Here is a 144,179-nt window from a genome sequence, read left to right as displayed (position 1 = left end):
ATCCTACGTGAATCAATTCTATTGCAATTTACAAGATGATGCAAAAGCAATCCCGAATAAAAAAAAAAAAAAAGATTAAAAAATAATATTTAATAAAATAAAGAATATGGAGTTGGTATTAAAAAATTAGTAGCTAAAATATAGAATTGTGCTTTGACTAGGTAGAATACATCTTACTGCTGAAGATGCTCTTGAAAGTTCATTGTAGCAGTAATAGGAAAATCTTCTATTTTACAGTGTCTATTGGAGGAAGAAAAGTTAACAAAATAGCTAAATTTAACTAAAAAGCTAGTTTAAAAATACTACTGGAGATGCTCTAAATTTTAATATTTTTTAAAATGTGTGTGTGTGTGTTTTATTTTTTTGCTTTGGTTGTAATATAATATAAAATTAAAAGTAGTTTTTAGTATTTTATATATTGAGATATTTTGTTATTGTTTTTAAATTTTTGTTAAAAAAAAAAAAAAAATGGCTTGATACATGGACAGTTGAAGATTAGATTAGTGTTGGAGACAGATGCCCTGATTTGTCAATAAAGGGAAATTCAAAAAGAAAAGAAAAAATTGCACTAGAATTATAGAATGAGAGAAGTGAAAAAGAATAAAAAATGAAGTAAATAAATATGACACTAATTTGTATGTTTATTAGGATCGATCGGATCGGATGTTTGATAGATCAAAAATGAAGTAAATAAATTATAACACTAATAGGATATCCGTGCGATCAATCGAACTAATTCATTAGGATCGATCGGATGTTTGATCGATCATTTAATCATACCGCGATCAATCGAACTAATTCATTAGGATCGACCGGATGTTTGATCGATCATTTAATCATATCGCGATCAATCGAACTAATTCATTAGGATCGACCGGATGTTTGATCGATCATTTAATCATATCGCGATCAATCGAACTAATTCATTAGGATCGACCGGATGTTTGATCGATCATTTAATCATATCGCGATCAATCGAACTAATTCATTAGGATCGACCGGATGTTTGATCGATCATTTAATCATATCGCGATCAATCGAACTAATTCATTAGGATCGACCGGATGTTTGATCGATCATTTAATCATATCGCGATCAATCGAACTAATTGATTAGGATCGACCGGATGTTTGATCGATCATTTAATCATATCGCGATCAATCAAACTAATTCATTATGATCGATCGGATGTTTGATCGAACGATTGATCCTATCGCGATCAATCGAACTAATATGTAATAGTATCGATCGGAATTGATTTTAGCAGATGTTTGATTGAACCTTCAATCATGTCAAGTTTTATTGATTGTATCCCGATCAATTTAAGTAATGCACTAATATAATAGAAAATGCTTAGAGTTCAATTCAATGTTCGATCGAACATTTAATTTGTTTGAATTTTGTTCGATTATTTGATGTTCTCACGATCGATCTTACGAATGCACTAGGTTGGACCAATTGGATGTCTAATCAAACATTCAATTTCAATTGTTTCAAGTTTGATCTCACATTTGATCATATCATAATCGAAGTTGTTGTACATTATGCAATAAAAATTAAAAAAAATAATAATTGCATAAAATATATATATGTGTGTGTGTGTGGTGATTCTGTGATTGCGATCGATCGCACATTGGGTGCGATCGATCGCAATCACAGAATCAACACGCGGATCCTTGGCCGAGTGCGATCGATCGCACTATGTGTGCGATCGATCGCACTCGGACAGCACACCACGTGACCTATTTTAGGTCACTTTCCCCCACCCCCACAAAAATTTTCTTCTTCCCCCCTGCGCCGTACACCTCTCCAAGGCTTGGTCCACGCACCTCCGGCACAACTGACTCGTCCACCATTGCCAATCACTTCTACCACACAACCACCACACGGTTGTCTTCTCCGGCAACCATACCAGGTACTTTTCACCACCTCTAGTACTTTACACCCCATTCCCCATTCCCATCAACACCCCAACCACGAGCACCTTCACGAGATTTTTTTTTTCTCATATTTCTGCAATTGTGGGTGTTCATCCACCCACATTGCTTTGTTGTGGTTGGGTTTGGATGTTTTTGCAGGGGGTTTTGAGCGAAGTTGTGTTGTTTTGCAATTTTGCCTATCTCTAGTGCACGCCAGGTGTTCGACAAAAGTCCCCAATCAAGCTCATCATGCCAAGAACTCGAGCTTCGTCCTCCCGAGGGTCTGATACCCGAGCCATTTCTCCCCCGCCCACTTTTGAGGAACGGGAGCTGCTATTTGAGATCACTTTCGCCATTCGCGAAGACTTTGAAAATCTTGAGGGGACTCAATGGGCGGTCGCCGAGTTCAAGCGACGGGGGCTAAAGAAGCTTTTCAAGCCGGTCAGCCCCACTGCTTACAGAAAATTGGTGATCGAGTTTTATGTCCACCTATCTCATGACTGCAGGAAGATAGCTGCCCTCTCTTCGAAAGTGCAAGGCAAAGCTATTGACATAACACGGGCCGACATTGCTGCTGCCCTTCAATGCAATGATGAGCAACCTCCAGAAGCCGCACAACTTGCTGACCAACCGGACAGCTTCTACGTGGCGGAAATTATTGACGACATGTGCGAAGGGATGTATGCCGATGCCCACCATAATGCCGCCAGCCGATCAAAGCTACCTCAACGGCTTTGGTTTGTGGACTCCGTATTACACCGTAATGCGTTTCCCTTGGGGCACAAAAGTCAGAGGCGGGATCAATTTCTTCAAGCACTCTACGCCTTCCATAAAGGTGCTTGGTACTCCATTCCCGACATAATTTGGAGGCAAATTTACAAATTTTGGAATGGGGTGCACGTTGGAGGAGCGGGGTCCACACATTCATGGGGGTTGCCTTTCCCATACTTAATCTCCTACATCCTCCGGAAGAAAGGCGTCAAGGGTACCGCAGCTGATGAACCAGTCACTACTACTCCCATATTTGGCATTCGCCAATGGAACAAGAGCCTCTCCCACATGCCCCAGGTAGCTCCAGCACCAGCAGCTGCTGCGGAAGAGTATGAGGCCGAGCCAATGGCCGAAGATGAACCAATAGTTGATTCAGAGGCAGCTGAGGAGGAGGCCCCGAGAATTTTTCGTGAAGCACGAAACCGCTCAGTTAGTGAAGAAATAGCGGGCCTTCGGAGAGAGTTGGCTGGCCAAAGAAAGGAGGCTCGGAAAAATAACGAATCAATGGACAAACGCCTAGGCGCCTTAGAAGAATTGATGCAGTCCATTGTCAACCGGTTGCCACCACCATCTGCAGGAGCATCATCTTCTAGACAACAGTAAGCAGGGACTATCGTCTGGCTGAAGACATTAAACTTAGCGCTCATGGGAGGCACCCCATAGTTTACCCTTTTAATTTTGTTTAGTATGTTTTAAGTTAATCTTTTTATTTGTCTTTAGTTTTGTTTCTTTTGACTTGCTTTTGTGTTTTCTTATGGGAATGACCCCGTATTTGCACATGTGGTTGGTTTTTGAATTGCAAGGTATCAATATATTTTCACTTAAAACTGAGATGAATTATTTTACGGTTTAGATTTTATTTTGTTATATTTAACAGTGTAAAATCTTTCCATAAGGTATCAATATATTCATCATATAATATATATACACTATTAGATCTGTAAAATTTAATATGAATTATGAAATGAGAATTAACTCTTCAAATTAGTCCATATGTAACAACTAACCAAATGGCAAATATATACAATTTAAAATCTTTCTTTAGGAGGATGGAATCGACGGTGCATATTGTGTCACTTTATTTAAAAAATTTAAATAATGCAGTGATATATATATACACAATTTTAGTAGATGTTATTGGGCAGCAATAAAAAATATATATATATTTGAGCTTTTCTGCATGGGTGCGACCGATTGCAATAACAGAAAGTTGGAATCAAACTTTCTGTTTCTGCGATCGATCGCACCTTGTGTGCGACCGATCGCAATAACAGAAAGTTTGATACCAACATTCTGTTACTGCGATCGATCGCACACAATGTGCGATCGATCGCAGTAACAGAATGTTGAAATCCAACTTTCTGTTATTGCGATCGGTCGCACCATGGTTACGATCGATCGCAGTAATCGAATATTGGATTTCAACATTCTGTTACTGCGATCGATCGCACCTTGTGTGCGATCGATCGCAATAACAGATGGATAATTTTTTTTTTGATTTACTACCGACTCTTTAGCGTCGACAAAAAGTCGACCCTAATACATAAGAATTAGGGTCGACTTTAAAAGTCGACCCTAATGAGGTATCTTCAGCGTCCACTTATAGTGGACGCTATTAGTCATCTATTTTAATTTTTAATTTTTTTTTTATTTACTACCGACTTTTTAGGGTCGACAAAAGTCAACCCTAATACATAAGCATTAGGGTCGACTCTTAAAGTCGACCCTAATGACGTATCTTCAGCGTCCACTTATAGTGGACGCTATTAGTCATCTATCTTAATTTTTTAATTTTTTTTTATTTTACTACGGACTCTTTAGGGTCGACAAAAGTCGACCCTAATACATAAGCATTAGGGTCGACTCTTAAAGTCGACCCTAATGAGGCATCTTCAGCGTCCACTTGGAGTGGACGCTATTAGTGATCTATTTTAATTTTATTTTTTATTTTTTATTTACTACCGACTCTTTAGGGTCGACTTTTGTCGACCCTAATACGTAAGCATTAGGGTCGACTTTTAAAGTCGACCCTAATGAGATATCGTCAGCGTCCACTTAGAGTGGACGCTATTAGTGATCTATTTTAATTTTTTATTATTTTTTTTATTTTACTACGGACTCTTTAGGGTCGACAAAAGTCGACCCTAATACATAAGCATTAGGGTCGACTTTTAAAGTCGACCCTAATGAGGTATCTTCAGCGTCCACTTGGAGTGGACGCTATTAGTGATCTATTTTTATTTTATTTTTTATTTTTTATTTACTACCGACTCTTTAGGGTCGACTTTTGTCGACCCTAATACGTAAGCATTAGGGTCGACTTTTAAAGTCGACCCTAATGAGATATCGTCAGCGTCCACTTAGAGTGGACGCTATTAGTGATCTATTTTAATTTTTTATTATTTTTTTTATTTTACTACGAACTCTTTAGGGTCGACAAAAGTCGACCCTAATACATAAGCATTAGGGTCGACTTTTAAAGTTGACCCTAATGAGGTATCTTCAGCGTCCACTTGGAGTGGACGCTATTAGTGATCTATTTTAATTTTATTTTTTATTTTTTATTTACTACCGACTCTTTAGGGTCGACTTTTGTCGACCCTAATACATAAGCATTAGGGTCGACTATTAAAGTCGACCCTAATGAGGTATCTTCAGCGTCCACTTAGAGTGGACGCTATTAGTTATCTATTTTAATTTTTTTTTTTTTTTTTTGATTTACTACTTACTCTTTAGGGTCGACTTTTGTCGACCCTAATAACTAACTATTAGGGTCGACGATGAAAGTCGACCCTATTGATCTTTTATATGATTTTTTTTTTTTCCCAGCTTATAGCGTCCACTTATTTGTTAATTATTATGGTCGACTATTATGAACCCTAAAAGTTTTTTTTTCGCCGCTTAAATTTTTCCCGCCCCTCGGATAATTCCCGCGCGTGTATTAGGGTCGACTTATTAGCGTCCACTATAAAGTGGACGCTAATAGTCCAATTTTCGACCCATTATTAGCGTCCGCTATTAGGTGGACGCTAATACTGAACTATTAGGGGCGACTTTCAAAGTCGCCCCTAATAGTTGAGTATTAGGGGCGACTTTTTAGTCGGCCCTAATAAGTCGCCCCTAATGAACAACTTTCTTGTAGTGTACTTGCCAGCATGAAAAAATGATTATATGTGCAATTTCAACCAAAAAACCAAAAAAAAAAAAAAAGAAAAAACAAAATAGGCTTCTTAATTAATTACTAGAAAATTTCTGAATAAAAACGTAAATGATAATTTTTTTTTTTTTTTTTTTTTTTGAGATAATAAATGATAATTATGATATCTGTAAGAATCCACAGATCCCTTTGAATCCAAGCATTCTTGATTTCAGATACAAGGAATTTTGATTCATTTTCTTTATTATGTATGAGAATATGTAACGTACGCCTTGTACAAATATATATTAGACTCCCCCTCAAACACTCTCAAGGCTTTGTTATGCAGAAGTCATTACTTGAACTTTTCAAATACATTTTATTTTTTCAATTGGGACACCGATTACTACTTAAATTAATACACCATGATTTATATATATGTTATGTTGTTCTCTTTTTTTATTCTACTATTTTATTATTATTATTATTATTATTATTTTGATGACTTAAGTTAATTTTCATAAACAAAACCGTCTCATTTGACATCTTCAGCAATCTAGATTAATTTTGAGTCGTGGTTCGGTTGTTAGTTGACGAAAGAACCTTTAGAAAAAATGGCAAATTATCGATTATTTGTTACGTTAAGCACAAGAAGAAGTAATCAACGAAGAAGAAAGAAAAGTAATGCATCGATCATGAGAAGAATAAACCAACGTACGGAGGTTAAAAGTCTACATGCATGCAGTAGTTGTTGATGAACTTAATTGTCATATATATTAAATCCATAACCACTCAAGACCTGGTGTAGCAGAACCAATATTGACCCTTTCCATATATAGCGATCGATTATCTATAAACAGACATGTTTCCCATGCAATATTTCTCACCCATCACCATTAAAAAGTAGGTTTCTAGTGGTCGATCCTTCAGCACTTGCATTGACTCAAGAAAGCCACCATTGACCAAGAGTAATATACCAAACCCACCTAATTAAAAAAAAAAAAATAAATAAATACATAAAAAAAAGAGGCCAAACAATTTCTGAATACAAAACGTAAAGGATATCTACAAGAAAAGAAATGTTATGCATGGTTGATTTGTAAGATGTGATTGGCTAAATATGAGAAAAATATTGATCTCTATCATTTCTTATTTTTAAGAGAAATGCGAAGGGTCAGTAAGTTCTTTATATTTGACCCATATTTTCTTACAAATTTAATAGATCAATTATTAGATTTGTGGAGTCCACTGCTGACTTATGTGAAGTCCACATAAGTCCATAAATCCAATGATTGATTTGTAAGATGAAATAGGCTAAATATGAAGAAAAAAAATTGACCTATAACATTTATCTATTTTTAAATGTGCATTATCTTACGTGGCAGTGAATCACCATTAAATACTACATATATTTTTATTTATAATTTTATTCAATGATAATTTTTACTACAACATAAAAGAACGAACATTTCAAAATTTGTGTAGTATTTTTTCGTTTAAATCCAAGCAATCTTGATTTCAAATTCCTAAAGAGATAGGCAAGGAAAATGGGCGTATTTTGTTTGGATAAGAATGAATACTTTTCATTAATTTCCACTACCTACTACTATTCCAAGTCTTTATATATGCTACTTCCATTCGTCAATGCTTGTCATCAAAACTACGCTCTCTCTAATGCATAACTCATACGTCATTCTATTATTTTCAAACGATAATAAGCCCGACGTGTATGGATTGAATAAGGTTACAAGTCACTTTTATATTCATCTTATATCACTTTGAAAATGATGTGGTTTATAAAATTATCGTTGAGTTTGTGATTTATCATTATTGAATTTTGATCAAATGGTGATTTTAAAAGACACCGTATTCATAGAGTGACACAAAAGTGACTTATAGAATTACTCGTGTGAATTCACTACGCCCAGACGAGTAATACTAGAAGTCACCTTTGTATCCCTATTATGTCACTAAAAAAATAATGTGACTTTCAAAATCACCATTGGCCTTATGATTGATTTTTTTTTTTTTTTTTTAACATGTCCGCACAAGAGGGGAGAGGGGGATTCGAACAAGTGACCTACGCTTCATTAGGCGTGGTCCCAGCCGATTGAGCTACCTCTTGGGGACAGCCTTATGATTGATTATTATTGAATTTTGATCAAATTGTAACTAAGCCACCTCATTTTTAGAATGACATCAAAGTAACTTATAGAATTACACCATCTGGACTCCTACGCATCATCCACGGTTTTAGAGTGGATTTTAATTCGGTGCTTCAATTTGGTTTTTAATTGACCAAATTAATCACCTCTTACAAATATGTTACGGCATTGAAGGAATCAATTAAGAACAAAGAAGAAGCAACCAAAACGTGGTTAAAAAGTCTGCATTAGTTGTTGAAGAAACTTGGTACAATTTTTATATTCAATCCATAACCACTCAAGACTTGGTGTAGCAGGCCCAATCTTGACCCTTTCCGTATATATCGATTATCTATAAATACACATGTTTCCCATTCAATATTTCTAAGTACCTATCCCCAAAGCAATATCATAGAAGAGAAGTAAAGCACAGAGTGTACTTGGATATGATGAAAGGAGTCCATTTCCTTGCAATTGTTGCTCTCTTGTCACTTGCATCCTCCTTTGTCTCTGCCTTCGATCCCAGCCCTCTTCAGGACATTTGTGTTGCAATTGATGACCCCAAGTCTGCAGGTATATATATATATATATGTTCATTACTTTCTGCTTAGAAGCATTACTATATATCTTTCTTGGTTTCTTAGTCTTTTATGCTATCTTGCAATCTATTGCTTCCTGCAGTGTTTGTGAATGGGAAATTCTGCAAGGATTTGAAGGATTCCAATGCCAATGATTTCTTTTTCGAAGGGCTCCAAAATCCTGGAAATACAGATAATAAAGTTGGGTCGAATGTCACTACCGTAAATGTGGACCAAATAAAAGGCCTCAACACTCTAGGCATATCCTTAGTTCGTATTGACTATGCACCATATGGCCAAAACCCCCCCCACATTCACCCTCGTGGCACTGAGATTCTAGTAGTCGTTGAAGGTTCTCTCTTAGTTGGTTTTGTCACATCCAACATGGAGAACCGCCTTTTCACCAAAGTTCTAAACAAGGGAGATGTCTTTGTGTTCCCAATTGGTCTTATTCACTTCCAGTTTAACGTGGGACACTCCAATGCTCTAGCTTTTGCTGCTTTGAGTAGTCAGAATGCAGGTGTCATCACGATTGCGGACGCTGTTTTTGGATCTGATCCTCCCATCAATTCTGATGTTCTCGCCAAGGCCTTCCAACTTGACAAGAATATTGTTGAAGAGCTTCAGAAAAAGTTCGAATACAAAAATTAGAAGAACTTGTGAAACGGTTATCAACCCTTCATAACAATATTAAAATAAAAGGTTCTTATGTAACGCTCTCTAAGTGTAGTTGGAGTATAAAATAATGTTGACGTTATTCAGTTATTCAGTTATTGAGCATCTCTCTCTCTCTCTCTCTCTCTCTATATATATATATATATCGCAAATAAACACATGATATATATGGAGCTTATTTCTAATTTTTTAAATATTAACCAATCCGCCATCTTTGAGCTCATGCCCATTGGTTAAAATTTTTGTTATCAATATTTCATTCTCTCTTCTCAAAATAAAAATATTAGCAAATAATCAAACATAAAACATTTTTCGGAACACTAAAATATTTTCATTTTTATGTCACTTCAAAACGTTTTTTTAAACTCAAAAACAAAAGAATTCTCCCAAAATACATTAACAAATAAATCACATCAAGAAAATGATATTATACACCAATACGAACCCGCGGTTCCACATTATGTTTAAATGCAGAAAATAATTGTCGCCATTCTTTTTCAATAAACTGTCAAATGAGAATCCAATCTTTGGTACTATATATCTTTGAACCATAGAAAAAAATATACAAATTGAGACCTAGTTTACATCAATGAGTGAAGAAATTATTAGAAAGCATATATCATGAATTCTAGGAAAAGCCCATCCACATACATCATGAAGAATGATTCTTACGTTTTAATATGTATACAAATATTCAAAATGGTAAAATTCTGTAATGAAGATGGACCATGGGCCTCATCAAGAATTTCTAAAATTTTGATATATAATTTCTACACTAACGTCATCTTCTCAAATCTTAAAAAAGGGATGGAGCTATATAAATTTATTTATTTTTGAGATGTGTTCGATGTGTTTTGTACAACTTTTGACCATCTTTTTTGTAAATATATCATTAGATATGTGAGACCTACATATGGCTCCTATAAATTTAATGGCAAATTTGCACATTTTTTGTACAGAAATTGAAAAAAAAAAATGTGTAAGAGAATGAAAACAAACATTTCTCTTTCTTTTTAAAAGCTTAGCTGCATAGCAAGAGATAATTATGTCCTATACATAACCATAAATCTAAGTAAAAGAAAATTTTATTTACTAGTCTTTATTATATCCAAGATTCATTCGGTCTATTGAGATCCACATCGTGGCAATTGCTCATTCGGCTACCAAAAAATAAGAATGTGATACTCATTTGTTAACGAGTATTGACCATTAATTATTTTATAGTTAATATCTTGGAGCACTAGTGTAACATCCTAGTTAAATTAATTAACGGGTAATTGACTCCATGGTTCGCCTTCTAGTCTTATTCCGTGAAAGACAAGATTCAGGGATCTCATCATTTGCAGAACCTAGGCAGAACAAGGTCCAAATCCTAAAAAAATTACCTTGATCAAATCCCTTACAACCACCAAATGGTTTATCGGATGCATTTTCTACTAGACTAACTATAACAGCACATATATACATATAGAGGAAAATGATTACAAGAATAAGTCCGAAGATTTAGTGAGTAAAAATGCGCATGACGTATACATCATTAAATGATGAACCCAGTTGTTTTATAAATGACATGAAGCATTGTAAGGTAACAGTTTATCATGGATGCAATATAAATATAATATATGCTTGTAATATGAGAATTATGTAATAGTTCAAACTGTATGGTCTACCTGGGACATTACTCATTCAATAGGGTTGGTGATAGGGCTGTAAATAAACCAGTTTGTGCGACAACCCATTCAATACTCGCTCGGTTAAGCTTAGTTGGAACCCGAGCTCATTAAAGAGAATATGAGAATTATTTAATACTCGCTCAATTACTCATTCTCAATAAGTTGTATGCTGCACGCGCTGGCGCATACAACTTACGCCCTGATCAGCGGGTTTCTCTGGTTGCTTCTCCACCATCTCCACCTGCATCTCCCACTGACTGACATTCGTTGTCCTCCACCTTTGCAACCCGGACCTACCATTGTTCGTAGATGTTTTTTTTAAAAAAAAACCCGATCTGCTTTCCTCAAGTTGATCCACGTCTTTGATAAGTGCTGAATGTTGTACATTCAAGCTCCTTAACTCACATATATTAATTCCTTATCATTTTGTTTTGTTTTGTATTGTTTTAGTGTTTTCAGGTTTTTAATAAAGATACAAGAAATTCCATTGATTTTGGGTTTAAAAAGCACGCTCTGGGAAGACCCAGCACATGTCTCATTATTTTGACCATAACTTTCTTCTCGAGTATCGAATTGATGTGAAACTAGTAACAGTAGAAAGCTAACTCAAAATACTACAAATTATTGCGAAATACAAATTTCCTAATTCGAACATTTGCTATGTCAAAATCGTTTCATAATATAAGAGTGCAAATCAATCCACGTTCGTAAGCGAGCTCGAGCGCATCATAAGTGGGATCGAGTGCACATCAGCCCACATACATAGGTGTGATCAAGCGCACCACAAGTGGGCTCGAGCACACTCATGCTGAAAAGTCTGGAAGATACTGAAATTAATAAAGAAAGCTTTTTTAGGTCTCCCAATCTGATTGGGAGACTGAATGTTTTTCTAGGATTCTTAAGGCTTTTAAGATTTGTTTTACACCCTATAAATAGTGGCTCTAAGCCTTTAAGAGAAGCTGGTGCTTAGATTGGACATAAAATATCTTCTTGGAGGCCTAAAGAGTTTAAGAGAAGATGAACACAGCATGAGGTCATTCCAGCACCAGTATGAGCAACTAATTCTATAATAGGGCGTTGATGCATGATGGTTGTATAATTGTGAAAATTGATCTTAATGTTTATATTCAATCTTTATGAAATTCTTCTCTTGTCTTATAAAGTCTTTTATATTGATTGAACTCAATCCTTCATATTTTCTGTGATTATATAAATAATTGTTATGCAATGGTTTCAACTGACACATGATCAATAGAATTTGATAAGCCATGCATAGCGAAGACGGATTGTACTACACCCTGGTTTAGTGTAATTTAGGTAGACATTTTGTACCAACCGAAGATGGGTTATACTTATCCCTTGATTGTGTGTCGCCTATTAAGGAATTAGATATTATATACTTAAGGAAGACGGATCGTATCGCATCTTAGTAGTTAGGTAGACGGCCGTGCCAACCAAAGATGGATTATACTTATTTTCTTAATGATGATTTTTTCTTGACTACTCGAGTGAGACCATAGTATGAATTTTTCTTATTAATTTATGATTGACTATTGTTATGCGGTTTGTGGTAAAATCAACCCCCTAGTCTCTCTCATCCCTACTATCTTTACTTTTATGCATTTAATTATAACCAAAAATCAAATCAATCATCTTTTAAATTGAGTTATATTTAATCTTAAAAAGCTTGATAACAATATCCATGCAATCCTTGAGGTATGATACCCTCTATATAGTCATATCCTACAAGGATTTGTCCTATTGCGAGTGGTAATTTTATTATTGATATTTTTGTACACAAAAAGACCACTTCAGTCTCCACGCTCCAACCCAATGTCCTCATTGGCCTCCCATCATCTCATTGTCGTTTCCCTCACCGCCTACAGATGTTCACTTGCAGGGGCGTACCACTTATGCCCCGGTAAGCGGGCTTCTCTGGTTGCTTTTCCACCATCTCCACCTGCCTCTCCCGCTTCGACAATGTTACTAGTTGTCGGGTTTCTTTTTTTTTTTCTTTTGTATTTTTGTTATTTTGTGTAGGCCTTAGATCTAGTCTTCCTGCTCTTGTGTTGTATTATTATTAGGTGGAGACTTTATTTTTGGCTTAGATTCAGTCTCCTTTCAGTGCTTGTTTCACTGTTGTGCTTTGCTGTTGTGCTTAAGATTGGTCTCTCAGTTGTAGTTGTAGTTCTTAAATTCTCTAATGGTAAAATTATTCATGTTGCCACTACATATCTCTCGTCTTCTGCTGCTTTTGGTGAAGCCCCTGTTGTGTTGCTAGCATCTAAAGACTGATCTCCCAAGTAGCCCATGTATTGAAGCTATATTGGGAATACATCCATTTTAATCGTTGTTTGGAACTAATGCGGCAATTTTACAGATTAATTACGAGATAAAAATATGATTTATAACATTAATACTCTTTTCTATAAGGCTACATGATAAAATAAAAGAGTAATGTTGTATAATATACTACTATCCCACTATGCTACTATGCTGATGTAGCATTGCTTGTCTTAGTTGTCTACTTTTAGATTATCTCTTGTTAAAAAATAAAAATCATTGATTTAATATTATTTATTATTATAATATCAAAATTTATTATTGACTGAGCTATTGTATGTATGAACACAAAGCATTCATATTCATCAGAGTCGAAGGAAAGAACAAGTCTTCAAAAAGTTTCAATACCTTGTGTGGGTAGTTGTCCGTACGGAATTTATCCTTATTATAATTAAAACAACCCTAAAGTTCACGTACTCTATCAAACTACCACCTAATTGATAATGTCCTTCAAAACTTTCAATTGTGACAATGTCCCTCCAAACCATCAAAACATTCACTGCAAAAAACAAGATGGTTACTTATGTGGCAAATAGTAACCAAATTTTGCCACGTCAGTAATTATTGACGTGCCAAAAGTGGCACGTCAACAATTTTTTTTTGACGTGTAGAATATGACACGTCAATATTTATTGACGTGTTACATTCAACACGTCAGGCTTTCCTGACGTGTCAATATTTGACATGTCAGGAAATTTATATTCAATTTAATTTTTAAAAAATGCCCATACATATTTCTAAATAAGACTAGCAAAAAGATAAAAATGCTCATACATATTTCTCAATAAGACAAAAATACCCCTATAAATTTTAAAAAATAAAAATAAAAATTAATTTTTTTTAAAAACGAACATTTTAAATTTTAAATTTTTTTTTAAAACCGATTTTTTCTTAAGTTTGTTATTTTTTAAAACGAAAAATTTTTATTTAAAAAAAAAAAACGATTTTTTTTAAGAAACGGAATTTTTTATTTTTTTAAACGATTTTTTTATTATTTTTTTGAACGGAAAATTTTATTTAAAATATTATAAAATAAAAATAAAAAACGAAAATTTTCAATTTTTATAAAAAAAAAATCGAATTTTTTTTTATTTTTTTCTTATAAGAAGGATTTTTTTTTATTATTATTTTTAAATTTTATTTCACTCATTGTTTTTTTTTTTTTTGGTTTTTGTTTTTGTTTTTGTTTTTGTTTAAATTTTACTAGTGGTAGTTTCGTCATTGGGAGACATTGACATTGTTTCGGTAGTTTGGGGGGACATTGTCATAATTGAAAGTTTTGGGAAATTAAACATTATTAATTAGGTTGTAGTTTGAGGGGGGTACGTGGACTTTTCCCTTAAAAAAATAACAAGAAAACTTAGACCTAAAAGGTAGCAAAAACAAAAGACTCGGAAGGGACACACACACACACATATATATATATATATATATATATATATATATATATATAACCCATGAAGATTTATGGTCGGTCGATCCTACAATTGCATTAAATCAAGGAAGGCAAATTTCACGAAGCAAATTGCACTCTATAATGACATGCTACTTACATAGAACCCATGAAGATTTATGGTCGGTCGATCCTACACTTGCATTAAATCAAGGAAGGCAAATTTCACGAAAGCAAATTGCACTCTATAATTACATGCTACTTGCCAGCATGAAAAAACGATTATATGTGCAATTTCAACCAAAAAAAAAAAAAGAAAGAAAAAAAAAAATAGGCTTCTTAATTAATTACTAGAAAATTTCTTAGTAAAAACGTAAATGATAATTTTTTTTTTTTTTTTGAGATAATAAATGATAATTATGATATCTGTAAGAATCCACAGATCCCTTTGAATCCAAGCATTCTTGATTTCAGATACAAGGAATTTTGATTCATTTTCTTTATTATGTATGAGAATATGTAACGTACGCCATGTACAAATATATATTAGACTCCCTCTCAAATACTCTCAAGGCTTTGTTATGCAGAAGTCATTACTTGAACTTTTCCAATACATTTTATTTTTTCAATTGGGACACCGATTACTTCTTAAATTAATACACAATGATTTATATATATATATATGTTATGTTGTTCTCTTTTTTTATTCTACTATTTTTTTATTATTATTAATATTATTTTGATGAATTAAGTTAATTTTCATAAACAAAACCGTCTCATTTGACATCTTTAGGAATCTACATATTAATTTTGAGTGGTTCGGTTGTTAATTGACCAAAGAACTGTTGGAAGTCCTACATTGCCTGGGTATTAAGGAGATTGGCCATTTATAAGGGTGAAGAGAAATCTCAACTCTTGAGCTAACTTTTGGGTTGAGATAGGCCTAAAACATATTTCTAATAAAGTGTCAGAGCCTAGCCCAATTGGCTGTGGCCCACCGTCACCCATTGTCGCACGTATTGGCTTGGATGTCTTCCAGCCACATGTGAGGGGGCGTGTTGGAAGTCCCACATTGCCTGGGTATTAAGAAAATTGGCCATTTATAAGGGTGAGGGAAAACCTCAATTCTTGAACTAGCTTTTGGGTTGAGATAGGCCTAAAACCCATTTCTAATAAGAACCATTAGAAAAATGATATGGGGTATCGATTATTTATTACGTTAAGCACAAGAAGAAGTAATTAATCAACGAAGAAGAAAGAAAAGGCATGCATCATGAGAAGAATAAACCAACGTACGGAGTTTAAAAGTCTACATGCATACACTAGTTGTTGATGAACTTATTGTCATATATATTAAATCCATAACCACTCAAGACTTGGTGTAGCAGAACCAATATTGACCATTTCCATATAGAGCGATCGATTATCTATAGATAGACATGTTTCCCATGCAATATTTCTCACCCATCACCATTAAAACACAGAGCTTAAGTAGATATGGCGAAAGGAGTCTATTTCGTTGCATTTGTTGTTCTCTTGTCAATGGCATCCTCCCAGCCCACTTCAGGACATTTGTGTTGCAATTGATGACCACAAGTCTGAAACTGCTGGTATATATATACTAGATTTTATTTTATTTTTTAATCAAGCTTCTACATATATAATTATGTTCATTACTTTCTGCTTGGTTTCTTATAACTGATCTTGTATGCATGGTATCTTGCAATTTATTGTTTCCTGCAGTGTTCGTCAATGGAAAATTCTGCAAGGATTTGAAGTATGCCGAGGCTAAAGATTTCTTTTTCTCTGGGCTCCAAAATCCTGGGAATACAGACAATCGAGTTGGGTCAAATGTCACTACTGTGAATGTGGACGAAATACCAAGCCTCAACACTCTAAGTATATCTTTGGCTCGTATTGACTACGCACCATATGGCCAAAATTCTTCCCACACTCACCCTCGTGGTACTGAGATTTTGGTAGTCGTAGATGGTTCTCTCTTAGTTGGATTTGTCACATCCAACACTGAGAACCGCCTTTTCACCAAAGTTCTAAACAAGGGAGATGTCTTTGTGTTCCCAATTGGTCTAATTCACTTCCAGTTCAATGTTGGGACACTCCAATGCTCTAGCCTTTGCTGCTTTGAGTAGCCAGAATGCAGGTGTCATCACGATTGCAGACACTGTATTTGGATCTGATCCTTCAATCCTGATTTTCTCGCCAAGGCCTTCCAACTTGACAAGAATATTGTTGAAGATCTTCAGAAAAAGTTCGAATGAGATAAAAATTAGAAAAACTTATGAAATTGTTATCAACCCTTCATAAATAATAGTATTAAAATAAAAGGTTGCTTATGTAACGCTCTCTAAGTGGAGTCGGAGTATAAAATAATGTTGACGTTTATTGAGCATTTCTCTCTCTCTCTCTCTCTCTCTCTCTCTATATATATATATAAAAGTCATCCCAAATAAACACATGATATATAGGGAGCCTATTTCTAATTTTTGAAATATTAACCAATTCCCTATCTTTGTGCCCATGCAAGTGGGTAAAATTTTTGTTTTTAGTCTTTCCTTTTCTCTTCTCAAAATAAAAACATTAACAAATAATGAAACATAAAAAAATTTTACAAGCTTGTTTAAAAAAAAATAACACAAATAATTTCACCTTTTAAGTCATTTAAGAATATTTTTTTCAAACTAAAATACATTAACAAATAAACCTCAAGGAAAATGACATTATACTCCAATAGGAATTCGTGGTTCCACGTGTGTTTAATAACATCAGAATAAGACGAGTCTAATTTTGATAGGATCATGCATAATTTTCTGTTCTTGTTGAGTGGTCAATTGTTGAAAATAAATTGTATCACATCAAAACATTTTTTTCTCTACTCTCTTCCCATAATCGCATCCCATATTCTCTTCGCAGCCAGTCAGAGCAATGACAGGCAAAAAGCAAGAAAAACAACAGCTACCAATCAAAAACTTCAAAAATTAAACACCAAAGCAACTCTAGAAGTTCTCATTTTCCAAAATCCAAAATCCACACCATAGACCCAAAACCCAATCCGTCCCAACTGATCGATACGAGAGTAAAACACAATCGATGATCTGAAATTTTCTTTCTCTAGATTGAAAAGCTTCAGACAAACAAAGAAAAAATCTTCAGAAAATATTTTATCTTAAAAAGCTTTAGAAAAAAATCGCAGATCTGATACATTAATAAGGAAAGAAACCAAAATCAAAATGCTCCATGAATTCCAGTTGTCCAACAGAGAAAGAAACCAAAATCAAACCAAAATCAAATTGCTCCATGAATCGCTCCATACATACAATTCAACAAAGAAAGAGAGAGATGAGAATACCTACTTCGGGGTTTGAAGAGTGAAGCTCGGCCGAGAGAGAGAGAAGAGCTGTGCAGCCTGTGTGTGTTGAGCGTGAAGGTGAAGGAGAAGCTGTAGCTGTGCGTGAAGGTGAAGAGAAATCATCGGTTTTTTTTTCTTTTTTTTTTTTTAATCAAAAGAGCCTCGAGTTGAGCAAGGAAAACAGTTTACGAAATTAAAAATTGTAAACCATTTTCTTGAAAATGTAAAGGTTTTTTTCGGTTTGACCACTATTTTACGTTGTAATAAACACCGTAAAATGCGAAAATTATTTTATGAAAATCATTTTATGTCGAAGTAAACGGAGCCTAGCTCTGATACCATGAAAATATTGAAAAAGCTATTATGGTTTACTTGCCCAAAACAGAGAATTGCATTCATATTTATATTCAAGTTACATGTACATGGAAGCTATACAGATACATCAGTTACAAGATATGTAAGTTACAAAAGATAAGGAAGCACAAGAGGCTATTCATATGTAATAAAGAGATAAGTTACAGTAGGTGAATAAATGAAATAAAATGAAGAATAGTGTAACGGCTGGAAATAAATGGAGAGTAAATAACTGAAGAAGAGGAAGGCATCAGGTAACGGCTGGAATATTATGTGATGAAATCTTGAGAGTCTCTAACAATGACAAATGAGAATCTAATCTTTCGTTTCATATATGTTTGAAAAAGTTGACTTAACTCTCTATTGAATTGTCACAATTTTTGCAATTACCTCTATAAATTTTAAAAACTCTCAATTTAGTGTATAACTCTTTCAATTTATTTTTTTATTTTTTTATTTTTTTTTTTCAATTTCACCCATCCGTTAGGATTTTCTGTTAAATCTTATCAAAATTTCCAAAATACCCATATTATATATATATATATATAATTTGAAAGATTCAGGTGTTGAAATTTTTGTAAATTTCGTTAAATCCCGACCAACGCCTATATATTTGTAATTTTTTTCTCTTTTTAGTTTTTCCTAACAAAAAATGAAGGTATCTTGAGAATTTTGACACTCCGGTTAGGATTTAGGGTGTAATTGAAAAGAAATTTTTGAAAAATGGATACACTAAATTGAGAGTTTTTAAAGTTTAAGGGGATAATTACAAATATGATGAATGTTTAAGAAAATTAGGTGAAATTTTTCCATAGATCTTTGAACCATAGAAAATGTATACAAATTGAGGCCTAGTAATTGGCTAGTTTGCTTAAACCGGCGAAGAATTATTGGAAAGCCTATATCCTGAAGTCAAGAAAAGCCCACACTACAAAAATTTGGCGCACAAAATAGTGATTTATATGACAATAACAGTTTAATATGATTGTTATCCATTACGTCTTAATATGTACACATATACAAAATGGTAAAATTTTGTAATCAAGCTGGATCATGGGCATAATCAAGAATTTCTAAAATTTTCACATATAATATATAGGGTTCTCTCGATTTTTTATTTCTTTGTACTTTAGATCCATTGGTTTCCATTTCCTCAGTATTTGTTGTTGAGGTATTATGGTTTGCATAATTGGTCGTGGGTTCCAAAGGGAAATGGATCCTCTCTATTTCAAATGAAATGAAGAGTATCAATTTAGTACATTTTGGAGGGCAATATTGTCCTTAATTTTTTAGGGGCAAATTGTTTGGACAATATTACCTCTCTAAATGTACTAATGTATACTCTCCAATGGAGTTGATCCGTTTCCGTTCCAAAGGGGGCAATCACCCTTCTTAGGAGTATAAATGCGGATGCGAATGTTATTATTTGTCATAGCATTTGCATCATCTTAGTACTAACTATATCCACGCAGTTATTGTGATTATTAAATGTAGTTATTATCCGTTATCCGCATATTAGGTAATGATCTTTCTGAGCTTATTTTATTCTTTTTTGCGTTCATGGGGTCTTTATTAATTAAGGCATATTTTAAACAATTTTGAAAATAATTTAGGACAGTTTTTAGTGTTTCAGGCTTCTTTTACTTTTTAGACATAATGTTTTGAAAAAATATATTGATTTCACATTACTTTTGAAAACAATGTAAACATAGCATATACCTAATCCAAAACAACATCATTTTGGTGAATTTATTAAATATAATATATAACATATATATTAGCGGAAACTTCAGTAAGCCAATTCGAACTTCCAGCCGATTTGACAAACACCCCATGTACTTTAAACTCTCTTACTTTACTCCCCCGAACTTTGGTTTGCTCTCACTTTGGACCCTTCTGTTAGTTTTCAAAGTTAAAGTCAAACGGTTTGACTTTTTATGCCCATTATACTCTCACTCCAAAACTACATTGTTTTGTATCCTAAAACTATAACACTCACGCAGCCCAAAACGATGTCGTTTTAGGCATTAAAATTATTATTATTATTATTTTTTAAAAAGCAAAATATATATATAAAAAAAAAAAGAAAGAGAAAAAGGGAGGGGGGCGGGGGGGATCGGATGTTTTGGGGGTGGCTGGACCCCCAAAACACCCGATCCACCTTTTTTTTTTTTTTGGGGCTTTTGTGGGTGGCCGGACCACCCCCTTGGCCATGGGGGTGGTTCGACCACCCCTAGACCGGCCAGGTGTGGCTCGATTTCCCTTTTTTTATTTTTAAATATTATACTCAAAACGATGTCGTTTTGGGCTGTGTGGTGATGTAGTTTTGATGCCCAAAACGATGTAGTTTTTTAGCAAAAAACGACGTAGTTTTGGTTGAGGGTATAATGGGCACAAAATGTTGGTTTAACGGTGAAAACTAACAGAGAGGGGAAAAATGATAGAAATTGAAAGTTTAGGGGGGTAAAGTGAGAGAGTTTGAAGTACAGGGAGTGTTTGTCAAATCGACTGAAAGTTCCCGGAGGGGGGGGGGCTTACTGAAGTTTCCCCTATATATTATATATAAGGGTATGTGGATGTGGATACTATTACTAACTGTGTCCTCATACCCTAAAATTGCTATATGCATCCGCATATGCGGATAATGGTTATAACTAACCGCATCGCATGTGCATATAGCAAATACAGGCAGTTAATATCCGCCCGCATATACACCCCTTTTGGCCCGTCTAAATTTTCTTTCGCCAACATTTATTCATTGTCTTTGTCCACCCTTGGAAGAAAACAAATGCTCCTAGTATAAAATCATGGTGTGAAATTGTAAAAGAAACTTGTATAAGTATCAAAACTCAATAAGGCAAGTTTGGCTCAAAAAATTAGGTGAATGGAATGATGAACGACCATGACGAGGATCCCTTACAATTTTAAAGAAATTATAGATTCTCAAATTAGGGAATTTAATTTAGACTGTTTCTTTACATCGAAACCCTTAGAAAATGTCATATATTAAAAATGTGGCATGTTATAGTTAAAAATTGAGTATATTTTTATTAGGTTTTTACTCTCTATGTTGTAAAAAAATTTTGAGCAAAAAATTATCTTTTGGTTTTTTGAAAAAGAAGCGTCTCTCCAAAAGTAAAAAATAAGTCTTTCCAGAGATAAATTATTTCTGGCAACCTCGATAACATGCCACAATTTTAATAGGTTGCATTTCACAAGCATTTCCATGTAAAGAACCGGCCTAAATCTTGTAATTTGAGAAATTACAATTTTTTTTTTTTTTTTTTTTGAAATTATAGAGGATCCTAATCAGATTTAAAAGCATACTGACATAGAACCACAAAATTCTGTAGTCATTCAAGGCAATTCTTGAAAAAGTATAATATTCAAGTCACAAATTCTTTCCGTGTAACCTCTAAATTACCATGACAAGAGAGGGATGGAAATGAAAATAGAATAAAGATCTTCCCCTGTCTTCTTTTATCTTTTTTGGGGCACAACTTAAAAGAGTAATGTTATTCATCACGCCGGCTTATTACGCCGATTAATGTGTCATGTTTTAAGTGACTATTACATCAGCTAATGTTAAGAAAAAGTTTAGTAGGTTATTAAATTGAATTGCTTCTATGTAGCAATGGGTGTATTTGGCAACATACTATACTCCTCCCATATTTTTCATTTGTCCCCAAAAAAAATTAAACCTATTTTTAGCTTCAGATGACAGAATTACATCATCCCCTTAAAATATTGGCACATGTCCATATGCTTAATTAAAAATAAAAATAAAAAGTTATTAAAAAAATTTAAAACATTCGTAATTGACAATGAGAATTATATATAATTTTTCTAAACAAAATTCCTAATCAATTCATACAAATCATTCACGGGCGGGCAACTTGAATCGACAAAGCGGGCAAAAATTATTCCTCTGCAGCCAATTCTCGATGCAGTTTTGATCAAACAGGTGCATACATGGCATGCGAGCGGCTGCCGCACCACCGATGAGCTCTTCCAAACAGATACTACACGTCTCCCCCGTTCCTTGTTCAATCTCCACCTTCTCCAACGCTGCAATTGACGACTCACTGGCCGGAATCAACCCACAAATCCGGTCGTCGACGGCCAGCCCCAAAACAAAATCGTCATCGACGAACTGCGTCACCTCAGCCGTTACACGCATCCTCAGAACCTTCCGACCGGCGTAGCGTTTCTGTCTCGCCATGTCATTCGCGCAACCCAAGATTCTTTGTACCATGAATTCTTGAATCCCCAAGGGGACGCCGACTTCAAAAAGCATGTCGGATACGGTAGACGTGGGTTGATGCAGAATAGCCTCGCGCTTCACCTTGAATGTTTTCCGGAATGTCTCGCTTTCGAGGTTATCCAAAAGCTGCAGATCACCGGAATCGTCTTCAAGCATGGAGTGAGGGACGTAAGTATGTGAAGCTTCCATCTCGACGACGAAGTCCACGTCAGAGGAGGCATCATCGTCGTCGTCTTCGGGCATTACAATATCTAGCGGCAGAGCGCTGCAGTAGTTGTCAAATTCCATGTCGGCGGGAAAGGAATTGAAGAAGCCGATGGAATATGATGAATATATAGAGTTGAATTGTTGAAGAGAAACCGTTGGGCTTAACTTAAATACTTGGAAGATAAGGAAAGTATCCTGGAAATCGAAGAGAGGATCGTAATTCAAGGAATTTCAAATTTGAGTCGGTGGGTTACGGTTTTTTTTTTTTTTTGGGTTTGTTTTTTGGATAACGTACGCTACCATTTCTTTATCCTCTTAATTACACTTATTTTTGTATTAATGTATTAACCTTATTTTATAATTGTATTAAATTTTTAAAAATGATTAGTTATACAGGGAAAGAAATTTATCCTCCTTTTTTTTTTTTTTTTTTTAATTTTTTTTAATTTTTTACATGTCCACAAAAGAAGAAGAAGAGAGATTTGGTTAGTAATCTGTACTACATGAGGTGTGATTTTCAGCGGATTGAATTATCTCTTGCGGACCTTAATTTTACCTTTTAAACTTGAATGTTCCATCTAGATAATATGTTTATACTATTCCAAAGTTTTCACTCTTTTTCAGTTACACGTTCAATACTCCAGTATGCATGAACATGTACATGAGGCCGTTCATGATATCCATCAAAATACAAGGAAAGAGATTAAAGGTTGTTTAATTAGGACTAAGGGTGAGCAGAATATCTAATTGCCGACTACCACGGACGGAGGCAGAGTTTATTATGAGTAGGGGCCAAGGGCTAACAAACTGTATTGCTTGGGGCTGATATGCCCCAAAAAAAAAAAAAATTACTCTATAAATTTTTTTTTTTTTTTACCTTCATTTGTTTTTTTCCTTATGAGTTGGGGGGTAAAAAATTGGTTCGTTAGGCGGTAAAAAATTTATTTCGTCAGTTAACCAAACCAAACCAAACCGACTTAACTGACTTTGGCTCTCAATAGTTTTTTTGCATCACTTGTTTAGCCCAAAAACATGTGTCCCAATAACACACTGGTTTAGTCCAAAAAACAACCATTTATTTGGACCCAAAAAAAAAAAAATCAATTTTGGCCCATAAAAGTAAGTTTTCACCCAATATAAAAAGCCCACGACAAACCAACTTAACTCACAGACAATTAAACACCTTAACCGAAGTAATCGAAATTTATTCTTGTTCATATAAAGTGGGTTAATTAACCGACTTAACTGAATTTTAGGTTTGATGGGCGAAAATACGTACTCCTCCTGTTACCAATTGAACTGATACCGGCACTAAGTAGGGACCAACTTTTAAGTTGATATACTCGGATTAACTTTTTTGTACAATTTATCAGTTTCATTTTGTTTTTTCTTCTTTCCCATGAATATAACTTTTTTGTACAATTTATATGGATACTAAAATTTGATTAGTCCAGATTTAATTTTATACAAACGATGGCGTTTGTTCTGGAGAAAGCAGGACGAAAAGTTGTTGAGGCTTAGAGCATATAGTCTACGCATCGAGGCCCATTGATTTATAGAGATTACCCAAGATTGGTAATCAGCGTGGTACTTAGTAAATATATATTTATATTTATGAATTTCCTGTAAGGATCATGCATGGTTTTGGACTTTGGAGTGGGTTTTAATCGGGTGCATCAATTTGGTTGTTAATTGACAAAATTAACCACCTTCACAAATATATTACGGAATTGAATGAATTAATTAAGAACAAAGAAGAAGCAACCAAAACGTGGTTAAAAGTATATGTGCGCAGTAGTTGTTAAAGAACTTGGTACCTTTTTATATTAAATCCATAGCCACTCAAGACTTGGTGTGGCAGAACCAATGACCATTTCCCACGCTATGTTTGGCCTTCCACGGCTCCATCCAGCTCGTCGACACCAAGCCAGTCGAAGACCAGCCCGTTGCCACCCAGCCGTCACACCTTCCTCAGCACCAAACACGGCCTTGTAGAACTGCACGGCTTCGTTCGCCTTTGGAGTCTCCACCAGCACCCAGCTGTCCAGCGGCCACCGTTACTACCGGATCCGGCATCCCAGCCCCGTTTCTTGTTCGCCCCATCCAGTCACCGCTGCCATCCAAGCCCATGAAGCCCCTGCTCCCTTCAGCCACACAACAGCCTTCCGGCGCCGCCTGCCACCATTCCAGCCACACCATTGATCTTCCAACCTCCATTCAGTTGATCTTGGCTTAGAAAGAAAAGAAGAAAAAGGTCCAAGACCCATTTCTAATATGGTATCAGAGCATATCCCAATTAACTGTGGCCCACCGTCTCCCATTGCTACACGTGTTGGCTTGGATGTCTTCCCGCTACACGTGAGGGGGTGTGTTGGAAGTCCACATTGCTTGGGTATTAAGGAGATGTGCCATTTATAAGATTGAGGGGAAACCTCAACTCTTGAGCTAGCTTTTGGGTTGAGTTAGGCCCAAGACCAATTTTTAACATGGTTTCAAAGTAATAGGCTAACGCCATTCTACGATCTAATGGTCTTGTGAATTTCTTTTTCCTTCAATTTATTTTTGTTTCTTGAAAAAAAAAATAAATAAAAAGAAAAGAAAATTTGCACGACTGCGTCCTACTCTGCTGTTGCCCTTTTGCCAACATCGGGTGAATGCCGCCAGCCACCGTCTTCCATTCCCGCTCACAGCCCAGCAATTCCCACGCTATGTCTGGCCTTCCACGGCTCCATTCAGCTCGTTGCCGCCAAGCCAGTCGAAGACCAACACGTCGCTGCCAGCCGCCGCACCTTCCTCAGCACCAAACACGGCCTTGTAGAACTGAACGGTGTCGTTCGCCTTTGGAGTCTCCACCAACACCCAGCTGTCCAGCGGCCATTGTTACTACCGGATCCGACATCCCAGCCCTATTTCCTGTTCGCCCCATCCAGTCACCGCCGCCATCCAAGCCCGTGAAGGCCCTGCTCCCTTCAGCCGTACGACAGCCTTCCGGCGCAGCCTGCCACCATTCCAGCTGCACCGTTGATCTTCCAACCTCCATTCAGTTGATCTTGGCTTAGAGAGAAAAGAAGAAAAAGGCCCAGTCGTGAGATAAGAATTTGAAGAAGATGAAGTGTGTTTGGTTCCAGGTGTGAGTTATCCTCACTTAAGTGCAAAGTTATTGCTATTCTAGTTTAGAAATATGATATTTTTGTTTAGTTGTTATACCAGGAGCTGTTTGGTTATGGGAATAAGGTTATTCTTATCCCAACTTATGTAAATAGAGTCCTTAAAAAATAAAAAAATACAAAAAGGGCCCAAGTTGCCCACCAAAATTCAAAAGAGGCCAAGTTGCCCATCCATTGGCCCATAGTTGGCCTATTTTTCCTCAGCTCTGTGGTATTGTTTAAAACTCAGGCCATTTCAACTCATAGTTAGCGTTCACTTCAACCTAAAGTTGGCTTTCATTTTATTTGGCTATGTGGTATTGTTTAAAACCCAAGCCCACTTTTGCCTACAATTGGCTCTCATTTTAGCCCAAAGTTAGCTCTCTTTTTTGGCCCATAGATGACACTCTTTTGTATTGTTTTGCTATCTCAAAAAAAAAAAAAAAAAAAAAAAAATGTCAAACTAAAGGTTTCAAGATCTTCATCCTTGAGTTTGAGGGAGGATGTTAGAGTATATTTGAATGACCCTAAAGTTAGGGATTTGATTACGATTGATGAAGATTAGATTAGCCTAATTTAGAGATTTGATTATGATTTGATCACCTTAAATTAGGGGATTTGGTTAAGCTTACATTTATGTGTAAGCTCTATAAATAGAGCATTCTGTATTGTAAACAATCATTCAATAAGAGCTTAATGTAACCCTTTGGGCTTTATCTGTGGACCTAACCCGGACAAGTCCCGGTTAGGTCCCAGGCGGGTCCCGGTTAAGTCCCGGCAAGGTTTTGGGCAGGTCTTGGCAAGGTCCATCAATTTATGAATGAGATGCTCATAGTCGGAAAATGGTTTACGGTTTTGAAAACCGTAAACCATTTTCCGAAAATTAAAGAAGAATTTTCGGTCAAAAGAAAAATATTTTCCGTTGATCACTATTTTACGTCGAAGTAAACACCGTAAAATACGAAATTCATTTTCTCGAAACTATTTTACGTCGAAGTAAACGGAGCCTGAATTGCGAATTGATTTTTTCTAGGGGTCCGTTTGTGAGTACATTTTTAAACCAAATCGCAATTTAGAATGTTTGGAATTACGATTTTAAAAACACAAATTTTAAAATTGGAAAAAAATCGTGATTTCTATAAGCAGATTAGAGGATGCTTGGAATTTATACAAAAATCGCGATTTCGCTTAAAAAATATTTGGCACAATATTTACCCTTTTTTTAGTGGGAATGAAAAAAGTTTTAAGAATACCCACCTAAAATATATTAAAACCCATCTTTTCTCTTCTTGATCCTCAAGTGGATCAAGATGATCAAGTTGGAAACTGCATTGTGCATGCTTCCCAGAAATCGAATTAGAATGGGAATGGGAAAAACTTTCTTTTCCTCTTCGCTTATTTTATTCTTCTTAATTTATTATTATTATTATTTGATGAATTAAGTTTTCATAAACAAAACCGTCTCATTTGACATCTTCAAGAATCTAGATTAATTTGAGTCGAGAGAACCTTTACAAATTAATATGATAAGGCGTTGAAGTGATAAGACCCAATTAAAAAACGTCGACTGGTCTTTTATTTGTTTAGTTAAGCGTAGGAAGTAATCAATTGAGAATAAAGAAAACGCATGCGTGAGAAGAATAAACCAATGGGATGCTAAAAGTCTACAGTAGTTGTTGATGAACTTCGTCCTTACCACATTAAATCGATAACAATTGATGTCTATAGACTTGGTATAGCAGAAACAATGACCATTTCCATATTAGTTCTCTATAAATAGGCATGTTTCCCATACAAGATATATCACCCATCACCAAACCAAAATATTAGAGAATACATATTTTACTTAGATATGATGAAAGGAGTCCATTTCCTTGCAATTGTGGCTCTCTTGTCACTTGCATCCTCCCTTGTCTCTGCCTTCGATCCCAGCCCTCTGCAAGACATTTGTGTTGCAATTGATGACCCCAAGTCTGCTGGTATATATATAATTATGTTTATTACTTTCTGCTTACAAGCATTACTATGCATTACTATCATTATTATTGGTTTCTTGCTGATCTTGTGTGCATGCAATATATTGTTTCCTGCAGTGTTTGTGAATGGAAAATTCTGCAAGGATTTGAAGTATGCCAAGGCCGAAGATTTCTTCTTCTCTGGGCTCCAAAAACCTGGAAATACAGATAATAAAGTAGGATCGAATGTCACTACTGTGAATGTGGAACAAATACCAGGCCTCAACACTCTAGGCATATCTTTGGTTCGCATTGACTATGCACCATATGGCCAAAATCCTCCCCACACTCACCCTCGTGCCACTGAGATTCTGGTAGTCGTAGAAGGTACTCTGTTGGTTGGTTTCGTCACATCCAATCCAGAGAATCGCCTTTTCACCAAAGTTCTAAATAAGGGAGATGTCTTCGTGTTCCCAATTGGTCTCATTCACTTTCAGTTCAATGTGGGAAAAACAAATGCCGTAGCCTTTGCTAGTTTGAGCAGCCAAAATGCAGGTGTCATCACGATAGCAAACGCTATTTTCGGATCTAATCCTCCCATCAATCCTGATATTCTCGCCAAGGCCTTCCAACTTGACAAGAATATCATTGAAGATCTTCAGAAAAAATTCTAATTGTACAACATTTAGAGTAACTTCTTAAACAATTATGATGGCTGCCTTATTTCGTTATAATAATATTAAAATTAAAGGAAGTTGCTTGTATAATTTTTTCAACGTGGATTTGGAGTATAAAATAATGTTGACTTTTGTTGTTAAGTGTGCATCTCTCTCTCTCTCTCTCTCTCTCTCTATATATATATATATAACATCTCAAAGAAATAAATGATATAAAGATATAAGGAGCCTATTCTTCTTTTTTTTTTTTGGTCATATTAACCACTTCACAGACTAAGACCATGGCACGAGCCTCAATTTTTCAAAAGCTTTTCAACCATTCGAGCATTCACATCAACCTATGTATTCTTTATCTAAATTTTAAGTAGAAAAATCACTTTTTTTCTATTTTAACTTTACACTTTTTCAAAACTCTTCATCATCTTATTTAAAATTCTTCTCTACTTCACAAAAATAATAATTTTTTCACAAAGTCAAGGAATTTTAAATTGAACTCTTCTCATTTCATCAGTTTTGTGATTTTGCAATCACAATACTGATGAGTTCAAATACACTAATATTGATTTCACAACATTATGAGTTGGTTAGACACTAACCAAATGTGACTACAAGGACTTTCCCATAAGAGAGCACCATCACTAATAATTTACTTCACTGGTGCAGAAATTCTGGTTCATTTTCATTTATAATCCCATAACATAAATTTTTTTTATCTTTTATATATATATATATTTGTCTCCGGATATTATCCTAAATTCTATTCACATGAGCACCATCTTCAAAAACTTGCAAGTGCAGCCACTGCCTAATATTGTAGCAATTTCCAAATGGAAAGAAGGAGACACTAGCCAAAGCTGCATTTGCACAATGAAGCTCACTTTCTTGGGGAGTGTTAAATTATTAGTACTTCTAAAAGCTCAAGCTTATAAAAAGAAGTAAATTTAATTTAATCAGTTAATCAATACTTTAACACTCATCCTCACAAGTGGGCTCAAACTTTCTTTTAATATTTGATGCTCAACACGTGAAATATTTAATTTAAATGGATGGTGAATTAATGGAATCATGGTTCAAAAGTATGACCTTTAAGTCTAATACCATGTTAAATAACCAATTTTCCTAAAAGTTGAAACTTATAGGAAGAGATAAAATTAACAATTTAATCATACTTTAACCGGGAGCCTTCGTAAAGACAACCTTAAATTAGATATCTTGGGGGTCAAGTCATTTGAACCCTGAGCTAACTACCCACCACCAATTTGTCTGAGTGACAGCTTTCCTTTTTAATTCTTGCTTGCTTCAAGGATCCTTGGAGTCTTAGATTTTCCACGAAGGATCTGATCAAGCCCTTTCTCTATAGACTTGGGTGCAACCACAATCCATAAAACATTCAAGTCTCACCATCTGTAGGACTCCTAAACTCTTGGATTTCCTTTATGATAAAGAGCCTACAAGTACAGAAAATCGATTAGTGAGAGAGTTTTAACTCCACTTTGGTTCTGGTTTTTGAAAATTTAGTTGCATCAGCAATCTACTTGTCAAAATCTTAGTGCATGGAGAAGGGATTCAAAGATGAAAGAAAACTAACCTAACGTTACAGCCCAGCTTCTTGGTTACATATACAATGCACCTCAAATTGACTAGAAAGCTCCCAAGAAGTGGATATTGAAGAAACTCATAATGCAATGGAAATTAAGTTGATACAAAATCGGAATGAAGAAAGAAATCGGAGATAGATATTTATAGGTGGTTCGACATTAGACACCTACATTAATACTAGGTAAGAACCTAAAAAGGCTATGTCTTGCTCTTATTCTTTGATAATATTTTTAATACAAAAACTCTTATTTGTAGGAGAATCGGGGTAAATAAGCTACACTAACAGTATTTCTATGCTGCATAATTACATAGGTCTGGTTTCTAAACTCTAACACACAATTCCAATTTGCATCAGCATTTAAATAGTTATTAATATAAGACATTGTGATGTAGATCGGAGTGCTTGGAAACTCATGAGGAAGACTCGTGCAGATGTAAGTGTGAAGGGACCCCAGGGAGCCGTGCTAGGAAGGGGAGTCAAGACGAGAGCACAGACGTGGGCAGAAGAGCTGGAAAAGCAATCGCAAGGACTACTATTCGATAGCTCGTCTGAATGGGCCACTCATGGGGACTCTCTGTAGTAATTCCAGAGGCATCCGTTCGATGTCCCGTTCGAAGGTTGTCTGAATGGCCAACCCTCTGGAAGTTCCCATCCTAAAACCTGAGGCGTCCGTTCGACAGCCATTTGAACGCCTATGTTACCTTTCAGTTTCATACTTAGTTTCCAGTTTTAATTTAGGACCATCCAAATGGAAGTTTGTTCCGTTCGAACAGCCAGTTGTTTTACGTAATTAAGTTTCAGTTTATTTTGTGACCGTTTGAACGGAGGTATGTCCCATTCGAACGGCCTGCGTAGAAGTCTAAACCGACTTAATCTCTTTTTACTACTAGGGGTAGGAGTTTGGGGGCTATAAATACATGCTTATAGCCTCCAGAACGTAGATTATTATTATTATTATTTAGTTTTTATCAATAAGAAAGTTCAGAGTTGAGTTTTTTCATTATTTTCCTTTAAACTCTAAATAGACTCTAGCGTTTTGAGAAGATTTTTTATATCTTTGATAGATTCAAGATCTAAGCAATAGTTATCCCTTCTTCTTGCTGTTTATCTTTGCATCCCATGACGTCACGCTACATCACATTGTCATACCATAAAAGAAAATGGTTTTAAGCACATCGATTGAACAAACATGTATACCATCAAATGAGTCATTAGTGTAGACCATGACGGATTCAGATAACTCTCATTCTCAAACATCATGAATGTAGAAAGTAAATCTAGAGCCAAACTAGAGTAGTGGTACTTGGGTTCAATCCGAGCCTAAATAGGTCAAGCTCGACTCGGCTTGACTCGATTACAACCCTAAAGGTATCTTATATGACAACTCCTCCCATTTAAGAATAGAGTGGAGGGTAAAGTTCTGAGGTCAAAATCCCTGAGTGTGTAAATTAATAATTAGGGAGATAGAGATTAGTTAATTAACATACACTTTACCCTTATTTCTGAGACTCATGTTTTGTGATTTTAAATATTGCAAATAGTGAAAGGCCTCGCAATTAATCATTAATTAACACAAGAACACCAATCTCTTCATCCTTGTTACCTAAATTCCAAGTAGAAACATGAAAAGTGAACTAAACATGGTTCTTGAAAACTACTATAACTTATATATTATATGTACAACATTAGGTCATATGCTCAAATGTTTTATATATATATATTGAAGGCAAAATGGAATAAAGTTCAGTTAAGATTTCATGAATCATATCCTTCACATAAAAAGTAACATTCAACGTACTTAAAACTAAGAATGCAAATCCCGTAAAAGTGCATTCACATAATGAAATATTTACTCTAGATTATTCATAAAAATAAATAAATAAGACAACTTTTAAAATGTATACAAAATTAAATATTTATCACATAATTAATTAATAAAATTAAAAAATAATTGATTTTGTCTTGTTCCTCATCATTCTCTCCTACTTTGACAAAACTCGACCTCGACTTTAAAAATACGTAATATGCTCTTGAATACTTTTTTATTTTTTTAAAAAAGAAAAAAGGAAAAAAAAAAAAAAGAAAAAAAAGAAGAAGCCGTCTCAAGCTGTTGACTGGGTGACAAATGAGAATATTTCACAAGGATATTTCCGCCATGGTCAGACTTTATTGAACCTTATATATGTTTTATTTATTGTAAATTGTAATAAATCTCTTTTTCACCAAAAAGCAAAAGAAAAAATATATTAAAACTTCAAGATATGCAATCATTGTCCACCAGTTCTAGCAAACGTCTCTCTCTCTCTCTGATAAATCAAGTTTTCATAAACAAAACCGTCTCATTTGACATCTTCAGCAATCTAGATTTGAGTGCTCCTTTAATAATATGTTATGGCGTTGAAGTGGCATGCCCCAATTAAATAATGATAATGAGAACTTGTCAATTATTTGTTTTGAGTTAAGCATGAGGAGAAGAAGCCAACGGAGGTTAAAAGTCTACACAAGTTGTTGAAGAACTTCGTCCTATCACATTAATTAATTCGATAACCATTGATGCCTGAAGACTTGGTGTAGCAGAAACAATGACCATTTCCATATTGGTTCTCTATAAATAGGCATGTTTCCCATACAAGATATATCACCCATCACCATTAACCCAAAATATTAGAGAATACATTGCATACTTAGATATGATGAAAGGAGTCCATTTCCTTGCAATTGTTGCTCTCTTGTCCCTTGCATCCTCTCTTGTCTCTGCCTTCGATCCCAGCCCTCTTCAGGACATTTGTGTTGCAATTGATGACCCCAAGTCTGCTGGTATATATAATTATATTCATTACTTTCTGCTTAGAAGCATTACTATCTTTATTGGTTTCTTACTGATCATGTATGCTATCTTGCAATCTATTGTTTCCTGCAGTGTTCGTGAATGGGAAATTCTGCAAGGATTTGAAGGATACCAAGGCCGATGATTTCTACTTCTCTGGGCTCCAAATTCCTGGAAATACAGACAATCGAGTTGGGTCAAATGTCACTACTGTGAATGTGGATCAAATCCCAGGCCTCAACACTCTAGGCATATCTTTGGTTCGCATTGACTATGCACCATATGGCCAAAATCCTCCCCACACTCATCCCCGTGCCACTGAGATTTTGGTAGTCGTAGAAGGTACTCTGTTAGTTGGTTTTGTCACATCCAACCCAGAGAATCGTCTTTTCACCAAAGTTCTAAAGAAGGGAGATGTCTTTGTGTTCCCAATTGGTCTTATTCACTTCCAGTTCAACGCTGGAAAGACTAATGCTGTAGCCTTTGCTGGTTTGAGCAGCCAAAATGCAGGTGTCATCACGATTGCAAATGCGGTTTTCGGGTCCAATCCTCCTATCAACCCTGATGTTCTCACCAAGGCCTTCCAACTTGACAAGAATGTTATTGAATATCTTCAAAAGCAATTCTGATTTGGACAACATTTAGAGAAACTTCTGAAACATTAGTGCGTCTTTGCCTCATTCCATTATATCAATGTTAAAATAAAAGATTGCTTATGTAACTCTCTCTAGATGGAGTTGAAAGTATAAAATAATATTGAAGTTTGCTGAGCATCTTTGTCTCTCTCTCTCTCTCTCTCTGTCTCTTGTTGTATGAATGTTTAAAACACAGAAAGATAGATATATGAAAGAGCGTTGTGGTTGAATTGAAGGCCATAACTCTTCTTTGAATGGCTACTAGGAGCAATTGTCACTGGCTTGAACCAGCCATATTTAGAGAAATCCATTCATCTAAAATAAAAGCATAAAAAAGGACAGATTCAAACATAGAAATAACATTAAGGTCTGAGCTGAAGCTTCTTTTGTCTCACGTGCATAATTCATGTGACAAAATAAAAATCTTTTGCTCAAAGAATTGCGTAAGGGCTCAACCTTAGGGATGGCACTTCGCATTGGGACGGTATAAACCGACCGGTCACTGCCTCCATGCACCCATGTCCTTATGATCAGAAGGTCATGGAATCAGGAGCGGAACTAGCTTATGGCTTGGAATGGAATGAATCTCCCCCAACCTTCGACCCGTGGCAACTCCCATTCCCCCTTAACCCAACATAGACAGGCACACCCCTCTCCATCGTAAATTGCTTATACCCTCTCAATAGTACAAAGAATGGATCTTGATTGATGATCTTGAAAAATATTGAGGAAGAGAGTGACTATTAATATTATGTCCACAGAGTTTGTATGATTAATTTCTGATTGAATTTTGAATGCTTTATTGTGTTACTAATATTGATGCAATTCGATTATTTTGGATGCTGAGTTTAAGGCTCAATTTGTTTCGGCGTAAAATGTTTTCTTTCAAAAAATATTTTCAACGAAAAACATTTTCTTGAAAAATAATTTCCTTAAGAAAAATCTGAGGAAGTAACAAGTTATGATCAAATTTGGCAACACTTTATTGGAAGGGAATCGATTCTACTAAGTCAAACGACAGTAGAGAGGTGTTTGCTCCAAATTCTGAGGTTCGATTACATGGTGGGTAATATTGATTTAGGAATTTTTTTTTTTTTGGTGATAAGTCCTGTAAAATGAGCAATATATAAATTTTTTATCTTGTTCCTCTTCTACCAAACGCCAATCACAAGACATTACCCTTAACAAGGACATGGTGGCTGCCATGGGATTGAAGACATGTTTCACTTAGTAATCAACCTTGAGGGCAAGGTTATTTTTAACGGTGGGAGAATGTTAGGAAATCCTAAGTTTTTATTTCCTTAATAAGTTGTATCGGCATATTTTGATTTTAATTCCCTAATACGTTGTTCTCTAATAAGCTCAACCTTAGATTTTCTTACCTAAATAAGTCTTGCTTTATTCTAAAAATTTAGTGTAAAAGTCGTATGGCAATTATGGGAAGATCGATCAAACATAATTTTACCTAAGGCAACCGGAGGTTGATCCCTTTTGAAGTAATTAATTGGAGGTTCGATCCCCTCTAGCGATTGATTTATCCATTTTCCTTTTTATTTTCCCATTTCCTATCGATAGAAATCATTGGGTTCTCCCATCAGGAAAGTCCACTTTTGGACCCTTAAGCTATAATTTTTTGGCTATTGCATTTTCAGCTAAACTTGATCTAAGGTTCCATTTGTTTCGACATAAAATGTTTTTTGTTGGAAAATATTTAATTTCTCAGAAAAAAGATTTCAATTAAAAACATTTTTTAGCGTTTAGCTTGTACGAAAAATAAATGATGGCGGGCAATGATTGGCGACCTCAAACAATAGGAAAGATAGTCAACGACTTCCGGCAACCTCCGTAAAAGCTCAAACTTGGACAACGATTTATGGTTTTAAAAAAGATAAACTATTTACAAAAATTAAATAAGGTTTTTGTAGTCAACCAAAAATGTTTTTTGTTTGACCACGATTTTTGATTGTACCAAACACTAAAAAATAAAATAAAAACTGTTTTTCAAAAAACATTTTAGTGTAACTTTAGTGAGAATTCGCTTTCTTTGTTTTAGCCTCGTGACATTATATATAGATGGTCTAGTATCTTGATCATTAGTTTAGAAGTGATTCCACCTCTTACAACATTTTTTTTTTTTTGGAAGTGACTAACATGAAATGTATTTTAGACGGTAATATTCTAATGGAAAATATATATTAATTAGTATGGACACCATATATCGTACATTCTTGATAATAAATAAAAATAACTTAGTACATGTAGTTGACAAAGATAATGAATCAAAATAGGATATTATTTATAAAAGAAAATAATAATAATAATAATAATAAAGAACAAACTTGGACAACCGATACATACATGTGCATGCCTTTTTGGGTCATCATATATTATAATAGTATGATGAATAAATCAAAGAGAAATAAGATTTCGATCATAAACAAAACCGTCCCATTTGACATCTTCAGCAATCTAGATTTGAGTCCTTGGGTTGTTTATTGACCAAACAACCTTTAAATATGTTATGGCGTTGAAGTGGCATGAGAAGAAGTAATCAAACAAGAACAAAGAGAAAGCATGAGAAGAAGAAACCCACGGAGGCTCAAATTCTGCGTTAGTTGTTGAAGAACTTGGTACTTGTAATATTAAATATCCATAACCACTCAAGACTTTGTGTAGCAGAACCAATGACCATTTCCATAGCAGTTATCTATAAATACACATGTTTCCCATTCAATATTTTATCACCCATCACCAATTTACACACAAAGCTTATTTAGATATGATGAAAGGAGTCCATTTCCTTGCAATTGTTGCTCTCTTGTCACTTGCATCCTCCTTTGTCTCTGCCTTCGATCCCAGCCCTCTTCAAGACATTTGTGTTGCAATTGATGACCCCAAATCTGCTGGTATATATAATTATGTTCATTACTTTCTGCTTACAAGCATTATTATGTATCTTTATTGGTTTCTTACTATTGCAATCCATTGTTTCCTGCAGTGTTTGTGAATGGGAAATTCTGCAAGGATTTGAAGGATACCAAGGCCGATGATTTCTACTTCTCTGGGCTCCAAATTCCTGGAAATACAGACAATCGAGTTGGGTCAAATGTCACTACTGTGAATGTGGACCAAATCCCAGGCCTCAACACTCTAGGCATATCTTTGGTTCGTATTGACTATGCACCATATGGACAAAATCCTCCCCACATTCACCCTCGTGCGACTGAGATTCTGGTAGTTGTAGAAGGTACTCTGCTAGTTGGTTTTGTCACATCCAACCCAGAGAATCGTCTTTTCACCAAAGTTCTAAAGAAGGGAGATGTATTTGTGTTCCCAATTGGTCTCATTCACTTTCAGTTCAATGCGGGAAAGACTAATGCTGTAGCCTTTGCTGGTTTGAGCAGCCAAAATGCAGGCGTCATCACGATAGCAAATGCTGTTTTCGGATCTAATCCTCCCATCAACTCTGATGTTCTCGCCAAAGCCTTCCAACTTGACAAGAATATTATTAAAGATCTTCAAAAGAAGTTCTGATGGGATACTTAGAGAAACTTATAAAACTATTATGAACCCTTTTCCAGTTTTCCTCATTCCATCATTACAATTTTAAAATAAAAGGTTGCTTATGTAACTCTCCCTCAGGGGAGTTGGAGTATAAAATAATGTTGACATTTGCTGATCATATCTCTCTCTTTGCGTGTGTGTGTGTGTAACACAGTAAGAAAGTATTGGGGTTGAATTAAATGACGTAACTCCTTTTTGAACCAGCCATATTTGTCAAGCATATAAAAATGGACAAATTCCAACTTGTCTATGTGGAATTTTAACCATAACTTGCCTATATAGGATGGAATTTGGTTTAATTTATCATAATATTATTGTAAAAGTTTAAACTCATCTTTTTAACTTGAATTCAGACTTCTGTTCCTAAGGGTGTTTTAGAGAAATTGTGATGTTTATTTTGGTTATTAAAATGAAAAATGCTATGCTTGCAAATAAATTTTACAAAAAAACTTTTACAATATGATGTGGCACAATATGATTAGGTTTCTCAAAACTTGAATTTATCTCATTTCCAATTATGTTGTGCTACATCCTGTTGTAAAAGTTTTTTTAATCTTATTTGTAAGCCTAGCATTCCTCTATTAAAATACCTTTCATTGACTCCTAAGTTTTCACATTTTGGACAATGAAATTAGAGGGTTAGTTACCATGTGATCATCAAGTGATTCACTTCCCATTAAAAATTTAACTTCATATTTCTAAGGGATCGCTCAATTGGCTGGAGATCACCCTTTATGAAGCGGAGGTCACTAGTTCGAAACCCCCTACCCCCTTTCCCTCCGCTTGTGCGAACATGTCAAAAAAATTGCCCTCGGGTTTTATAGAAGGCTTTTGCATCGTTTGAAAAGTTTGAAAATAAAATTAGGGTTAATTACCTTTTCAGTACTTAGGTTTTCACTTTTTTTATTTATTTTTTTCTTACCTTGGTTTCAAATCATATCATAGATGATACCTAACTTATGGGTAAAGACCATTTTAGTACATCCGTCAGCCCAAACTAACAAACTGCCACAAGTCATAACGTAAACATGCCACATGTCCTAAAAATAATTAAAAAAATAAACAACTAAATAAATCCTAAAAATAAATTAAAAAGCAAATAATAGGATGGCCTGGCTACCCCATATAGGCCCATGACGGTGATCGGCCACCCCCACTTTGGCCATTGGGGGTAGCTGAGACTAGAATGTTGTGCCCATAACCCTAAGGCCATTGGGGGTAGTTCGGCCACCCCTAATGGTCAAAAAGAGGTGGCCGAAACCACCCACAAAGGTTTTGGGGTGGCTCGACCATGGTAATGCGAGAAGCATCACGCGATTTGAAGCAGATCTTAGGCCTGTAGTTTGGAAGATTGCTTCAAAGAAATTGAAAGAGTTTTGCCCGTCGGACTCAAGTTTGGTCCTGGATGGATAGGAGAAAAACGAGGCATTATTAAAGCACATGCAGTCTTTATTTACTGAGGAGAAATATTCAGAAACCTCAATACTAGATGACAATGCAAGCAAGCTTCTCCATCACAGCAGATCCGACTAAAACAGTGTTTCTGCAAATGGATTTTTGTGGGAAGGTCGAGAAGACTTTTGAAGAGAAATACGATTTCAATCATAAACAAGACCGGCTGATTGGTCGACATCTTCAGCAATCTAGATTTGAAGACCAAAGCTTCTTTACAAATATGTTAAGGCATTGATCGATAGCAATCAGAATCAGAAGAAGAAATCAAAACGTGGTTAAAAAGTCTGCATTAGTTGTTAAAGAACTTGGTCCTTGTAATATTAAATATCCATAACCACTCAAGACTTTCTGTAGCAGAACCAATGACCATTTCCATAGCAGTTATCTATAATACACATGTTTCCCATTCAATATTTTATCACCCATCACCAAGTTACACACAGACCTTATTTAGATATGATGAAAGGAGTCCATTTCCTTGCAATTGTGGCTCTCTTGTCCCTTGCATCCTCCCTTGTCTCTGCCTTCGATCCCAGCCCTCTTCAGGACATTTGTGTTGTAGTTGATGACCCCAAGTCTGCTGGTATATATATAATTATTTTCATTCCTTTCTGCTTACAAGCATTACTGTATATCTTTACTGATTTCTTACTCTTGTATGCTATCTTACAATCTATTGTTTCTTGTAGTGTTTGTGAATGGAAAATTCTGCAAGGATTTGAAGGATACCAGGGCTGATGATTTCTACTAATCTGGGCTCCAAATTCCTGGAAATACAGACAATCAAGTTGGGTCGAATGTCACTACTATGAATGTGGACCAAATCCTAGGCCTCAACACTCTAGTCATATCTTTGGTTCGTATTTACTATGGACCATATGGCCAAAATGCCGTTCACACTCACCCTCGTGCCACAGAGATTCCGGTAGTCGTAGAAGGTACTCTGTTAGTTGGTTTCGTCACATCCAACCCAGAGAATCGTCTTTTCACCAAAATACTAAAGAAGGGAGATGTCTTTGTGTCCCCAATTGATCTCATTCACGTTCAGTTCAATGTCGGAAAGACTAATGTTGTAGCCTTTGCTGGTTTGAGCAGCCAAAATACAGGTGTCATCACGATAGTAAATGCTATTTTCGGATCTAATCCTCCCATGAATGCTAATGTTCTAGCCAAGGCCTTCCAACTTGACAAGAATTTTATTGAAGCTCTTCAGAAAAAGTTCTGATAGAAACTTATGAAACTATTATGAATCCTTTGCTAGTTTTCCTCATTTCATCATCACAAGATTAAAATAAAAGGTTGCATATGTAACTCTCCCTTAATGGCGTTGGAGTATAAAATAATTTTGACATTTGTTGAGCATATCTCTCTCTCTCTCTCTTTGCACGTGTGTGTAAAACACAGAAAGAAATGGGAAAAAGTATTGGGGTTGAATTGAAGGTCATAAATCCTTTTTGAACCAGCCATATTTGTCAATGCATGCTGTTAGGGAGAGAAACACTAACGGAGTCAAACAAGGGTAAATGAATATACATATGAGGATACCACTTTTAGCCCAAAAGTCTAAGCTAATGGGCTTGGGTCCATTTACATATATTAAGTACTTTTTTTCTTTATTTTTTCTCAATGTGACACACAAACTTCACAAGTGTATGCACAATAAATATCCCATCACTATTGGGTCTTTACCACATTAACCAAACTCTCCCTCACACAAGAGTGTCATGCGTATTCCAAGAGAAATGACACGTTTTTAACGTGAGTCAAACCAAAATACTTGTAGCAGCAGAGTAGAAGCTAACCATTGGCTCGAATGCCAATTGTTGCGGAGAGAAACACAAAGGATGTTATACAAGAGTAAGTTAATCTACATATTAAGATATCACTTCTAGTCCAAAAGCCTAAATTAATGAGCGTAGGTCCACTTAAGTATATTAAGTACTATTTTTCTTTATATTTTCTCAATGGGGGACACAAACTTCACAACAAGTGTATGCATAACACATAAAAAATGACATATTCCAATTTGTCTATATAGCTAGGGAGGTCACTTCTCTATGCTTGATTTTTAACCATAATTTGTCTATATAGGATGTAATTGGTTTAATTTCTCATAATTTTACTTTAAAATTTTAAACTCTTCTTTTTAACTCGAATTCAAACTTCTTGGTCTATCTAAGGGTATCTTAGAAAAATTGTGATGTTTATTTTGGCTTATTAAAATACATATCATTAGTAAGTTTTCATATTTTGGGACAATGAAATTAGAGGGTGAGTTTTAATACAATAATTATTTTCCTTATGACTTTTCTTATTATTAAGTGCATGAATTTAATTATTTCTTATTTATTACATGGTACTTAGTGACCATATGACCATCGAGGTGATTCATTGAAAATTCAGCCTAGGGTATTATAGAAGAGTAATGCTATTTAGTGGATTATTATATAATTATTATACAACTTCTTGATGTGGAAGTAAAAAATCAGCCTAGGAATTAGCTCTCGTAAAAAAAAAAAAAAAAAAACTTTCTTTATTTTTTATTTATTTTTTTTAGATTGATTCGGGAGCATAACTCATTATAGAAGGCTTTTGAATCCTTTGAAAAGTTTGAGGATAAAATTAAATAAAAACCTTAATTTAACATGTGATAGTACAATTATGTGAAAGTTCAAGAGTTATATTTAGACTAAAGGGGAGGATTTTTCCCACTCTTTATCCAGATGGAATAGAGAATGGAAGATCTTATAGGAATGCTTCCAAAAACAAGAAGGGAAAGTAGCTCACTTAGATAAAAATGTGCTTGAAAATTGGTTCATCTATACACTTTCAAAGCATTCTAACTTTAAAATGAGGATAAATCGACACTAATATGAGAAATACAATGAAAAAAAGAGCAGGAATAGAAAAGGGAAGGCTTGTTGATAGCATGCACCACCAATAGAGAATCACCCTTCAAAAAAAATTACCAAATTTGGAGGAGACAGCCAACGAAACAACCAACAAAGCCGCCAACGCTTCACCTTCAAGAACATCAGAAGAATGCTATTTAGAGAGCACCACCAATAGACACACAACATCAGGGAAGGATTGTTGATAGTGAGCACCACCAATGGAGAACCACCCTCCAGAACACAATTACCATAGCTGAAGGAGATAGCCAACAAAGCCACCAACGCTTCACCTTGAAGAACATTAGAAGAATGCCGCTTTAGAGAGGCCACCAAAATAATAGGGAGAAATACACTTTATCCCCATTCATGCATTTGCGTTTTGGCGCACAATGTTTAAAAATTGACAAAAGACCCCCACAAACTTTCAGACATCAACAAAAAAGCCCATCTATTTATTTTGGCCATCAATTTGGACGGAAACCAAGTCACATGCGTGGCACGTGATACTTTTCAACCAAAAAGTTCAAAAATGCTCTCGGGGAAAACATATATTACTTCGGGGCGTAAAGTATAAAGTATAAAAAAAATAATAATAATAAAAAAAAGCTTATTTAAAATAAAAATAAATAATAAATAATAAATAATTAAAAAATAATAAAACTAAACTAAACTAAAACAAAAAACTCGGGTTAATTTACCTTTTTAATACCAAGGTTCTCACTTTTTCTTTTTCTTTTTTCTCACCTAGATTACAAATCGTATAATATATAGTACATGACTTATGGGAAAATACCAACTTAGTACTTTCATCACATTCTGTTAGCCCAAACTAACGGACTGTCACGTGTCACCCCAAAAAAATGACACATGTCCTAAACAAATAAAAATAATTAAAAAAACAATTAAAAAAGATAAACCCTAAAAAAAATTGAAAAAATTAGGCCACCCCATTTTGGCCTTTGGGGGTGGTTTTGGCCAGCTCTAGACCATCCCTAGGGTGGCTAAGCCACCCCTAATAGGCAAAATGGGTGGCCCGCCCACCCCATAATTTGTTTTCAGTTTTTAAGGACTTGTGACATTTTTAAAAAATATATATATATTTTTAAGTTTAATTTTATTTTTGTTAAGGACATGTGGCATTTTTTGGGGGTGACACATGGTAGTCCGTTAGTTTGGGCTAACAGAATGTGACGGAGGTACCAAGTTGGTCTTTTACCGTAACGCAGGTACCATCTGTGATACGATTTGTAACTTAGGTGAGGAGAAAAAAAAAGGTGAGAACCTTGGTACTAAAAAGGTAATTATTTCTTTGTTTTGTTTTGTTTTTTTTGTTTTGTTTTTTCCTTAAATAAGCTCTTCTTAAAAAAAAAAAAAAAAGTTTTTTTTTTTAATCTTTTCACTTTACCCCCCCCCCCCCCCCCCCCGAAGTTATTTATGTTTACACTCCCCCCCCCCAGGCGAAGAAATTTATGTTTATACTTTACCCACAAGGGCATTTTTGAACTTTTTGGTTGAAAATTGTCATGTGCGTGATGACTAGGTTTCCGTCCAAAGTGACGGCCAAAATAAATAGATGGGCTTTTTTGTTAACGTCAGAAACTTTTTTTTTTGGGGGGTCTTATGTCACATTTTAAACATTGGATGCCAAAATGCAAATGCGTGGATACTTCTCAAAATAATAATGCCAAAACGCAAATGCGTGGATACTTCTCAAAATAATATTACCTCTCTCAATTGTAACCTACTTATACTCTTTCAACAAAACAAAGCGCAAACATTGGTTGTCAACCTTCAAAAATGTTGAGAAAGAGAGTGACTATTGCTAAGTCGACAAGCTTCTATAATTCATTTCTAATTGAATTTTAAGTACTCTATTGCGTGACTAATGATGCATTTTGATTATTTTGGATGCTGAGATTGAGTTTGAGTCATTTGCTTCTAAAGATTTAATCGTGTGGTTGATGAGTGAAGAGGTGTCGTGTCATTTGCTTCCTCTTTCTCCTTTATAATTTGAGATTCTTTCAAAACCTACGCAGCATAAAATTATTCATTATAATAGGAGGCTGAAAGAAGATATAAACTATAGTGAACAAAACTGGTGGGGGTTGTCAAGACACCCTCTTTGGCCAAATGCAAGGCCATTGATTTGTCTCTACATTTATATAGGGAACATGCATGTCATTTGTATAAAAAAGTAATCAATACATACTCAAGCTGAGATTGAATGTAGAAAGTAAATCTAGAGCCGAACTAGAGTAGTGGTACTTGATCTCAATTCGAGTCCAAATAGGCCAAACTTGACTTGGCATGACTCAATTTAAACCTATTAGAGATAAGCCCAATTCAACTTCAAATAATTCAGCTACCACGTTTGCCAAGGATAACAATCGAAGGACAATAAACCAAGAGTCCAAGATCAACTCAAAGTTCAAGATCAACTCAAGTTTAAATATTAGATAGATTTTCTGTTATCATGTAGTGTTTAGATAAAACACAGTTTGTATTTCATACATATCTCTGTACAACTGTTTTGCTTATATATACAAAGCTTTAAACTAGTATTTGGTAAGGCGGTAATTATTTAGCATATTCAAATCTATTATATGGTATTAGAGCAGTGATTGAATCACATCATTTTTTTTTTTCTCTCCTTTCACGATCTTCAATGGCTGCCATTATCACCACCAATTCACCTACCGCACCATTAATTACCTTCAATAACTTCAATATCCTTAAGCTAGACCGTGACAACTACAATCTTTGAATTCCCCGGATTGTTCCACTTCTCAAAGGTGGAAACGTATATGGTTACGTTGACGGTACAATCCTCTCTTCTCCTCAAACCATGTCAAACACTCCAGAGAATGGAGTCGTAACCATTACCCCACATCCTGCCTTCCTACACTGGCAATTGCAGGAGCAACTGATCCTAGGTGCAATTAATTCATCTCTTTCACCTAACATGCTTTCTTATGTTACACGATGTGCTACGTCCAGAGATGCATGGTTATTCTAGAAACCATGTTCAACTCTCAAGCCAAGGCTCGCACAATGAATGTGCACTGTCAGCTAGATAACCTCAAAAAAGGTAACTCTTCCATTGCTGATCACTTCTAGAAATTTCAGCAACTTAGGGATGCACTTGCTTCTATGGATCAACCATTGAAAGACCTTGAACTGGTCTCCTTTCTTCTCTCTATCCTTGGACCAGAATATGATTCATTTGTGACCTTTGTCCAAACACGTGTTGATACTATCTCAATTGAAGCACTTTATGGTCATCTGATTGCACAGGAATTGTGGTTGGACCAACATCACTCGACCCTTGATCTCTTAGCTATTGGTGCTAATGTTGCATTTGAGGGGTCCTACTTTCATGGTGGACAAGGTGGTCATGGTGGATATTCCCATGGAAATTCTTCCAGCCGTGCCTCTATCAGCAACTATCCCTCCAAATTCAACTGTGGCAGGGGGCATGGATCTTCCCATGGGCACTCTTCTAGTGGATCCCACAGTGGCTCCTCCTCTTGATTGATATGCCAGGTTTGCCAAAACCCAGGCCATGGTGCTCTTGACTGTTATCGCAGGTTTGATTCAGCGATTGCACGGGACTCTGACTCTCCGACGAATGCCTACTACTCCTTTCCGTCTAATGGACCTGATCTGAACTGGTACCTTGACTCCGGTGCCACACATCACCTTACCTCAGATCTGGAAAATCTCAACCTTCGTGTTGAACCATACACTGGATCTTATCAGGTCAAAATAGGCAATGGTAAAGGCCTCTCAATACATCACTTTGGTCACACCCATATTTCCTCTCCATACCTTCCTTTCAAGTTATTTGATGTTTTGCATGTACCTTAGATTTCAAAAAATTTGTTATCCGTCCATAAATTCACCAAAGATACTAACACTTAGTTTGAATTTCATCGTTACTATTTTCTCTTGAAGGACCGAGCTATGGGGAAGGTGTTGTTCCAAGGCCCGAATAAGGATGGGCTGTATCATTTTCTTCCACATGCTAATAAATCATCGATGTGTGCTTTGATCGGTGAACGTGTCTCCAACCCGCAGTGGCACTCCCGTTTAGGTCATCCGACCTTAAAGGTTGTCCGCAAGGTGTTATCTTCTTTTGAGCTACCTTTTAATTCTAGTTTTGTTCATCCACTTTGTCGTGCGTGTTTGTCATCCAAGAGCAAACAACTTCTGTTTGCTGCCTCTCAATCACAAAACCACGTGCCCCTTAGAACTAGTTTTTACAGATGTGTGGGGACTAGCCCTAGTTTGTGCTAGATCTGGTTCAAAGTATTATGTTTCCACTTTGGATTCACTTAGCAAATATATGTGGTTGTATCCAATTCATAATAAAATTGATGTCACAAGTATTTTTATTCGTTTCAAATCTTATGTGGAATGTTTCTTTGGACTCAAAATTAAAGCAATTCAATCTGATTGGGGGGATGAATATCGCCATTTATCCAAATTACTTCAATCTCATGGTATTTCACATCTGTCTCTTGTCCACACACGCACCAACAAAATGGTGCAGTTAAGTGTAAACACCGTCACATTGTCGAAACTGGGCTTGCTTTATTGTCTCATGCCAACATGCCTGTTCATTTTTGGGACGATGCATTTTCTACTACATGCTATTTAATTAAACGCATGCCTATTGTAACACTCAAAAATAAATCTCCATTTGAAGTCCTCTTCAAATGTAATCCCGATTACAAGTTTCTACGTATTTTTTGTTGTGCCTGTTGGCCAAACTTATGTCCATACAATGCAAACAAATTCCAACCTCAGTCGTCTCAATGTTTATTTTTAGGATATAGTCCTCGCCATAAAGGATACAAATGTCTTAATCTTAACACTGAAAGATTATAAATTTCATGGGATGTAATTTTTGATAAGTCTTTATTTCCTCTATCTCATGTTCAATCTACACCCTCACAACCCATCACTCGGTCCTCATCAAGCATGCAGGTACAATTCATTCCTCAAAGTGGGCCTCTCACACCACCTTCCACAGACTCGGGAACCTCTCCACCAAATGAATCATCTAACCTGCCCAGCACATGCTTAACGAGTCCTACAGAACCACAGGTACATCATACATCCTCTTCTCCTATATTTGATTTACCTGCATTTAATTTACCTCCCCATGAATCATCTATTTCAATACACCCCATGGTCACCCATGCTAGAAACAATGTTGTCAAGCCCAAAACGTATACAGATGGCATTGTTTGCTATCCACTTCCTGAGGCCTTACTTGCTGAATCCACTTCAAATGTGATGGAACCAACATGTCACTCATCGGCCATCAAAGACTCAAATTGGAGGAAGGCCATGAATGTTGAGTTTAATGCTCTTCTTAAGAATCAAACTTGGACTTTGGTCCCTACATCATCAGCCACGAATGTAGCTGGGTGCAAATGGGTATTTAAGTTGAAGAGGAAAGCTGATGGGTCCATTGATCGGTATAAAGCTTGTCTCGTCGCCAAGGGTTTTCTTCAACTAGAAGGGATTGACTATGGTGAGACCTATAGTCCAGTTATCAAACCTACAACGGTATGTATGGTTCTATCTCTTGCTATTTCTTGTGGCTGGCCAATACATCAGATTGACATACAAAATGCATTCCTTCATGTGAACATTTTTAAGGAAGTATTTATGACTCAACCACCTGGCTTTACTCACCCTGAATATCCATCTCATGTATGCAAACTTCAAAAGGCCCTGTATGGATTAAAACAGGCCCTTAGAGTGTGGTTTTCACGCCTGAGTAATCAACTATTGGAACTCGACTTTGTTGGGTCTTGGTCTGATAGTTCCTTATTTATCTATCATTGTGCTGATTATCTACTGTTGGTGTTAATCTATGTGGACGACATTCTGATTACATGCTCCAATCATGGTGCCATCCGCAACTTACTTATAGATCTTCACAGCGAATTTGCTGTGAACGACTTGGGGACACTTAATTTTTTCCTAGGAATTGAAGTTGTTCCATATTCACGGGGGCTCATTCTTTCCCAACAAAGATACATTCTGGATATTCTTAAACGCACAATGATGGTCGATGCCAAGCCTGTCTCCTCCCCTATGGCATCCTCTACTCAGCTCTATTCAAAGGTGATGTATTTGACAATCCTATGTTATATCGTAGCACTGTTGCAGCCCTGCAATAATTGTGTATCACTCGCCCAGACATATCATTTTGTGTTAACAAACTCTCACAGTTTATGCACAAACCAATTGATCTTCATTGGCAATCAGTTAAGCATCTCTTACGCTATCTCAAGCACACAATTCAGCATGGTCTTCAATTTCAAAAGTCTTCCATCAATTCTATTCAAGCATTCTCAGATGCGGATTGGGCAGGTAGTCGGGATGATTGCCGTTCAACCAGAGGGTTTTGTATTTTTCTTGGCGATAATCTTATCTCTTGGAGTTTTCAGAAACACCAAACTGTCACAAGGTCAAGCACCGAGGCTAAGTACAAAGCACTTGCAAACACAGTTGCGAAACTTTCTTGGATTAATTCTCTCTGTTCTAAAATTGGTCTCCAATTTTCCAGCCATCCAACACTTTGGTGTCACGACATCAGTGCCACATAGTTGACTTCAAATCCAGTGTTTCATGCCCGCACCAAACATGTAGAAATAGTCTTCCACTTCGTACATAACATGATTGCGAAAAATAAATTATTGGTTAAGTTTATATCCGACAAAGATCAACTGGCAGATATCTTCACCAAACCACTTTCCTTATCTAGGTTTGGTATTCTTCGAGACAAGCTCATTGTTATGCCCATATTGTTTAGCTTGAGGGGGCATATTAGAGATAATTCAACAACAGCTCTTATCTCCCATGATAAGCCCAATTCAACTTCAAATAATTCAGCTACCACGTCTGCCAAGGATAACAATAGAAGGATAGTAAACCAAGAGTCCAGAATCAACTCAAAGTTCAAGATCAACTCAAGTTTAAATATTAGATAGATTTTCTGTTATTACGTAGTGTTTAGATAACACACAATTTGTATTTCATACATATCTTTGTACAACTGTTTTGCTTATATATACAAAGCCTTAAACCAGGATTTGGTAAGGCAATAATTGTCTAGCATATTCAAATCTATTATAAAACTCATGTATCTCATATGACACCTCCTCCTATTTAAGAAAATATATACAGGGGAGGGTAAAGTTCTGAGGTCAAAATCCCAGACTGTGTAAATTAATAAATTCAAAGTAGAAACATGAAAAGTGAACTACACATGGTGCTTGAAAAGTACTATAACATATTATTTGTACAACATTAGTGCATATACTCAAATGTTTTATATATATTGAAGGCAAAATATAATAATGTTTAGTTAAGATTTCATGAATCCTTCACATAAAAAGTAATTAACATTCAACTTAAAATTAAGAATACGAATCCCATAAAAGTGCATTCACAAAATGAAATATTTACTCTAGATTATTCATAAAAATAAATAAATAAATAAGACAACTCTTAAAATGTGTTGATATTCAGAATAATTGCTTATTGATTTATATTTCCTTGTATATATATATATTATTTGGTTATGTAATATTGTCCATTAACTCTTGATTGTATTTTCCTATTTTATCTGGCCTTATTCAACTATAAATAGGCCCTCTTGTATATAGTTTAATACACACAGAAATATAATATTCATTGTATCCTTATATTCTCTAGTTATTTTAACATAGTATCAGAGCAAGTTTTGGCCTTGTCTAGAGAATTAGGAAGTCAGTACGTTCTCCACACGATTCAAAGGTTTTTTCGATCTTGTTTTGGTATAACTATTATACCAACAGGCTCAAAAAGGTCCGATCTATCTTGTGGTGTTCTCAGATCATCGTCCTGAGTTTCAATGCGCTCTCATGTGCTATCAGAAGTTTCTGTGTCCCTATTCATGTGCTGTTGCCGGCCACTACGCTCCGCCTCAATCAACTGTTTTCAGAAAAGGAACATCGGATTCCAGATCAGAGGCTACCGATCAACAGGACGATGTCAAGCATGCGCCTTAGATAGGTCGCACGCGCCACCACAAATTTCTGTGGAAATTTTCACCACCTCCTGCAGCGTTTCCAGCCACCACGCGCCCTAGTCTTCAGCCATTTTCAGAAACAAATCTCAGATTCTTGATTTGAGGCTGCCGATCTATCGAACCAGTTGGAGCATGCGCACCGAGGAGTCATCATGCACCACCCTATGTTTGTAAGTCCTTTTGAGCTCATCTCTCTACAATAGTTTCTGCCACATTGGATTATTACTGCCAAACCGAGCTCACCGTCTTGTAGTGTACTCTACTACACCGGATTTTAGCCCTTTTAACCAAGCTCTTTACCCCTTATCATACACTCAATCTCACCGGATCCTAACCCTTAAAACCAAGCTCATATCTCCTATCCTACACTCAGCCACACCAGATTCCACCTTTTAGCCAAGCTCACAGAACCTATCCTACACTTAGCCACACCAGATTATATCCCAAAAAAAAAATGGGAGTACCTCCTACTACCACTCTCCCAAACACCAAAGATATTATCCAACTTATCCCCATCATTCTCGATGGCTCAAATTACCCGGCTTGGTCTCAAAATATGAGTAGGTGGCTCAAAGGACATTGTCTTTGGGAGTATGTTTCTGGGGAAGAACCTAAACTTGTTGATGGAAAAAAGGAACCCACTGCGGCTTCCTCTACCCGCCTCCGAACATGGAAAAGTATCCATTATAGGATTATCTCTTGGTTCTCCAACACTTATGCCGTCTCCATCAACATGACCTTTGGCAATCTTGACAATGCCAAAGATGTTTGGGACATATTAGCTCAATGCTACAACGCAACCAATCTTGCTTAGCGGTTTCAGATTGTGACCAAGCTTCATCGCATGTGCCGGGAACCAGGTTAGAGTATTACTAATTTTTATTTAGAAATGACTTATCTTTGGAATCAATTAGCATTATGTGAGCCACAATGGAGGGATAAGGTTGATCCCTCCGAGTACATCGCTTTTCGCGATAGCATGCGCTTGGCCAAGTTTCTTACGGCAATTCGAGATGAGTTTGAGAATACTCGAGCTTCTCTTCTTCACTGCTCACCATAGCGATCCTTGGAAAGTGCTCTTGGTGAACTCATTTCAAAACATACCCGATTCTCTACTACGAAGTTGCACACCACTAAGATGGTCATGGCCATTGCATCATGCAATACGCGTGCTCCTAATTTTATTCCTACCGGGTCTTCCTCATCTAATCGAAATATCCAGTGCTACTACTGTCAGAAATTTGACCACAGGTATAGTGAATGCAGAGAAAGGCTTTCTCGTGGGAATCACCGAGCTCCTAGTCACAAGGCTACTACGGTCACTCAAACTAATAGATCAGATATGTCTTACACCGATGTTGCACCCCGACCCAGTACTCTTTCTCCTGCAGAAATTGAAGCTCTTATTCATCAGGTTTTGTCTAAGTCCAAACTTAATACCGCCATGTCCACCACACCAGGTAATTCCTTATGGTATATTGATTCTGCTTGCTATAATCACATGACACCAAACTCTTCTATATTTTTTGCAAAATCTGTTTTACCTAGCCCTACCACCATTTACACTGCTAATGGTTCCCTTCTTGATGTTTGATGAGTCCCAAATATTGCATATTTGGACCCCCTTAATTTGCATTTGCTAAGCCTTTAGCTTTATTATTTTCTAATGTTTTGGTTAGTTTTGGTGTTTTAGTGATTTGCAGGCTGTTCAGAGAAAAATGCAGCTTTAAGGTGAAATTTGCAACTCATTCCACTAATTCTGGGGCTTAAGACACTTCATGGAGCATTGGTGGCAAATTGAGATTGAGCGATGATTCGCACTAGACGAGTCCCACTAAAAAAGTCATATCTTGAGTTGTATAGCTCAGATTGAGGTGATCTTGGTGTCATTGGAAAGCTAAATCAAAGACCTACAAAGTCATGTTTCATAAGAGTGGGCTAATTCCGACTGGAAGTGCGCTCGAGCGCACGTCTAGTGTGATCGAGCACACTCACGCCCTTTGCAGCAGGAAACTTGTTGCACAAGTGCGATCGAGCACACTCTAGCCAACCTGGCAGCGCTAAAACCCTAAAATTAGCTTATAAATATCATTCTCTTTCATTGTAAATGTACGGAGACGCGCCGAGGGCATTGTTCTTGGTTGTTTTTCGTGTTTTTTAGGTTTTTGTAGCTTGGAACTCAAATTCTTTTGTAAGTTTTTAATTTTAATGAAGTAATTTAGTTTCTTTATGATTTCTTTTTTCATGAGAGGGTAATTCTTCAACTAAGGTTGAAGATGAAGCCTCGCCATTGATTAGTTTTATATTTTTATATTTTGTTCGTACAAATCTGACCTTAATGTAATGTATGTTCGTTTCAATTCAATTATGTGACAAAATTGTGTTTGATTGTGCCGAAGTTGGATATTCAATGTGTTTCATCCGACGGATACTTTGCATCTTTTGATTTACTTTGGATATCCATTGTCTTTTGTGCGAAGCGTGGATACATTGGATCTTTTGAACTAAATTGGATATGCATTGTCATTTGTAAAATGGATGGATTCATTGAATCGTTCAATAGGAACAATAGAACATGCATAGGTTTTAATTGTTTGTCAGAAGTATGAACAAACACATGAGAATGTATGCTTTAATGTGGTGAGGTAGATTCTGAAAACCTTAGTGCCCCTTTTATCTTTTAATTATTTCATTTTGTTTCAGTTATTGTTTTCAATTTCAAATGCAAGACAAACTTCAGAACTAGGTTAAAATAGGATTAGTTTAGATAAGAATTAGTTTTCATGACACAATTCCCTGTGGATCGACCTCGCACTTGCACATGATGTACTGCACACGACTCATGCGCTTGCGAGTACAATTAAATTTGTACATAAAAAAAAAAAAAAAAAGCAAAAGACTCAAAAACTCACAAAACGGACCAAACATAAGTTTGGCAAAATTTTAGGTGCTGGCCCGTTTTGATGCAGTTTATGGAGGTGCACTTGAACGCAGGTGATGTGCGATCGAGCATAGATGGGCACAAGGTGTGCGCTCGAGCGTAGGAGCGCGGGCTTGCTGCGTTAGGCTCGAATGCGCTCGAACACAGGTAATGTGCAATCGAGCGCTTTGGCAGGGACTAGTTCCTTCAGAAGAACTGCAACAGAAACAACTAAAACAAACAACTTTTCTCTTCCTTTTTTTTTTTTTTTTTTTTTTTTTTGTTAGTAACTATAAACAGAAAGAAATGAAAAAATAAAAAGAAAGAAATTGTAAAAAGAAAATAACTAGTAGAAAAATAAAATCAATTTTAAAAAAAAATCAATTTTCACAAAAACAAACAACTCCCCGGCAACGTCGCCAAAATTTGATGTACAAATTTAATTGTACTCGCAAGCACACGAGTCATGTGCAGTACAGCATGTGCAAGTGCGAGGTCGATCCATTGGGAATTGTGTCATGAAAACTAATTATTATCTAAACTAATCCTATTTTAACCTAGTTCCGAAGTTTGTCATGCATTTGAAATTGAAAACAATAACTGAAACAAAATGAAATGATTAAAAGATAAAAGGGGCACTAAGGTTTTTAGAATCCACCTCACCACATTAAAGCATACATTCTCATGTGTTTATTCATACTTCCGACAAACAATTAAAACCTATGCCTGTTCTATTGTTCCTATTGAAAGATTCAATGATTCCATCCATTTTACAAATGACAATGTATATCCAATTTAGTTCAAAGATCCAATGTTTCCATGCTTTGCACAAGAGACAATGGATATCCAAAGTAAATCAAAAGATGCAAAGTATCCGTCGGATGAAACACATTGAATATCCAACTTCGGCACAATCAAACACAATTTTGTCACATAATTGAATTGAAACGAACACACATTACATTAAGGTCAGATTTGTACGAACAAAACATAAAAATATAAAACTAATCAATGGCGAGGCTTCATCTTCAACCTTAGTTGAAGAATTAGCCTCTCATGAAAAAATAAATCATAAAGAAACTAAATTACTTCATTAAAATTAAAAACTTACAAAAGAATTTGAGTTCCAAGCTACAAAAACCCAGAAAACACGAAAAACGACCAAGAACAACGCCCCCGGCGCATCTCCGTTCGTTTATAATGAAAGAGAATGATATTATAAGCTAATTTTAGGGTTTTAGCGCTGCCAGGTCAGCTAGAGTGTGCTCGATCGCACTCTAGGTGCGCTCGATCGCACTCGTGCAACAAGTTTCCTTCTGCACAGGTCGTGAGTTCGCTCGATTGCACTAAACGTGCGCTCGAGCGCACTTCCAATCAGAATTAGCCCACTCTTATGAAACATGACTTTGTAGACCTTGGAGTTAGCTTTCCAATGACACCAAGATCACCTCAGTCCGAGCTATACAACTGAAGATAGGGCTTTTTTAGTGGGACTCGTCGAGTGCGAATCATCGCTCGATCCCAATTTGCCACCAATGCTCCATAAAGTGTTTTAAGCCCCAGAATTAATGGAATGGGTTGCAAATTTCACCTTAAAGCCGTATTTTTCTCTTAACAGCCTGCAAATCACTAAACCACCAAAACTAACCAAAACATCAGAAAATAATAAAGCTAAAGGCTTAGCAAATGCAAATTAAGAGGTCCAAATATGCAATATTTGGCACTCATCAATGTTAGTCACATCGGGTCTGTTTCTACTCATCAACTCTCTATGTCGGATACATATTTAGTGCCAAATCTTTCATTAAATCTTTTATCTACCAGTCAACCTTGTGAACTTGGCTTAGAACTATATTTTTTTAAACGAGGTTGTGATGTGCAGGATCCACAGAAGGTACTGATAATTGGGACCGCCTGTAAGATTGGACGTCTGTTTGAGTTTTCATCTCTTCATCTTCCTCTTATTATGTCCACTGCCACTCCCCCTTGATCACCATCTACCACCCTCAGTTTATGGCATTCTCATTTAGGACATGCATCTGTTTCTCATATTTGTTCTTTAGCTACAAGTGGTCAGTTATGGTATGTTGAGTTTGAGTCATTTGATTGTGTCGCATGTCAACTTGGAAAACAAAGTGCTTTACCTTTTAATAATAGTGACTCTATTTCTTCTGCTCCTTTTGATTTGGTGCATTCTAATGTATGGGGCCCTGTGCCTATTCCCACCATGGGGGGATTCCGCTATTTTGTGATTTTTATGGATGATTATTCTCGATACACATGGCTTTACCTTTTACAAAATAGGTCTGAACTTCCAAAATTTTATTCTAAATTTCAAAGGATGGTTCAAACCCAATTTTCCCGAAATATAAATTTTTTTTGTTCTGATAATGCCATGGAGTATCATGAAAATACCTTCCTTACTACTCTCAGACAAAATGGCACTCTTCCCCATCGTTCATGCCCGAATACTTCTCAGCAAAATGGTCATGCTAAACGTAAACACAGGCACATCTTAGATAATGTTAGGGCTTTACTCCTTTCTGCTTCTATCCTGAACACTTTTGGGGAGAAGCCGCTCTTACCGCTGTTTACACCATTAATAGGGTGCCGTCTCCCATACCTTAAATAGGTCCGCCTATGAACTCTTGTATGGTTCTCCTCCCGATACCAATCCCTCTGGATCTTTGGTTGTGTCTGTTTCCTACTTCTTCCACCTCATGAACGCACGAAATTAGAACCTCGTTCTTGCCTGTGTTGTTTTCTTGGGTATGGCATTGAACATAAAGGATATCATTGTTATGATCCTATTTCCAAACGGCTCCACATCTCGCGGCATGTCACTTTTTGGGAACATCAGTTCTTTAGTGGTATGGAGTCTTTTCCTCCCAGTCCCTCTAGTTCTTCTCCTGTCATCACTGATGTCCTGTTTGATTTGCTCCCCGAAACTACTAATCTTGATGCAGGGATGACAAGCTCTCAAGACGACATTACGATAGTCAACCCCAATGTCCCTATCCCGCTTGTTGATCCATCTACTCTTGAGCCTGATCTCTGCATCTCTCGTCGTTCTACTCAAGTAATAGCTCTTCCTTCCCATCTTCTTGATTATCATTGTTATTCTGCTCTTGCTACTTTACATGAACCTTACTCTTTCCATGAGGCTCATACTAACCCTCTTTGGCAGAATGCTATGTCCGAAGAACTTAATGCCCTTTCCAAAACCCATACCCGGGACTTAGTTGACTTACCTTCAGGTAAAATTGTGGTAGGGCGTAAGTGGGTATACAAGATTAAGACAAAATCTGATGGGTTTGTTGAGCGATACAAGGCACGTCTTGTGGCAAAGGGGTTCAATCAGAAGTATGGCATTGATTCTGAGGAGATTTTTGCACCGGTGGCTCGCCTTCTTCTGTTCGATCCCTCCTTGCAGTAGCTTCAGTGCGTCAATGGGATCTTTTTCAAATGGATGTGAGAAATGCATTCCTCAATGGTGATCTGAGTGAAGAAGTTTATATGCAGCCTCCTCCTGGATACGATCATCCGCCTCACAAATTTTGCCCACTTCAACGGGCATTGTATGGTCTAAAACAGGCTCCACGGGCTTGGTTTGCCAAATTCAGCTCCACTATTGCACAAATTGGATTTGTTTCTAGCCCCTATGACTTTGCACTTTTTCTTCGGCGAACAGATTCTGGTCTCATTCTTCTCTTACTATATGTTGATGATATGATTATTACTGGTGATGATACTGTGCGTATTCGTAACCTTCAACTGTTTTTAAGTCAACAATTTGAGATGAAGGATTTAGGTTTTCTCAGCTACTTTCTTTGATTGGAAGTATCCTCTAACTCAAATGGTTACTATCTTTCTCAAGCAAAATATGCTTCTGATCTCCTCTCACGAGTTGGCCTTACTAACTGCAAAATTGTTGATACCCCTCTAGAGACAAATGTCAAACTTTGAGCCACTGATGGTGAGAGACTTTCCTATGCCACTCTCTATCAACAGTTAGTTGGAAGTCTCAACTATCTTACTATGACACGACCGGATCTTGCCTATGCGGTTCATCTTGTCAGTCAGTTTATGACCGCACCACACTCTGTTCATTATGTTGTTGTTCTTTGCATCCTCTGCTATGTTAAGGGCACTTTGTTTCATGGGCTGCATTTCTCTTCCCACTCCTCATTAGATTTACATGTATATTCAGATGCTGATTGAGCAGGTGATCCCACTGATCGTCGTTCCACCACGGGTTATTGTTTTTTACTTGGTCACTCTCTCATTTCTTGGCGTAGCAAGAAATAATCTGTTGTTGCTCGCTCTAGCACTGAAGCTGAGTATTGTACCCTTACTGACACCTCCTCTGACCTCCTCTATCTCCGTTGGCTACTACATGATATGGGTGTTTCTCAGACCTCTAGCTATCCTATCTTTTATGACAATCGGAGTGCGATTCTGATTGCACATAATGATGCATTTCATGAACGCACTAAACACATTGAGATCGACTAACATTTTGTGCGTCATCATCTTTTGCAAGGAACTCTACGTCTTTGTCCTATTGCTTCTGTTGATCAGTTGGCCAATGTGTTCACCAAAGCACATCCACCTAGACGGTTCCGCGATCTTTGTTTCCAAACTCAAGTTAGCATCCATATTACCACCTTCAGTTTGAGGGGGATGTTAGAATATATTCAGATTATATTCTGAATATACTCTGATATTTAGAATAATTGCTTATTGATTTATATTTCCCTGTATATATATATATTATTTGATTATGTAATATTGTCCATTAACTCTTGATTGTATTTTCCTATTTTATCTGGCCTTATTTAACTATAAATAGCCCTCTTATATACAGTTCAATACACACATAAATAAAATATTCAGTTTATCACTATATTCTCTAGTTATTTTAACAAAATGTGTACGAAATTAAATATTTATATCATAATTAATTAATAAAATTAAAAAACTAATTGATTTTGTCTTGTTCCGCATCATTCTCTCCTACTTCGACAAAACTCGACCTCTGAGTTTAAAAATACATAATATGCTCTTGAATACTCTTTTGTTTTTTGCTTCTTTTTTTTTTTTGAAAAAAAAAGAAGCCGTCTCAAGCTGTTGACTGGGTGACAAATGAGAATATAGCACAAGGATATTTCCGCCATGGTCAGACTTTATTGTGGCTTATATATGTTTTATTTATTGTAAATTGTAATAAATCTGTTTTTCACCAAAAAGCAAAAGAAAAAATATATTAAAACTTCAAGATATGCTATAATTGTCCACCAGTTCTAGCAAACGTCTCTCTCTCTCTCTGATAAATCAAGTTTTCATATACAAAACCGTCTCATTTGACATCTTCAGCAATCTAGATATGAGTGCTCCTTTACAAATATGTTATGGCGTTGAAGTGGCCTGCCCCAATTAAATAATGATAATGAGAACTTGTCAATTATTTGTTTTGACAAGTTTCCTTAAGAAGTTTCCTTCACTCCATTACTAGATAGGAAAGAGGGCATTATCCATTAATGGAATTGAAAAGCATTTTAGAAGGTAATATTCTAATGGAAAATATATATTAATTAGTATGGACACCATATATCGTACATTCTTGATAATAAATAATAATAACTTAGTACATGTAGTTGACAAAGATAATGAATCAAAATAGGATATTATTTATAAAAGAAAATAATAATAATAATAATAAAAGAACAAACTTGGACAACCGATACATACATGTGCATGCCTTTTTGGGTCATCATATATTATAATAGTATGATGAATAAATCAAAGAGAAATAAGATTTCGATCATAAACAAAACTGTCTCATTTGACATCTTAAGCAATCTAGATTTGAGTGCTTCCGTTGTTTATTGACCAAACAACCTTTAAATATGTTATGGCGTTGAAGTGGCATGAGAAGAAGTAATCAAATAAGAACAAAGAGAAAGCATGAGAAGAAGTAATCAAATAAGAACAAAGAGAAAGCATGAGAAGAAGAAACCCACGGAGGCTCAAATTCTGCGTTAGTTGTTGAAGAACTTGGTACTTGTAATATTAAATATCCATAACCACTCAAGACTTTGTGTAGCAGAACCAATGACCATTTCCATAGCAGTTATCTATAAATACACATGTTTCCCATTCAATATTTTATCACCCATCACCAAGTTACACACAAAGCTTATTTAGATATGATGAAAGGAGTCCATTTCCTTGCAATTGTTGCTCTCTTGTCACTTGCATCCTCCTTTGTCTCTGCCTTCGATCCCAGCCCTCTTCAAGACATTTGTGTTGCAATTGATGACCCCAAATCTGCTGGTATTTATAATTATGTTCATTACTTTCTGCTTACAAGCATTATTATATATCTTTATTGGTTTCTTATTATTGCAATCCATTGTTTCCTGCAGTGTTTGTGAATGGGAAATTCTGCAAGGATTTGAAGGATACCAAGGCCGATGATTTCTACTTCTCTGGGCTCCAAATTCCTGGAAATACAGACAATCGAGTTGGGTCAAATGTCACTACTGTGAATGTGGACCAAATCCCAGGCCTCAACACTCTAGGCATATCTTTGGTTCGCATTGACTATGCACCATATGGACAAAATCCTCCTCACACTCACCCTCGTGCGACTGAGATTCTGGTAGTCGTAGAAGGTACTCTGCTAGTTGGTTTTGTCACATCCAACCCAGAGAATCGTCTTTTCACCAAAGTTCTAAAGAAGGGAGATGTATTTGTGTTCCCAATTGGTCTCATTCACTTTCAGTTCAATGCGGGAAAGACTAATGCCGTAGCCTTTGCTGGTTTGAGCAGCCAAAATGCAGGAGTCATCACGATAGCAAATGCTGTTTTCGGATCTAATCTTCCCATCAACTCTGATGTTCTCGCCAAAGCTTTCCAACTTGACAAGAATATTATTAAAGATCTTCAGAAGAAGTTCTGATGGGATAATTAGAGAAACTTATAAAACTATTATGAACCCTTTTCCCGTTTTCCTCATTCCATCATTACAATTTTAAAATAAAAGGTTGCGTATGTAATGCTCCTTTAGGGGAGTTGGAGTATAAAATAATGTTGACATTTGCTGATCATATCTCTCTTTGCGTGTGTGTGTGTGTGTGTAACACAGTAAGAAAGTATTGGGGTTGAATTAAAGGACGTAACTCCTTTTTGAACCAGCCATATTTGTCAAGCATATAAAAATGGACAAATTCCAACTTGTCTATGTGGGATTTTAACCATAACTTGCCTATATAGGATGGAATTTGGTTTAATTTATCATAATATTACTGTATATGTTTAAACTCATCTTTTTAACTTGAATTCAGACTTCTTATTCTAAGGGAGTTTTAGAGAAATTGTGATGTTTATTTTGGTTATTAAAATGAAAAATGCTATGCTTGCAAACAAATTTTACAAAAAAACTTTTACAACATGACGTGGCACAATATGATTGGGTTTCTCAAAACTTGAATTTATCTCATTTCCAATTATGTTGTGCCGCATCCTGTTCTAAAAGTTTGTTTGTAAAATCTTGTTTGTAAGTCTAGCATTCCTCTATTAAAATACCTTTCATTAACTCCTAAGTTTTCACATTTTGGACAATGAAATTAGAGGGTTAGTTACCATGTGATCATCAAGTGATTCACTTCCCATTAAAAATTTAGCTTCATATTTCTAAAGGAACGCTCAATCGGCTGGAGACCACCCCTTATGAACCAGAGGTCACTAGTTTGAAACCCCCTACCCCCTTTCCCTCCCCTTGTGCAAACATGTCAAAAACATTGCCCTCGGGTTTTATAGAAGGCTTTTGCATTGTTTGAAAAGTTTGAGAATAAAATTAGGGTTAATTACCTTTTTAGTACTTAGGTTTTCACTTTTTTTATTTTTTTCATACCTAGGTTTCAAATCATATCATAGATGATACCTGACTTATAGGTAAAGACAAATTTAGTACATCCGTCAGCCCAAACTAACAGACTGCCACAAGTCATAACGTAATGCCACATGTCCTAAAAATAACTAAAAAAATAAACAAATAAATAAATCCTAAAAATAAATTAAAAAGTAAATAATAGGATGGCCTGGCTACCCTATATTGGCCCACAATGGTGACCGGCCACCTCCACTTTGGCCATTGGGGGTAGCTGAGGTTGGAATGTTGTGCCCAAACCCCCAAGGCCATTGGGGGTAGTTCGGCCACCCCTAATGGTCAAAAAGAGGTGGCTGAAACCACCCCCAAAGGTTTTGGGGTGGCTCGACCATGGTAATGCGAGAAGCATCACGCGATTTGAAGCAGATCTTAGGCCTGTAGTTTGGAAGATTGCTTCAAAGAAAATTGAAAGAGTTTTGCCCGTCGGACTCTAGTTTGGTCCTGGATGGATAGGAGAAAACGAGGCATTATTAAAGCACATGCAGTCTTTATTTATCGAGTAGAAATATTCTGAGACCTCAATACCAGATGACAACGCAAGCAAGCTCCATCAAAGCAGATCCGACTAAAACAGTGTTTTTGCAAATGGATTTTTGTGGGAAGGTCGAGAAGACTTTTGAAGAGAAATACGATTTCGATCATAAACAAGACCGGTTGATCAGTTGACATCTTCAGCAACCTAGATTTGAAGACCAAAGCTTCTTTACAAATATGTTAAGGCATTGATCGATAGCCATCAGAATCAGAAGAAGAAATCGAAACGTGGTTAAAAAGTCTGCATTAGTTGTTGAAGAACTTGGTCCTTGTAATATTAAATATCCATAACCACTCAAGACTTTCTGTAGCAGAACCAATGACAATTTCCGTAGCAATTATCTATAATGCACATGTTTCCCATTCAATATTTTATCACCCATCACCAAGTTACACATAGAGCTTATTTAGATATGATAAAAGGAGTCCATTTCCTTGCAATTGTGGCTCTCTTGTCCCTTGCATTCTCCCTTGTCTCTACCTTCGATCCCAGCCCTCTTCAGGACATTTGTGTTGCAATTGATGACCACAAGTCTGCTGGTATATATATAATTATTTTCATTCCTTTCTGCTTACAAGCATTACTGTATATCTTTATTGATTTCTTACTCTTGTATGCTATCTTACAATCTATTGTTTCCTGCAGTGTTTGTGAATGGAAAATTCTGCAAGGATTTGAAGGATACCAAGGCCAATGATTTCAATTAATCTGGGCTCCAAATTCCTAAAAATACAGAGAATCAAGTTGGGTCGAATGTCACTACTATGAATGTGGACCAAATCCTAGGCCTCAACACTCTAGGCATATCTTTGGTTCGTATTAACTATGCACCATATGGCCAAAATGCCGTTCACACTCACCCTCGTGCCACAGAGATTCTGGTAGTCGTAGAAGGTACTCTGTTAGTTGGTTTTGTCACATCCAACCCAGAGAATCGACTTTTCACCAAAATACTAAAGAAGGGAGACGTCTTTGTATTCCCAATTGATCTCATTCACGTTCAGTTCAATGCGGGAAAGACTAATGCTATTGCCTTCGCTGGTTTGAGCAGCCAAAATGCACGTGCCACCACGATTGTAAATGCTATTTTCGGATCTAATCCTCCCATCAATGCTAATGTTCTCGCCAAGGCCTTCCAACTTGACATGAATTTTATTGAAGCTCTTCAGAAAAAGTTCTGATAGAAACTGATGAAACTATTATGATTCATTTGCTAGTTTTCCTCATTTCATCATAACAATATTAAAAGAAAAGGTTGCATATGTAACTCTCCTTTAATGGAGTTGGAGTATAAAATAATGTTGACATTTGTTGAGCATATCTCTCTCTCTCTCTCTCTCTCTCTCTCTGCGCGTGTGTAAAACACAGAAAGAAATGGGAAAAAGTATTGGGGTTGAATTGAAGGTCATAAATCCTTTTTGAACCAGCCATATTTGTCAATGCATGTTGTTAGGGAGAGAAACACTAAGGGAGTCAAATAAGGGTAAGTTAATATACATATATGGATACCACTTTTAGCCCAAAAGCCTAAGCTAATGGGCTTGGGTCCATTTACGTATATTAAGTACTTTTTTTTTTTTTCTTTGGTTTTTTTTTTCTCAATGTGAGACACAAACTTCACAAGTGTATGCACAACAAATATCCCATCACTTGTGGGTCTATACCACATTGACCAAACACCCCCTCACACAAGAGTGTCATGCGTATTCCAAGAGAAATGACACGTTTTTTACGAGAGTCAAACCAAAATACTTGTAGGAGCAAAGCAGAAGCTAACCATTGGCTCTAATACCAATTGTTGGGGAGAGAAACACAAAGAAAGTTATACAAGAGTAAGTTAATATACATATTAGGACATAACTTCTAGTCCAAAAGCCTAAATTAATGAGCTTGGGTCCACTTAAGTATATTAAGTACTCTTTTGCTTTATATTTTCTCAATGTGGGACACAAACTTCACAACAAGTGTATGCATAACACATAAAAAATGACATATTCCAATTTGTCTATATAGCTAGGGAGGTCACTTCTCCATGTTTGATTTTTAACCATAGTTTGTCTATATAGGATGTAATTGGTTTAATTTCTCATAATTTTACTTTAAAATTTTGAACTCTTCTTTTTAACTCGAATTCAAACTTCTTGGTCTACCTAAGGGTATCTTAGAAAAATTGTGATGTTTATTTTGGCTTATTAAAATACATATCATTAGTAAGTTTTCATATTTTGGGACAATGAAATTAGAGGGTGAGTTTTAATACAATAATTATTTTCCTTATGACTTTTCATATTATTAAGTACATCAATTTAATTATTTTTTATTTATTACATGGTACTTAGTGACCATATGACCATCAAGGTGATTCATTAAAAATTCAGCCTAGGGTATTATAGAAGAGTAATGTTATTTAGTGGACTATTATATAATTGTTATACAACTTCTTGTTGTGGAAGTAAAAAATCAGCCCAGGAATTAGCCCTCGTAAGAAAAAAAAAAAACTTTATTTATTTATTTTTATTTTTATTTTGAATGATTCGGGAGCATAACTCATTATAGAAGGCTTTTGAATCCTTTGAAAAGTTTGAGGATAAAATTAACTAAAAACCTTAATTTAACATGTGATAGTACAATTATGTGAAAGTTCAAGAGCTATATTTAGACTAAAGGGGAGGATTTTTCCCACTCTTTATCCAGATGAAATAGAGAATGGAAGATCTTATAGGAATTCTTCCAAAAACAAGAAGGGAAAGTAGCTCACTTAGATAAAACATGTGCTCAAAAATTGGCTCATCTATACACTTTCAAAGCATTTTAACTTTAAAATGAGGATAAATCGACGCTAATATGAGAAATACAATTAGAAAAAAGAGCAGGAATAGAAAAGGGAAGGCTTGTTGATAGCAAGCACCACCAATAGAGAATCACCTTCAAAAAAAATTACCAAAGTTGGAGGAGATAGCCAACAAAACCGCCAATGCTTCACCTTTAAGAACATCATAAGAATGCTATTTAGAAAGCACCACCAATAGACACACAACATCAAGGAAGGGTTGTTGACAGCAAGCACCACCAATGGAGAACCACCCTCTAGAACACAATTACCATAGCCGAAGGAGACAGCCAACTAAGCAGCCAACAAAACCACCAATGCTTCACCTTGAAGAACATTAGAAGAATGCCGCTTTAGAGAGGCCACCAAAATAAAAGGGGGAAATCCACTTTATCCTCAAAAGTATTCACGCATTTGCGTTTTGGCGCATGATAAGCGCCGAATGTTGCACATTCAAGCCCCTTAATTTACATATGTTAATTCCTTAGCATTGTTATTTGTTTGATTTTGTTTTGTTTTTGTGTTTCAGGTCTTATTTGGCAAACCATTGAAAAATTGGGCATAAAAGGGCAAAAAGCTGAGCATTCTTGATCTAGGATCGAGCGCAGCCACTCCTGAGCTCGAGCGCACATGTGCTCAAGCGTCTGTGGCCAGGGATCGAGCGCATGCCTGCGCTCGTGCGCATAACAGCTAGGCTCGAGCGCACAGCGCTCGAGTGTACAAAACCTCGGATCGAGCACACTCGGGCATGTATTGCATGGCAGCAATCCTTTTCCAGCGTGGATTTGGTTTTCAGTCCCCCAATTGCACTGGGAGACTAACCTCTGATTTTCTAAGGGTTTCTAGGGTTTTTAGGGTTTTCCTAATCCCTATAAATAGGGCTCTAAACATTGTAAACAGACACACCGCTTTCTAGAGTTAAAATTTCTGTAAATTGTCTATGAAGCTTAGAAGATCATGAGCGGCTAAACCCAATTGTGGGGTATTGATGTAACCTTTTCCGAGCACAATGTTTTGATTGTATTTAATTTCTAGTTTTTCAATTTATGCATGTTGATTGTATAACTCTAAGGATTGCTACAATTGATTTATGTTCTTCGTATTAAATGCAATTGTTCTTTAATCCCAATTCAATATTAGTAAAATTCTTATCTTGTCTTAGAAATTATTTTACTATTATTGAACTCAAATCATTCTTATTTTCTGTGATTATTAGAATGATGGTTATACAATGGTTCTTAATTGGCATGCAATCAATAGGGTTAGATAGACCATACCTAGGAAAGACGGATCGTATTACACCCTAGTTTAGTGTAATTAAGGTAGACGATCCGTGCCAACCGAAGATGGGTTATGCTATTCCGTTGATTGTATGAAATTATTTTCATATGTTTTCTTGTTTAAATTATAACATGCATAGAATGAATTGCTAGAATTAAATATGGTTAACCATTGATGTGGGGATCGTGGTGAAATCAATACCCTACTCTCTCTCTCTCTCTCTCTCTCTCTCTCTCTCATATATTTACTCTTTTTATTTCCATGCACTTTAGTTTTTAAGCAAATCAAATCAAATCGCATTTTAATTAAGTTAGCTTTAATCTTTTAAAGTTTGATAATTAAACGTCTATTGTCCTTGAGGTTCGACAACCTCTCTATAGCCGTATCGTACAAAGATTCGTCCTATTGCGAGTAGTTATTTTTATAATAGATATTTTTTGTCACAAAAATACCACATCAATTTTTGGCACCTTTGCCGGGAACTGCTTAACGGTTTTATTGTCAAATTTTTAGGATTAATTTTAGCTTAATAATCTAATTTCCTGTTTTCCGTTGCTAACTTTAATTTGTTTTTTGTGTTTTATTTTTATTTTTAGTTTTACTTTTTTAGAATTCTCAAGCAGGTCTGTAGCTGCCTTCTCTATGACTGAGATCGAGCGCAGGTTGTGTGTGATCGAGCGCACGTATGCACTCCATCGTCTGCGCTTGATCCCTTTACGCCTACCTGGCACCCATCGACGGCAGTACGCTCTAGCGTACCCTGTCGTGCGATCGAGCACACCAACAGCAACCTGCATCCAAAATCCCAGCGCATCTAAGGGCCGTTTGTGAGCTTTACTTTTCTATTTTAGCTCATTTTTTCTTTTCTTTCTGTTTTGTTTATGCTCGGTCGCCGTTCTTTGTCTTTTCCATTAATTTCTTGCGACCTTGAAATTGAACGCACTCTTAGACAAATTAGATCCCAAAGAACCCCTAATTTGCTAGAAGAGCGTTCCACTGAGACCATGGGAGACGGTAACCACGTGGCTTTGCAAGATGATTATCTTCCTACCACTTACACTACTCCCATATGTCTCCGGCTGCCGGAAATTACGGCAACCCAGTATGAAATTAAGCCCAGCACTATACGAAGTATACCTTCTTTCCTTAGCACTGAAAATCCTTATGACTTCCTCAGTGATTTTGAAGTAATTTGTGATACCACTAAAATGAATGGATTCACTGAGGATGCCCTAAGGATGCATCTTTTTCCTTTCTCCCTCAAGGAAAAAGCCAAACATTGGTTCCAGTCCTTAACACCCAACTCTATCACTTCTTGGGCTCAATTGCAGCAAGAATTTCTTAAGAAGTATTTTCCCATAGGAATGACCAATGACACTAGGAGAGCTATCACTACCTTCTCGCAATATGAGGGAGAAGATTTCCATGAGACTTGGGATAGGCTGCAGAGCTTACTTAGATCATGTCCACACCACACTGTCCTGAAATGGCAGCTAGTGCAGTGTTTCTATGATGGCCTGACCGAGTCCAATAGAAAAATGGTGGATGCATCATGTGGAGGAACATTCATGTTAAAAAGCGAAGATGAAGCATGGTCTATGTTTGAAAATTTGAGTAACAATTCTCTTCAGCAGGTTTCCACCAGACGAAAGGCACCAGCACCTAAAGCACTCAAGACAGAGAGTTTGTATGAAGCAGGCCATTCCCCAAACATGGCCAACCAAGTAGTTGAGGCTATCACCAAGAAGCTAGACCAATGGATGACTGCTGGTTTTGATTCCTAATGCTGCTCACACGCACACACTACCTGAATCGTGCTCATTCTGTTCTAGTCCTATGCATCATGTAAATAACTGCCATGTTACTGGAAATTATACTGATATTGCTAATGAGCAGGTTAATGCAGCTTTCTCCAAACCGGGTAATGATCCGTACTCCAATACCTACAACCCCGGGTGGAGAAATCATCCAAATTTCTCATGGAAGAACTCAAATTCGGGCAACCCAACCCCAGGGCCACACAATCAAGCTCAATCCAACTGGCAGCCCTATCAACCTCATTCCACTTACCGGCCTCCACAACAGCAATACCAGGCCGCACCACCTCCCTCAGATTCTAATTTTGAGGATCGGATGCTAAAAATGATGAGTGAGCTGGCAGGCGAGATAAAGTAGATGGTGAAGTCTCAACAGGAGATTGTGAACTCACATTCCCAATTCATTGCCAAGCTGGAAGCTCAAGTCGGACAACTTGCCAACACCCTCAACAAAAGGGATGAAGGAAAGCTTCCAAGTCAACTAGTCGTAAATCCTAAAGGGCACTACATGGTAGATGAGGGCACTTCATACCATCAACAAGTTCAAGCCATCACCACCTTGCGAAGCGCAAAAATAATTGACAATCATGTCGAGGAGAAGAAGGATGAGCGCACAGAGGTTGCACGGAATCTGCAGAATGATAAATGCAAGCAAGTAAGCAATGAGGCTTCGTCATCAGTAGCTCCCACTCCAGAGATTCCATATGAGCCACGGCCCCCTTCCTAAAACGTCTCAAGGCACCGTCTCACTTTGGGAAACAAGGAGAGAAAATACAAGGAATGATGGAGATGTTCAAACAGGTGAAAATCAACCTCCCTCTTCTTGATGCCATCGCACAAGTGCCTGCCTATGCCAAGTTCCTTAAAGACTTGTGTACTCAAAAGAGGAAGACCATAAATAACATCCCCATGAAAGTCCTTCTGATTGAGCAAGTGAGTTCCCTGATTAGGCACAACACTCCTACGAAGTTCAAGGACCCCAGGGCTCCTACAATTTCATGCATCATCGAAAAAAGGGAAATTGATAAGGCACTCTTAGATCTGCGAGCTGGTGTGAATTTACTTCCATATTCAGTATACTAGCAGCTCGGCCTATGGGAGCTAAAGCCCACCACATTGATTCTGCAACTAGCTGATCGTTGGATTAAGAAGCCTAGAGGGATTGTAGAAGATGTGATCATCCAGGTGGATAAATGTTTCTTCCCAGTCGACTTTACAGTGCTTGACACCGAGCCCGTGCCCAATCCTGAGAAGCTGGTTCCTGTCATCCTTGGGCATCCTTTCTTAGCCACAGCGAATGCATGTATCAATTGTCAAACTAGATTCATGGAGATCTCATTTGACAATATCAAGGTTCGGTTGAATATCTTTACTGCATTTTAGCATGCTCCTGATCAGAATGAGTGTTTCTTTTTGGACAGCATTGAGGAATATGTAAAAGATTCACTACCTAGTCTCCTGACAAAGGATCCAGTGGAAGCCTGCCTGAATTACTTCGACTTTAAAGAATTCAACCCCGACCAGTACATCAAAGAGGTCCATGATTTGCTAGAAACAGCCGCAAGTGCAAATTTCCATCCATGGAGAGTAGTAAAGGAGCCCCTACCTGTGACATCGAGCACTCCTCCTATTCCTTCTCAACTTTCTCCATTGAAGCTTGAGTTGAAGCCCCTGTCAGCAAAGCTCAAGTATGCATTTCTTGGATCTAACAACACTCTGCCGGTTATCATTGCTTTCGACCTAAAAAAGGACTAAGAAGACAGTCCGCTCGCAGTGTTAAAGAAGTACAAAGAGGCCATTGGATGGACCGTGGCAGATTTGAAAGGCATCGACCCCTCTATTTATATGCACTAGATCCATTTGGAACAAGATGCTCGACCCTCCCATGCGGCATAGCGCCAGTTGAATGCCAACATGAAAGAGGTAGTGATGAAAGAGGTAGTCAAGTTACTTGATGCAGGCATCATCTACCCTATCTCAGATAGCAAATGGGTGAACCCCACTCAAGTGGTTGCAAAGAAATCCGGCATCACCGTTGTTGAGAATTCTGCTGGAGAGTTGGTTCCACAACGCACAACTACGGGATGGCGTGTTTGCACCGACTACTGGAAGCTCAATTTCCATACTCGGAAGGACCACTTTCCGCTCTCATTCATTGATCAAATTTTGGAGCGTCTTGCTGGCCAAAGCTAGTATTGCTTCCTAGATGGCTATTCCGGGTATAATCAGGTTGCAGTTGATCCCCAAGACTAAGAGAAGACGACGTTCACCTGTCCATTCGGCACGTTTGCTTACCGACGCATGCTCATCGGCTTATGCAATGCACCTGCCACATTCCAGAGATGTATGATGTCTATCTTCTTCGACATGGTGGAGAGATTTTTGGAGGTATTTATGGATGATTTTTCTATTTTTGGATCTTTTTCTAATAAATGTCTCCATAATCTTTCACTTGTGCTTCAACATTGCAAAGAAACTAATCTGATTTTAAGTTGGGAGAAGAGCCACTTCATGGTGCAGGAAGGTATAGTTTTAGGCCATATAGTGTCCAAAAGAGGTATTGAGGTGGACCAGGCCAAAGTTGAGCTTATTGAAAATTTACCACCGCCCACTTTAGTGAAGTAGATACGTTCCTTCCTAGGGCATGCAGGATTCTATCGCCGCTTCATTAAGGACTTCAGTAAAATTTCAAGGCCCTTATGTGACTTGCTTGCTAAGGACGCCCCTTTCCACTATGATGAAGCATGTCACGATGCATTCTAGAAGCTTCGGCCCTTGTTATCTTCTGCCCCCATCCTGTAGCCTCTTGACTAGTCTTTGCCATTTGAAATCATGTGTGATGCGACTGACTATGCTGTGGGTGCAGTTTTGGGACAACGGGTAGGCACAGCTCTTCATGTCATTTATTATGCTAGCAAGACTCTAATGGATGCTCAAGTCAATTACACAACCACCGAGAAAGAATTGCTAGCTGTGGTCTTTCCTTCGGATAAATTTCGCTCATATCTTCTGGGATCAAAGGTTTTCATTTTTTTTGATCATGCTGCTCTGCGACATTTGCTGGCCAAGAAGGAAACAAAGCCACGATTGATCCACTGGATACTACTTCTGCAAGAATTTGATATTGAGATTCGGGATAAGAAGGGTACTGAGAATGTTGTTGCCGACCATCTGCCAAGAATTTTATTTGAGACACCCCAGCCGGTTCCTGTTCATGACACTTTCCCAGATGAGCAACTATTTGAAATCACTCCGAGAAATCCGCCATGGTATGCCGATATTGTCAATTATCTAGCTACAAGATGAATTCCTTCTCATTGGTCTAAACAAGATAAGGACCGCTTCTTTAAGCAAGTTTGATTCTATTTTTGGGAAGATCCGGAGTTGTTCAAGTATTGTGTTGATCAGATCATCCGACGCTGTGTCCCTGAGAGTGATTTTTCTAGTATTCTCACATTCTGTCACTCTCTAGCTTGTGGAGGACATTTCAGTGCCAAGAAGATAGCAGCGAAGGTTCTACAATGCGAATTTACATGGCCCACCTTGTTCAAAGATGCCCATGAATTCTGCCGAGCTTGTGAGAGATGTCAACGCCTAGGAGCTATGTCTTGGAGGGACATGATGCCATTGAACCCCATCCTCATTGTTGAGATTTTTGATGTCTAGGGTATCGACTTCATGGGACCCTTCCCACCATCTTGTGGATATGAGTACATTTTGGTAGGAGTGGATTATGTCTCTAAGTGGGTAGAAGCCATTGCCACAAAGACCAATGATCACAAGGTTGTGGTGAAGTTCCTCCAAGCCAACATTTTTAGCAAATTTGGTACTCCTCAGGCCATCATCAGTGATGGAGGTAGACATTTTTGCAATCGTTTTTTCAAAGCCTTGTTTCTCAAGTACTCCATCACACATAAGGTAGCCACTCCCTACCATCCTCAAACAAGTGGCCAAGTGGAAGTTTCTAACCAGGAGATTAAACATATTCTGGAGAAGACAGTTAGGCCAGACCGAAAGGATTGGTCCTTGCACCTCAATGATGCATTATGGGCCTACCGCACAGCTTACAAAACCCCCATTGGAATGTCTCCCTATAGGCTGGTATATGGCAAGGCGTGTCACCTCCCAGTGGAATTAGAACACAAGGCTCTATTGGCAATTAAGCAGTTCAATTTCGACATGCAAGCAGCTGGTCCCCACAGGAAACTTCAGTTGACAGAGTTGGAGGAGCTGCGGCGAGATGCATATGATAGTGCTTGCCTTTATAAGGAGCGGACTAAGGCTTTTCATGACAAACATATCTTGCCCAAGACATTTGTACCGGACCAGAAAGTCTAGCTCTTCAATTCCAAACTCTGGCTTTTCCCTGGGAAGCTCCGCTCCAGATGGGACGACCCCTTCATAGTCACCTCGGTGTCGCCCCATGGCGCCGTTGAATTGCGGGACCCAAAGGATGGCACTCTGTTCTTGCATCCAGAACTTCAAGCCAGGTACAGACATGGAATTAGTCGATTTGAGGGATTCCGTCTACTTTTTTGATTGAGGCACTGGCACTCTGGGCTCGAGCACACCCACTAAGCGCTCGATCCCATAACACGGGCCTACGCCTGAGCCCACCTTGAGTGGGATCGAGCGTAGCAGCTCTACACTGACACACACTTGCACGAATGCGCTCGAGTGCACCTTCAGGAGCGCTCGAGCATACCCCCACCCATCCATTCCACCCTCTGTGCAAGTGCGATCGAGCGCACTTGTTCTGAGGTCTCACGTGACCTTTTTAGGTCATGACCCCCTTTCTTACCCACATTCCCCCCCCCCCCCAAGCCCCGAATCCCCCAAGCACCCAACTACCCAGCACCCCATCACCGCCACACTGCCCTCACCCACCACCGAATCTCCACCACAACCGATCACCACCCCATCCCCGCCGCACACCACTACGACGGCCGAAACACCAAACGCCGCCACCACCTTCCCTTTTTCCCCTTCCCCGTCCACTCTTTTCTTCCCCATTCCCCCTTCCCCAAAATCCCCACAGAGCCCAATTTACTTTCATTTTTTTTTTTGGAAATAGCAGTCCGTGGGTGCTCCACCACACATGGACTGCTCTGTGTTGTGTTTTCTTCTCTTTGCAAGGGGTTGGGTAGCCGAGTAAGGTGGTTCTCTACCACTTCCCTTTTGAGGTGCCCACCAGGTGTTCGACAAAAAGCCTCAACGAAGCACCATCATTCTTCAGGCCCCCACTTCCACCTCCCGGTCTTCCCCCGCTCAGGATACCACCCCTGAAGCCCCATCCCAGCCGTGGGAAGCAACGAAAGCTTATCTTGGAAACGTTATTCGCCATTGACACCGTCTTCCAAAGCCTCCAAGAAACAAAGTGGGCTGTCATAGAATGCAAACACCGCGGCCTCACAGCACTGTTCCAACCAGTCTGCCCCGTTGCTTTCGAAGGCCTGGTCCGAGAATTTTATGCCCATCTCACATTTGATTGTACTCGGCCGGGCATCCTCTCTTCATCAGTGGCGGGCATGGATGTTGAGCTGACCACCGACGACATTGCTGCTGCTTTGCAATGTTCTCATGCTTGCCCGTCTGATATTTTGGCTCGGGATGGCTCCTCTCAGTACTCAAACCTATCGTCCGATCTTACACTGCAATATATTGTGGACGACATCTGCCGTGGCCGTTATATCAATGATCTCCGCAACTGTACAAGCAAGGTCCTGCTGCCTTCACGACTTTGGTTCGTGGATTTCATTTTGCAGCGGAATGTGTGTCCCTTTGGAAACAAAACTCAGTGGCAAGGCCCCTTCCTCGCAGCCCTCTATGCCTTTCAGAGAGGCTTTTGGATTTCCATCCCTCAGCTCATTTGGGATCAGATACACAAGTTTTGGGGCGAGGCGATTGTGCGGTGCACTCAGGGTTCGTCTTCATGGGGACTTCCCTTCCCTTTTCTCGTCACCATATCTTTCAGACCCGAGGCATTGAGGGTACACCTGCTAATGGGCCTATTTCCATCCCACATGCCGAGACGACGTCGAGAGCCCGCAACAGCTGAGGTCGTCAGGGAGGCCGATGGGCCTATACACAATGAGCCACCTGTAGCTGAGCCGGTAGACAGAGAGGGAGCGGCGGCGACCGTTACTATGAGCATGTCACAATATGAGTCCCTCCACAAAGAACTGCAGGAGCTCTGATCTAAGCTTGCTACCTAGAGGGCGGAGGATAAGCGCCTGGTAGATGAAAAATTTGAAGCCCAGTAAGAACTGCTGCGCGTCATTTTAGCATGGTTGCCACCTGATTTAGGGGCATCTTCTTCTGCGCCACAGTGACAGGTCAGGTACTTTTATCCCTTGCACTGCTTTATTGTTTTTTTCCACACACTGAGGACATTGTGCGTTTTAAGTTGGGGGGTGTGGGCATACATGTTAGTTCTGAGCATGCAATTAATTTTCCTATTGTTATTTAAAATTCATTGATGAGCTTAATATGACAAACACATGATCACTTGATTAAGGAATTAAAATTGTGCTACTTTCATTGGCAGCATGAAATATTACTTGTTTCAATTTGATTTTCACAAGCACACTAGCATGTAGTCTGTGGGGCATAAAATCTAGAATCAATAATGTCTGGTTTCAATATTTGGAATGTAGTTGGGTAACTTATTGGGAAAATGACCTTGGCATAAATTCACAAAAAAAAAAAAAATGATCATTTTAAACTTTTCACCAAGTAACCGGACCTCTTGCCTCATTAAGCAGTGAGTGTTAGCGTCAAAAAGTAAGAAGTTTGGTTTGATTGATAATTTTAAAAAAAAAATTAAAAAAAAAAAGTAACTTAGCTTTGTAGCCTTTTTGACCCGAGTTAGTAAGTCCTTAGGAGTGTTTTTACACCTAATGCCCTAAAACCGTCTGGTTTGGGAGTCATCGGCCTAACACTCGATACAAGGGTCAATCAGATATTTCATTCTTGGGAACTACATGGTTATAAAATGTTTGTGGGTATCATTCCTGGAAAACCTTTACGAGACTTCACTCGTCCTCTAGGGAACTCCTAGGGGTTTAAAAGGCTTGTTGCATATGCTAAATGCAACTGTACATCCCACAAAAGATGGACTTATCTTTTTTTTTTTCAGTTTATTTTCTATTTTGTATTGCTAAGGGACTAGCAATATGTAAGTTGGGGGGTGTGATAAGCGTCAAATGTTGCACATTCAAGCTCCTTAATTTACATATGTTAATTCCTTAGCGTTGTTATTTGTTTGATTTTGTTTTGTTTTTGTGTTTCAGGTCTTATTTGACAAACCTTTGAAAAATTGGGCTTAAAATGGCAAAAAGCTGTGCATTCTGGATTTAGGATCGAGCGAAACCACTCCTGAGCTCGAGCGCACCTGCGCTCGAGCGTCTGCAGCCAACGATCGAGCGCATGCCTGCACTCGTGCGCATAACATCTAGGCTCGAGCGCACTGCACTCGAGCGCACAAAACCATGGATCAAGCGCACTCGGGCATGTATTGCACGGCAGTAATCCTTTTCCAGCGTGGATTTGGTTTTCATTCTCCCAATTGGACTGGGAGACTGACCTCCGGTTTTTTTAGGGTTTCTAGGGTTTTTAGAGTTTTCCTAATCCCTATAAATAAGGCTTTAAACATTGTAAATAGACACACCACTTTCTAAAGTTAAAATTTCAGTAAATTGTCTATGAAGCTTAGAAGATCATGAGCGGCTAAACCCAATTGTGGGGTATTGATGTAACCCTTTCCAAGCACAATGGTTTGATTGTATTTAATTTCGAGTTTTTCAATTTGTGCATGTTGATTGTATAACTCTGAGGATTGCTACAATTGATTTCTGTTCTTCATATTAATTGCAATTGTTCTTTAATTCCAATTCAATATTAGTAAAATTCTTATCTTGTCTCAGAAATTATTTTACTATTATTGAACTCAAATCATTCTTATTTTCTGTGATTATAAGAATGATGGTTATACAATGGTTCTTAATTGGCATGCAATCAATAGGGTTAGATAGACCATACCTAGGAAAGACGGATCGTACTACACCCTAGTTTAGTGTAATTTAGGTCGACGATCCGTGCCAACCGAAGATGGGTTATGTTATTCCTTTGATTGTAAGAAATTATTTTCATATGTTTTCTTATTTAAGTTATAACATGCATAAAATGAATTGCTAGAATTAAATATGGTTAACCATTGATGTGCGGATCATGGTGAAATTATTTTCATATGTTTTCTTAGTTTTTAAGCAAATCAAATCAAATCTCATTTTAATTAAGTTAACTTTAATTTTTTAAATTTTGATAATTAAACCCTTGCAGTCCTTGAGGTTCAACAACCTTTCTATAGCCGTATCCTACAAAGATTCGTCCTATTGCAAGTGGTTATTTTTTTAATTGATATTTTTTGTCACAAAAATACCACATCAGCGCACAATGTTTAAAAAGTGACAAATGACCCCCACAAAGTTTCAGATGTCAACAAAAAAGCCCATCTATTTATTTTGGCCATCAATTTGGACGGAAACCAAGTCACATGCGTGGCACGTGATACTTTTCAAGCAAAAAGTTCGAAAATGCCGTCGGGGGTACATTGTACACATAAATTACTTCGAGGGGTAAAGTATTAAAAAAAAAAAAAATTATAAAAAAGAAAAAAAAAAGCTTATTTAAAATAAAAATAAAAATAAATAATAAATAAAAATAAAAATAAATAAAACTAAACTAAACTAAACTAAAACAAAAAACTCGGGTTAATTTACCTTTTTAGTACCAAGGTTCTCACTTTTTCTTTTTCTTTTTTCTCACCTAGATTACAAATCATATAATATATGGTACATGACTTATGGCAAAATACCAACTTAGTACTTTCATCACATTCTGATAGCACAAAACTAACGGACTATCACGTGTCACCCCAAAAAAAATGACACATGTCCTAAACAAATAAAAATAATTAAAAAACAATTAAAAAAGATAAACCCTAAAAAAATTTGAAAAAATTAGGCCACCCCATTTTGGCATTTGGGGGTGGTTTCGGCCAGCCTTAGACCATCCCTAGGGTGGCTAAGCCACCCCTAATAGCCAAAATGGGTGGCCCGCCCACCCCATAATTTGTTTTTAGTTTTTAAGGACTTGTGACATTTTTAAAAAAAATATATTTTTAATTTTATTTTTATTTTTATTAAGGACACGTGGCACTTTTTGGGGGTGACACATGGTAGTCCGTTAGTTTGGGCTAACAGAATGTGACGGAGGTAGCAAGTTGGTCTTTTATCGTAACTCAAGTACCATCTGCGATACGATTTGTAACCTAGGTGCACTACAAAAAAATTACCACTTTCTGACGTGGCAAACAGTACATGATTTTTGCCACGTCAGAATTTTCTATTTGCCACGTCAGAAAATATTTTTCTGACATAGCAAAAAATACCACGTTATAAATTTTTGACGTGTATAAATAGAATGTCAGAATTTTCTTCCGTGCTAGAATAGCACATCAAAAAATTCTAACGTGTTTATATTGGCATGTTAGTAAAAAATTGAGCGGGATTTTCAACTTTTTTCCATCCTCTTATTATTTATTCTTTCCCTCTTCATTTATTTTCCCACACTCTCTCTCTCCTCTCTCATTCTCCCTCTTCTCTACATGGCGGCTCCCTCTCTAGAGGAAGAAGAAAAAGAAATGGTGAAGAGAAAAAGAAGAGAACCAACAGATCGAAAAAAAGCAGAAGAAGAAGAAGAAGAAGAAGAAGAAGAAAAAGAAAAGGAGAAGAGAAGAAGTAGAGAAGCTGAAGAAGAAAAAAAAAAAAAAAAAAAAAGAGAAGAGAAGATGAAGAAGAAGAAGGGAAGATAAGAAGATTTTTTGGGTTTTTAAAGATTTGTTGGGTTTGACGTTTAGGTTTTTGACTTTTTAGATTGATTTTTTTATTTGGGTTTTTGATTTTTTGAAGATTTTTTCGGTTTGGGTTTGGGTTTTTGAAAATGGAGAAAAGAAGAGAGAGACTGTGAGAAAAATGAGAAAAGGGTTTAGGGAGAGCAAAATGAAGAGGGAGAAGAGAAAAGAAGAGGGAGAGCTGGAGAAAAGAAGTAGAGAAACGAAAAGGGAGAAGAGAAAAAAAAAGGCCTCTTTTTTCTCTAGGGAGAGCAAAAAAGAAGCAGTTGCTTCTTTTCTTTGCAGAGAAACGAATTTCTCTGCACGACAGCTCCCTTATGCGTGAGGGAGCTGCCATGGAGAGCAATTACAAAAAAAAATAATAATTTAAATTCATAAATTTTTTAATTGAAAAAAAAAATTCCAGAAAATTTTTTTTTTTAAAAAAAATTATTATTTTTTAATTAATTTGTTAAATTTTCTAACATGTCAAAATTGACACGTCAGAAAATTTTGACGTGCTAACTATAACACGTCAAAAAAAAAAAAAAAAAAATTACTGACCCCTATGTACCTGACATTCAACACACGTCAGAAATACCACGTCAGAAAAAGTTTTCTGACATGTCAGACACCCTAACATGTCAGAAAACTCTAGTGAGGAAAAAATAATTTTTTTGCAGTGGTGAGGAAAAAAAAAGGCGAGAACCTTGGTAAAATGGTAATTATTTCTTACTTTTGTTTTAGTTTAGTTTAGTTTTTTTTTTTTTTTTTAAAAAAAAGCTATTTTTTTGAAAAAAAGAATTTCTTTTTTTTGTTCACTTTACCCCCCGAAGTAATTTATGTTTACACCCCCCACCCCCCGACCCCCCCACCAGTTTTTTTTTTTTTTACTTTACCCCCCCCCCCCCCCGAAGTAATTTATATTTACACCCCTCCCTCCCTCCGGCTAGTTTTTTTTCTTTTTTAAATTTTTTATCTTTTCACTTTACCCCCCCGAAGTAATTTATGTTTACACTCCCCCCAACCGAAGTAATTTATGTTTACACTTTACCCACGAGGGCATTTTCGAACTTTTTGGTTGAAAAATGTCACGTGCGTGATGACTAGGTTTCCGTCCAAAGTGACGGCCAGAATAAACAGATGGGCTTTTTTCTCAACGTCTGAAACCTTGGGGAGGTCTTATGTCACTTTTAAACATTGGATGCCAAAACGCAAATGCGTGGATACTTCTCAAAAATATTATTACCTCTCTCAATTGTAACCTGCATATACTCTTTCAACAATACAAAGCGCAAACATTGGTTGACAACCTTCAACAATGTTGATAAAGAGAGTGACTATTGTTATGTCGACAAGCTTACATAATTCATTTCTAATTGAATTTTAAGTACTCTATTGCGTGACTAATGATGCATTTTGATTATTTTGGATGCTGAGATTGAGTTTGAGTCATTTGCTTCTAAAGATTTAATCATGTGGTTGACGAGTAAATAGGTGTTGTGTCATTTGCTTCTTCTTTTAAAATGATTCATTATAATAGGACGCTGAAAGAAGATATAAACTATAGCGAACAAAAGTGGTGGGGGTTGTCAAGACACCCTCTTTGGCCAAATGGAAGGCCATTGATTTGTCTCTACATTTATATAGGGAACATGCATGTGATTTGTATAAAAGAGTAATCGATACATACTCGAGCTGAGATTGAATGTAGAAAGTAAATCTAGAGCCGAACTAGAGTAGTGGTACTTGAGCTCAATTCGAGTCCAAATTGGCCAAACTCGACGTGGCATGACTCAATTTAAACCTATTAAAGATAAGCCCAATTCAACTTCAAATAATTCAGCTACCACATTTGCCAAGGATAACGATAGAAGGATAATAAACCAAAAGTCCAAGATGACTCAAAGTTCAAGATCAACTCAAGTTTAAATATTAGATAGATTTTCTGTTATCATGTAGTGTTTAGATAAAACACAATTTGTATTTCATACATATCTTTGTACAACTGTTTTGCTTATATATACAAAGCCTTAAACCAGTATTTGGTAAGGCAGTAATTATCTAGCATATTCAAATCTATTATATGGTATTAGAGTAGTGATTGACTCATGTCATTTTTTTTTTCCCTCCTTTCACGATCTTCAATGGCTGCCATTATCACCACCAATACACCTACCGCACCGTTAGTTACCTTCAATAACTTCAATATCCTTAACCTAGACCATGACAACTACAATCTATGGATTCCCCAGATTGTTCCACTTCTCAAAGGTGGAAACGTAGATGGCTACGTTGATGGTACCATCCTCGCTTCTCATCCAACCGTGTCAAACACTCTAGAGAATGGAGTCGTAACCATTACTCCAAATCCTGCCTTCCTACACTGGCAGATGCACGTGCAACTAATCCTAGGTGCAATTAATTCATCTCTTTCACCTAACATGCTTTCCTATGTTACGCGATGTGCTACGTCCAGAGATGCATGGTTATTCTGGAAACCAAGTTCAACTCTCAAGCCAAGGCTTGCACTATGAATGTGCACTGTTAGCTAGATAACCTCAAAAAATAACTCTTCCATTGCTGATCACTTCCAAAAATTTCAGCAACTTAGGGTTGCACTCGCTTCTATGGATGGACCAGAATATGATTCATATGTGACCTCTGTCCAAACACGTGTCGATACTATGTCAATTGAAGCACTTTATGGTCATCTGCTTGCATATGAATTGCAGCTGGACCAACATCATCCGACCCTTGATCTCTTAGTTGTTGGTGCTAATGTTGCATTCGAGGGGTCCTACTTTCGTGGTGAACGAGGTGGTCATGGTGGATATTCCCATGGAAATTCTTCCAGCCGTGCCTCTATCAGCAACTATCCCTCCAAATTCAACCATGGCTAGGGGCATGGGTCTTACCGTGGGCACTTTTCTAGTGGATCCCACAGTGGCTCCTTCTCTCGATTGATATGCCAGGTTTGCCAAAACCCAGGCCATGGTGTTCTTGACTGCTATTGTTGGTTTCATTCAGCGATTGCATAGGACTCTGACTCTCCAACGAATGCCTACTACTCCTCTGCGTCTAATGGACTTGATTTGAACTGGTACCTTGACTCCAGTGCCACACATCACCTTACCTCAGATCTGGAAAATCTTAACCTTCGTGTTGAACCATGCACTGGATCTTATCAGGGCAAAATAGGCAATGGTAAAGGCCTCTCAATACATTGCATAGGTCACACCCATATTTCCTCTCCATACCTTCCTTTCAAGTTATATGATGTTCTGCATGTACCTCAAATTTCAAAAACTTTGTTATCTGTCCATAAATTCACCAAAGATACTGACACTTTATTTGAATTTGATCCTTACTATTTTCTCTTGAAGGACCGAGCTGCAAGAAAGCTGTTGTTCTGAGGCCCAAATAAGGATGGGCTGTATCATTTTCTTCCACAAGCTAATAAATCATCGATGTGTGCTTTGATGGGTGAACATGTCTCCAGCCCACAGTGGCACTCCCGTTTAAGTCATTCGGCCTTGAAGGTTGTCCACAAGGTGTTATCTTCCTTTCAGCTACCTTTTAATTCCCGTCCTATTCATCCACTCCGTCATGCTTGTTTGTCATCCAAAAGCAAACCACTTTGGTTTGCTGCCTCCCAATCACAAAACCACGTGCCCTTTAGAACTAGTTTTTACAGATGTGTGGGGACCAGCCCCAGTTTGTGCTAGATCTGGTTCAAAGTGTTATGTTTCCTCTTTGGATTCATTTAGCAAATATACGTGGTTGTATCCAATTCATAATAAAATTGATGTCACAAGTATTTTTATTCGTTTCAAATCTTATGTGGAATGTTTCTTTGGACTCAAAATAAAAGCAATTCAATCTGATTGGGGGGATGAATATCGCCCTTTAAGATAATTACTTCAATCTCATGGCATTTCACATCGTGTCTCTTGTCCACACACGCACCAACAAAATGGTACAATTGAGCCTAAACACCGTCACATTGTCGAAACTGGGCTTGCTTTATTGTCTCATGCCAACATGCCCGTTCATTTCTGGGACGATGCATTTTCTACTACATGCTATTTAATTAATCGCATGCCTACTGTAACACTCAAAAATAAATCTCCATTTAAAGTTTTTTTCAAATGTAATCCTGATTACAAGTTTCTACGTACTTTTTGTTGTGCCTGTTGGCCAAACTTACATCCATACAATGCAAACAAATTCCAAACTCGGTCGTCTCAATGTTTATTTTTAGGATATAGTTCTCCCCATAAAGGATATAAATGTCTTAATCTTGACACTGAAAGATTATATATTTCAAGGGATGTAATTTTTTATTAGTCTTTATTTCCTCTATCTCACGTTCAATCTACACCCTCACAACCCATCACTCGGTCCTCATCAAGCATGCAGATACAATTTATTCCTCAAAGTGGGCCTCTCACACCACCTTCCACAGACTCGGGAACCTCTCCTCCAAATGAACCATCCAACCCGCCCAGCACATGCTTAACGGGTCCTACAGAACCACAGGTACATCATACATCCTCTTCTCCTATATCTGATTTACCTGCACCTAATTTACCTTCCCAAGAATCATCTATTTCAATACACCCCATGGTCACCCATGCTAGAAACAATGTTGTCAAGCCCAAAAGGTATACAGATGGCACTGTTCGCTATCCACTTCCTTAGGCCTTACTTGCTGAATCCACTTCAAAAAATAGTTGGCCAATTTTTGCTCGGCTCTGTGGTATTGTTTAAAACTCAGGCCATTTCAACCCATAGTTAGCTCTCACTTCAGCCTAAAGTTGGCTCTCCATTTATTTGGCTATGTGGTATTGTTTAAAACCCAAGCCCACTTTAGCCTACAGTTGGCTCTTATTTTAGCCCAAAGTTAGCTCTCTTTTTTTGGCCCATAGATGGCCCTCTTTTGTATTGTTTTGCTATCTCAAAAAAAAAAAAAAATGGTCCAACTCAAGGTTTCAAGATCTTCCACCGTGAGTTTGAGGGAGGATGTTAAAGTATATTTGAATGACCCTAAAGTTAGGGATTTGATTATGATTGATGAAGATTAGATTAGCCTAATTTAGGGATTTGATTATGATTTGATCATCCTTAATTAGGGGATTTGATTAAGATTACATTTATGTGTAAGCTCTATAAATAGAGCATTATGTATTATAAACAATCATTCAATAAGAACTTAATGTAACCCTTTGGGCTTTATCTGTGGATGTAGGTCGTTGACTGAACCACATTAGAATCTTTATCTCTCATTTATTTTATTTTTGCAATTTTTTTCTCTTTCTATTTCAATATGATTTCTATCAAAACACACATGTTTCCCATTCAATATTTTATCACCAATCACCAAGTTACACACAGAGCTTATTTAGATATGATGAAAGGAATCCATTTCCTTGCAATTCTTGCTATGTTGTCATTGGTATCCTCCTTTGTCTTTGCCTTCGATCCCAGCCCTCTTCAGGATATTTGTGTTGCAATTCATGACCCTAAGTCTACTGGTATTTAATTTTGTTCATTACTATCTGCTTAGAAGCAAGACTATACATCTTTATTGCTTTCTCACTCTTGTATGGATCTTGCCCGCAATGCTCGTGAATGGGAAATTCTGCAAGGATTTGAAGATTGCCAAGGCCAATGATTTCTTCTTTTCTCGGCTCCAAAAGCCTGAAAATATAGATAATAAAGTTGGATCGAATGTCACTCATGTGAATGTGGAACAAATACCAGGCCTCAACACTCTAGGCATATCTTTGGTTCATATTGACTACGCACCATATGGCGAAAATCCCCTCGTGGCACTGATATTCTAGTAGTCGTAGAAGGTTCTTTGTTAGTTGGTTTTGTCACACCCAACACTGAGAACCGTCTTTTCACCAAAGTTTTTAACAATAGAGATGTCTTTGTATTCCCAATTGGTCTCATTCACTTCCAATTCAACGTGGAGAGCACCAATGTTGTAGCCTTTGCTGTTCTGGGTAGCCAAAATGCAGGCGTCATCACAATAGCAAACGCTATTTTCGAATATGATCCTCCCATCAACTTTGATGTTCTCGCTAAGGCCTGCCAACTTAACAAGAATGTTATTGAAGCTCTTCAGAAAAAGTTCTGATAGGACAATTAATTAGAGAAACTTGTGAAACTATTATGAATAATTTGCCAGTTTTCCTCATTTCATGATAACAATATTAAAATAAAAGGTTGCTTATGTAACTCTCCCTAAGTGGAGTTGGAGTATAAAATAATGTTGACATTTGTTGAGCATCTCTCTCTCTCTCTCTCTCTCTCTACGCGTGCATGTGTAAAACACAGAAAGATATAGTAAAGAGTATTTTTGTTTTGAACGATATCTCTTCATTGATATAACAATCAAATTGGACAAATTGCTCCCACATTATAATGTCAAAAATATAATTTGGAATCTCCACAATCTAAACACTATCTATGACACACACAATAGCCTCTCGGGCTATTACAAGACAATATCTTTGAATATCACCGTTTTAATCAATTTCAGATCTGCAGTAAATTCCGGCGAATCACGCCTCTAACCACTGCCCTGTCATTTATTTTCAGGCTTTCCCATCTCCATTACAAATAGTGCATTTCCAAACACAATCCCCTTTACTGCCTCTACCATAGTGACAATTCTTCTATATGCCTAAAAAACTCCTCCACATCGATCAATGATTTACTCTCAGAAGAGAGCCAGAAGAAAACAAAAGATAGACCAAAAACTCAATAGCATTACTCTTAAGGATTCGTATAAACAAAACCTTAGAAAACGACTAAACTTTCACCCCATGGATTGCTACTGAAATCAAATCTTGAAAAACGCTATGCCGACTCCAAAAACTTGTTTATCACAATTTATGTGGAATTAATACTATGAAGCAATAAACAATTCAATCACCCAAAATATATAAAGTAATAAAGAGGCAGACACAGATATTTTGGTTACGAAGATGAAACCTTTTAGAAACCGATCTAAAAGTAAAACCTCTCCGGGGCAGCCAAACCTAGGAAATCACTATCAAAAGATTATCCAGAGATTACAGATACTAAGAACACTTACAACCCTTTGCAAGACAATGGCTCTGTAAGATTGACAAGCCTACAACTCGTCTCCTTGCTCACATTCTTTTTCAACGTGATTCTCCTTTACCGGACCTTTCCGATAGACTTCTCAACCCTAGATTTATCAAAGGAATAATTAAAACTCTAAGAGATTCAATTTAACGCTCACCACATATGATCTCTCTTAGCACAACCTCCGATGAACTCTTTGGGGGCGAAAATTCGTGCATCTCTCTTCTATAATGATGTATATATATCAATATATCAAACCCTAAACATGGGCCCACTAAAAACACGTTTTTGGACATAATAGGTAAGGGGTGTCAGGACAGGTTAATGGGCTGTCCGGACAGGGTCTTGCGTAGCAAAAATACGCTTTCTGAAAAGCTTGTCCTGACAGCCTAGCACCTTGTCCGGACATGGCCAGCAGTGGGGAGAAAACAGCACTTTGAAAATGCTGTCCAGCCTTGATCAACAGCTCCAATCGATGGGCGTTTGTGGTTTGATTCAGTTGAAATTTTGCTAAGACGTTCATGACACATGAATCTACATTATGAACGGTGGAGATTCGATTTTGAGCATTTTATATCTGTGTTTGAGCCCATAGATAGTAACCTCTGCATTTTGGAATTGAATTAAGCTAGCACAAGAACTAACAAACTCCCCTTTTGGCAATTCGGTGACAAAACCAAAATGCCGAGCCAATCCCATCATCTCCCCATATTTACTCCCCCTTTTTGTCACAGAATGACAAAAGGTCTTCATGTTTCTTGAAACACTTCACAAAATACATCAAGGCATATGTGGAATAGGAATACTAAAATAAAACTCATGATCACAGATAACAGAACATGCATGAAGTAATGCAAGATCATGAAGAAACATTAGCAAAAACTCCCCATCAATGTGTGACTCAATATCAACAAGGGAAAAATGTTTCAAGCAGGAGTATTCATAAGAAGAATATATGCAATAAATGATCAAAAATTGCATATTAGGAGAAACTTTTGTTGAATGTGCCAAAAAAAAAAAAAAATACTCAAAGCATGCAAGAGTATCAAAAGATGAATAAACAAAATCATTGTTGCAACTCATGTCATGCCATTATGTACCATCACTGTTTATGCTATATGTGTTGTGTGTGATAAGCCACAGTCAAAAGTCAAGCAATGGACAAACATATATTGACACAGAAGGCACATTAAAACTTCCAAACTATATGAAAGAAATTCATACCTTGCTAAGTTAGAAGTCAAACCTTACTAGGGCCTAGTCACCCTCATCTAATATTCTCCCCCTTAGTCTTATGACAAGGCTCAGAGCTACATCCAGAATTTTCATTATGGATGAGCCAAGCACAAAAAATTGACACAGTGAAAATTCCCTTTTTGGAATATTTTGGCATTTTGCACATTTCACTTTAGATTTTCTCTTCGAGAACGTGTCTTTCATAAAAGGAAAAAAATGCAAAATTAGTCCCTGTGATTTACCTGATTTACAATTTACTCCCTATGATATCAAAACGAACTTAGAAGTCCCTGTGGTATGCAAAAAAAATAATTAATTTAATCCCTGTAGTTAAATTCCATCCATTGACTTAACGGATTTCGTTAGTGTGCCACGTCACATTCAATAAAAGTATGACACATGTTATATTTTATTTATGACTTTTAAAAAGGAAGACAGGACAAGAAGAGAAAGAAGAATGATTTTGATCTCATCCGTATTCTAATCTCTTGGACAGTGGTTAGATGTGGCCCTCTCATTCCTTAGGGAGTGAGAGGGGCAAGAGGATTTCCTTTCCGCCCTCCCTCTAGAGACAGTGTCTTGGGGCGTCTTTGGCTTTACGAGAGAAAGGCCACCGGAGAAAAAAGTCTTTCTCTTCCCGTCCCAGATCATATTCTAGTGCGTCCACAGAGCTGTTGTCTCTCAGGTAGGGCACAAACACAATAGTTGTTGTTCTCTTTTCTATTGCATAGGCATAGATGGGGTAGGCAACTAAAGCAATCAATACTTGGAAACAGGACCACCCATGTTTCCACTCTTTGGTATACAAGGTCTGCGAATCCTCTAGCTTCCTCCCCTCTGTCAAGGCTATGGGCCGAGAAAATGTGGGTAGGCTTTTTAAAAGTATTTTACTTGCGTTTGACGTGGAGTAAATTTGAGGTGGGAATATTAGTTGACATAATAATATGACATGAAAATTCAAGAATACCTTTTAAAAGTCATAAATAAAATATGACATGTGTCATACTTTTATTGGATGTGACGTGGCACACTAACAGAATCCGTTAAATCAATGGATGGAATTTAACTGCAGGAACTAAATTATTTTTTTTACATACCACAGGGACCTCTGAGTTCGTTTTGATATCACATGGAGTAAATTGTAAATCAGGTAAACCACAGGGACTAATTTTGCATTTTTTCCTTCATAAAAATTAAAGTACTAGACATAAGGGTTTGAACTGGAATTTATAGGTTCTAGGTTCAACCAGCATTTGGTCAATTTTAACCGACAAAAAAAATCCATCCTATGCATATGGTTTATTCAACATAACAAATTTGTCATGGATTGACATTCCTTCTTGAAGCTTAAGTACATAGAGATAGCATAAATGAAATGTACCACAATAACACATACTTGAATGGATCAATGATAGTTCATTATAAAGATAATCAACTCATTGAATGGATCAAAATAATAACACATACTAGTTATGTGGACAAGTTTATATGATTCATTTATGATTGTATTTATATTTTAAGCACTCTATTGCATAACTAATGATGCATTTTGATTATTTTGGGTGCTGAGATTGAGTTTGAGTCATTATAGCTTCTAAAGATTTGATCATGTGGTTGATGAATAAAGAGGTGTTGGATCATTTGCTTCTTCTTTCTCCTTTATAATTTGAGATTCTTTCAAAACCTACGAAGCAAAAAATGATTCATTATAATCGAAGACTGAAAGAAGATATAAACTATGGTGAACAATAATGTTATGCATTTGGAAGTGTGGAAAAATCAGATGTGCTTGGAAATTTTTTTGATAAAATGGCTGGAAAAAATTGTGTAGTTTATGGTTGCTTGACCAAATCTTTTAATATGTTTTATTAAATATTATAATTGAAGCACTTGCAGGAGATTGAGAGTAGAGTATAGATAGCCCCGAGCCAAAAAGGAAAGGCCATGTGAATATATACAAAGAGAAGATTAAAGAATGTAAAAGAAATAGGAGAAATACGGAAAACGAAATTGCTCCTACGATGTGTTACAATGTTACTTTCTTTAAGAAATTATTTGCTCCCACAAGAGATGATATGCAAGAAAGTTACAGCAAATATTTTTTCAGGATACAATGGAGCCTAAAAAACTTATGTATTTAATTGCATTGTACACGAAATGAAATTAAACCCGAAAATACCCTCGAATTTTTCTATTCTATTCAAACACAATGACTCAGATAATATATTAAAATACAGAGAAGGGATTTTAAATTAATTGAATGATTAGAGATAATTATCCACACAATTGCTCGCATAATTTCGAATTTCGAAATTAAACTGCTTATCCAACAGACACTTAATTCTGATCGTTAGGTTAAATAATTATCTAATAATAATTAGGGAAAACTTCACTTTGGCTCCCTGAACTTCCACGCAATTTGACAAACAACCCCCCTCCCAAACTTTCAAATTTCTCACTTTGGACCCTTTTGTTAGTTTTCAACGTTAAACTCAAATGGAATGAATTTTTATGCCTATTATACCCTCACCTGGAAACTACACCGTTTTGGGCCCCAAAACTATAGCACCCACCCCAGCCCAAAACGACACCGTTTTGGACTTTAAAGTTATCTCAAAGGCAAAATATTAACATAAATAAATAAATTCGAAAAAAAAATCGAGGTGGCGCCAGCCACCCCCTTGGTCAAAAATAGGGTGGTCCGGTTTGTGGGTGGTCGAACCACCCCCAGACCGGCCGATTTTTCTTTTTTTAATTTTTTGCCTTCTCTTTTTCTTTTTCATTTTTTTTATAAGAAATAGATACGTAAAACGGTGTCATTTTAGGCTGGTGGTGGGTGCTGTAGTTTTGGGTGTTTTCAGAATTTCAAGTGAATTGGGTGAGGGTATAATGAGCGTAAAAAGTCAAACCTTTTGAGTTTAACATTAAAAACTAACAAAGGGGTCCAAAGTGATAATTAACTTTAATTACAATTCAGTAAATCCAACCACTAGATCTACCTAGAAGCATCCTAGGGTTTAGATCAAACTACTAGATCGAACGATCTTGATCGTTCAAAAATGAATGGTCATGATCAAATCGCTGCTTATAGCTCATGCCATGCGCGCGTGCATCCGGTGCTTCACAACATACTAGCGTGTACTAATATACACCCAAGCTTTTTTAATAGCTTAAAGTTAGTTGAACCTTATAAATGTAAACTTTACTTTCCCTCTTTTCAATGTGGAACTCCTTCATTCAATGCACTTAAAAACCTTCAATTTTAAAAGATTCCAACACAAAATAATATTTAATAACTATTAATTTTGAAAATATTTTCAGAAAGAATAAATATATAATACTCCCATCTTAAGCTCCGTTTCTTTCGACGTAAAATGGTTTCCAGAAAATTATTTCCACATTTTACGGTGTTTACTGCGATGTAAAATAGTGGTCAATGGAAAATATTTTCATTTTAACCAAAAATTCTTCTTTAATTTTCGAAAAATGGTTTACAATTTTGAAAGCCATAAACCATTTTCCGACTTTGAGAATCTCATTCTCAAATCTACGGATCCTACCAAGACCCGCCCAGGACCCTATTAGGACTTGACCGGGACCCGCTAGGGACCTGCTCGGGACCCTATCGGGACCTGCCTTGGATTTGACCGGGACTCGCCAAGGACTTGCCCGGGACCCGACCGGACATGAACGGGACCCGCCCAGACCTGCCCAAGACTAGCAAGGACTTGACCGGGACCCGCCCGAGACCTACCGGGGACCCTGCTGGGACCCGCTAGGGACTTGACTGGGAGTCTCCCAAGACCCGCTCGGGACCGCGCAGACACCTGCCTGAGACTCGACCGGACTTGTCAGGGACACACTAAGTATTTGACCAAGACCCCGTCGGGACTTAACTAGGACCCGCCAGGGACCATATCGGGACTTGACCGAGACCTGCCCGAACCTATCCAAGACCCACCCAAGACTCACCCAGGACTTGAACAGGACCTGCCCGAGACTAGACCCGAACTCGCTCGGAGCCCGCCCAAGACTTTACCGAGACCCCTCCGGGACCTGCTCGAGACCCACCCAGGACTTGACTAGGACTCGCCCTGGAGCCACTCAGGACTTGATTAAGGCCCAACCGGACCTGCCTAGGACCTGACCATGACCCACCCGGGACCTGCCAGGGTGTAACGCCCTTGAAATTAATTAACTAGTAATTAATTCAACAGTTCGTCTTCCAGCCTTATTCCTCGTGGAACAAGACTTAGGGACCTTTACTCCTAAAAAACAGAGGATACTAAACAACGAAAACAAAAGATTCTATAAACATTAATCATTACAACTAGAGTGTCTACCAAGAAACATCAAAGTAACTGAAATTACACTATACAAGTCATCATCTTTACCATGAGTTTCCACCTAAGCTTGCAATAAGTCCTCAAGCATCTCCCGAATCGAATCCTCCAAGGTAACCGGATGCTTCGAGGCATCCATCTTTTGCTAAACTATCTATAACAGCATAGTTGTAAATATAGAGAAAAAATGAAATAATACAAGGGTAAGTCTAACGACTTAGTGAGTATAATGCACATGATGTACCCGTCATTAAATGATGAACTCAGTTGTTTATAAAGCACTTGCAACATTATGAGATGACAGTTTATCATGGATGTGATATAGATATAATATATGCTTATAATCATGAGTAACAATAATAGTTCAACTGTATGGTCTACCTGAGATATTTCCCATTCTCAATAGGGTTAGCGTTGTCCTGAGGGATCTATAGTACAACACTAGTGCCCCGGATATTGCACGCTATCGTACATAATATTAGTGGCACGGCTGAGTCCAACCTCGAATGGCCCACAACACTAATGATGTCCGTCCTGTAGTGACCATCCATTAGGGAATGGCAGTGCCTTGGTTAGGAAACCATTGGATCCAAAGCCCACAAACACACACATTTGACCATAAAGTTAACCTGTATAATAAGCTCATGGCCGTTATCCCAGACTTATCGGTGTACCATGTTATACGATGCAATTAATCTTATCAGTCTTTTACATGCATAGTTTTACAAGCCTCGTTGTTATCTTATTAATCAACTTACGTTTTCGCAAAATAGAGTTCACAGTAGTTCTAAAATGTATTTCATGAGAGTTGTAAAATATGCATGTTTGATATATATAAAATAGACGTGCAATGCAGGAAAAGTAACAACAAGCATCCATGTGAGTTTGTACTCACCTGGATCGGACGACTTGTTCAAAACGCCATTTCGCCTGAAATGCTTCTAACCGTACGTTTGGGCTCGAGACCATACGTCTGCCCAAAAGTTTCAAGTAGAACCTTGTTTGTTCCAAACATCCACCTATCCTCCCAAACTGCTTCTAAACCGTTCTAAATGGATTTCTAAGACCTCCTATCTTCAAATAAGGTTTCCATGCAATAGAAAACACAATGGAATGCTAAGTCGAACTCTAAACAAGACCAATGGTATAACATTTCTAAAGTTTCAAACCAACATCTAAGCTACTCTAGAAAGCATTAAAAGAGCATAACGACTTGGAAAGAAACGTTAATCGCAGAGGGCTACCTCCTAGAAGCAACATTCAAGAAAACACATTTCCTTCTCTACAAAATACACAATCCCACAAGAACACACTCACAAAAGGGTTTATGGGGGTCTGGGGGCAAGTTTGAACAAGAAAAGGGAGAAGATAGGGTTAGTATTTATAGAGGAGAAAAGCTGGAGATGCTCACCAACTACTCTGAAAAGTAGGGGACGTCCGGTACTGTAGGGGCGTACTTCTAGTACTATTTACCCAACGATCCAAAGGTTGTAGCGTATGTCCAGGTATTATCTAGAGGTCAATCCAAAAGTAGAGTACGTCTAGTACTATTGGGGCATACGTCCGTGTACTATTTAGAAAGTACGACGTATTATTGTCAACATACGTACGATGGTCCCCATGCGTACGTTTTGCACTAAAAACAGGAGCGTACGTTCGGTAACCCTAGCGTACGTCCTCTAGTACAAACAAGAGCGTACGTTTGGCAACCCTAGCGTACATCCAGTCAGACAGTCCAAAATTTCTAAAATGCCCTTCTAATTGTCCCTATTGACCCAAAGTCCAAATTAACCTTCTAACTATGCTACCTAAGTTTAGTTAATTATTTGGGTCACTATACAGGGACTTGCTCAGGACCCGCTCGGGACTTGATTGGCACCCGCCCGGGACCCCATTGGAACTTGACCAAGACTTGTCAAGGACCTGCCCGAGACTCGTCGAAAAATATTTTCTGCGAAAAAGAATTTCCTTGAAAATGATTTCTTAGAAAATATTTTCCAATATTTGGCATGTACGGAAAATCAGGCGTGTCCTGGTCGGGTCCCCGACGTCAGAAGATGTTTTTAGCATAAAACATTTTCCTAGAAAATATTTTCAGTAGAAAAAATTTTCTTGGTAAGCATTTTCCGTTGTTTGGTGTGTACACAAAATTATATTAAACACTAAATTACAAAAATATCCCTATCAGGTCTTGAGCAAGTCTTGCCAGGGTCTCGGGCTGATCTCGACAGGGTCCTGATAGGGTCTAGGTGGGGTCCGGGAGGGTCCTGGGTGAGTCCCAGTGGGGTCCTTGCGGGACTTGGTTCGGACACCTTTAAGACTTGGTCGGAACATTTTCGTAATTTAGAGTTTAATATGATTTAATGAAAAAATATATATAAAAAAATATTGAAAAAAATTTGATTTTCGATGCGTGCGGTAAACGCTGTAAAATGTTTTCGGCAGTAAACATTTTCAGGGAAAATGACTTCCTTGAAAATATTTTCCGACGAAAGCCATTTTACGTTGAAAAAAACGGAGTCTTAGGAGCAATGATAGTTGTAAGCCCATGTTTCATAGGATAACAGTCGTTTACACCCGTAAACCCAAAACAACAATTCTCTTATTTCTTTGAACATTGATGAATAAAAATGCCGTATGTTCATACATATATGATATTTGAGAAGATATCCTGACAAGAATATTTAAATAAAAATACTTCAACGCCATAACATATTTGGAAAGGTGCTTAATTTGGTCAATTAATTACAACGAATTAAGCACTAAAATAGTAAAATCTAGATTGCTGAAGATATCAAATGAGACGATTTTGTTGATGAGAACTTGATTTATCAAAGACACGTTTGATAGAAGTGGTGGACACTGATAGCATATCTTGAAGTTCTCTTATTTTATCCTCAAATGAAAATGGAGGGGATATTAAATGGAGAGGTTTTTTAAATTACTTATTTAACATGATTAGGTTGTCTTAATTAAAGAATATGAACGGTAATAAAGGCTTTAATTTTTGTAATAATTTTTTTCTATTAATATTTATTGATTGGGTGCCCCGCCGCCTAATCCATCTAAGGGATAAGCCGGCCCAATTTATTTATCTGACCATGCGGAAATATCCTTGTGCAATATTGTTACCCAGTGAACAGACTGAGACGGCTTTTTCCTTTTTTAGCTTTGCTGAAAAAAGTATTCAAGAGCATATTATGTATTTTTAAACTCGGGGTTGAGTTTTTTTTCAAAGTAAGGGAAAACGATGTAAGACAAAATCAATTAGTTTTTTTTTTAAAAAAAATAAAAAGTTATTTAGGTTCTATTAATTAATTAATTATGTTATAAATATTTAATTTTATATAAATTTTAAGAGTAGTGTTATTTTGTAATTCAATAAATGAGTTATAGTGCTCAAATTTAAACTAAGCAATATATATATATATATATATATATATATATATATATATATATATCCAAGAAATTAGATTTCCTCCAAACTTTTTAGGATTAGCCCAACATCCATCGGCTACGTACTTCTTTTTTATCTATGTTTTCTTCCCCACTGAGTCATTGGTTGAGCTAATTAGATTAAATAAATCTTCTTGCAAAAATAAATCACGTCTAGAGACTTCACCTACTAGCCATGAACAACTCTGTCTCCCGCATGCATTCAAAAAATTTAAAAAATTAAAAAAAAATTAAAAATCAACCACTATATTACGTGAAAAAAATATTATGGTTGAGCTAATAAGATTTATATTCCATCTTACTACAATGAATCTATTAAACCTAACTAACATTGATTTATATATGTTCTGTTGTTAACTAACATTGATTTATATATATATATATGCTCACAAAACTATACGTCAAAAAAAGAGAGAAGAACGACAAAAAAAAAAAAAAAAAAAAACGAAATGTTAATTGCGACGTCAAATGGTTTCCTTCGTAAAATATTTTCAGGAAAGCCATCTTTCCTGAAAATATTTTTGGTCGAAAACATTTTACGGCGTTTACCTTGTACACGGAAAATATATATTTTTTAATATCTTTTTTTATATACATTTTTTTCAATAAGGTCCCCGCCGGGACCTGCACGGGACTTGTTCGAGACCCCGCAGGAACCTGCCCGGGACCCGGTCGGAACTTAACCGAGACTTGTCCGGGACCTAGCCGGTACCTACCCAGGACTTGCCCGGGACCCCGCCGAGACTCGCCTAAGACTTCACCGGGACTTGTCCAGGACCCACCCGGGACTTGCCCGGGACCCACTCATGACTTGACTGGGACCCCGCTGGGACTTGCCCGGGACCCGCCCGGGACTTACCCGAGACCCCGCCGGGACTTGACCGGAACCCGCTGAGACTTGACCGGAACCCGCCGGGACTTGATCGGGACCCACTCAGGACATGCTCGGGACTTGCCCGAGACTTGACCGGTACCCTGACAGGACTTGACTGGGACCCACCCGGGACCCGACCGGGCAAGTCTCGGGCAGGTCCACGCGGGGTTCTAAGCAAGTCCTGGGCGGGTCTCGATTAAGTCTCGGGTGGGTCTCGGTCAAGTCTCGGGCGGATCCCAGTCAGGTCTCGGGCGGGTCTTGGGCATGTCCCGGGCGGGTCCCGGTCAAGTCCTGGGAGGGTCCCGAGCAAGTCTCGGTCAGGTCCCGAGCGGGTCTCGGGCAAGTCCGGGTTAGGTCCCGAGTGGGTCCCAGGCAAGTCCCGGGTAGGTCTCGCCTGGGTCTCGAGGAGGTCTGGGGCGGGTCCCGGGCAGGTCCCGGTCAGGTCCCGAGCGGGTCCCGGGCAAGTCCCGGTTAGGTCCCGGGCGGGTCCCAGTCAAGTCCCGAGAGGGTCTTAGGCAAGTCCTAGGAGGGTCCAGGCTAGTCCCGGGATGGTCCCGGTCAAGTCCCGGGTTGGTCTCGGTCGGGTCCCGGGCGGGTCCCGGGCAAGTCCCGGGAGGGTCCCAGTCAAGTCCTGGTCAGGTCTTGGGTGGGTCCCGGATAAGTCCCGGTTAGGCCCTAGGCAAGTCCCAGGAGTGTCCTGGGCGGGTCCCGGGCAAGTCCCGGGAGGGTCCCGGTCAAGTCTTGGTCTGGTCCCGGGCGGGTTCTAGGCAAGTCTCGGTTAGGTCCCGGGCAAGTCCTGGGAGGGTCCCGGTCAAGTCCCGGGCGGGTCCCAGTGAGGTACCGGGCGGGTCCCGGGCAAGTCCGAGAGGGTCCCGGTCAAGTCTCTGGCGGGTCCCGGTTAGGCCTCGGGCAGGTCCCAGTCAGGTCCCGGACAAGTCCCGGTTAGGTCCCAGGCGGGTCCCGGTCAAGTCTCGGCAAGGTTTTGGGCAGGTCTTGGCAAGGTCCATCAATTTATGAATGAGATGCTCATAGTCGAAAAATGGTTTACGGTTTTGAAAACCGTAAACCATTTTCCGAAAATTAAAGAAGAATTTTCGGTCAAAAGAAAAATATTTTCCGTTGACCACTATTTTACGTCGAAGTAAACACCGTAAAATACGAAATTCATTTTCTGGAAACCATTTTACGTCGAAGTAAACGGAGCCTTAATTGCGAATTGATTTTTTCTAGGGGTCCGTTTGTGAGTACATTTTTAAACCAAATCGCAATTTAGAATGTTTTGGAATTACGATTTTAAAAACACAGATTTTAAAATTGGAAAAAAAATCGTGATTTCTATAAGGAGATTAGAGGATGTTTGGAATTTATACAAAAATCGCGATTTCGCTTAAAAAATATTTGGCACAATATTTACCCTTTTTTTAGCGGGAATAAAAAAATTTTTAAGAATACCTACCTAAAATATATTAAAACTCATCTTTTCTCTTCTTGATCCTCAAGTGGATCAAGATGATCAAGTTGGAAACTGCATTGTGCATGCTTCCCAGAAATCGAATTAGAATGGGAATGGGAAAAACTTTCTTTTCCTCTTCTCTTATTTTATTCTTCTTAATTTATTATTATTATTATTTGATGAATTAAGTTTTCATAAACAAAACCGTCTCATTTGACATCTTCAAGAATCTAGATTAATTTGAGTCGAGAGAACCTTTACAAATTAATATGATAAGGCGTTGAAGTGATAAGACCCAATTAAAAAACGTCGACTGGTCTTTTATTTGTTTAGTTAAGCGTAGGAAGTAATCAATTGAGAATAAAGAAAACGCATGCGTGAGAAGAATAAACCAAAGGGATGCTAAAAGTCTACAGTAGTTGTTGATGAACTTCGTCCTTATCACATTAAATCGATAACAATTGATGTCTATAGACTTGGTATAGCAGAAACAATGACCATTTCCATATTAGTTCTCTATAAATAGGCATGTTTCCCATACAAGATATATCACCCATCACCAAACCAAAATATTAGAGAATACATATTTTACTTAGATATGATGAAAGGAGTCCATTTCCTTGCAATTGTGGCTCTCTTGTCACTTGCATCCTCCATTGTCTCTGCCTTCGATCCCAGCCCTCTGCAAGACATTTGTGTTGCAATTGATGACCCCAAGTCTGCTGGTATATATATAATTATGTTTATTACTTTCTGCTTACAAGCATTACTATGCATTACTATCATTATTATTGGTTTCTTGCTGATCTTGTGTGCATGCAATATATTGTTTCCTGCAGTGTTTGTGAATGGAAAATTCTGCAAGGATTTGAAGTATGCCAAGGCCGAAGATTTCTTCTTCTCTGGGCTCCAAAAACCTGGAAATACAGATAATAAAGTAGGATCGAATGTCACTACTGTGAATGTGGAACAAATACCAGGCCTCAACACTCTAGGCATATCTTTGGTTCGCATTGACTATGCACCATATGGCCAAAATCCTCCCCACACTCACCCTCGTGCCACTGAGATTCTGGTAGTCGTAGAAGGTACTCTGTTGGTTGGTTTCGTCACATCCAATCCAGAGAATCGCCTTTGCACCAAAGTTCTAAATAAGGGAGATGTCTTCGTGTTCCCAATTGGTCTCATTCACTTTCAGTTCAATGTGGGAAAAACAAATGCCGTAGCCTTTGCTAGTTTGAGCAGCCAAAATGCAGGTGTCATCACGATAGCAAACGCTATTTTCGGATCTAATCCTCCCATCAATCCTGATATTCTCGCCAAGGCCTTCCAACTTGACAAGAATATCATTGAAGATCTTCAGAAAAAATTCTAATTGTACAACATTTAGAGTAACTTCTTAAACAATTATGATGGCTGCCTTATTTCGTTATAATAATATTAAAATTAAAGGAAGTTGCTTGTATAATTTTTTCAACGTGGATTTGGAGTATAAAATAATGTTGACTTTTGTTGTTAAGTGTGCATCTCTCTCTCTCTCTCTCTCTCTCTATATATATATATATATAACATCTCAAAGAAATAAATGATATAAAGATATAAGGAGCCTATTCTTCTTTTTTTTTTTTGGTCATATTAACCACTTCACAGACTAAGACCATGGCACGAGCCTCAATTTTTCAAAAGCTTTTCAACCATTCGAGCATTCACATCAACCTATGTATTCTTTATCTAAATTTTAAGTAGAAAAATCACTTTTTTTCTATTTTAACTTTACACTTTTTCAAAACTCTTCATCATCTTATTTAAAATTCTTCTCTACTTCACAAAAATAATAATTTTTTCACAAAGTCAAGGAATTTTAAATTGAACTCTTCTCATTTCATCAGTTTTGTGATTTTGCAATCACAATACTGATGAGTTCAAATACACTAATATTGATTTCACAACATTATGAGTTGGTTAGACACTAACCAAATGTGACTACAAGGACTTTCCCATAAGAGAGCACCATCACTAATAATTTACTTCACTGGTGCAGAAATTCTGGTTCATTTTCATTTATAATCCCATAACATAAATTTTTTTTATCTTTTATATATATATATTTGTCTCCGGATATTATCCTAAATTCTATTCACATGAGCACCATCTTCAAAAACTTGCAAGTGCAGCCACTGCCTAATATTGTAGCAATTTCCAAATGGAAAGAAGGAGACACTAGCCAAAGCTGCATTTGCACAATGAAGCTCACTTTCTTTGGGGAGTGTTAAATTATTAGTACTTCTAAAAGCTCAAGCTTATAAAAAGATTATAAAAAGAAGTAAATTTAATTTAATCAGTTAATCAATACTTTAACACTCATCCTCACAAGTGGGCTCAAACTTTTTTTTAATATTTGATGCTCAACACGTGAAATATTTAATTTAAATGGATGGTGAATTGATGGAATCATGGTTCAAAAGTATGACCTTTAAGTCTAATACCATGTTAAATAACCAATTTTCCTAAAAGTTGAAACTTATAGGAAGAGATAAAATTAACAATTTAATCATACTTTAACCGGGAGCCTTCGTAAAGACAACCTTAAATTAGATATCTTGGGGGTCAAGTCATTTGAACCCTGAGCTAACTACCCACCACCAATTTGTCTGAGTGACAGCTTTCCTTTTTAATTCTTGCTTGCTTCAAGGATCCTTGGAGTCTTAGATTTTCCACGAAGGATCTGATCAAGCCCTTTCTCTATAGACTTGGGTGCAACCACAATCCATAAAACATTCAAGTCTCACCATCTGTAGGACTCCTAAACTCTTGGATTTCCTTTATGATAAAGAGCCTACAAGTACAGAAAATCGATTAGTGAGAGAGTTTTAACTCCACTTTGGTTCTGGTTTTTGAAAATTTAGTTGCATCAGCAATCTACTTGTCAAAATCTTAGTGCATGGAGAAGGGATTCAAAGATGAAAGAAAACTAACCTAACGTTACAGCCCAGCTTCTTGGTTACATATACAATGCACCTCAAATTGACTAGAAAGCTCCCAAGAAGTGGATATTGAAGAAACTCATAATGCAATGGAAATTAAGTTGATACAAAATCGGAATGAAGAAAGAAATCGGAGATAGATATTTATAGGTGGTTCGACATTAGATACCTACATTAATACTAGGTAAGAACCTAAAAAGGCTATGTCTTGCTCTTATTCTTTGATAATATTTTTAATACAAAAACTCTTATTTATAGGAGAATTGGGGTAAATAAGCTACACTAACAGTATTTCTATGCTGCATAGTTACACAGGTCTGGTTTCTAAACTCTAACACACAATTCCAATTTGCATCAGCATTTAAATAGTTATTAATATAAGACATTGTGATGTAGATCGGAGTGCTTGGAAATTCATGAGGAAGACTCGTGCAGATGTAAGTGTGAAGGGACCCCAGGGAGCCGTGCTAGGAAGGGGAGTCAAGACGAGAGCACAGACGTGGGCAGAAGAGCTGGAAAAGCAATCGCAAGGACTACTGTTCGATAGCTCGTCTGAATGGGCCACTCACGGGGACTCTCTGTAGTAATTCCAGAGGCATCCGTTCGATGCCCCGTTCGAAGGTTGTCTGAATGGCCAACCCTCTGGAAGTTCCCTTCCTAAAACCTGAGGCGTCCGTTCGACAGCCATTTGAACGCCTATGTTACCTTTCACTTTCATACTTAGTTTCCAGTTTTAATTTAGGACCATCCAAATGGAAGTTTGTTCCGTTCGAACAGCCAGTTGTTTTACGTAATTAAGTTTCAGTTTATTTTGTGACCGTTTGAATGGAGGTATGTCCCATTCGAACGGCCTGCGTAGAAGTCTAAACCGACTTAATCTCTTTTTACTACTAGGGGTAGGAGTTTGGGGGCTATAAATACATGCTTATAGCCTCCAGAACGTAGATTATTATTATTATTATTTAGTTTTTATCAATAAGAAAGTTCAGAGTTGAGTTTTTTCATTATTTTCCTTTAAACTCTAAATAGACTCTAGCGTTTTGAAAAGATTTTTTATATCTTTGATAGATTCAAGATCTAAGCAAAAGTTATCCCTTCTTCTTGCTGTTAATCTTTAAAGCCCATGACGTCACGCTACATCACATTGTCATACCATAAAAGAAAATGGTTTTAAGCACATCGATTGAACAAACATGTATACCATCAAATGAGTCATTAGTGTAGACCATGACGGATTCAGATAACTCTCATTCTCAAACATCATGAATGTAGAAAGTAAATCTAGAGCCAAACTAGAGTAGTGGTACTTGGGTTCAATCCGAGCCTAAATAGGTCAAGCTCGACTCGGCTTGACTCGATTACAACCCTAAAGGTATCTTATATGACAACTCCTCCCATTTAAGAATAGAGTGGAGGGTAAAGTTCTGAGGTCAAAATCCCTGAGTGTGTAAATTAATAATTAGGGAGATAGAGATTAGTTAATTAACATACACTTTACCCTTATTTCTGAGACTCATGTTTTGTGATTTTAAATATTGCAAATAGTGAAAGGCCTCGCAACTAATCATTAATTAACACAAGAACACCAATCTCTTCATCCTTGTTACCTAAATTCCAAGTAGAAACATGAAAAGTGAACTAAACATGGTTCTTGAAAACTACTATAACATATATATTATATGTACAACATTAGGTCATATGCTCAAATGTTTTATATATATATATATTGAAGGCAAAATAGAATAAAGTTCAGTTAAGATTTCATGAATCATATCCTTCACATAAAAAGTAACATTCAACTTAAAACTAAGAATGCAAATCCCGTAAAAGTGCATTCACATAATGAAATATTTACTCTAGATTATTCATAAAAATAAATAAATAAGACAACTTTTAAAATGTATACAAAATTAAATATTTATCACATAATTAATTAATAAAATTAAAAAATAATTGATTTTGTCTTGTTCCTCATCATTCTCTCCTACTTTGACAAAACTCGACCTCGACTTTAAAAATACGTAATATGCTCTTGAATACTTTTTTATTTTTTTTTAAAAGAAAAAAGGAAAAAAAAAAAAAGAAAAAAAAGAAGAAGCCGTCTCAAGCTGTTGACTGGGTGACAAATGAGAATATTTCACAAGGATATTTCCGCCATATATGGTCAGACTTTATTGAACCTTATATATGTTTTATTTATTGTAAATTGTAATAAATCTCTTTTTCACCAAAAAGCAAAAGAAAAAATATATTAAAACTTCAAGATATGCAATCATTGTCCACCAGTTCTAGCAAACGTCTCTCTCTCTCTCTGATAAATCAAGTTTTCATAAACAAAACCGTCTCATTTGACATCTTCAGCAATCTAGATTTGAGTGCTCCTTTAATAATATGTTATGGCGTTGAAGTGGCATGCCCCAATTAAATAATGATAATGAGAACTTGTCAATTATTTGTTTTGAGTTAAGCATGAGGAGAAGAAGCCAACGGAGGTTAAAAGTCTACACAAGTTGTTGAAGAACTTCGTCCTATCACATTAATTAATTCGATAACCATTGATGCCTGAAGACTTGGTGTAGCAGAAACAATGACCATTTCCATATTGGTTCTCTATAAATAGGCATGTTTCCCATACAAGATATATCACCCATCACCATTAACCCAAAATATTAGAGAATACATTGCATACTTAGATATGATGAAAGGAGTCCATTTCCTTGCAATTGTTGCTCTCTTGTCCCTTGCATCCTCTCTTGTCTCTGCCTTCGATCCCAGCCCTCTTCAGGACATTTGTGTTGCAATTGATGACCCCAAGTCTGCTGGTATATATAATTATATTCATTACTTTCTGCTTAGAAGCATTACTATCTTTATTGGTTTCTTACTGATCATGTATGCTATCTTGCAATCTATTGTTTCCTGCAGTGTTCGTGAATGGGAAATTCTGCAAGGATTTGAAGGATACCAAGGCCGATGATTTCTACTTCTCTGGGCTCCAAATTCCTGGAAATACAGACAATCGAGTTGGGTCAAATGTCACTACTGTGAATGTGGATCAAATCCCAGGCCTCAACACTCTAGGCATATCTTTGGTTCGTATTGACTATGCACCATATGGCCAAAATCCTCCCCACACTCATCCCCGTGCCACTGAGATTTTGGTAGTCGTAGAAGGTACTCTGTTAGTTGGTTTTGTCACATCCAACCCAGAGAATCGTCTTTTCACCAAAGTTCTAAAGAAGGGAGATGTCTTTGTGTTCCCAATTGGTCTTATTCACTTCCAGTTCAACGCTGGAAAGACTAATGCTGTAGCCTTTGCTGGTTTGAGCAGCCAAAATGCAGGTGTCATCACGATTGCAAATGCGGTTTTTGGGTCCAATCCTCCTATCAACCCTGTTGTTCTCACCAAGGCCTTCCAACTTGACAAGAATGTTATTGAATATCTTCAAAAGCAATTCTGATTTGGACAACATTTAGAGAAAGTTCTGAAACATTAGTGCGTCTTTCCCTCATTCCATTATATCAATGTTAAAATAAAAGATTGCTTATGTAACTCTCTCTAGATGGAGTTGAAAGTATAAAATAATATTGAAGTTTGCTGAGCATCTTTGTCTCTCTCTCTCTGTGTCTCTTGTTGTATGAATGTTTAAAACACAGAAAGATAGATATATGAAAGAGCGTTGTGGTTGAATTGAAGGCCATAACTCTTCTTTGAATGGCTACTAGGAGCAATTGTCACTGGCTTGAACCAGCCATATTTAGAGAAATCCATTCATCTAAAATAAAAGCATAAAAAAGGACAGATTCAAACATAGAAATAACATTAAGGTCTGAGCTGAAGCTTCTTTTGTCTCACGTGCATAATTCATGTGACAAAATAAAAATCTTTTGCTCAAAGAATTGCGTAAGGGCTCAACCTTCGGGATGGCACTTCGCATTGGGACGGTATAAACCGACCGGTCACTGCCTCCATGCACCCATGTCCTTATGATCAGAAGGTCATGGAATCAGGAGCGGAACTAGCTTATGGCTTGGAATGGAATGAATCTCCCCCAACCTTCGACCCGTGGCAACTCCCATTCCCCCTTAACCCAACATAGACAGGCACACCCCTCTCCATCGTAAATTGCTTATACCCTCTCAATAGTACAAAGCATGGATCTTGATTGATGATCTTGAAAAATATTGAGGAAGAGAGTGACTATTAATATTATGTCCACAGAGTTTGTATGATTAATTTCTGATTGAATTTTGAATGCTTTATTGTGTTACTAATATTGATGCAATTCGATTATTTTGGATGCTGAGTTTAAGGCTCAATTTTTTTCGGCGTAAAATGTTTTCTTTCAAAAAATATTTTCAACGAAAAACATTTTCTTGAAAAATAATTTCCTTAAGAAAAATCTGAGGAAGTAACAAGTTATGATCAAATTTGGCAACACTTTATTGGAAGGGAATCGATTCTACTAAGTCAAACGACAGTAGAGAGGTGTTTGCTCCAAATTCTGAGGTTCGATTACATGGTGGGTAATATTGATTTAGGAATTTTTTTTTTTTGGTGATATGTCCTGTAAAATGAGCAATATATAAATTTTTTATCTTGTTCCTCTTCTACCAAACGCCAATCACAAGACATTACCCTTAACAAGGACATGGTGGCTGCCATGGGATTGAAGACATGTTTCACTTAGTAATCAACCTTGAGGGCAAGGTTATTTTTAACGGTGGGAGAATGTTAGGAAATCCTAAGTTTTTATTTCCTTAATAAGTTGTATCGGCATATTTTGATTTTAATTCCCTAATACGTTGTTCTCTAATAAGCTCAACCTTAGATTTTCTTACCTAAATAAGTCTTGCTTTATTCTAAAAATTTAGTGTAAAAGTCGTATGGCAATTATGGGAAGATCGATCAAACATAATTTTACCTAAGGCAACCGGAGGTTGATCCCTTTTGAAGTAATTAATTGGAGGTTCGATCCCCTCTAGCGATTGATTTATCCATTTTCCTTTTTATTTTCCCATTTCCTATCGATAGAAATCATTGGGTTCTCCCATCAGGAAAGTCCACTTTTGGACCCTTAAGCTATAATTTTTTGGCTATTGCATTTTCAGCTGAACTTGATCTAAGGTTCCATTTGTTTCGACATAAAATGTTTTTTGTTGGAAAATATTTAATTTCTCAGGAAAAATGATTTCAATTAAAAACATTTTTTAGCGTTTAGCTTGTACGAAAAATAAATGATGGCGGGCAATGATTGGCGACCTCAAACAATAGGAAAGATAGTCAACGACTTCCGGCAACCTCCGTAAAAGCTCAAACTTGGACAACGATTTATGGTTTTAAAAAAGATAAACTATTTACAAAAATTAAATAAGGTTTTTGTAGTCAACCAAAATGTTTTTTGTTTGACCACGATTTTTGATTGTACCAAACACTAAAAAATAAAATAAAAACTGTTTTTCAAAAAACATTTTAGTGTAACTTTAGTGAGAATTCGCTTTCTTTGTTTTAGCCTCGTGACATTATATATAGATGGTCTAGTATCTTGATCATTAGTTTAGAAGTGATTCCACCCCTTACAACATTTTTTTTTTTTGGAAGTGACTAACATGAAATGTATTTTAGACGGTAATATTCTAATGGAAAATATATATTAATTAGTATGGACACCATATATCGTACATTCTTGATAATAAATAAAAATAACTTAGTACATGTAGTTGACAAAGATAATGAATCAAAATAGGATATTATTTATAAAAGAAAATAATAATAATAATAATAAATAACAAACTTGGACAACCGATACATACATGTGCATGCCTTTTTGGGTCATCATATATTATAATAGTATGATGAATAAATCAAAGAGAAATAAGATTTCGATCATAAACAAAACCGTCCCATTTGACATCTTCAGCAATCTAGATTTGAGTCCTTGGGTTGTTTATTGACCAAACAACCTTTAAATATGTTATGGCGTTGAAGTGGCATGAGAAGAAGTAATCAAACAAGAACAAAGAGAAAGCATGAGAAGAAGTAATCAAATAAAAACAAAGAGAAAGGATGAGAAGAAGAAACCCACGGAGGCTCAAATTCTGCGTTAGTTGTTGAAGAACTTGGTACTTGTAATCTTAAATATCCATAACCACTCAAGACTTTGTGTAGCAGAACCAATGACCATTTCCATAGCAGTTATCTATAAATACACATGTTTCCCATTCAATATTTTATCACCCATCACCAATTTACACACAAAGCTTATTTAGATATGATGAAAGGAGTCCATTTCCTTGCAATTGTTGCTCTCTTGTCACTTGCATCCTCCTTTGTCTCTGCCTTCGATCCCAGCCCTCTTCAAGACATTTGTGTTGCAATTGATGACCCCAAATCTGCTGGTATATATAATTATGTTCATTACTTTCTGCTTACAAGCATTATTATGTATCTTTATTGGTTTCTTACTATTGCAATCCATTGTTTCCTGCAGTGTTTGTGAATGGGAAATTCTGCAAGGATTTGAAGGATACCAAGGCCGATGATTTCTACTTCTCTGGGCTCCAAATTTCTGGAAATACAGACAATCGAGTTGGGTCAAATGTCACTACTGTGAATGTGGACCAAATCCCAGGCCTCAACACTCTAGGCATATCTTTGGTTCGTATTGACTATGCACCATATGGACAAAATCCTCCCCACATTCACCCTCGTGCGACTGAGATTCTGGTAGTTGTAGAAGGTACTCTGCTAGTTGGTTTTGTCACATCCAACCCAGAGAATCGTCTTTTCACCAAAGTTCTAAAGAAGGGAGATGTATTTGTGTTCCCAATTGGTCTCATTCACTTTCAATTCAATGCGGGAAAGACTAATGCCGTAGCCTTTGCTGGTTTGAGCAGCCAAAATGCAGGCGTCATCACGATAGCAAATGCTGTTTTCGGATCTAATCCTCCCATCAACTCTGATGTTCTCGCCAAAGCCTTCCAACTTGACAAGAATATTATTAAAGATCTTCAAAAGAAGTTCTGATGGGATAATTAGAGAAACTTATAAAACTATTATGAACCCTTTTCCAGTTTTCCTCATTCCATCATTACAATTTTAAAATAAAAGGTTGCTTATGTAACTCTCCCTCAGGGGAGCTGGAGTATAAAATAATGTTGACATTTGCTGATCATATCTCTCTCTTTGCGTGTGTGTGTGTGTAACACAGTAAGAAAGTATTGGGGTTGAATTAAATGACGTAACTCCTTTTTGAACCAGCCATATTTGTCAAGCATATAAAAATGGACAAATTCCAACTTGTCTATGTGGGATTTTAACCATAACTTGCCCATATAGGATGGAATTTGGTTTAATTTATTATAATATTATTGTAAAAGTTTAAACTCATCTTTTTAACTTGAATTCAGACTTCTTTTCCTAAGGGTGTTTTAGAGAAATTGTGATGTTTATTTTGGTTATTAAAATGAAAAATGCTATGCTTGCAAACAAATTTTACAAAAAAACTTTTACAATATGATGTGGCACAATATCATTGGGTTTCTCAAAACTTGAATTTATTTCATTTCCAATTATGTTGTGCCACATCCTGTTGTAAAAGTTTTTTTAATCTTATATGTAAGCCTAGCATTCCTCTATTAAAATACCTTTCATTCACTCCTAAGTTTTCACATTTTGGACAATGAAATTAGAGGGTTAGTTACCATGTGATCATCAAGTGATTCACTTCCCATTAAAAATTTAACTTCATATTTCTAAGGGATCGCTCAATTGGCTGGAGATCGCCCTTTATGAAGCAGAGGTCACTAGTTCGAAACCCCCTACCCCCTTTCCCTCCGCTTGTGCAAACATGTCAAAAAAATTGCCCTTGGGTTTTATAGAAGGCTTTTGCATCGTTTGAAAAGTTTGAAAATAAAATTAGGGTTAATTACCTTTTTAGTACTTAGGTTTTCACTTTTTTTATTTATTTTTTTCTTACCTAGGTTTCAAATCATATCATAGATGATACCTGACTGATGGGTAAAGACCATTTTAGTACATCCGTCAGCCCAAACTAACAAACTACCACAAGTCATAACGTAAACATGCCACATGTCCTAAAAATAATTAAAAAAATAAACAAATAAATAAATCCTAAAAATAAATTAAAAAGCAAATAATAGGATGGCCTGGCTACCCCATATCGGCCTATGACGGTGACCGGCCACCCCCACTTTGGCCATTGGGGGTAGCTGAGACTGGAATGTTGTGCCCATACCCCCAAGGCCAGTAGGGGTAGTTCAGCCACCCCTAATGGTCAAAAAGAGGTGGCCGAAACCACCCACAAAGGTTTTGGGGTGGCTCGACTATGGTAATGCGAGAAGCATCACGCGATTTGAAGCAGATCTTAGGCCTGTAGTATGGAAGATTGCTTCAAAGAAAATTGAAAGAGTTTTGCCCGTCGGACTCAAGTTTGGTCCTGGACGGATAGGAGAAAACGAGGCATTATTAAAGCACATGCAGTCTTTATTTATTGAGGAGAAATATTCAGAAACCTCAATACTAGATGACAATGCAAGCAAGCTTCTCCATCACAGCAGATCCGACTAAAACAGTGTTTCTGCAAATGGATTTTTGTGGGAAGGTCGAGAAGACTTTTGAAGAGAAATATGATTTCGATCATAAACAAGACCAGCTGATCGGTCGACATCTTCAGCAATCTAGATTTGAAGACCAAAGCTTCTTTACAAATATGTTAAGGCATTGATCGATAGCAATCAGAATCAGAAGAAGAAATCAAAACGTGGTTAAAAAGTCTGCATTAGTTGTTAAAGAACTTGGTCCTTGTAATATTAAATATCCATAACCACTCAAGACTTTCTGTAGCAGAACCAATGACCATTTCCATAGCAGTTATCTATAATACACATGTTTCCCATTCAATATTTTATCACCCATCACCAAGTTACACACAGACCTTATTTAGATATGATGAAAGGAGTCCATTTCCTTGCAATTGTGGCTCTCTTGTCCCTTGCATCCTCCCTTGTCTCTGCCTTCGATCCCAGCCCTCTTCAGGACATTTGTGTTGTAGTTGATGACCCCAAGTCTGCTGGTATATATATAATTATTTTCATTCCTTTCTGCTTACAAGCATTACTGTATATCTTTATTGATTTCTCACTCTTGTATGCTATCTTACAATCTATTGTTTCTTGTAGTGTTTGTGAATGGAAAATTCTGCAAGGATTTGAAGGATACCAAGGCTGATGATTTCTACTAATCTGGGCTCCAAATTCCTGGAAATACAGACAATCAAGTTGGGTCGAATGTCACTACTATGAATGTGGACCAAATCCTAGGCCTCAACACTCTAGTCATATCTTTGGTTCGTATTGACTATGGACCATATGGCCAAAATGCCGTTCACACTCACCCTCGTGCCACAGAGATTCCGGTAGTCATAGAAGGTACTCTGTTAGTTGGTTTTGTCACATCCAACCCAGAGAATCGTCTTTTCACCAAAATACTAAAGAAGAGAGATGTCTTTGTGTTCCCAATTGATCTCATTCACGTTCAGTTCAATGTGGGAAAGACTAATGCTGTAGCCTTTGCTGGTTTGAGCAGCCAAAATACAGGTGTCATCACGATAGTAAATGCTATTTTCGGATCTAATCCTCCCATCAATGCTAATGTTCTAGCCAAGGCCTTCCAACTTGACAAGAATTTTATTGAAGCTCTTCAGAAAAAGTTCTGATAGAAACTTATGAAACTATTATGAATCCTTTGCTAGTTTTCCTCATTTCATCATAACAAGATTAAAATAAAAGGTTGCATATGTAACTCTCCCTTAATGGAGTTGGAGTATAAAATAATGTTGACATTTGTTGAGCATATCTCTCTCTCTCTCTCTCTGCACGTGTGTGTAAAACACGGAAAGAAATGGGAAAAAGTATTGGGGTTGAATTGAAGGTCATAAATCCTTTCTGAACCAGCCATATTTGTCAATGCATGTTGTTAGGGAGAGAAACACTAAGGGAGTCAAACAAGGGTAAATGAATATACATATGAGGATACCACTTTTAGCCCAAAAGCCTAAGCTAATGGGCTTGGGTCCATTTACATATATTAAGTACTTTTTTTCTTTATTTTTTCTCAATGTGAGACACAAACTTCACAAGTGTATGCACAATAAATATCCCATCACTATTGGGTCTTTACCACATTAACCAAACTCTCCCTCACACAAGAGTGTCATGCGTATTCCAAGAGAAATGACACGTTTTTAACGTGAGTCAAACCAAAATACTTGTAGCAGCAAAGTAGAAGCTAACCATTGGCTCGAATGCCAATTGTTGGGGAGAGAAACACAAAGGAAGTTATACAAGAGTAAGTTAAGCTACATATTAAGATATCACTTCTAGTCCAAAAGCCTAAATTAATGAGCTTAGGTCCACTTAAGTATAGTAAGTACTCTTTTTCTTTATATTTTCTCAATGGGGGACACAAACTTCACAACAAGTGTATGCATAACACATAAAAAATGACATATTCCAATTTGTCTATATAGCTAGGGAGGTCACTTCTCTATGTTTGATTTTTAACCATAATTTGTCTATATAGGATGTAATTGGTTTAATTTCTCATAATTTTACTTTAAAATTTTAAACTCTTCTTTTTAACTCGAATTCAAACTTCTTGGTCTATCTAAGGGTATCTTAGAAAAATTGTGATGTTTATTTTGGCTTATTAAAATACATATCATTAGTAAGTTTTCATATTTTGGGACAATGAAATTAGAGGGTGAGTTTTAATACAATAATTATTTTCCTTATGACTTTTCTTATTATTAAGTGCATGAATTTAATTATTTCTTATTTATTACATGGTACTTAGTGACCATATGACCATCGAGGTGATTCATTGAAAATTCAGCCTAGGGTATTATAGAAGAGTAATGCGATTTAGTGGATTATTATATAATTATTATACAACTTCTTGATGTGGAAGTAAAAAATCAGCCTAGGAATTAGCTCTCGTAAAAAAAAAAGAAAAAAACTTTCTTTATTTTTTATTTATTTTTTTTAGAATGATTCGGGAGCATAACTCATTATAGAAGGCTTTTGAATCCTTTGAAAAGTTTGAGGATAAAATTAAATAAAAACCTTAATTTAACATGTGATAGTACAATTATGTGAAAGTTCAAGAGTTATATTTAGACTAAAGGGGAGGATTTTTCCCACTCTTTATCCAGATGGAATAGAGAATGGAAGATCTTATAGGAATGCTTCCAAAAACAAGAAGGGAAAGTAGCTCACTTAGATAAAAATGTGCTTGAAAATTGGTTCATCTATACACTTTCAAAGCATTCTAACTTTAAAATGAGGATAAATCGACACTAATATGAGAAATACAATTAAAAAAAAGAGCAGGAATAGAAAAGGGAAGGCTAGTTGATAGCAAGCACCACCAATAGAGAATCACCCTTCAAAAAAAATTACCAAAGTTGGAGGAGACAGCCAACGAAACAACCAACAAAGCCGCCAACGCTTCACCTTTAAGAACATCAGAAGAATGCTATTTAGAGAGCACCACCAATAGACACACAACATCAGGGAAGGATTGTTGATAGTGAGCACCACCAATGGAGAACCACCCTCCAGAACACAATTACCATAGCTGAAGGAGATAGCCAACAAAGCCACCAACACTTCACCTTGAAGAACATTAGAAGAATGCCGCTTTAGAGAGGCCACCAAAATAATAGGGAGAAATACACTTTATCCCCATTCATGCATTTGCGTTTTGGCGCACAATGTTTAAAAATTGACAAAAGACCCCCACAAACTTTCAGACATCAACAAAAAAGCCCATCTATTTATTTTGGCCATCAATTTGGACGTAAACCAAGTCACATGCGTGGCACGTGATACTTTTCACCCAAAAAGTTCAAAAATGCTCTCGGGGAAAACATAAATTACTTCGGGGCGTAAAGTATAAAGTATAAAAAAAATAATAATAATAAAAAAAAGCTTATTTAAAATAAAAATAAATAATAAATAATAAATAATTAAAAAATAATAAAACTAAACTAAACTAAAACAAAAAACTCGGGTTAATTTACCTTTTTAGTACCAAGGTTCTCACTTTTTCTTTTTCTTTTTTCTCACCTAGATTACAAATTGTATAATATATAGTACATGACTTATGGGACAATACCAACTTAGTACTTTCATCACATTCTGTTAGCCCAAACTAACGGACTGTCACGTGTCACCCCAAAAAAATGACACATGTCCTAAACAAATAAAAATAATTAAAAAAACAATTAAAAAAGATAAACCCTAAAAAAAATTGAAAAAATTAGGCCACCCCATTTTGGCCTTTGGGGGTGGTTTTGGCCAGCTCTAGACCATCCCTAGGGTGGCTAAGCCACCCCTAATAGGCAAAATGGGTGGCCCGCTCACCCCATAATTTGTTTTCAGTTTTTAAGGACTTGTGACATTTTAAAAAAAAATATATATATTTTTAAGTTTAATTTTATTTTTGTTAAGGACATGTGGCATTTTTTGGGGGTGACACATGGTAGTCCGTTAGTTTGGGCTAACAGAATGTGACGGAGGTACCAAGTTGGTCTTTTACCGTAACTCAAGTACCATCTGTGATACGATTTGTAACTTAGTTGAGGAGAAAAAAAAAGGTGAGAACCTTGGTACTAAAAAGGTAATTATTTCTTTGTTTTGTTTTGTTTTGTTTTGTTTTCCTTAAATAAGCTCTTCTTAAAAAAAAAAAAAGTTTTTTTTTTTAATCTTTTCACTTTACCCCCCGAAGTTATTTATGTTTACACTCCCCCCCCCCCCCCCAGGCAAAGTAATTTATGTTTACACTTTACCCACAAGGGCATTTTTGAACTTGTTGGTTGAAAATTGTCACGTGCGTGATGACTAGGTTTCCGTCCAAAGTGACGGCCAAAATAAATAGATGGGCTTTTTTGTTAACGTCAGAAACTTTTTTTTTTGGGGGGTCTTATGTCACTTTTTAAACATTGGATGCCAAAACGCAAATGCGTGGATACTTCTCAAAATAATATTACCTCTCTCAATTGTAACCTACTTATACTCTTTCAACCAAACAAAGCGCAAACATTGGTTGACAACCTTCAAAAATGTTGAGAAAGAGAGTGGCTATTGTTATGTCGACAAGCTTCTATAATTCATTTCTAATTGAATTTTAAGTATTCTATTGCGTGACTAATGATGCATTTTGATTATTTTGGATGCTGAGATTGAGTTTCAGTCATTTGCTTCTAAAGATTTAATCGTGTGGTTGATGAGTAAAGAGGTGTCGTGTCATTTGCTTCCTCTTTCTCCTTTATAATTTGAGATTCTTTCAAAACCTACGCAGCATAAAATTATTCATTATAATAGGAGGCTAAAAGAAGATATAAACTATAGCGAACAAAACTGGTGGGGGTTGTCAAGACACCCTCTTTGGCCAAATGCAAGGCCATTGCTTTGTCTCTACATTTATATAGGGAACATGCATGTCATTTGTATAAAAAAGTAATCGATACATACTCATGCTGAGATTGAATGTAGAAAGTAAATCTAGAGCCGAACTAGAGTAGTGGTACTTGATCTCAATTCGAGTCCAAATAGGCCAAAACTTGACTTGGCATGACTCAATTTAAACCTATTAGAGATAAGCCCAATTCAACTTCAAATAATTCAGCTACCACGTTTGCCAAGGATAACAATCGAAGGACAATAAACCAAGAGTCCAAGATCAACTCAAAGTTCAAGATCAACTCAAGTTTAAATATTAGATAGATTTTCTGTTATCATGTAGTGTTTAGATAAAACACAGTTTGTATTTCATACATATCTCTGTACAACTGTTTTGCTTATATATACAAAGCTTTAAACTAGTATTTGGTAAGGCGGTAATTATTTAGCATATTCAAATCTATTATATGGTATTAGAGCAGTGATTGAATCACATCATTTTTTTTTCTCTCCTTTCACGATCTTCAATGGCTGCCATTATCACCACCAATTCACATACCGCACCGTTAATTACCTTCAATAACTTCAATATCCTTAAGCTAGACCGTGACAACTACAATCCATGAATTCCCCAGATTGTTCCACTTCTCAAAGGTGGAAACGTATATGGTTACGTTGACGGTACAATCCTCGCTTCTCCTCCAACCATGTCAAACACTCCAGAGAATGGAGTCGTAACCATTACCCCAAATCCTGCCTTCCTACACTGGCAAATGCAGGAGCAACTGATCCTAGGTGCAATTAATTCATCTCTTTCACCTAACATGCTTTCTTATGTTACACGATGTGCTACGTCCAGAGATGCATGGTTATTCTAGAAACCATGTTCAACTCTCAAGCCAAGGCTCGCACAATGAATGTGCACTGTCAGCTAGATAACCTCAAAAAAGGTAACTCTTCCATTGCTGATCACTTCTAGAAATTTCAGCAACTTAGGGATGCACTTGCTTCTATGGATCAACCATTGAAAGACCTTGAACTAGTCTCCTTTCTTCTCTCTATCCTTGGACCAGAATATGATTCATTTGTGACCTCTGTCCAACACGTGTTGATACTATCTCAATTGAAGCACTTTATGGTCATCTGCTTGCACAGGAATTGTGGTTGGACCAACATCACTCGACCCTTGATCTCTTAGCTATTGGTGCTAATGTTGCATTTGAGGGGTCCTACTTTCATGGTGGACAAGGTGGTCATGGTGGATATTCCCATGGAAATTCTTCCAGCCGTGCCTCTATCAGCAACTATCCCTCTAATTCAACCATGGCAGGGGGCATGGATCTTCCCGTGGGCACTCTTCTAGTGGATCCCACAGTGGCTCCTCCTTTTGATTGATATGCCAGGTTTGCCAAAACCCAGGCCATGGTGCTCTTGACTGTTATCGCAGGTTTGATTCAGAGATTGCACGGGACTCTGACTCTCCGACGAATGCCTACTACTCCTCTCCGTCTAATGGACCTGATCTGAACTGGTACCTTGACTCCGGTGCCACACATCACCTTACCTCAGATCTGGAAAATCTCAACCTTCGTGCTGAAACATACACTGGATCTTATCAGGTCAAAATAGGCAATGGGAAAGGCCTCTCAATACATCACTTTGGTCACACCCATATTTCCTCTCCATACCTTTCTTTCAAGTTATTTGATGTTTTGCATGTACCTTAGATTTCAAAAAATTTGTTATCCATCCATAAATTCACCAAAGATACTAACACTTTGTTTGAATTTCATCGTTACTATTTTCTCTTGAAGGACCGAGCTATGGGGAAGGTGTTGTTCCAAGGCCCGAATAAGGATGGGCTGTATCATTTTCTTCCACATGCTAATAAATCATCGATGTGTGCTTTGATCGGTGAACGTGTCTCCAGCCCGCAGTGGCACTCCGGTTTAGGTCATCCGACCTTAAAGGTTGTCCGCAAGGTGTTATCTTCTTTTGAGCTACCTTTTAATTCCAGTTCTGTTCATCCACTCTGTCGTGCGTGTTTGTCATCCAAGAGCAAACAACTTCTGTTTGCTGCCTCTCAATCACAAAACCACGTGCCCCTTAGAACTAGTTTTTACAGATGTGTGGGGACTAGCCTTAGTTTGTGCTAGATCTGGTTCAAAGTATTATGTTTCCACTTTGGATTCATTTAGCAAATATACGTGGTTGTATCCAATTCATAATAAAATTGATGTCACAAGTATTTTTTTTCGTTTCAAATCTTATGTGGAATGTTTCTTTGGACTCAAAATTAAAGCAATTCAATCTGATTGGGGGGATGAATATCGCCATTTATCCAAATTACTTCAATCTCATGGTATTTCACATCTGTCTCTTGTCCACACACGCACCAACAAAATGGTGCAGTTGAGCGTAAACACCGTCACATTGTCGAAACTGGGCTTGCTTTATTGTCTCATGCCAACATGTCCGTTCATTTTTGGGACGATGCATTTTCTACTACATGCTATTTAATTAAACGCATGCCTATTGTAACACTCAAAAATAAATCTCCATTTGAAGTCCTCTTCAAATGTAATCCCGATTACAAGTTTCTACGTATTTTTTGTTGTGCCTGTTGGCCAAACTTATGTCCATACAATGCAAACAAATTCCAACCTCGGTCGTCTCAATGTTTATTTTTAGGATATAGTCCTCGCCATAAAGGATACAAATGTCTTAATCTTAACACTGAAAGATTATATATTTCACGGGATGTAATTTTTGATAAGTCTTTATTTCCTCTATCTCATGTTCAATCTACACCCTCACAACCCGTCACTCGGTCCTCATCAAGCATGCAGGTACAATTCATTCCTCAAAGTGGGCCTCTCACACCACCTTCCACAGACTCGGGAACCTCTCCACCAAATGAATCATCCAACCTGCCCAGCACATGCTTAACGAGTCCTACAGAACCACAGGTACATCATACATCCTCTTCTCCTATAGTTGATTTACCTGCACCTAATTTACCTCCCCATGAATCATCTATTTCAATACACCCCATGGTCACCCATGCTAGAAACAATGTTGTCAAGCCCAAAACGTATACAGATGGCATTGTTTGCTATCCACTTCCTGAGGCCTTACTTGCTGAATCCACTTCAAATGTGATGGAACCAACATGTCACTCATCGGCCATCAAAGACTCAAATTGGAGGAAGGCCATGAATGTTGAGTTTGATGCTCTTCTTAAGAATCAAACTTGGACTTTGGTCCCTACATCATCAGCCACGAATGTAGCTGGGTGCAAATGGGTATTTAAGTTGAAGAGGAAAGCTGATGGGTCCATTGATCGGTATAAAGCTTGTCTCGTCGCCAAGGGTTTTCATCAACTAGAAGGGATTGACTATGGTGAGACCTATAGTCCAGTTATCAAACCTACAACGGTACGTATGGTTTTATCTCTTGCTATTTCTTGTGGCTGGCCAATACATCAGATTGACATACAAAATGCATTCCTTCATGTGAACATTTTTTAGGAAGTATTTATGACTCAACCACCTGGCTTTACTCACCCTGAATATCCATCTCATGTATGCAAACTTCAAAAGGCCCTGTATGGATTAAAACAGGCCCTTAGAGTGTGGTTTTCACGCCTGAGTAATCAACTATTGGAACTCGACTTTGTTGGGTCTTGGTCTGATAGTTCCTTATTTATCTATCATTGTGCTGATTATCTACTGTTGGTGTTAATCTATGTGGACGACATTCTGATTACATGCTCCAATCATGGTGCCATCCGCAACTTACTTATAGATCTTCACTGTGAATTTGCTGTGAAAGACTTAGGGACACTTAAATTTTTTCCTAGGAATTGAAGTTGTTCCATATTCACGGGGGCTCATTCTTTCCCAGCAAAGATACATTCTGGATATTCTTAAACGCACAATGATGGTCGATGCCAAGCCTGTCTCCTCCCCTATGGCATCCTCTACTCAGCTCTTTACATTCAAAGGTGATGTATTTGACAATCCTACGTTATATCGTAGCACTGTTGCAGCCCTGCAATAATTGTGTATCACTCGCCTAGACATATCATTTTGTGTTAACAAACTCTCACAGTTTATGCACAAACCAATTGATCTTCATTGGCAATCAGTTAAGCATCTCTTACGCTATCTCAAGCACACAATTCAGCATGGTCTTCAATTTCAAAAGTCTTCCATCAATTCTATTCAAGCATTCTCAGATGCGGATTGGGCAGGTAGTCGGGATGATTGCCGTTCAACCGGAGGGTTTTGTATTTTTCTTGGTGATAATCTTATCTCGTGGAGTTTTCAGAAACACCAAACTGTCACAAGGTCAAGCACCGAGGCTAAGTACAAAGCACTTGCAAACACAGTTGCAAAACTTTCTTGGATTAATTCTCTCTGTTCTAAAATTGGTCTCCAATTTTCCAGCCATCCAACACTTTGGTGTCACGACATCGGTGCCACATACTTGACTTCAAATCCAGTGTTTCATGCCCGCACCAAACATGTAGAAATAGTCTTCCACTTCGTACGTAACATGATTGCGAAAAATAAATTATTGGTTAAGTTTATATTCGACAAAGATCAACTGGCAGATATCTTCACCAAACCACTTTCCTTATCTAGGTTTGGTATTCTTCGAGACAAGCTCAATGTTATGCCCATATTGTTTAGCTTGAGGGGGCATATTAGAGATAATTCAACAACAGCTCTTATCTCCCATGATAAGCCCAATTCAACTTCAAATAATTCAGCTACCACGTCTGCCAAGGATAACAATAGAAGGATAGTAAACCAAGAGTCCAGAATCAACTCAAAGTTCAAGATCAACTCAAGTTTAAATATTAGATAGATTTTCTGTTATTACGTAGTGTTTAGATAACACACAATTTGTATTTCATACATATCTTTGTACAACTGTTTTGCTTATATATACAAAGCCTTAAACCAGGATTTGGTAAGGCATTAATTGTCTAGCATATTCAAATCTATTATAAAACTCATGTATCTCATATGACACCTCCTCCTATTTAAGAAAATATATACAGGGGAGGGTAAAGTTCTGAGGTCAAAATCCCAGACTGTTTAAATTAATAAATTCAAAGTAGAAACATGAAAAGTGAACTACACATGGTGCTTGAAAAATACTATAACATATTATTTGTACAACATTAGTGCATATGCTCAAATGTTTTATATATATTGAAGGCAAAATATAATAATGTTTAGTTAAGATTTCATGAATCCTTCACATAAAAAGTAATTAACATTCAACTTAAAATTAAGAATACGAATCCCAAAAAAGTGCATTCACCAAATGAAATATTTACTCTAGATTATTCACAAAAATAAATAAATAAATAAATAAGACAACTCTTAAAATGTGTTGATATTCAGAATAATTGCTTATTGATTTATATTTCCTTGTATATATATATATTATTTGGTTATGTAATATTGTCCATTAACTCTTGATTGTATTTTCCTATTTTCTCTGGCCTTATTCAACTATAAATAGGCCCTCTTGTATATAGTTTAATACACACGGAAATATAATATTCATTGTATCCTTATATTCTCTAGTTATTTTAACATAGTATCAGAGCAAGTTTTGGCCTTGTCTAGAGAATTAGGAAGTCAGTACGTTCTCCACACGATTCAAAGGTTTTTTCGATCTTGTTTTGGTATAACTATTATACCAACAGGCTCAAAAAGGTCCGATCTATCTTGTGGTGTTCTCAGATCGTCCTCTTGAGTTTCAATGCGCTCTCACGTGCTGTCAAAAGTTTCTGTGTCCCTATTCATGTGCTGTTGCCGGCCACTACGCTCCGCCTCAATCAGCTGTTTTCAGAAAAGGAACATCGGATTCTAGATCGGAGGCTACCGATCAACAGGACTATGTCAAGCATGCACCTTAGATAGGTCGCACGCGCCACCACAAATTTCTGTGGAAATTTTCACCACCTCTTGCAGCGTTTCCAGCCACCACGCGCCATCGTCTTCAGCCGTTTTTAGAAACAAATCTCAGATTCTTGATCTGAGGCTGCCGATCTATCGAACCAGTTTGAGCATGCGCACCGAGGAGTCATCATGCACCACCCTATGTTTGTAAGTCCTTTTGAGCTCATCTCTCTACAATAGTTTCTGCCACATTGGATTATTACTGCCAAACCGAGCTCACCGTCTTGTAGTGTACTCTACTACACCGGATTTTAGCCCTTTTAACCAAGCTCTTTACCCCTTGTCATACACTCAATCTCACCGGATCCTAACCCTTAAAACCAAGCTCATATCTCCTATCCTACACTCGGCCACACCAGATTCCACCTTTTAGCCAAGCTCACAAAACCTATCCTACACTTAGCCACACCAGATTATATCCCAAAAAAAAAATGGGAGTACCTCCTACTACCACTCTCCCAAACACCAAAGATATTATCCAACTTATCCTTGTCATTCTCGATGGCTCAAATTACCTGGCTTGGTCTCAAAATATGAGTAGGTGGCTCAAAGGACATTGTCTTTGGGAGTATGTTTCTGGGGAAGAACCTAAACTTGTTGATGGAAAAAAGGAACCCACTGCGGCTTTCTCTACCCGCCTCCGAACATGGAAAAGTATCCATTATAGGATTATCTCTTGGTTCTCCAACACTTATGCCGTCTCCATCAACATGACCTTTGGCAATCTTGACAATGCCAAAGATGTTTGGGACATATTAGCTCAATGCTACAACGCAACCAATCTTGCTCAGCGGTTTCAGATTGTGACCAAGCTTCATCGCATGTGCCGGGAACCAGGTTAGAGTATTACTAATTTTTATTTAGAAATAACTTATCTTTGGAATCAATTAGCATTATGTGAGCCACAATGGAGGGATAAGGTTGATCCCTCTGAGTACATCGCTTTTCGCGATAGCATGCGCTTGGCCGAGTTTCTTACGGCAATTCGAGATGAGTTTGAGAATACTCGAGCTTCTCTTCTTCACTGCTCACCATAGCGATCCTTGGAAAGTGCTCTTGGTGAACTCGTTTCAAAACATACCCGATTCTCTACTACAAAGTTGCACACCACTAAGATGGTCATGGCCATTGCATCACGCAATACACGTGCTTCTAATTTTATTCCTGCCTGGTCTTCCTCATCTAATCGGAATATCCAGTGCTACTACTGTCAGAAATTTGACCACAGGTATAGTGAATGCAGAGAAAGGCTTTCTCGTGGGAATCACCGATCTCCTAGACACAAGGCTACTACGGTCACTCAAACTAATAGATCAGATATGTCTTACACCGATGTTGCACCCCAACCCAGTACTCTTTCTCCTGCAGAAATTGAAGCTCTTATTCATCAGGTTTTGTCTAAGTCCAAACTTAATACCGCCATGTCCACCACACCAGGTAATTCCTTATGGTATATTGATTCTGCTTGCTATAATCACATGACACCAAACTCTTCTATATTTTTTGCAAAATCTGTTTTACCTAGCCCTACCACCATTTACACTGCTAATGGTTCCCTTCTTGATGTTTGATGAGTCCCAAATATTGCATATTTGGACCCCCTTAATTTGCATTTGCTAAGCCTTTAGCTTTATTATTTTCTAATGTTTTGGTTAGTTTTGGTGTTTTAATGATTTGCAGGATGTTCAGAGAAAAATGCAACTTTAAGGTGAAATTTGCAACTCATTCCATTAATTCTGGGGCTTAAGACACTTCATGGAGCATTGGTGGCAAATTGGGATCGAGCGATGATTCGCACTAGACGAGTCCCACTAAAAAAGTCATATCTTGAGTTGTATAGCTGAGATTGAGGTGATCTTGGTGTCATTGGAAAGCTAAATCAAAGATTTACAAAGTCATGTTTAATAAGAGTGGGCTAATTCCGACTGGAAGTGCACTCGAGCGCACGTCTAGTGTGATCGAGCGCACTCACGCCCTTTGCAGCGGGAAACTTGTTGCACAAGTGCGATCGAGCACACTCTAGCAAACCTGGCAGTGCTAAAACCCTAAAATTAGCTTATAAATATCATTCTCTTTCATTGTAAATGTATGGAGACGCGCCGAGGGCATTGTTCTTGGTCGTTTTTCGTGTTTTCTGGGTTTTTGTAGCTTGGAACTCAAATTCTTTTGTAAGTTTTTAATTTTAATGAAGTAATTTAGTTTCTTTATGATTTCTTTTTTCATGAGAGGCTAATTCTTCAACTAAGGTTGAAGATGAAGCCTCGCTATTGATTAGTTTTATATTTTTATGTTTTGTTCGTACAAATCTGACTGTAATGTAATGTATGTTCGTTTCAATTCAATTATGTGACAAAATTGTGTTTGATTGTGCCGAAGTTGGATATTCAATGTGTTTCATCCGACGGATACTCTGCATCTTTTGATTTACTTTGGATATCCATTGTCTTTTGTGCGAAGCGTGGATACATTGGATCTTTTGAACTAAATTGGATATGCATTGTCATTTGTAAAATGGATGGATTCATTGAATCTTTCAATAGGAACAATAGAACATGCATAGGTTTTAATTGTTTGTCGGAAGTATGAACAAACACATGAGAATGTATGCTTTAATGTGGTGAGGTAGATTCTGAAAACCTTAGTGCCCCTTTTATCTTTTAATTATTTCATTTTGTTTCAGTTATTGTTTTCAATTTCAAATGCACGACAAACTTCAGAACTAGGTTAAAATAGGATTAGTTTAGATAAGAATTAGTTTTCATGACACAATTCCCTGTGGATTGACCTCGCACTTGCACATGATGTACTGCACACGACTCATGCGCTTGCGAGTACAATTAAATTTGTACATAAAAAAAAAAAAGCAAAAGACTCAAAAACTCACAAAACGGACCAAACATAAGTTTGGCAAAATTTTAGGTGCTGGCCCGTTTTGATGCAGTTTGTGGAGGTGCACTTGAACGCAGGTGATGTGCGATCGAGCATAGATGGGCACAGGGTGTGCGCTCGAGCGCAGGCGCGCGGGACGCTTGCTGCGTTAGGCTCGAATGCGCTCGAAAGCAAGTAATGTGCAATCGAGCGCTTTGGCAGGGACTAGTTCCTTCGGAAGAACTGCAACAGAAACAACAAAAACAAACAACTTTTCTCTTCTTTTTTTTTCTTTTTTTCTTTTTTTCTTTTTTTTTTTTTTGTTAGTAACTGTAAACAGAAATAAATAAAAAAATAAAAAACAAAGAAATTGTAAAAAGAAAATAACTAGTTGAAAAATAAAATCAATTTAAAAAAAAATCAATTTTTACAAAAACAAACAACTCCCCGGCAACGTCGCCAAAATTTGATGTACAAATTTAATTGTACTCGCAAGCACACGAGTCATGTGCAGTACAACATGTGCAAGTGCGAGGTCGATCCATAGGGAATTGTGTCGTGAAAACTAATTATTATCTAAACTAATCCTATTTTAACCTAGTTCCGAAGTTTGTCGTGCATTTGAAATTGAAAACAATAACTGAAACAAAATGAAATAATTAAAAGATAAAAGGGGCACTAAGGTTTTTAGAATCCACCTCACCACATTAAAGCATACATTCTCATGTATTTATTCATACTTCCGACAAACAATTAAAACCTATGCCTGTTCTATTGTTCCTATTGAAAGATTCAATGATTCCATCCATTTTACAAATGACAATGCATATCCAATTTAGTTCAAAGATCCAATGTTTCCATGCTTTGCACAAAAGACAATGGATATCCAAAGTAAATCAAAAGATGCAAAATATCCATCGGATGAAACACATTGAATATCCAACTTCGGCACAATCAAACACAATTTTGTCACATAATTAAATTGAAACGAACACACATTACATTAAGGTCAGATTTGTACGAACAAAACATAAAAATATAAAACTGATCAATGGCGAGGCTTCATCTTCAACCTTAGTTGAAGAATTAGCCTCTCATGAAAAAATAAATAATAAAGAAACTAAATTACTTCATTAAAATTAAAAACTTACAAAAGAATTTGAGTTCCAAGCTACAAAAACCCAGAAAACACGAAAAACGAGCAAGAACAACGCCCCCGGCGCATCTCCGTTCATTTACAATGAAAGAGAATGATATTATAAGCTAATTTTATGGTTTTAGCGCTGCCAGGTCAGCTAGAGTGTGCTCGATCGCACTCTAGGTGCGCTCGATCACACTCGTGCAACAAGTTTCCTGCTGCACAGGTCGTGAGTGCGCTCGATTGCACTAAACGTGCGCTCGAGCGCACTTCCAATCGGAATTAGCCCACTCTTATGAAACATGACTTTGTAGACCTTGGAGTTAGCTTTCCAATAACACTAAGATCACCTCAATCCAAGCTATACAACTCAAGATATGGCCTTTTTAGTGGGACTCGTCGAGTGCGAATCATCGCTCGATCCCAATTTGCCACCAATGCTCCATAAAGTGTTTTAAGCCCCAGAATTAATGGAATGGGTTGCAAATTTCACCTTAAAGCCATATTTTTCTCTTAACAGCCTGCAAATCACTAAAACACCAAAACTAACCAAAACATCAGAAAATAATAAGGCTAAAGGCTTAGCAAATGCAATTTAAGGGGTCCAAATATGCAATATTTGGCACTCATCAGTGTTAGTCACATCGGGTCTGTTTCTACTCATCAACTCTCTATGTCGGATACATATTTAGTGCCAAATCTTTCATTAAATCTTTTATCTACCAGTCAACTTTGTGAACTTGGCTTAGAACTATATTTTTTTAAACGAGGTTGTGATGTGCAGGATCCACAGAAGGGACAGCTAATTGGGACCGCCTGTAAGATTGGACGTCTGTTTGAGTTTTCATCTCTTCATCTTCCTCCTACTATGTCCACTGCCACTCCCTCTTGTTCACCATCTACCACCCTCAGTTTATGGCATTCTCATTTAGGACATGCATATGTTTCTCGTATTTGTTCTTTAGCTACAAGTGGTCAGTTATGGTATGTTGAGTTTGAGTCATTTGATTGTGTCGCATATCAACTTGGAAAACAAAGTGCTTTACCTTTTAATAATAGTGACTCTATTTCTTCTGCTCCTTTTGATTTGGCGCATTCTAATGTATGGGGCCTTGTGCCTATTCCCACCATGGGGGGATCCCGCTATTTTGTGATTTTTATGGATGATTATTCTCGATACACATGGCTTTACCTTTTACAAAATAGGTCTGAACTTCCAAAATTTTATTCTAAATTTCAAAGGATGGTTCAAACCCAATTTTCCCGAAATATAAATTTTTTTTGTTCTGATAATGCCATGGAGTATCATGAAAATTCCTTCCTTACTACTCTCAAACAAAATGGCACTCTTCCCCATCGTTCATGCCCGAATACTTCTCAGCAAAATGGTCATGCTAAACGTAAACACAGGCACATCTTAGATAATGTTAGGGCTTTACTCCTTTCTGCTTCTATCCTTACCGCTGTTTACACCATTAATAGGGTCCCGTCTCCCACTACCTTAAATAGGTCCGCCTATGACCTCCTGTATGGTTCTCCTCCCGATACCAATCCCTCTGCATCTTTGGTTGTGTCTGTTTCCTACTTCTTCCACCTCATGAACGCACGAAATTAGAACCTCGTTCTTGCCTGTGTTGTTTTCTTGGGTATGGAATTGAACATAAAGGATATCATTGTTATGATCCTATTTCCAAACGGCTCCACATCTCGTGGCATGTCACTTTTTGGGAACATCAGTTCTTTAGTGGTATGGAGTCTTTTCCTCCCAGTCCCTCTAGTTCTTCTCCTGTCTTCACTGATGTCCTGTTTGATTTGCTCCCCGAAACTACTAATCTTGATGCAGGGATGACAAGCTCTCAAGACGACATTACGATAGTCAACCCCAATGTCCCTATCCCGCTTGTTGATCCATCTACTCTTGAGCCTGATCTCTGCATCTCTCATCGTTCTACTCGGGTAACAGCTCTTCCTTCCCATCTTCTTGATTATCATTGTTATTCTGCTCTTGCTACTTTACATGAACCTTACTCTTTCCATGAGGCTCATACTAACCCTCTTTGGCAGAATGCTATGTCCGAAGAACTTAATGCCCTTTCAAAACAAGATTAAGACAAAATCTGATGGGTTTGTTGAGCGATACAAGGCACGTCTTGTGGCAAAGGGGTTCAATTAGAAGTATGGCATTGATTATGAGGAGATTTTTGCACCGGTGGCTCGCCTTCTTCTGTTCGATCCCTCCTTGCAGTAGCTTCAGTGCGCCATTGGGATCTTTTTCAAATGGATGTGAGAAATGCATTCCTCAATGGTGATCTGAGTGAAGAAGTTTATATGCAGCCTCCTCCTGGATACAATCATCCGCCTCACAAATTTTGCCCACTTCACCAGGCATTGTATGGTCTAAAATAGGCTCCACGGGCTTGGTTTGCCAAATTCAGCTCCACTATTGCACAAATTCGATTTGTTTCTAGCCCCTATGACTTTGCACTTTTTCTTCGGCGAACAGATTCTGGTCTCATTCTTCTCTTACTATATGTTGATGATATGATTATTACTGGTGATGATACTGTGCGTATTCGTAACCTTTAACAGTTTTTAAGTCAACAATTTGAGATGAAGGATTTAGGTTTTCTCAGCTACTTTCTTTGATTGGAAGTATCCTCTAACTCAAATGGTTACTATCTTTCTCAAGCAAAATATGCTTCTGATCTCCTCTCACGAGTTGGCCTTACTAACTGCAAAATTGTTGATTGCCCTCTAGAGACAAATGTCAAACTTTGAGCCACTGATGGTGAGAGACTTTCCTATGCCACTCTCTATCAACAGTTAGTTGGAAGTCTCAACTATCTTACTATGACACGACCGGATCTTGCCTATGCAGTTCATCTTGTCAGTCAGTTTATGACCGCACCACACTCCGTTCATTATGTTGTTGTTCTTTGCATCCTTTGCTATGTTAAGGGCACTTTGTTTCATGCGCTGCATTTCTCTTCCCACTCCTCATTAGATTTACATGTATATTCAGATGCTGATTGAGCAGGTGATCCCACTGATCGTCGTTCCACCACGGGTTATTGTTTTTTACTTGGTCACTCTCTCATTTCTTGGCGTAGCAAGAAATAATCTGTTGTTGCTCGCTCTAGCACTGAAGCTGAGTATTGTGCCCTTACTGACACCTCCTCTGAGCTCCTCTATCTCCGTTGGCTACTACATGATATGGGTGTTTCTTAGACCTCTAGCTATCCTATCTTTTATGACAATCGGAGTGCGATTCTGATTGCACATAATGATGTATTTCATGAACGCACTAAACACATTGAGATCGACTAACATTTTGTGCGTCATCATCTTTTGCAAAGAACTCTACGTCTTTGTCCTATTGCTTCCGTTGATCAGTTGGCCAATGTGTTCACCAAAGCACATCCACCTAGACGGTTCCACGATCTTTGTTTCCAAACTCAAGTTAGCATCCATATTACCACCTTCAGTTTGAGGGGGATGTTAGAATATATTCAGATTATATTCTGAATATACTCTGATATTTAGAATAATTGCTTATTGATTTATATTTCCCTGTATATATATATTATTTGATTATGTAATATTGTCCATTAACTCTTGATTGTATTTTCCTATTTTATCTGGCCTTATTCAACTATAAATAGGCCCTCTTGTATACAGTTTAATACCCACATAAATAAAATATTCAGTTTATCACTATATTCTCTAGTTATTTTAACAAAATGTGTACGAAATTAAATATTTATATCATAATTAATTAATAAAACCCAATTAATAAAATTAAAAAACTAATTGATTTTGTCTTGTTTCGCATCATTCTCTCCTACTTCGACAAAACTCGACCTCTGAGTTTAAAAATACATAATATGCTCTTGAATACTCTTTTGTTTTTTGCTTCTTTTTTTTTGAAAAAAAAAAAAAAAGAAGCCGTCTCAAGCTGTTGTGACTTTATTGTGGCTTATATATGTTTTATTTATTGTAAATTGTAATAAATCTGTTTTTCACCAAAAAGCAAAAGAAAAAATATATTAAAACTTCAAGATATTCTAGCAAACGTTTCTCTCTCTCTGATAAATCAAGTTTTCATATACAAAACCGTCTCATTTGACATCTTCAGCAATCTAGATATGAGTGCTCCTTTACAAATATGTTACGGCGTTGAAGTGGCCTGCCCCAATTAAATAATGATAATGAGAACTTGTCAATTATTTGTTTTGACAAGTTTCCTTAAGAAGTTTCCTTCACTACATTACTAGATAGGAAAGAGGCCATTATCCATTAATGGAATTGAAAAGCATTTTAGAAGGTAATATTCTAATGGAAAATATATATTAATTAGTATGGACACCATATATCGTACATTCTTGATAATAAATAATAATAACTTAGTACATGTAGTTGACAAAGATAATGAATCAAAATAGGATATTATTTATAAAAGAAAATAATAATAATAATAATAAAAGAACAAACTTGGACAACCGATACATACATGTGCATGCCTTTTTGGGTCATCATATATTATAATAGTATGATGAATAAATCAAAGAGAAATAAGATTTCGATCATAAACAAAACCATCTCATTTGACATCTTAAGCAATCTAGAATTGAGTGCTTCCGTTGTTTATTGACCAAACAACCTTTAAATATGTTATGGCGTTGAAGTGGCATGAGAAGAAGTAATCAAATAAGAACAAAGAGAAAGCATCAGAAGAAGAAACCCACGGAGGCTCAAATTCTGCGTTAGTTGTTGAAGAACTTGGTACTTGTAATCTTAAATATCCATAACCACTCAAGACTTTGTGTAGCAGAACCAATCACCATTTCCATAGCAGTTATCTATAAATACACATGTTTCCCATTCAATATTTTATCACCCATCACCAAGTTACACACAAAGCTTATTTAGATATGATGAAAGGAGTCCATTTCCTTGCAATTGTTGCTCTCTTGTCACTTGCATCCTCCTTTGTCTCTGCCTTCGATCCCAGCCCTCTTCAAGACATTTGTGTTGCAATTGATGACCCCAAATCTGCTGGTATTTATAATTATGGTCATTACTTTCTGCTTACAAGCATTATTATATATCTTTATTGGTTTCTTACTATTGCAATCCATTGTTTCCTGCAGTGTTTGTGAATGGGAAATTCTGCAAGGATTTGAAGGATACCAAGGCCGATGATTTCTACTTCTCTGGGCTCCAAATTCCTGGAAATACAGACAATCGAGTTGGGTCAAATGTCACTACTGTGAATGTGGACCAAATCCCAGGCCTCAACACTCTAGGCATATCTTTGGTTCGCATTGACTATGCACCGTATGGACAAAATCCTCCTCACACTCACCCTCGTGCGACTGAGATTCTGGTAGTCGTAGAAGGTACTCTGCTAGTTGGTTTTGTCACATCCAACCCAGAGAATCGTCTTTTCACCAAAGTTCTAAAGAAGGGAGATGTATTTGTGTTCCCAATTGGTCTCATTCACTTTCAGTTCAATGCGGGAAAGACTAATGCCGTAGCCTTTGCTGGTTTGAGCAGCCAAAATGCAGGAGTCATCACGATAGCAAATGCTGTTTTCGGATCTAATCCTCCCATCAACTCTGATGTTCTCGCCAAAGCTTTCCAACTTGACAAGAATATTATTAAAGATCTTCAGAAGAAGTTCTGATGGGATAATTAGAGAAACTTATAAAACTATTATGAACCCTTTTCCCGTTTTCCTCATTCCATCATTACAATTTTAAAATAAAAGGTTGCGTATGTAACGCTCCCTTAGGGGAGTTGGAGTATAAAATAATGTTGACGTTTGCTGATCATATCTCTCTCTTTGCGTGTGTGTGTGTGTGTGTGTAACACAGTAAGAAAGTATTGGGGTTGAATTAAAGGACGTAACTCCTTTTTGAACCAGCCATATTTGTCAAGCATATAAAAATGGACAAATTCCAACTTGTCTATGTGGGATTTTAACCATAACTTGCCTATATAGGATGGAATTTGGTTTAATTTATCATAATATTACTGTAGAAGTTTAAACTCATCTTTTTAACTTGAATTCAGACTTCTTATTCTAAGGGAGTTTTAGAGAAATTGTGATGTTTATTTTGGTTATTAAAATGAAAAATGCTATGCTTGCAAACAAATTTTACAAAAAAACTTTTACAACATGACGTGGCACAATATGATTAGGTTTCTCAAAACTTGAATTTATCTCATTTCCAATTATGTTGTGCCACATCCTGTTCTAAAAGTGTGTTTGTAAAATCTTGTTTGTAAGTCTAGCATTCCTCTATTAAAATACGTTTCATTAACTCCTAAGTTTTCACATTTTGGACAATGAAATTAGAGGGTTAGTTACCATGTGATCATCAAGTGATTCACTTCCCATTAAAAATTTAGCTTCATATTTCTAAAGGATCGCTCAATCGGCTGGAGACCACCCTTTATGAACCAGAGGTCACTAGTTTGAAACCCCCTACCCCCTATCTCTCCCCTTGTGCAAACATGTCAAAAACATTGCCCTCGGGTTTTATAGAAGGCTTTTGCATCGTTTGAAAAGTTTGAGAATAAAATTAGGGTTAATTACCTTTTTAGTACTTAGGTTTTCACTTTTTTTATTTTTTTCTTACCTAGGTTTCAAATCATATCATAGATGATACCTGACTTATAGGTAAAGACAAATTTAGTACATCCGTCAGCCCAAACTAATAGATTGCCACAAGTCATAACGTAGTGCCACATGTCCTAAAAATAATTAAAAAAATAAACAAATAAATAAATCCTAAAAATAAATTAAAAAGGAAATAATAGGATGGCCTGGCTACCCTATATTGGCCCACAACGGTGACCGGCCACCCCCACTTTGGCCATTGGGGGTAGCTGAGGCTGCAATGTTGTGCCCAAACCCCCAAGGCCATTGGGGGTAGTTCGGCCACCCCTAATGGTCAAAAAGAGGTGGCCGAAACCACCCCCAAAGGTTTTGGGGTGGCTCGACCATGGTAATGCGAGAAGCATCACGCGATTTGAAGCAGATCTTAGGCCTGTAGTTTGGAAGATTGCTTCAAAGAAATTTGAAAGAGTTTTGCCCGTCGGACTCAAGTTTGGTCCTGGATGGATAGGAGAAAACGAGGCATTATTAGAGCACATGCAGTCTTTATTTATCGAGGAGAAATATTCTGAGACCTCAATACCAGATGACAATGCAAGCAAGCTTCTCCATCAAAGCAAATCCGACTTTATTAACAGTGTTTTTGCAAATGGATTTTTGTGGGAAGGTCGAGAAGACTTTTGAAGAGAAATACGATTTCGATCATAAACAAGACCGGTTGATCAGTTGACATCTTCAGCAACCTAGATTTGAAGACCAAAGCTTCTTTACAAATATGTTAAGGCATTGATCGATAGCCATCAGTATCAGAACAAGAAATCGAAACGTGGTTAAAAAGTCTGCATTAGTTGTTGAAGAACTTGGTCCTTGTAATATTAAATATCCATAACCACTCAAGACTTTCTGTAGCAGAACCAATGACAATTTCCCTAGCAATTATCTATAATGCACATGTTTCCCATTCAATATTTTATCACCCATCACCAACTTACACACAGAGCTTATTTAGATATGATAAAAGGAGTCCATTTCCTTGCAATTGTGGCTCTCTTGTCCCTTGCATTCTCCCTTGTCTCTACCTTCGATCCCAGCCCTCTTCAGGACATTTGTGTTGCAATTGATGACCACAGGTCTGCTGGTATATATATAATTATTTTCATTCCTTTCTGCTTACAAGCATTACTGTATATCTTTATTGATTTCTTACTCTTGTATGCTATCTTACAATCTATTGTTTCCTGCAATGTTTGTGAATGGAAAACTCTGCAAGGATTTGAAGGATACCAAGGCCAATGATTTCTATTAATCTGGGCTCCAAATTCCTAAAAATACAGAGAATCAAGTTGGGTCGAATGTCACTACTATGAATGTGGACCAAATCCTAGGCCTCAACACTATAGGCATATCTTTGGTTCGTATTAACTATGCACCATATGGCCAAAATGCCGTTCACACTCACCCTCGTGCCACAGAGATTCTGGTAGTCGTAGAAGGTACTCTGTTAGTTGGTTTTGTCACATCCAACCCAAAGAATCGACTTTTCACCGAAATACGAAAGAAGGGAGATGTCTTTGTATTCCCAATTGATCTCATTCATGTTCAGTTCAATGCGGGAGAGACTAATGTTGTAGCCTTCGCTGGTTCGAGCAGTCAAAATGCAGGTGCCATCACGATTGTAAATGCTATTTTCGGATCTAATCCTCCCATCAATGCTAATGTTCTTGCCAAGGCCTTCCAACTTGACATGAATTTTATTGAAGCTCTTCAGAAAAAGTTCTGATAGAAACTTATGAAACTATTATGATTCCTTTGCTAGTTTTCCTCATTTCATCATAACAATATTAAAATAAAAGGTTGCATATGTAACTCTCCTCTAATGGAGTTGGAGTATAAAATAATGTTGACATTTGTTGAGCATATCTCTCTCTCTCTCTCTCTCTCTCTCTCTCTGCGCGTGTGTAAAACACAGAAAGAAATGGGAAAAAGTATTGGGGTTGAATTGAAGGTCATAAATCCTTTTTGAACCAGCCATATTTGTCAATGCATTTTGTTAGGGAGAGAAACACTAAGGGAGTCAAATAAGGGTAAGTTAATATACATATATGGATGCCACTTTTAGCCCAAAAGCCTAAGCTAATGGGCTTGGGTCCATTTACCTATATTAAGTACTTTTTCTTTCTTTTTTTTTTCTCAATGTGAGACACAAACTTCACAAGTGTATGCACAACAAATATCTCATCACTTGTGGGTCTATACCACATTGACCAAACTCCCCCTCACACAAGAGTGTCATGCGTATTCCAAGAGAAATGACACGTTTTTTACGTGAGTCAAACCAAAATACTTGTAGCAGCAAAGCAGAAGCTAACCATTGGCTCTAATACCAATTGTTGGGGAGAGAAACACAAAGAAAGTTATACAAGAGTAAGTTAATATACATATTAGGACATAATTTCTAGTCCAAAAGCCTAAATTAATGAGCTCGGGTCCACTTAAGTATATTAAGTACTCTTTTTCTTTATATTTTCTCAATGTGGGACACAATCTTCACAACAAGTGCATGCATAACACATAAAAAATGACATATTCCAATTTGTCTATATAGCTAGGGAGGTCACTTCTCCATGTTTGATTTTTAACCATAGTTTTGTCTATATAGGATGTAATTGGTTGAATTTCTCATAATTTTACTTTAAAATTTTAAACTCTTCTTTTTAACTCAAATTCAAACTTCTTGGTCTATCTAAGAGTATCTTAGAAAAATTGTGATGTTTATTTTGGCTTATTAAAATACATATCATTAGTAAGTTTTCATATTTTGGGACAATGAAATTAGAGGGTGAGTTTTAATACAATAATTATTTTCCTTCTGACTTTTCATATTATTAAGTACATCAATTTAATTATTTCTTATTTATTACATGGTACTTAGTGACCATATGACCATCAAGGTGATTCATTAAAAATTCAGCCTAGGGTATTATAGAAGAGTAATGTTATTTAGTGGACTATTACATAATTGTTATACAACTTCTTGTTGTGGAAGTAAAAAATCAGCCCAGGAATTAGCCCTCGTAAGAAATAAAAAAAAAAACTTTTTTTATTTATTTTTATTTTGAATGATTCGGGAGCATAACTCATTATAGAAGGCTTTTGAATCCTTTGAAAAGTTTGAGGATAAAATTAACTAAAAACCTTAATTTAACATGTGATAGTACAATTATGTGAAAGTTCAAGAGTTATATTTAGGCTAAAGGGGAGGATTTTTCCCACTCTTTATCCAAATGAAATAGAGAATGGAAGATCTTATAAGAATGCTTCCAAAAACAAGAAGGGAAAGTAGCTCACTTAGATAAAACATGTGCTCAAAAATTGGCTCATCTATACACTTTCAAAGCATTCTAACTTTAAAATGAGGATAAATCGGCGCTAATATGAGAAATACAATTAGAAAAAAGAGCAGGAATAGAAAAGGGAAGGCTTGTTGATAGCAAGCACCACCAGTAGAGAATCACCCTTCAAAAAAAATTACCAAAGTTGGAGGAGACAGCCAACGAAACAGCCAACAAAGCCACCAATGCTTCACCTTTAAGAACATCATAAGAATGCTATTTAGAAAGCAACACCAATAGACACACAACATCAAGGAAGGGTTGTTGACAGCAAGCACCACCAATGGAGAACCACCCTCCAGAACACAATTGCCATAGCTGAAGGAGACAGCCAACTAAGCAGCCAACAAAGCCACCAATGCTTCACCTTGAAGAACATTAGAAGAATGCCGCTTTAGAGAGTCCACCAAAATAAAAGGGGGAAATCCACTTTACCCTCAAAAGTATTGACGCATTTGCGTTTTGGCGCATAATAAGCGTTGAATGTTGCACATTCAAGCCCCTTAATTTATATATGTTAATTCCTTAGCGTTGTTATTTGTTTGATTTTGCTTTGTTTTTGTGTTTCAGGTCTTATTTGACAAACCATTGAAAAATTGGGCATAAAAGGGCAAAAAGCTGAGCATTCTGGATCTAGGATCGAGCGCAGCCACTCCTGAGCTCGAGTGCACCTGTGCTCAAGCGTTTGCGGCCAGGGATCGAGCGCATGCCTGCGCTCGTGCGCATAACAGCTAGGCTCGAGCGCACTGCGCTCGAGTGTACAAAACCTTGGATCGAGCGCACTCGGGCATGTATTGCATGGTAGCAATCCTTTTCCAGTGTGGATTTGGTTTTCAGTCTCCCAATTACACTAGGAGACTAACCTCCGGTTTTCTGAGGGTTTCTAGGGTTTTTAGGGTTTTCCTAATCCTTATAAATAGGGCTCTAAACGTTGTAAACAGACACACCGCTTTCTAGAGTTAAAATTTCAGTAAATTGTCTGTGAAACTTCGAAGATCATGAGCGGCTAAACCCAATTGTGGGGTATTGATGTAACCCTTTCCGAGCACAATGGTTTGATTGTATTTAATTTCTAGTTTTTCAATTTATGCATGTTAATTGTATAACTCTAAGGATTGCTACAATTGATTTCTGTTCTTCATATTAAATGCAATTGTTCTTTAATCCCAATTCAATATTAGTAAAATTCTTATCTTGTCTTAGAAATTATTTTACTATTATTGAACTCAAATCATTCTTATTTTCTGTGATTATTAGAATGATGGTTATACAATGGTTCTTAATTGGCATGCAATCAATAGGGTTAGATGGACCATACCTAGGAGAGACGGATCGTATTACACCCTAGTTTAGTGTAATTAAGGTAGACGATCCGTGCCAACCGAAGATGGGTTATGCTATTCCATTGATTGTATGAAATTATTTTCATATGTTTGCTTGTTTAAATTATAACATGCATAGAATGAATTGTTAGAATTAAATATGGTTAACCATTGATGTGGGGATCGTAGTGAAATCAATACCCTACTTTCCCTCTCTCTCTCATATATTTACTCTTTTTATTTTCATGCACTTTAGTTTTTAAGCAAATCAAATCAAATCAAATCGCATTTTAATTAAGTTAACTTTAATCTTTTAAATTTTGATAATTAAACCTCTACAGTCCTTGAGGTACGATAACCTCTCTATAGCCGTATCCTACAAAGATTCGTCATATTGCGAGTAGTTATTTTTATAATAGATATTTTTTGTCACAAAAAAACCACATCAATTTTTGGCCCCTTTGCCGGGGACTGCTTAACGGTTTTATTGTCAAATTTTAAGGATTAATTTTAGCCTAATAATCTAATTTCCTGTTTTCCGTTGCTAACTTTAATTTGTTTTTTTTGTTTTATTTTTATTTTTAGTTTTATTTTTTTAGAATTCTCAAACAGGTTCGTAGCAGCCTTCTCTATGACTGAGATCGAGTGCAGGTCGTGTGTGATCGAGCGCACGTATGCACTCCATCGTCTGCACTTGATCCCTCCATGCCTACGCTCGCACCCATCGACGGCAGTACGCTCGAGCGTACCCTGTCGTGCGATCGAGCGCACCAGCAGCAACCTGCATCCAAAATCCCAGCGCATCTAAGGGCCGTTTGTGAGCTTTACTTTTCTGTTTTAGCTCAGTTTTTCTTTTCTTTCTGTTTTGTTTATGCTCAGTCGCCGTTCTTTGTCTTTTCCATTAATTTCTTGCGACCTTGAAATTGATCGCACTCTTAGACAAATTAGATCCCAAAGAACCCCTAATTTGCTAGAAGAGCATTCCACTGAGACCATGGGAGACGGTAACCACGTAGCTTTGTAAGATCATTATCTTCCTACCACTTACACTACACCCACATGTCTCCTGCTGCCGGAAATTACGGCAACCCATTATGAAATTAAGCCCAGCACTATACGAAGTTTACCTTCTTTCCTAGGGCTTAGCACTGAAAATCCTTATGACTTCCTTAGTGATTTTGAAGTAATTTGTGATACCACTAAAATGAAAGGATTCACTGAGGATGCCCTAAGGATGCGTCTTTTTCCTTTCTCCCTCAAGGAAAAAGCCAAACATTGGTTCCAGTCCTTAACACCCAACTCTATCACTTCTTGGGCTCAATTGCAGCAAGAATTTCTTAAGAAGTATTTTCCCATAGGAATGACCAATGACACTAGGAGAGCTATCACTACCTTCTCCCAATATGAGGGAGAAGATTTCCATGAGACTTGGGATAGGCTGCAGAGCTTACTTAGATCATGTCCACACCACGCTGTCCCAAAATGGCAGCTAGTGCAGTGTTTCTATGATGGGCTGACCGAGTCCAATAGAAAAATGGTGGATGCATCATGTGGAGGAACATTCATGTTAAAAAGGAAAGATGAAGCATGGTCTTTGTTTGAAAATTTGAGTAACAATTCTCTTCAGCAGGTTTCCACTAGACGAAGGGCACCAGCACCTAAAGCACTCAAGACAGAGAGTTTGTATGAAGCAGGCCATTCCCCAAACATTGCCAACCAAGTAGTTGAGGCTATCACCAAGAAGCTAGACCAATGGATGACTGCTGGTTTTGCTCCTAATGCCGCTCACACGCACACACTACCTAAATCGTGCTCATTCTGTTCTAGTCCTATGCATCATGTAAATAACTGCCCTGTTATTGGAAATTATACTGATATTGCTAATGAGCAAGTTAATGCAGCTTTCTCCAAACCGGGTAATGATCCGTACTCCAATACCTACAACCCTGAGTGGAGAAATCATCCAAATTTCTCGTGGAAGAACTCAAATTCGGGCAACCCAACCCCAGGGCCACACAATCAAGCTCAATCCAACAGGCAGCCCTATCGACCTCATTCCACTTACCGGCCTTCACAGCAGCAATACCAGGCCGCACCACCTCCCTCAGATTCTAATTTTGAGGATCGGATGCTAAAAATGATGAGTGACTTGGCGGGCGAGATAAAGCAGATGGTGAAGTCTCAACAGGAGATTGTGAACTCACATTCCCAATCCATTGCCAAGCTGGAAGCTCAAGTTGGACAACTTGCCAACACCCTCAACAAAAGGGACGAAGGAAAGCTTCCAAGTCAACTAGTGGTAAATCCTAAAGGGCACTTCATACCATCAGCAAGTTCAAGCCATCACCACCTTGCATAGCGAAAAAATAATTGACAATCATGTGGAGGAGAAGAAGGATGAGCACACGAAGGTTGCACGGAATCTGTAGAATGATAAATGCAAGCAAGTAAGCAATGACGCTTCGTCATCAGTAGCTCCCACTCTAGAGATTCCATATGAGCCACAGCCCCCTTCCCAAAATGTCTCAAGGCACCGTCTCACTTTGGGAAACAAGGAGAGAAAATACAAGGAATGATGGAGATGTTCAAACAGGTGAAAATTAACCTCCCTCTTCTTGATGCCATCGCACCAATGTCAAGTTCCTTAAAGACTTGTGTACTCAAAAGAGGAAGACCATAAATAACATCCCCATGAAAGTCCTTCTGATTGAGCAAGTGAGTTCCCTGATTAGGCACAACACTCCTCCGAAGTTCAAGGACCCCAGGGCTCCTACAATTTCATGCATCATCGAAAAAAGGGAAATTGATAAGGCACTCTTAGATCTGTGAGCTGGTGTGAATTTACTTCCATATTCAGTATACCAGCAGCTCGGCCTAGGGGAGCTAAAGCCCACCACAGTGATTCTGCAACTAGCTGATCGTTGGATTAAGAAGCTTAGAGGGATTGTAGAAGATGTGATCATCCAGGTGGATAAATGTTTCTTCCCAGTCGACTTTATAGTGCTTGACACTGAACCCGTGCCCAATCCTGAGAAGCTGGTTCCTGTCATCCTTGGGCATCCTTTCTTAGCCACAGAGAATGCATGTATCAATTGTCGAACTAGAGTCATGGAGATCTCATTTGACAATATGAAGGTTCAGTTGAATATCTTTACTGCATTTTAGCATGCTCCTGATCAGAATGAGTGTTTCTTTTTGGACAGCGTTGAGGAATATGTAGAAGATTCACTACCTAGTCTCCTGACAAAGGATCCAGTGGAAGGTTGCCTGAATTACTTCGACTTTGAAGAATTCAACCCCGACTAGTACATCAAAGAGGTCCATGATTTGCTAGAAACAGCTGCAAGTGCAAATTTCCATCGATGGAGAGTAGTAAAGGAGCCCCTACCTGTGACATCGAGCACTCCTCCTATTCCTTCTCAACAATCTCCACTGAAGCTTGAGTTGAAGCCCCTGTCAGCAAAGCTCAAGTACGCATTTCTTGGATCTAACAACACTCTGCCGGTTATCATTGCTTTCGACCTAAAAAAGGACCAAGAAGACAGTACGCTCGCAGTGTTAAAGAAGTACAAAGAGGCCATTGGATGGACCGTGGCAGATTTCAAAGGCATCGACCCCTCTATCTATATGCACCGGATCCATTTGGAAGAAGATGCTCGACCCTCACATGCGGCACAGCGCCAGTTGAATGCCAACATGAAAGAGGTAGTGATGAAAGAGGTAGTCAAGTTACTTGATGCAGGCATCATCTACCCTATCTCAGATAGCAAATGGGTGAGCCCCACTCAAGTGGTTGCAAAGAAATCCGGCATCACCGTTGTTGAGAATTCTGCTGGAGAGTTGGTTCCACAACGCACAACTACGGGATGGCGTGTTTGCATCGACTACTGGAAGCTCAATTCCCATACCCGAAAAGACCACTTTCCGCTCTCATTCATTGATCAAATTTTGGAGCGTCTTGCTGGCCAAAGCTACTATTGCTTCCTAGATGGCTATTCCGGGTATAATCAGGTTGCAGTTGATCCCCAAGACTAAGAGAAGACAACGTTCACTTGTCCATTTGGCACCTTTGCTTACCGACGCATACTCTTCGGCTTATGCAATGCACCTGCCACATTCCAGAGATGTATGATGTCTATCTTCTCCGACATGGTGGAGAAATTTTTGGAGGTATTTATGGATGATTTTTCTGTTTTTGGATCTTCTTCTGATAAATGTCTCCATAATCTTTCACTTGTGCTTCAACATTGCAAAGAAACTAATCTAATTTTAAGTTGGGAGAAGAGCCACTTCATGGTGCAGGAAGGTATAGGTTTAGGCCATATAGTGTCCAAAAGAGGTATAGAGGTGGACCAGGCCAAAGTTGAGCTCATTGAAAATTTACCACCGCCCACTTCAGTGAAGTAGATCCGTTCCTTCCTAGGGCATGCAAGATTCTATCGCCGCTTCATTAAGGACTTCAGTAAAATTTCAAGGCCCTTATGTGACTTGCTTGCTAAGGACGCCCCTTTCCACTATGATGAAGCACGTCACGATGCATTCTAGAAGCTTTGGTCTTTGTTATCTTCTGCCCCCATCCTGTAGCCTCTTGACTGGTCTTTGCTCATGTGTGATGCGATTGACTATGCTATGGGTGCAGTTTTGGGACAACGGGTAGGCACGGTTCCTCATGTCATTTATTATGCTAGCAAGACTCTAATGGATGCTCAAGTCAATTACACAACCACCGAGAAAGAATTGCTAGCTGTGGTCTTTGCTTTGGATAAATCTCGCTCATATCTTCTGGGATCAAAGGTTATCATTTTTTCTGATCATGCTGCTCTGCGACATTTACTGGCCAAGAAGGAAACAAAGCCACGATTGATCCACTGGATACTACTTCTGCAAGAATTTGATATTGAGATTCGGAAAAAGAAGGGTACTGAGAATGTTGTTGCCGACCATCTGTCAAGAATTTTATTTGAGACACCCCAGCCGATTCCTGTTCATGACACTTTCCCAGATGAGCAACTATTTGAAATCACTCTGAGAAATCCGCCATGGTATGCCAATATTGTCAATTATCTAGCTACAGGATGAATTCCTTCTCATTGGTCTAAACAAGATAAGGACCGCTTCTTCAAGCAAGTTCGATTATATTTTTGGGAAGATCCAGAGTTGTTCAAGTATTGTGCTGATCAGATCATCCGACACTGTGTCCCTGAGAGTGAATTTTCTAGTATTCTCACATTCTGTCACTCTCTAGCTTGTGGAGGACATTTCAGTGCCAAGAAGACAGCAGCCAAGGTTCTACAATGTGGATTTACGTGGCCCACCTTGTTCAAAGATGCCCATGAATTCTGCCTAGCTTGTGAGAGATGTCAACTCCTAGGAGCTATGTCTTCGAGGGACATGATGCCATTGAACCCCATCCACATTGTCGAGATTTTTGATGTCTAGGGTATTGACTTCATGGGACCCTTCCCACCATCTTGTGGATATGAGTACATTTTGGTAGGAGTGGATTATGTCTCTAAGTGGGTAGAAGCCATTGCCACAAAGACCAATGATCACAAGGTTGTGGTGAAGTTCCTCCAAGCCAACATTTTCAGCAAATTTAGTACTCCTCAGGCCATCATCAATGACAGAGGTAGACATTTTTGCAATCGTTTTTTCAAAGCCTTGTTTCTCAAGTACTCCATCACACATAAGGTAGCCACTCCCTACCATCCTCAAACAAGTGGCCAAGTGGAAGTTTCTAACCAGGAGATTAAACATATTCTGGAGAAGACGGTTAGGCCAGACCGAAAGGATTGGTCCTTGCGCCTCAATGATGTATTATGGGCCTACCGCACAACTTACAAAACCCCCATTGGAATGTCTCCCTATAGGCTGGTATATGGCAAGGCATGTCACCTCCCAGTGGAATTAGAACACAAGGCTCTATTGGCAATTAAGCAGTTCAATTTCGACATTCAAGCAGTTGGTCCCCACAGGAAACTTTAGTTGACAGAGTTGGAGGAGCTGCGGTGAGATGCATATGATAGTGCTTGCTGATAAGCGCCGAATGTTACACATTCAAGCCCCTTAATTTGCATATGTTAATTCCTTAGCATTGTTATTTGTTTGATTTTGTTTTGTTTTTGTGTTTTCAGGTTATAAAATCAAGATGCAATTAATTCCATTCATTTTGGGCTTAAAAGCACATTTTGAGAAGACCTAGAAGATATGATTAAACTTAAACTTAAAGGAAGGGATTAATTCGGAATTTCTCAAATTGGAGTCAAAATCGGATTGGATTCAAATTTGGATTCTGCATATGTCTCGGTATTTTCGCCATCACTTTCGGCTCAAATATCCGATTGAGGTGATTGAAGTGGCAATGGAAAGCTAACTAAAATTTCTACCAATCATTGTGAAAGAGTATTTTCCTAATTCGGAGCGCCACAATGCCAAAATCGCCCCTCAAGATAGGAACGCAATTCTGGGCGAATCCTACTCCGATTTGGATTTGGTTTTCAGTCTCCCAATTGGGCTGGGAGACTGCTCTCCGGTTTTCTCAGGGTTTCTAGGGCTTCTAGGACTCTCCTAAGCCCTATAAATAGGCCTCTAAGGAATGAGAAGAAACACACCGCTTCTAGAGCAAAAATTCAGTAAAATAGTCTGTGGAGCTTAGGAGATCATGAGCGGCTAAACCCCTTCGTGGGGTGTTGATGTAACCCTATCCAAGCACAATGGTTTGATTGTATTTAATTTCTAGATTTTTAATTTATGCATGTTGATTGTATAACTATGAGGATTGCTACAATTGATTTATGTTCTTCATATTAAATGCAATTGTTCTTAAATTTCAATATCAATACTTGTGAAATTCTTCTCTTGTCTTAGAAAGTATTTTACTTTTATTGAAATCAAATCATTCTTGTTTTCTGTGATTATGAGGATGATGGTTATACAATGGGTTTAATTGACATATGATCAATAGGATTTGATAGGCCATACCTAGGGAAGACGGATTGTACTACACCCTAGTTTAGTGTAATTTAGGTAGACAGTCCGTGTCAACCGAAGATGGGTTACACTTATTCATTGATTGTATGTATCCTATTATAGAATTTGATAATTTGTACCTAGGGAAGACGGGTCGTACCGCGTCTTAGTGGTTACGTGGACGATCCGTGCCAACCGAAGATAGATTATACTTATTCTTTAATAAGATAGTTTCTTGTTTATTTATAACATGCATAGAATGAATTTCTAGGATTAATTATGATTAACCATTGTTGTGCGGATAGAGGTGAAGTCAATACCCTACACTCTCTCTCTTATTATAAATTTCTTTTATTTTCATGCACTTTAGTTTTGAAGAAAATCAAATTAAATATTCTTTTAATTAAGTTAATTTTAATCTTTCGAATTTTGATAATAAAATCCCTGCAGTCCTTGAGGTTCGACACCCTCTCTATAGCCGTATCCTACAAAGATTCGTCCTATTGCGAGCGGTAATTTTATTATTGATATTTTTTGTCACAAAAATACCACATCACTTGCCTTTATAAGGAGCGGACTAAGGCTTTTCATGACAAACATATCTTGCCCAAGACATTTGTACCGGACCAGAAAGTCTAGCTCTTCAATTCCAAACTCTGGCTTTTCCTTGGGAAGCTCCGCTCCAAATGGGACGACCCCTTCATAGTCACCTCGGTGTCGCCCCATGGCCCCGTTGAATTGCAAGACCCAAAGGATGGCACTCTGTTCAAGGTCAACGATCAAAGGTTGAAGCTTTGCATCCAGAACTTCAAGCCAGGTACAGACATGGAATTCGTCGATTTAAGGGATCCCGTCAACTTTTTTGATTGAGGCACTGGCACTCTGGGCTCGAGCGCACCCACTGTGCGCTCGATCCCATAACACGGGCCTACGCTTGAGCCCACCTTGAGTGGGATCGAGCGCAGCAGCTCTACACTGACACACACTTGCACGAATGCGCTCGAGTGCACCTTCAGGAGCGCTCGAGCATACCCCCACCCATCCATTCCACCCTCTGTGCAAGTGCGATCGAGCGCACTTGTTCAAAGGTCTCACGTGACCTTTTTAGGTCATGACCCCCTTTCTTTCCCCCATTTCCCCCCCCCCCCCCCAAGCGCCGAATCCCCCAAGCACCCAACTACCCCAGCACCCCATCACCGCCACACTGCCCTCACTCACCACCGAATCTCCACCACCACCGATCACCACCCCATCCCCGTCGCACTCCACTACGACGGCCGAAACATCCAACGCCGCCACCACCTTCCCTTTTTCCCCCTCCCCGTCCACTCTTTTCTTCCCCATTCCCCCTTCCCCAAAATCCCCACAGAGCCCAATTTTTTCTTTTTTTTTTTTGTCGAAATAGCAGTCCGTGGGTGCTCCACCACACACAGACTGCTCTGTGTTGTGTTTTCTTCTCTTTGCAAGGGGTTGGGCAGCCGAGTAAGGTGGTTCTCTACCACTTCTCTTTTTAGGTGCCCACCAGGTGTTCGACAAAAAGCCTCAACGAAGCACCATCATGCTTCAGGCCCCCACTTCCACCTCCCGGTCTTCCCCCGCTCGGGATACCACCCCTGAAGCCCCATCCCAGCCGTTACCACGCCGTGGGAAGCAACGAAAGCTTATCTTGGAAACGTTATTCAACATTGACAACATCTTCCAAAGCCTCTAAGCAACAAAGTGGGCGGTCATAGAAAGCAAACACCGCGGCCTCACAGCTCTGTTCCAGCCAGTCAGCCCCGTTGCTTTCGAAGGCCTGGTCCGAGAATTTTACGCCCATCTCACATTTGATTGTACTCGGCCGGGCATCCTCTCTTCATCGGTGGCGGGCATGGATGTTGAGCTGACCACCGACGACATTGCTGCTGCTTTGCAATGTTCTCATGCTTGCCCGTCTGATATTTTGGCTCGGGATGGCTCCTCTCAGTACTCAGACCTACCGTCCGATCTTACACAGCAATATATTGTGGACGACATCTGCCGCGGCCGTTATATCGATGATCTCCGCAACTGTACAAGCAAGGTCCTGCTGCCTTCGCGACTTTGGATCGTGGATTTCATTTTGCAGCGGAATGTGTGTCCCTTTGGAAACAAAACTCAGTGGCAAGGCCCCTTCCTCGCAGCCCTCTATGCCTTTCAGAGAGGCTTTTGGATTTCCATCCCTCAGCTCATTTGGGATCAGATACACAAGTTTTGGGGCGAGGCGATTGTGCGGTGCACTCAAGGTTCGTCTTCGTGGGGACTTCCCTTCCCTTTTCTCGTCACCCATATCTTTCAGACCCGAGGCATTGAGGGTACACCCGCTGATGGGCCTATTTCTGCTCACCCTCACTTCGGACTGATCCAGTGAAACCAGAGTTGTTCCCACATGCCGAGACGACGTCGGAAGCCCGCAACAGCTGAGGTCGTCAGGGAGGCCGTTGGGCCTATACACAATGAGCCACCTGTAGCTAAGCCGGTAGACAGAAAGGGAGCGGCGGCGACCGTTACTATGAGCATGTCACAATATGAGTCCCTCCACAAAGAACTGCAGGAGCTCTGATATAAGCTTGCTACCTAGAGGGCGGAGGATAAGCGCCTGGCAGATGAAACATTTGAAGCCCATTAAGAACTGCTGCGCGCCATTTTAGCACGGCTGGCACCTGATTCAGGGGCATCTTCTTCTGCGCCACAGTGACAAGTCAGGTACTTTTATCCCTTGCACTGCTTTACTGTTTTTTTCCATACACTGAGGACATTGTGCGTTTTAAGTTGGGGGGTGTGGGCATACATCTTAGTTTTGAGCATGCAATTAATTTTCCTATTGTGATTTGAAATTCATTGATGAGCTTAATATGACAATTACATTATCACTTGATTAAGGAATTAAAATTGTGTTACTTTCATTGGCAACATGAAATATTACTTGTTTCAATTTGATTTTCACAAGCACACTAGCATGTAGTCTGTGGGGCATAAAATCTCGAATCAATAATGTCTGGTTTCAATATTTGGAATGTAGTTGGCATAAATTCAAAAAAAAAAAAAAATGATCATTTTAAACTTTCCACCAAGTAACCAGACCTCTTGCCTCATTAAGCAGTGAGTGTTAGCGTCAAAAAGTGAGAAGTTTGGCTTGATTGATAATTTCAAAATAAAAAAATTATATATAAAAAAAAAAATAAAGTAACTTAGCTTTGTAGCCTTTTTAACCTGAGTTAGTAAGTCCTTAGGGGTGTCTTTACACCTAATGCCCTAAAACCGTCTGGTTTTGGAGTCATCGGCCTAACACTCGACACAAGGGTCAATCAGATATTGCATTCTTGGGAATTACATGATTATAAAATGTTTGTGGGTATCATTCCTGGAAAACCCTTACAAGACTTCACTCGTCCTCTAGGGAACTCCTAGGGGTTTAAAAGGCTTGTTGCATATGCTAAATGCAACCGTACATCCCACGAAAGATGGATTTATCTTTTTGTTTTTCAGTTTATTTTCTATTTTGTATTGCTAAGGGACTAGCAATATGTAAGTTGGGGGGGTGTGATAAGCGTCGAATGTTGCACATTCAAGCCCCTTAATTTACATATGTTAATTCCTTAGCGTTGTTCTTTGTTTGATTTTGTTTTGTTTTTGTGTTTCAGGTCTTATTTGACAAACCATTGAAAAATTGGGCTTAAAATGGCAAAAAACTGAGCATTCTGGATCTAGGATCGAGCGCAACCACTCCTGAGCTCGAGCACACCTACACTCGAGCGTCTGTAACTAGGGATTGAGCGCATGCCTACACTCATGCGCATAACATCTAGGCTCGAGCGCACAAAACCATGGATCGAGCGCACTTGGGCATGTATTGCACTACAGCAATCCTTTTCCAGCGTGGATTTGGTTTTCATTCTCCCAATTGGACTGGGTGACTGACCTCCGGTTTTTTTAGGGTTTCTAGGGTTTTTAGGGTTTTCTTAATCTCTATAAATAAGGCTTTAAACATTGTAAACAGACACACCACATT

General features: G+C 37.7%; 11 protein-coding genes and 6 pseudogenes across 13 annotated transcripts; 16 read left to right on the top strand and 1 right to left on the bottom strand.

Annotated features, from left to right (window-relative positions):
* The first annotated feature begins 8,362 nt into the window (after positions 1-8,362).
* Positions 8,363-9,317, top strand: LOC132171485 (germin-like protein subfamily 1 member 13). The gene is made up of 2 exons (XM_059582807.2): positions 8,363-8,543; positions 8,652-9,317. The coding sequence occupies exons 1-2, from the start codon at positions 8,417-8,419 to the stop codon at positions 9,197-9,199; spliced, it is 675 nt and encodes a 224-aa protein (XP_059438790.1). The 5' UTR covers positions 8,363-8,416; the 3' UTR covers positions 9,200-9,317.
* A 6,812-nt stretch (positions 9,318-16,129) lies between these two features.
* LOC132169703 (germin-like protein subfamily 1 member 13 pseudogene) lies at positions 16,130-16,911 on the top strand (annotated as a pseudogene).
* Positions 16,912-22,230: 5,319 nt separating this feature from the next.
* LOC132169701 (uncharacterized) lies at positions 22,231-22,905 on the bottom strand. The gene has a single exon (XM_059580689.1). The coding sequence runs from the start codon at positions 22,903-22,905 to the stop codon at positions 22,231-22,233; it is 675 nt and encodes a 224-aa protein (XP_059436672.1).
* A 4,917-nt stretch (positions 22,906-27,822) lies between these two features.
* LOC132171588 (germin-like protein subfamily 1 member 14) lies at positions 27,823-28,692 on the top strand. Of its 2 annotated transcripts, none has more exons than XM_088516044.1 (2): positions 27,823-27,949; positions 28,064-28,692. In XM_088516044.1, the coding sequence occupies exons 1-2, from the start codon at positions 27,823-27,825 to the stop codon at positions 28,597-28,599; spliced, it is 663 nt and encodes a 220-aa protein (XP_088372170.1). In that variant the 3' UTR covers positions 28,600-28,692. The 2 variants fall into 2 exon arrangements, with proteins under 2 accessions (XP_088372170.1, XP_088372171.1); XM_088516045.1 differs by having other exon boundaries at positions 27,949-27,979.
* Positions 28,693-32,865: 4,173 nt separating this feature from the next.
* LOC132171106 (germin-like protein subfamily 1 member 13) lies at positions 32,866-33,816 on the top strand. The gene is made up of 2 exons (XM_059582332.2): positions 32,866-33,019; positions 33,123-33,816. The coding sequence occupies exons 1-2, from the start codon at positions 32,893-32,895 to the stop codon at positions 33,656-33,658; spliced, it is 663 nt and encodes a 220-aa protein (XP_059438315.1). The 5' UTR covers positions 32,866-32,892; the 3' UTR covers positions 33,659-33,816.
* Positions 33,817-36,430: 2,614 nt separating this feature from the next.
* Positions 36,431-37,239, top strand: LOC148589796 (germin-like protein subfamily 1 member 13). The gene is made up of 2 exons (XM_088512387.1): positions 36,431-36,570; positions 36,663-37,239. The coding sequence occupies exons 1-2, from the start codon at positions 36,444-36,446 to the stop codon at positions 37,196-37,198; spliced, it is 663 nt and encodes a 220-aa protein (XP_088368513.1). The 5' UTR covers positions 36,431-36,443; the 3' UTR covers positions 37,199-37,239.
* Positions 37,240-39,139: 1,900 nt separating this feature from the next.
* Positions 39,140-39,908, top strand: LOC132169700 (germin-like protein subfamily 1 member 13 pseudogene; annotated as a pseudogene).
* Positions 39,909-58,778: 18,870 nt separating this feature from the next.
* LOC132171428 (germin-like protein subfamily 1 member 13) lies at positions 58,779-59,649 on the top strand. Its single transcript, XM_059582736.2, has 2 exons — positions 58,779-58,925; positions 59,018-59,649. The coding sequence occupies exons 1-2, from the start codon at positions 58,799-58,801 to the stop codon at positions 59,551-59,553; spliced, it is 663 nt and encodes a 220-aa protein (XP_059438719.1). The 5' UTR covers positions 58,779-58,798; the 3' UTR covers positions 59,554-59,649.
* Positions 59,650-61,490: 1,841 nt separating this feature from the next.
* On the top strand, positions 61,491-62,259 carry LOC132169697 (germin-like protein subfamily 1 member 13 pseudogene; annotated as a pseudogene).
* Positions 62,260-67,789: 5,530 nt separating this feature from the next.
* On the top strand, positions 67,790-68,761 carry LOC148589795 (uncharacterized). The gene is made up of 3 exons (XM_088515070.1): positions 67,790-67,939; positions 68,093-68,359; positions 68,405-68,761. Exons 1-3 carry the CDS (start codon positions 67,790-67,792, stop codon positions 68,759-68,761), a joined length of 774 nt encoding a protein of 257 aa, XP_088371196.1.
* Positions 68,762-82,308: 13,547 nt separating this feature from the next.
* Positions 82,309-83,046, top strand: LOC132169696 (germin-like protein subfamily 1 member 13 pseudogene; annotated as a pseudogene).
* A 12,937-nt stretch (positions 83,047-95,983) lies between these two features.
* LOC148589794 (germin-like protein subfamily 1 member 14) lies at positions 95,984-96,853 on the top strand. 2 transcript variants are annotated; one of them, XM_059582949.2, is made up of 2 exons: positions 95,984-96,110; positions 96,225-96,853. In XM_059582949.2, exons 1-2 carry the CDS (start codon positions 95,984-95,986, stop codon positions 96,758-96,760), a joined length of 663 nt encoding a protein of 220 aa, XP_059438932.2. In that variant the 3' UTR covers positions 96,761-96,853. The 2 variants fall into 2 exon arrangements, with proteins under 2 accessions (XP_059438932.2, XP_088373069.1); XM_088516943.1 differs by having other exon boundaries at positions 96,110-96,140.
* Positions 96,854-101,038: 4,185 nt separating this feature from the next.
* On the top strand, positions 101,039-101,830 carry LOC148589793 (germin-like protein subfamily 1 member 13). Its single transcript, XM_088511989.1, has 2 exons — positions 101,039-101,191; positions 101,295-101,830. The coding sequence occupies exons 1-2, from the start codon at positions 101,065-101,067 to the stop codon at positions 101,828-101,830; spliced, it is 663 nt and encodes a 220-aa protein (XP_088368115.1). The 5' UTR covers positions 101,039-101,064.
* Positions 101,831-104,628: 2,798 nt separating this feature from the next.
* LOC132171503 (germin-like protein subfamily 1 member 13) lies at positions 104,629-105,474 on the top strand. The gene is made up of 2 exons (XM_059582831.2): positions 104,629-104,768; positions 104,861-105,474. Exons 1-2 carry the CDS (start codon positions 104,642-104,644, stop codon positions 105,394-105,396), a joined length of 663 nt encoding a protein of 220 aa, XP_059438814.2. The 5' UTR covers positions 104,629-104,641; the 3' UTR covers positions 105,397-105,474.
* Positions 105,475-107,340: 1,866 nt separating this feature from the next.
* Positions 107,341-108,106, top strand: LOC148589792 (germin-like protein subfamily 1 member 13; annotated as a pseudogene).
* An 18,649-nt stretch (positions 108,107-126,755) lies between these two features.
* LOC132169699 (germin-like protein subfamily 1 member 13) lies at positions 126,756-127,660 on the top strand. Its single transcript, XM_059580688.2, has 2 exons — positions 126,756-126,902; positions 126,995-127,660. The coding sequence occupies exons 1-2, from the start codon at positions 126,776-126,778 to the stop codon at positions 127,528-127,530; spliced, it is 663 nt and encodes a 220-aa protein (XP_059436671.2). The 5' UTR covers positions 126,756-126,775; the 3' UTR covers positions 127,531-127,660.
* A 1,817-nt stretch (positions 127,661-129,477) lies between these two features.
* Positions 129,478-130,246, top strand: LOC132169698 (germin-like protein subfamily 1 member 13 pseudogene; annotated as a pseudogene).
* The last annotated feature ends 13,933 nt before the right edge of the window (positions 130,247-144,179 follow it).

The sequence above is a fragment of the Corylus avellana genome, chromosome 1 (assembly GCF_965113065.1).
Source record: "Corylus avellana chromosome 1, dhCorAvel1.hap1.2, whole genome shotgun sequence".
Lineage (NCBI taxonomy): Eukaryota > Viridiplantae > Streptophyta > Magnoliopsida > Fagales > Betulaceae > Corylus > Corylus avellana.
The sequence above is the reverse complement of the archived record's forward strand: the minus strand, read 5'-3'. Positions and strand labels throughout refer to the sequence as shown.

Excerpts from the sequence above, each read along its gene's own strand:
- LOC132171485 (XM_059582807.2), top strand. The coding sequence starts at position 8,417 with ATGATGAAAGGAGTCCATTTCCTTGCAATTGTTGCTCTCTTGTCACTT. Across the intron at positions 8,544-8,651 it reads TGATGACCCCAAGTCTGCAG|TGTTTGTGAATGGGAAATTC; the intron begins GTATATATATAT and ends TGCTTCCTGCAG.
- LOC132169701 (XM_059580689.1), bottom strand. The coding sequence starts at position 22,905 with ATGGAATTTGACAACTACTGCAGCGCTCTGCCGCTAGATATTGTAATG.
- LOC132171588 (XM_088516044.1), top strand. The coding sequence starts at position 27,823 with ATGATGAAAGGAGTCCATTTCCTTGCAATTGTGGCTCTCTTGTCACTT. Across the intron at positions 27,950-28,063 it reads TGATGACCCCAAGTCTGCTG|TGTTTGTGAATGGAAAATTC; the intron begins GTATATATATAA and ends TGTTTCCTGCAG.
- LOC132171106 (XM_059582332.2), top strand. The coding sequence starts at position 32,893 with ATGATGAAAGGAGTCCATTTCCTTGCAATTGTTGCTCTCTTGTCCCTT. Across the intron at positions 33,020-33,122 it reads TGATGACCCCAAGTCTGCTG|TGTTCGTGAATGGGAAATTC; the intron begins GTATATATAATT and ends TGTTTCCTGCAG.
- LOC148589796 (XM_088512387.1), top strand. The coding sequence starts at position 36,444 with ATGATGAAAGGAGTCCATTTCCTTGCAATTGTTGCTCTCTTGTCACTT. Across the intron at positions 36,571-36,662 it reads TGATGACCCCAAATCTGCTG|TGTTTGTGAATGGGAAATTC; the intron begins GTATATATAATT and ends TGTTTCCTGCAG.
- LOC132171428 (XM_059582736.2), top strand. The coding sequence starts at position 58,799 with ATGATGAAAGGAGTCCATTTCCTTGCAATTGTTGCTCTCTTGTCACTT. Across the intron at positions 58,926-59,017 it reads TGATGACCCCAAATCTGCTG|TGTTTGTGAATGGGAAATTC; the intron begins GTATTTATAATT and ends TGTTTCCTGCAG.
- LOC148589795 (XM_088515070.1), top strand. The coding sequence starts at position 67,790 with ATGGAGATGTTCAAACAGGTGAAAATCAACCTCCCTCTTCTTGATGCC. Across the intron at positions 67,940-68,092 it reads AAGTCCTTCTGATTGAGCAA|CTCGGCCTATGGGAGCTAAA; the intron begins GTGAGTTCCCTG and ends GTATACTAGCAG. Across the intron at positions 68,360-68,404 it reads TCTCATTTGACAATATCAAG|AATGAGTGTTTCTTTTTGGA; the intron begins GTTCGGTTGAAT and ends GCTCCTGATCAG.
- LOC148589794 (XM_059582949.2), top strand. The coding sequence starts at position 95,984 with ATGATGAAAGGAGTCCATTTCCTTGCAATTGTGGCTCTCTTGTCACTT. Across the intron at positions 96,111-96,224 it reads TGATGACCCCAAGTCTGCTG|TGTTTGTGAATGGAAAATTC; the intron begins GTATATATATAA and ends TGTTTCCTGCAG.
- LOC148589793 (XM_088511989.1), top strand. The coding sequence starts at position 101,065 with ATGATGAAAGGAGTCCATTTCCTTGCAATTGTTGCTCTCTTGTCCCTT. Across the intron at positions 101,192-101,294 it reads TGATGACCCCAAGTCTGCTG|TGTTCGTGAATGGGAAATTC; the intron begins GTATATATAATT and ends TGTTTCCTGCAG.
- LOC132171503 (XM_059582831.2), top strand. The coding sequence starts at position 104,642 with ATGATGAAAGGAGTCCATTTCCTTGCAATTGTTGCTCTCTTGTCACTT. Across the intron at positions 104,769-104,860 it reads TGATGACCCCAAATCTGCTG|TGTTTGTGAATGGGAAATTC; the intron begins GTATATATAATT and ends TGTTTCCTGCAG.
- LOC132169699 (XM_059580688.2), top strand. The coding sequence starts at position 126,776 with ATGATGAAAGGAGTCCATTTCCTTGCAATTGTTGCTCTCTTGTCACTT. Across the intron at positions 126,903-126,994 it reads TGATGACCCCAAATCTGCTG|TGTTTGTGAATGGGAAATTC; the intron begins GTATTTATAATT and ends TGTTTCCTGCAG.